The sequence below is a fragment of the Cygnus atratus genome, chromosome 2 (genome assembly GCF_013377495.2).
Source record: "Cygnus atratus isolate AKBS03 ecotype Queensland, Australia chromosome 2, CAtr_DNAZoo_HiC_assembly, whole genome shotgun sequence".
Classification (NCBI taxonomy): domain Eukaryota; kingdom Metazoa; phylum Chordata; class Aves; order Anseriformes; family Anatidae; genus Cygnus; species Cygnus atratus.
The window spans coordinates 148705346-148849524 of record NC_066363.1 but is presented as its reverse complement, the minus strand read 5'-3'; the positions used below and the strand labels follow the sequence as shown (position 1 = coordinate 148849524).

The 144179-nt window shown below is 42.2% G+C and overlaps 1 protein-coding gene across 1 annotated transcript; it reads right to left on the bottom strand.

The window, feature by feature from the left end:
- Nucleotides 1-66855: 66855 nt before the first annotated feature.
- FER1L6 (fer-1 like family member 6) lies at nucleotides 66856-134055 on the bottom strand. The gene is given in 41 exon segments (XM_035556235.1): nucleotides 66856-67036; nucleotides 71072-71172; nucleotides 72388-72551; nucleotides 72895-73136; nucleotides 74864-74962; nucleotides 76983-77071; nucleotides 77647-77789; nucleotides 80597-80757; nucleotides 81751-81921; nucleotides 83768-83895; nucleotides 85330-85455; nucleotides 86684-86815; nucleotides 88247-88362; nucleotides 90175-90214; nucleotides 90360-90482; nucleotides 92006-92190; nucleotides 92410-92593; nucleotides 93757-93918; nucleotides 94432-94542; nucleotides 98290-98439; nucleotides 98913-99047; nucleotides 100947-101071; nucleotides 101580-101766; nucleotides 103099-103251; nucleotides 104353-104469; nucleotides 105707-105797; nucleotides 106464-106564; nucleotides 107124-107244; nucleotides 110684-110864; nucleotides 112641-112749; nucleotides 116136-116485; nucleotides 117507-117699; nucleotides 119278-119464; nucleotides 120613-120769; nucleotides 121847-121925; nucleotides 125441-125503; nucleotides 126198-126329; nucleotides 126425-126479; nucleotides 127516-127642; nucleotides 131722-131864; nucleotides 134051-134055. Coding segments are annotated over 41 exon segments (5619 nt in total).
- Between the last annotated feature and the right edge of the window lie 10124 nt (nucleotides 134056-144179).

The following is a 144179-nucleotide window of genomic DNA, read 5'->3' as shown; positions in this document are numbered from 1 at the left end:
AGAGTGTGGCCCTATGCACAGCTGATGTAAAGGGCAGCGGGAAGATAATAGAGGTCATTTGTTTTACCTGGGAAATGAGCTGAGTTAAACCAGAAAGAATGATGCCATGAGCAATCATGGGCAGCATTTTCCCTGAAATTACATTGAGGTTTTATAACAACTGCTATTGAGCTTCATACTGTTATGAGGCTGGTTCAAACAGTGGGCTGGCTGGTAATCAGGTGCTGCTATAGCCCAAAGCTGGTCCCATCATCAATGCTGTGATGGTGCAGTCATCAGTGCAGGCGGCCATGGTGCTTTGGGTAAGAACAGCTCCAGGATTTAGCCTGTGCAGATTCCTTGTAATCATGGTATAGACTAGCCCCAAACTGCATACAAAACCCCAAATCCCAGACTTGTGTTTCGCTTTGGCTCCTGCCATCCCAAGTATTCAACAACAGCCCTTACCCGTATGGGTCTAGAACTAATGCAAAATGGCACGATGTTTTTAAAGCAAGGAAATGGAGCATTTCATTTGAAACAACCAGCTGAAGTTACAAAAAAAAAAAAAAGTTCAAAATTGTTGACTGCTTAGCAGGCAATTAAAGAAGAAAAAAAGTTGTTTATTAGATAATATCATTTTAAAAAAACACCAAGGAGATCAAGCAATTTACTGCCACCAATATAGGCAATTTGTTTGCTCATTTCCGCTGATTTGTCTCATCTTAAATATCTGGAATAATGCTTACCATCCCTTTGCATGAAGTCTGTAAAATACCTTATGTATAGTGCAAGTTTAGCACAGAGGCTCTAACATGAAAATAATCTCTTACAACCTTAAACAATCTAACCTTCCCCAGGCAGACAGACTAACTGATAATCTCCTCCTTAATCAAGTCAGGATGTATTTTGTAATACATATGGCATTTCCATGAGCCAAGGAACATGAAAAGTGGTCTCTAACTCTTGTCACTGTTGGAATATAGAAAGATTTCTTTATTAAGCCATATAACTTAAGTATTTACTAGGGAAATTGCTGTGCTCTGTAGAAGTTTTCAAAAAGAAGTAAAACCATTTTCATGTAGGATGGTTTGTGAATGCTGATCCAGTCTGTCCTGGTCTATCCACTGATGTCTTTGCATTTGGGGTTGGGAATCCTCAGGTAGTTTTAAAGACAGGATTCACCTTCCCTGTCAAGATTTGGCGACTGAAAGTATCAAAAGCCACAAGGCGTGGACCTATGACCTCTATGGAAGCTTTCATCTGCCATAATCAGATGAGAGATTGCAGAAGGAGTATCTTCCATAAGGTCACCTATGGAAAAAGCTCATGTGAAACCTTTGTGCTTTTCTGTCTGTCTGTCTACAGTCTGAATTCTCTCAGGCATTGCCTCAGGTAGCCCAGAGAAGTGCCCATAGCCAAGGAATTGCCTGCTCTGTAGAAAAGGTGGTTCCAAATGCAGTCCATCAGAAGGCAGCCATGAAGATGTTGCTTTTTCCCTGTACCACAGGAAGGGGGGTAGTTTACAATTTCCCCGTATGAAACAAACAGTTGTACAACCTAAAATACAAAGTATAAATCTGAACATAAAGGACCTAGAAGTGCTAGGTAAGTGTTTCATAGCATTTCTGTAGCTTTACATGAACCAAAAGGTAAGTCCATGCTGCAAATCACCCCACCATTTGTTTAATACATTAATTTATTCTTTCTAAAGGAATTAACACACCTTGACACTGTGATAACAGTAACGTATGATATATTTTATATCAGCTTTAAACTCTCAGGCAACTTTGCAAACTTTGCATGAATTCTCTCTCTTTTTTTTTTTTTTCTCCCCACAGAGGACAGATCACATTTGTCTTGTTTGACAAAGTAGAGGATTGAGATGCCCTGATGTCTCTGTGTTTAAGCTTGCAATGTGCAGAGTGACTTCATGCTCCCATCTTCAATATTGGCTTCAGCAAAGCCTAAATACCTCTTCCAATCTCAATCTAAATTATTTAGTGAAGGAAGTGTGAGGAGTTACTCTGATGACTAGTTCCTGAATTTGGAAACACCTGGAATCCAGCCTTGAGCTTGGGTCTGTTGTTGGACCATGGCTGAGAAGAGACTTAGAAGAGACTTATGGCTTGACGGTGCTGTGGGAATAAGCATTAACACCACTTAGGGCTTCTTAAAACTAAAAAAAAAAAAAAAATCTTGAGTAATTGATCTTCACAGCACATCTGAAAAGGTGAGAGACTATTTGCCAGTCTGAGAGAAGGGGAAAACTGAGCTGTGCTTATTTACCTCATATCATAAAGACGTTTCAGAGCCCAATACAACCTTAATTTCCCGTGCCTTACCCTTGAGACCACTATTCAATTACGAAGGTTACTATTCAGTTACATTCATTTTGCTGGCCTTCTGTACAATTTTCTTATTTTTTTGGCAAATATCTGGCCAGAAACATTTTCCGGGAAGAAATGTAAAACTCCATGGCACCCAGAGCCAAACTCTCTGAACTCCATTTCCAGAACTGGCCGCAGGAGTCTGGCAGAGAGTTCAGTGGGAGCACAACAGTGCTGATATTTCAGTTACTGTAGGTTTGCAATAAATAACCAAAGCATAAAAAAGTGGTTTAAATGTAAATGAAGCTCTGTCTTAATACAATTATGCAACTTAAGATGCCAAACAACTTTGCTGCTATAGCCCTGAAATAACAATATATCGTCTGCAGTGTTATGTACTTGCCTTGCACTCCTGAAATATATTTAGAAGTCAGCCAAGATCTGGAAAGAAACATATATTCCTTCAGAATACCTCCTGAGCCAGAATGAAGCTTAGCACCCCTGACTACACAAGTAGCAGTTGTCTTATTCTTTAAAAAAAATAAAAATAGAAATAATAATTTAAAAAATCAGATTGGCAATGGTTTTGCTCAAAGCTCCTGACCAAACCAGGAATCGGCATGCTGCTGATGGTGCATATACCTGTCCATATAAATGTATATACATCGTGCAAGCTAACCAGCTCAGTTCCCCAAAATCCTTTAGTAGAGATCAATTAGTCAATGTATCACGAACATGCATTGGATAGGAATATGAGTAGTGGCTGCTGGGTTTTTCAGGAGGTGCATGTAATTCATTTTTTGATAAGCTTTGAACAAACTGTGACCGATCAAAACATTCAATTACATTACAGAGAAAAATGTCTGTGCTGTTTGTGTATGTTAAATATCTCTAAGCACATATTGTAAATAGGGGAAAACAGATTTTATTCTGAAATGCCTCCTAAACAGGTTCTGTAGGTGTTCTGTTGCTACATATAAATGATGCGAGAGTGATTCTTAAGTGAAGGTCGTTATTGATTTAGAGAAAATATGCACATTTAGAATTAATTCCTATTGAATAAATGAATAGTTAAAAAATTCAGATCTGTCAAAACTGAAGTCGTTCCCAGGAGAACATTGGCCTTGTTAGGTGTTTCAATTTTAAAAGACCTGGTGACATTTTAACAAAAAAAGACTATTTTTATGGTTTAAAATGTTTTTTTAATTATTTAAGCTAATATTTTTGGCAAATATGATAATAACGTCAAGCCAAAGTATCTTCCACTGACATGAAGCTTTTTGACTTGTAGTTTCAAGCTTTCAAGATTTTGACTTCTTTTCCTGATCTAGAAATTAGGAAAGCCTTAGAAATCACTTTTTTAATCCCCAAGATGGGAAAGACATAGGATAAGATTTTCATTAATCACAAAAGCAGTGGTTTGTGGAGTTCATCTTCCTGACAGCCTACAACACTAATACCTTTTGGGGGGCAGTTACATCTGTTACAAATACTCTCAGCTGTCCAGCAGTGGCTGTGGTGTTTGTACCTTAATAACTGTGGGTGATCTGGGGTTGTTCAGTATTTTATCATCCTTCCACACTGTTACTGAAATCCTGTGGATATTGTTTAGCCAGCCTATTACTGCAAAGTAGATGTTTTCTGATATTGCTTAACGGGCAAAACAAAGCAGCCGAATTACACAGAGCAGTGTAATGAGGTGGTAAATACGCTCATCAGGTTTTGTCTTCATAGGCAGCGGAAGGTAATTGCATCCAAGAGGAGCGTCAACGAATTATTTTTTGGCCAGGCTACTCAGCGCATGGGTTGTTGAGAGACCCCCAAATGCTGTTCACATTCTTGCGTAGGCTAATTGCCTCAGCCAGGAGCATCCAGATGATACCATCCTATAAGCACAATTAGGATTGATTTGACGATTGTTTCTGCCCATATCTAAATGCAGATTTAGCCATTATAATTAGCTTTAAATTCTGCAATAAAAGGGACTGGATGGAGCATTAGGTGAAGCAGTGGTTACAGCAATGTAGACCGAGGCTTTGGTTATATTAGACTCATGAAAGGATACTGCAGCAACCAGAGTTTTTGGGGGGTTGACTTCAAAGAGGTGCTGACAAATTTTCATAACCTTTATGACAACCAAACCTCTGTGCTTTTACAGATCTGTCCCACAGACCAGGAGAAAACGAGTCGGACAGATCCTCCAGGTGCCAGTCTAGTCCAGAGGGTGTGGAAAGATGAATTTCCTCCGAAAAGAGCTGAGAGAATGGGAACTTGGCCTCCCTGCCTCGTCTGTGACTGAAGCAGCTGAAAGCTGTTGGACTCACACACCAATGAGTCAGCACTGCTGGTCAGTGCCTGCCTGTGCTCGATGTGGTGCTTGGTTCTTGGGTTTAGGGTGCTTCAGGGTGCCTGAGGGCAACAGCAACAGCAGAGGAGCCAACTTCAGCTACAAAAACCCTGCATTGACCGGAGCTGGTCTCTTCTCCTTACAATAGGATTGAGGGGACACCTGGGGATTGGGGCAGCTCGGAGAGCTGATGAGGCTGGTGGGGGATGAACTGAAAGCTTTCCACTCCGAAGGGCTGAGGGGAGAGTCCCATAGCATGATGGGACTATCTCGTTGATAACTAATAAGTTTCTGATACATTTGGCTATTGCTTTTCCTTGCTTTCAATTTACTGGTGTCCTTCCACAGTACAAAAAGAGAGATTGATCTGTGATTCTCTGTAGATGTGCCTAAGCAGGCCTCCACCCTTCAAAAACACTCACCTGGTCAAAACATCCTTCATCGATGCCTGGGACTCTGAAGGAAAGCACTCAGTATCTCTCGTGGTTACTTGCTGCGTTTGGCCTAGCTTCACGTCCTATGCAGAGAGCACTCAGTGTTATTCCTCTGCACATTGAATCCCTCAGCAGGTCAGCGTGAGCAGAGGCCGACAGTCAGCCCTGCCCTAGTTTGTTGAAGTTCCATGTTCAGCAATGTGCTCCTGCCTCGAGCGGATCACAACCTTGAGGTGATTCTCCCATATGACGTCTCTACATTGGGAGGTATGTACGTAGGCTGGTGGTGTGCCAGAATGTTCTCCCTGCTGTCTAGAAGGGCAGTCTGCTTTTACAAAGATTTTTTCTTCCCCTTTTCCTGCAAGGCAAAGGGCCAGAAGAATATCAGCACCCTGATGGAGCCAACATTTCCCTCTCAGAGCATGTGCTGGGTATTCCTCAACGTGTCAGGAAGGTCCCTGTGCTCTCGGTGGTGGGAATTGCTGTCAGCCATTGTCCCCCACACGCCATGCAGACAGGGTTGTGGAGCAGGGCCCAGTCCACCAAGTGCCCCAGGCAACCTGCAGCACATCTCTGGCATCAGGGCCCCCTTTCTTGGGATTAAGATTTGGGAAATGTTTCTTATGTCATTGGCATTTACAGGTCTGGTTGCAAATTAGGACAAGAAGGAATAGCCTCAAGTTGCACCAGGGGAGGTTCAGGTTGGAAATGAGGAGACATTTCTTCTCAGAAAGAGCAGTCAGGCATTGGGACGGGTTGCCCAGGGAGGTGGTGGAGTCACCGTCCCTGAGGGTGTTCAAGGAGAGGTTGGACATGGTGCTTAGGGACACGGTTCAGTGGGTGACATTGGTGGTAGGGGGGTGGTTGGACCAGATGATCTTGGAGGTCTTTTCCAACCCTAATGATTCTCTGATTCTGTGAAAATGAAAAATGGTAGCTGAAACTGCTTCACTTCTTCTCTTCCTGTTTGTAAGCAAAAGCCACCCTCTGCATAAAAAGCAGCTGGTGAAAAGGAAACCTCTGAACTGGAGGTGTTCCCACTTGACCCGAGACCAACAGCTAGCCATTCTGAGATACCAGGCTGGTAAACCAGTGACAAGCTCCATGCTCATCCTCTGCCTAACTCCGTTAAGGTACTGCCTACAGATTCATTCATAGCACGGGAATCATTTCAGTTGCCTTTGACCTTCTGTAATTTTAGAGATAGCCAAGAGGGGCAGATAAGCACATCTGGAGGGACCATCATCCCATCTGCTATATACATTGCTTTTAGAGCAGCAATTATCCAATACCTATGTTTTCCGGAGAAATGGATCCCATATGCAGACTGGGAAAATAAACTGCAGGGTGAAATGTTGCCCATCTTCATTTTCGTGGTTTCTTGGAAGTCTGACTTTTAGGTAGATATTTACCTTTACCACTCTGTCTCCTCTAGGCTTTCCATTATACTGGCAGTGGTATCAGTACAGTCAATAGGTCAAGAACGCTGACCTCAGTGATGCTAATGTAGATGGGCTCACACCAGCTGTGCTGCTGGTTCCATATCTTATTGACTATCTGCCAGGCTTAAATCTGCAAATATAACTTATGCAGATGGTTATTCCTGTTTGCTTTACTCTCGTGCATAAGGGTTGTGGGATCAAGCCTGTTATCTACTGTGCTATATTACAAGAGACTGATATTGATGGAGCAGAGGTAGCAGCTGGCATGGGCTTTGCAGGACTCTGATAACACTCCTGCCAGGTTTGCTCTGTCCTACTCAGCCCACCAGCATCACTGATGTCCTTGTGGGCTGCCAGATGCAGCCTGAGTTGTGCCAACAGCACGCTGAACTGCTGCCAAGGGATGCTAAACCTGTTTGCTGGTGAGCTATGCCTCCTGCACTTTGCAGGTGGTGGCTAGCTCAGCTTTGCAGGCACGTAGGAACAAAACAGCTTTTCAGATAAAACCCCAATTTACCTTCACTCCTTTGCCCAGCCTGTGAGGACGGCAGTAGAGCTCTTCTAGGGCTCAGTTTTCAGGTGTAAAATGGCTTGTGACTGGGCTAGTGCTGGGCACAGAGAGAGGACAGTGTCAGGCTCCATAAACAAAGATGGAAAGGAGGTGTTGGCCCCAAATTCAGCGTTTCTGTGGAGCCTAAGGCCACAGCTGCAGGACACAGCACTATCACTTTTCCAGGAAGACCTGGCAGAAATGGCTGGAAGGAGGTGATACAAACCATCAGAGAGCCAAGACCTCGCTGGTACTCAGCTGAAACAATGACAAATTACCTTCTGAGGCAGGGTCAGGGTTCACTGAATCCATTAATTTTCATGTGTTTCTCAGCACTTCCAAAAAGTCACCTTCTTTCTCTACTCATATGGCAGATGACTGTGCATTGGCAGGGAGAAAAGGAAGCCTGCTGGTGAAATAACTCACTAATTTTAAGAGCATGACCTGGCAGGACCAACAAAGTAAAAACAGACAATAGCAGCCAAAATGTCTTCCCACGTCAATACTCTGCAATCAGCTCTGTTGCATAAAAACCTCAGGCTTTTGTGGGAATGTAATCCAACAAAACACATTCCAAATGAATAAATCAGCTTTCCCTGATGTAAAGCTATGTGCAGAGTGGTGCTGAAGCATTCAGGGTAGCTATGGTGACAGTATCTTCCCGCTACTCAAGAAATACACTGGAATTAGAAAAAGATTTGTGAATAACCAATAAATGTGCACCCAAAAGAGTTTGTAGAGGAAAGGGTTGCAAAGTTGCTGGACACAAGTTGTTATAATAACACTATTTGGATGTTGTGGTTAAGTTCAGAAAGCAACCCAAAAGATTACATGCCTGATTTGCTTGGGGGGAAGTAACTGGGCTTAGGTGAAAGCTTTTTGTCATTTGTAAAGGCTGAGGTTTATCTCTGCTTGCACAATTTTCAGCTCCTTTGAAAGCATTCTGCTGAACTTTTCACCCAGCTGGCATTTGCTCACAGTCTGGATGGTCATGGGCAGAGCTGCCTTGTTCTTCTCACTGCTTCAGGGACCTGTCCTATGCGGACTTCCAGAGGTCTTGGAGAGGATGAGTAGTTGAGGGATGGTAATTACCGTGTGGTGGTGAGCAGCCACAAGACTTCTGAGATGAGTTTGTTTTCTGTTCTATGTCCCCAAAGCAAATTTCTAACATGGACTCCATTGCACATCAGGAAATTCACAGTTTGCGTTGTGTTTTCCTTCAAGTCACCCAGCCCACCCACACCCACTCCATTAGGAGATCCAGAAGTGTTCCCACGTTCTCACTGAGCTGTGTTGCTATTCAACAGCCATGAGTACAGTAATATTTATACTCATATGAATTTGTCAGCATTTTGGAGAGCGATATTCACATTTTGATGTTAACCTCTTTGAATTTAGAGGACACACAGGCTGTTTGCCTTACCTGGTATCTCATAGTATCTTGAGAAACCGTTCTTGCTACGCTTGCTGAAACTTTCCATAACAAAGTAAGAGAAAATATATAACAGGAGACATTTGTAGAAAACCATGAAACTTTGGAGTCTGAAAGTAGACCTGCACATTGAAAGAGAGAGAAAAGCACTAATAAATAAGCAAAATTGTCCTCCAGATCCCTGCATAGAAAACTGGAGCCCTTCAAAGAGCCAGGAGGTGTTGCATTGGGTACAACTGTGCCATACGTCTTCCCTTCCTGATGTGAGTCATCACAAAGCTCTTGCGAAGACCATTTTTATAGGAAGACTACAGATCGCATCCACACATTCACAGGGCTCCATGAGGCTCTTGGTTTTCCGAGGAGTTTGTGCATTGTCATTGCGTGAATCCTGGCTGCATAAAAAGGCAAGTTCTCCTCTCTTCTGGTGCAGGTGCGCGGTGTAACTCTCCTTCCTTCTCATCTGGAGGGCTCCTCAAGGGAAAAAAAAAAAAAAAGGAAAATAAAGCTCCTGATTCTACAGGCACCAAGTATTGCAGTGATATTTGCCATTAACAGCTGTGGCAGACCATGCAGTTCCCCTCCCCAGAGCCTCAGCTGGTTCTTGTGCCTGCTCCACAGCTGGTGGCTGGAAGTCAGCAGATGGCTTGTCCCTCTGTCTCCAGCAATAATATCATCAATAGAACCATTTGCTGGGCAGCTTCCAGCCTGTTCCTGCAACCTTTCTACTGGTCATTGAAATTGCCAAAGGCACACACCACTATCATCCAGCAGCTGCTCCGTTAATAGCGTATGCTTCCCTTGCTGTAGGACACGTTGTTATGTCTGATATGTTTTTTCATTTCCAAAGGAAATGAGAGTCTGGTAGGAGCTCAGGAAATAAAGTCAGCACAGTAACACTGCCAGTATGTATATGTTGGTTTGGAGGAAAAGGTCCTTGCCTGAAGCCTTTGAAAATATTATATTTTCCTGTGTCACTAGGGAATAGCTATCACTGGTGTCAGTGAAGCACCTGCAGGCCTGCAGCGTTGTCCAACAGAAGTTTGTAAAATCAAGGGTTGAACAGAGAAAGTAAATAGGGACAGATGTCAACTGCCTCTTCCCAGCACAAATGAGGAGCAGTATGTAGCAGGTTCAAATGTAACACCACAGAGACTTCTTCCTGCAACCTACAGCTAAATGCTTGGACTCACCGCAGGGTGTTATGAACGCTAAGATTTTTATGGGAAAAGATTGGGAAAGATTACATGGGAAAAATTTTACTTGGGATTTTACATAGGACAACTGATTTTGTGAAGATGCCCAGCTTACTCCACAAGATTTTCTGGATCAGAAACACCAATCATTTCTTTCTTTACCTGGAATCTAGTGGGATGAGCTGAGAACACTGCTGGAGCATCGTCAGTATCATCCCTTTTCTCCAGCATCCCAGGAGACCCCTCACCCTGCCATTCCCACTGCAGACACGTCCCAGGAGTATGGGCTGCCCATGCAACAGGGAACCAAACGTGAAGCTCTCCGCAGGAAAAAAAAAGGATGATATTGGGAGTATTTCACCAGTTTACTCTAGGTGAGCTTTTTGGTTTGATTGTACCTGCTGCTGTTGATATCAAATGGAGTGCTGACTCCTGAATTTGGTCCACTTTTTTTGTGAGTGTCCTGGGCCTTGTCCTTAGCAGTTTACTCCGTGCCTTGCTAAGAAAGCTTAGATTGTGTGGTTATTATTAGCATGCATTCAGGCTCTTAGCAGTGGTAGGACACAAGCAGCAGCACAACATGTAAGGACATCTGGTAATGTGACCTTTTGTTTGTGCCAGGGTATGGGCATGAGTTCACAGATACAGAAAGTACCTTAGACCTTTCTTCCCTCCCTTATTCTATTTACAACCTGAGTGTATTTAGGGTATGGGGAAGTGAATCAAAGCTGACTTTATTTAGTACTGTAGCCACAGTTCTTACTTTGACCCCATCAAATATTTTCTTGGTATCTGGATTCCCTTGGCTCATTGATTGATCATTTGATGCTGAAATTATGCAATCATCTTATAGAATTATGCAATCATCTTATTGATTTATTGACTTTTTGTTTTGCCTCTACAGTTAATTTTATGAAGTGATTCTTCAAATCAGTAGATGAATGCTCAGGATTTCAATGTAGGTCTTACAGAGCCATTTTATGGTGTCACCGTAAAATTCTGTGAGTGAACCCAGTATCTGTAACGTGAGCTCAGCTTGCTCATTAAGCATACTTTTCATGCTTTTTCTTTTTTAAATACAAAATGATGATATAAAAAACGTTCATCCAGTAATAGAAAAGTAAGCAAACCAGTAGTAATATTTAGTAAGCCTATACCATCTTTCACCTCAAGATTTAAAAGCGCTTTATCAACTACTAATTAAGACAAAACCAGCAGGGTGTTACTGTAATGAGTACTGAGACATCCTACTTCATGCTGAGCTGAAAATAGTCTTGAGCATGCTAATAAGTTTCTATTGTGGATCTCCCTATGGTCACTATTAACAGGGGCTGGAATGTTATGAACAGGATGCGCAGCCAAATATTAATGTCAAGGTAAAAACTGTGGTTTACAAAGGCAATTGCAGTAGTTTCTTTTCAAATGCATCTGAGGAAAACAAGATTTTTGATCAGTTTCTATCAATGCAAATATGTATTTACCCAGCTGGGGAAAGGATCCCCTCTTTAAAATTTTGGATATAATTCATTTTCCAAACCCCATCTTATTAACGTTTACAATGTTCTCTTCTACAATCATGTGGGGGAAGCTTTTCTTTGAAGCATGTTTAGATCACCAAGTGATTTCAGAAGTTCGGGTTTTAGGTAAAACACCTAATATTTAAGATATTTATTATAACATGAGGAAAGCTAGAAAAAAATAGGGGAAAATTATTTATTGAACTCTGAAGTAAGTCTCGTTCAATATTTTCTTCATGGATCAACAGGGACATGAATTGCTATAAAACATCTTGAGCAGAGGGGTAATAAAGGTGATACCAAATCCTTACGTAGAGACAAATGAAACCTGTAGAGAAGAGCTGGTTTCTGGGTGGGGTGAGACATTAACTATGCTATAAAGAGCAAAGGCGCTATAGATATGCTTTAAAGAAAGTTTGTGTTTCTACTTTCACTGTGAGCGATGTTTTGGAGTTTTTCTGGTTGCTGGAAGTATCCTGTTCCAGTGGCATTAAACTTCAGCACCAACAGCTGAAAACACCAATGAGGTCACAGAATTATGCTTTTGTGAGTATCTGCTCATAAACTAGGAAGGAGCATGAAACTTTCAGAAAAGAGATTTTAAAAGCCCTTAGTAGTCACATGCTGGCAACCTTTCGGAGTTTACTCAGATCCAAGTAACTATAGCTCAATACTTGCTGTATTCATCACAAATTAAACTAGTCATAGCCCATCAAACATGCAATTTCTGTCTAAATTACAAATAGCTACTAATGATTTCTGTAAATGAGCTTGTTGTACAATTATTAGATAGTGTCCCCAGAATACTTGATAGTTTTTTTACCCATCTGCTCAGGCAAGTCTATACTTTGATTTGGAACTTCCTATATGCAAACCATGGCCCTTCCACCCATAAAAGCCCTAGAGGTTTCTTGCTAGTCAAGGGTGTTTCTTTAGCTAGGCTTGATATATCGTTCTGGCTTGGTCTAATCATACGACATTTTTGCCATCCCTTTTACATAGCAAATAGATTAAGCAATGACTTTCAAAATGATGAAAAATCCCTTCTGTCTCCTGATTCAACAGCAAAAGTAGATGGCTTAAGAAACCTGGAGACTGATGCCTACTATTTTATTTTCTGCTTTCTGTTCAGCTGGGAACATTTCTCTTCTTTTGTCACTTGACAAAACAAATATGCTCCCCTCAGTACTCAGCACTTGCCTGTTTTATGTGTGTGTAGGCAGCTCCCCTTGGAGTGAACACTTCACTGTCCATTTTTGGTAAGCTGTGACTCGTCCTTGCAAATACTGAAAACTCACAAAAATGATTTGTGCTTCCTTTGCACTTGATGAAATTCCTGCATATTTTGCATATGTTGATCCCACCTCTTACTTCCGTATCACTGCTGGGGCAAAACTTTTGTATGAAATCGTTGCAAACAGCACATTTATACTGGGACAGCCAGGCATGCAGCACTGACCATAGGGCTGACTGATGAAATGAACTGTTTAAACTTGCAGTAAAACATTCAAAATTATTAACAATTTTTTATGTTTATGCAGGGTGAGACAGGCAATGGACATCTAAGGCACTGCTTTCTGCATCTCCAGATATATATCACTGACGAGAAGAGGTCTCCATTCAACAGTTCCCTCTTCCCTTCCAGATCCTGTGGCGTAAGTTCATGGTGTTGCGTGACAAACATATGGACAGACACAGTGTCCCCATAAAGAGGGGCAGAACCTCTTGGTTCAGCTCTTAAATTCTGTGCATTTCATATGGTAAAACAAAAACAAAAGAAACAACAATAAGAAAAACCCCAGCATTCCTGTTTGTAAAGGCTGATTGAACCCGTTGCACTTCAAGACAAATTCATTTAAGACAAAGCTTTTGATACAGGGAACAACTGAAGAGGAATCACAGTTCAAAACCAGCACAAGAAGCAGTCTTGGTGCACTGACCTACAGGTTAGATTCTGACTGTATAATTACAGAAAAGTTATGTTCACTTCTTAAAATGTTCCTCACAGCACACGTCATCTGCTGGCTTAGCAATCTGCCAGCTGTAGGGGAAAGTCCTGATGCATTTGCCTCTCCTGATACCTTTGGAGAGGCATTTTCCATGGGAGGCACGAGGAGCTGGTGAACAAGCAGACTGTGAGCATGCTGGCAGTAGAGCTCCACTTCTTTTGGCTAGAAAGGACGAGTTATTTAGAGGTAAGGACTCCCTCTGAGGTTCAGGGGTAATACAGACTGGGACATCTAGGAATCAAAGAATCATATAAACTTCCTAAAGGATCTTCCCTGTACATTTGGCTCAGCTTTTCTTTAAATGTACTGCTTCTTAGGAAGAAAAATGAGCCTCCTGCTGTTTGCAAGAATATGGTGGCCTTAGGAGATAAAGCAGTCAGGAAGGTTTTCCTTCCATATACAATAAATATCTTAGACTACATGAGTCTGAGCCAGCAACCTGAATCTCAGCTGCTTACTAATAAGATAGTGTTAGTCCACTGTAACTGTTTTTGCAATCAGTTTTCTTTGATCTGTAATAGTAACATTTTCTTAACATCAATGTAGGAATCATGAGATTATTCACATCTGTTTATGTGTATATATGTCTATGTATGTGTGCACATGTGCATATTTGAAGATACACTTTTGCAAAGCCTTTATATACATACATTATTTAAACTAATTTTAATATTTAAATAAATATTAAAATGAAAGGTTTATTTTCTTTTTCTCACACATGAGCGCTCTGATTTCTCCCAGTTAGGACACCAAGATATTAAACATTCACCTCTATTCTACCTCTACGCTATCTCCACTTGCAGCTGCCCGCTCTTTACCTAGGGCTCACCTCCTGGCCTGAAGGAGCAGGAATCCGTCCTGAGCATGATTGAGTGCAGTGAGGCTCCAGGCACACCCCCGTGGTCTGAGCTGTGGCTTTAGCATTATTTCCAGAGCAGATGCAGTTTAATCACCTTTCAGTCAATACTCGAAGGTTTGCTCTCTGCTTAAGCTAGGCACACACCTCAGAAGAGATATATAGAGCTATTATTTTAAAGCCAGTTGGTCACTTTTCCTTGCACAGACAAAAAAAAATCAGGAACAAAATGTGCTTAGGTGTTTTTGTAGATATATTTTTGAAGAGTGTAACTCAAATGCTGTGGAAACTTAAGGCAACTGGCTGGAAAACAGAGCAACTCTGTGTTGCCTTCAAAATCCCTGCGCTTTTAACTCTTTTATTAACTTTTCTGCTTCTCCAGCAGATATTGATTCTGTCAATTCTCGTTTCAACCAGGCTGCACATGGGAGTAAAGTAAGGTCTGAGCAGATGGCTGACATGAAATGAACAGCAAATTATTGCACAACTGTAGGAAATTCAGTGCATTCTGCAAAGCCCTAAGTCAACATTCATTACAGATGCCAAAGCAACCAGACTCAAGCGACCCTTAAACACGTAGGAACAGACATAAAAGTATACAGCCTGAAGACTGAAATCCTTATTTCTATGAATAGAAATACTTCAGCAAGATTTCTATAGCTTGAACTTCTTGTTTCCCCTGTGAGAAAGAAATATTGTCAGCATGTGTAGAGGAACCACAGAGAAATCCAAATTCTACCTGTTCCCTAGTGAAGCTAGGGCAAGATTAGGCACCTGCCTTGATAACAGGAATACCTGAAATCAGCATAGACAGAATAAAAACATTTGTGCATACATAAAGGGATTTCTAGTCTTATAGTTTTGGGTCACAAGCTAATTAATAGCTGATGGGGTGGAAGGAAGCCTTCTTTCTGGGCAAATCATTGCATGACTACCCTGGGGGACAGTTCTTCAACTATCTGTCTCCTCCAAAGATGGCCTTTCTCAGAGATGGAGGACTGGACAGTGAGGGCTGTATGGGGTGGAACTGGCATGGTAGTCCCTTGATTCCTATATGACCTGCATAAATAATGGCTCCAAAAAAAAAAAAAAAAAAAAGTAAAAACTGTGGTCTGCTCATCAGGAGAATATATTGTGGTTGGCATCTAGCTCAAGCGGCTACATCCCACCTGTGTAACACCCCTTTGCTCTTCTGGGTAGGAAGAGAGAGGGAGAGCATCTTTTCTGGCTGTGTTTTTTACATCTCTATATAACACACTGCCTGCTTTCAGTGGTGACTGAAGTCTTGCCTGAGCCAGAATTTGCCTAGCAGTTGCTGAGGTTTGCAACATACTTTGAAAGCAAAAGGGTGAAAAGTGATGATTGGGGAGCAACACACATTTCTTTTTTTTTTTTTGTTAACAGGAAAATTAAGAAGTTGTTGAATGGTCTGGTAGTGCAAAATCCAACTGACAGGTGTTCTGACCTGAAGTCTTCCCTGTGCAGAAAAGGTTAATTCAACATTGCAGCCATGGGTATTTTACTAAGGTGGATTAATGGACTACACTGAGTCTTTACCTCTTCCCCAACAATGCTGTATCAAATACCATTAGTCAGTAATTATTAGTACTCTTGGCCTACATTCATGCTTAGCTGTCTATGTATATTCTGTAAAACTATATCTTCTTCACTTTCAGCCTGATGAAAGATGCTTTCATTTTCAGGCAGAGCTGGATCACAGACTGAGTCATCATACTTCAAACAGAGAATGAAAGTGCCTGGGCTCAACACAGAGGTCACTGCCTGTTTCCTCTAAACCTTTCTAGCCCAATAGGCACCAAAGCATCCTGTACCAATTGCAGGCTTTTAAGAGACAGGCAGAGTGATCAGGGCATGAAAAGCTGGATGGCAGCTTTAACCCGCCCTATAGGTTTGCACTCCTAGGGACTGGCATGGTTCTAAGCCTGTTGGCGCTGCTATTTACCATAGCAGTTGTCAGAGCGGTCCAGGATGTGGGCATATGTCATACCAGCGTTTCAAACAGCTACATGGATTTCTTCCTAGAGGGGAAATGAGATGGAATAGAGGATTTCCTGAGATGAAACCAGGTCTGCAAAATAGCCTCACACCTACTAGTGAACTTCCACTTTCATAGCATATGTAACACCCCATGCTCTGGAGGAAAAAAAAAATGGGCCAAACTGTGCATGTGCCATTTAGAAACAGAAAAAGAGAGGAGCCAGCTTACTCAGTGCTGATCTTCATGATAATTCACCTTTTCACACACTGCAGCTTCAAAAGGTGGGGAAGGCATGGGACAAATTTCCATGGCTCCTTGACTCTGACCTTTCTTTCCCTTCTGAAGAGCCTACAGGGAACACTAAGTTTTCAGTAGTGGTTGGGGAGAAGATGAAGTGGGATATTTGGGAAATATTGGAGGTTTTAGCAGGAGGAGAATTTGTTTCTTTGTTGGGTTGCTCACTTTGGAAGAGATTTACGCTCCCTGTTCTTGTGCTGTAAAGGAATGTACAATTAAATACAATCCATGTGATCCCACAAGATGACCAGGTTTTATGAGGCAGGAGGTGCTTTCCAGCACTCCCACTCCTGTTACCAGGGACATTGTTCAGATATGTTGGAAAGGTTGAAGTACATCATCCAGGACTGCTCTGGCACACAATGAACTCCAGAGGTAACCACTCAAATGCTTGTAAATATGAAGATGATTTACCATGAGGTCAAAAATAAAAGTTTAAAGTAAGAGCTTAGAGATAGGCCTTCTATGAATACATTGCCATTATCAAAATCCACGGCTGGCTGTTACAGTTTACAGCAGTTCAATTTTGACACTTTGGAAGGAGAAGTGATGGACCTTGGAATGTCACTCCCACTGTTTAGCACCAGGCAGAGTTGCAGTCTGCCAGCTCTTGGGAGTGGAGCCTAGACCTCCTGACAAATAATTTTTCATGCAAACTGGACAGACTTTGGGTTATTTGAAATACAGGGGTAAACACACATTTCAACTTCTTTGAAGCAGCAGCCATTTTGGGTTTATCTTTAATTTTTAGATTGCTTTGAAATGATCTTTGATATAACAGAGTAGTAGAGAGGATTTTTAAGCCTTTATTTCCCCAGAGACAAAGCTTATGCGACTGTATATCCTCTCATTGTCAGTCGTTTCCTCCTGGTACTTCTCAGATTCATCTTTTTGATGAGTCTTGACAAAGATGGGGAGTCTGGTAAGTGTCAGTAAGTTTCAGACAAGCAGAGGGAGGCCAGTCCATCTCACCACCTCGATACAGATGCCAGTGCGAGTTCCTTGGTTACCTGCTCAGTTTGACCAAGGGCATGGGTGTGGGCAGCCCAGGTATACTGCTTGGGGCTTCATCACTTCTCACAGTCCTGGTTTCCTTCAAGACTCAAGGAAACTAAAAATGACATTTATGTCTTATGTTCTAGAAAGGAATCATCAAGTTCTGAGGAGCAGTTCCTTGTGCATTCAAGACACCATAAAAGAAGGATATTTCAGGCTTTTACTGCGCCTAGAGAGGTGACTTCTTGTTCCACAAGCGAGAAATGGTGCATAAGGTTAATTCGTTGTTACCCGCAATGCTGACTGCTCCCAGGCTTTTATTGCCATCATTCTGCTCACAGACCAACAATTTAACATGACTCAAACAGCAACACAACTGAGCCAGGCTCATGGCCACATCTGCGGCAGTGCTGCCTCCTTTGGGTTCATCATCCGTAGTCTGGGCGACACTGGACTACACCGAGCACTCCATCAGCTCCCTACTCACTTTCCCAGGTCCTCCTTCAAGAAGTACAAGGGCCTCCCTTTGCCCCAGGGTGCTGTAAACCCCAGGAGCTTGCTAACAACAAAAAACACACCAAAAAGACCATGATGTGGTACTTAAGTATCTCCAACCTGGTACCAAGAGGTACCAAGTAGCTCTTTTGCCAATTTCTCAGTCCATAATGTTTTCAAGCTGAGTTATCTGCAGTGTTGCAAGTCTCCAGGATATGTCTGTGCAAAGGAGTTTGTGTCCCACGGCCACAGCTGTCACCGTGTAATTCAACTGAGTCCAGTTTTGGCAACCTGGATGAGGGTACCAGGAGTCACTTGTTTTTCTCCAAGGATGAAGGGGAGTCACAGGAAGGTTCTGTCTCCTTTCCCAGGTCTGGATCAGTTAGGCAGCCTTTTTCTCCCTGCTTATTCTCAACCTTATGGGTTCAGAGCCACAGCTCAGAAGTGGGAGCTGCTCCTTTTTCCATATGAGAAGAGGGAAACAGGAGCAAGCAGAGCTCTTCTGTGCCACTGGGCTCTCTCCCTTCTGCTGTAGTCCAAGTCTGCTGCTCTCCACATTTTCTGCCCCAGTGTCACCTGGCAGAGTTGCTAAAGCAATGCTCTGCTACAGTGGTGGTGTTTTTCCTTGCCAGGGCATCGTGCCCAGGCAAGGGGTCCCCTAGAGTGAATTCAGGTGTCTTACACAGCTGAGGCATTTGTGATTCACTTATACATCTTTCCAAGGGTGATATTAACAAGGCTAAATTAACTCCCTGCCCTCCTCTTCTAGCATTGTCTATCGTGATGTGCACCCTGCAATTAGGACCCACCACAATCGCTCCTGGCCCTATTCATCATGCGCAGAGCAGAGCTGGAAATAATAACACCAGCGCAGGAAAGCTGAAGTCAGCAGAAATATTTCAGGGAACAGAAATTTCCCCTTGCCTTTCTGCCCTCAGACTCAGGTCCCGGTTGGGACTGCAGGGCACCCAGGCAGGCAGCCAGCACCACTGTCAGCTCTGCAGCTTTGCTCCCCACTCCAGGCATAGCAGGAAACCTGCCCTGAGTTCAGGAGCTCACAGCTGACACACAGAGCTGAAAGGAGCTTGGAAAGCAGAGATTAATCCCTGGCAAAGGCGTGCTTGACGTTCCAGTGCTGTTAAATCTGTCGGATATAAAAAGCACCGGGTTGTTTGGTTATTTTGCGGGTGAGCCCAGCGAGCTGGGTTTCTTCATCGTGGGAACTGGAATGCTGTTGCTTTCTGATGCCATGACTCACTGTTTTATAACTCTGTTTAATCGTCATTTCTTTGCTTATTTTCTCGCTGCATGTGCTTGGGTCAGAGCTGGGCAGCATGAACGGGAGTTCATTCCGCGTCTGGATTCCGTCATCAGGAACGGAGATATTTTTAGCCTGAGTTGCACTGCTGCTATTCTTAGCTGCTTGACTGGAGCCTCTTCTCCACTCTCCTGTCTTCTCCCCCTTGTAAATCCTGAGGCTTTTTACTTTCTCTCTCCCAGAGCTTGCTAATGAGGGTATTGGGAATATATCACTGCTCGCAGGGGAGGGAGTGTCTTGGGATTGCAGGCATAAAAAGGCATAAAGAATAAAGTATTATTTTTTCACACAATGCCCTAGGCCCCAGATTTTATAAAAATGAATATGCTCAAGATGTTATGTAGGAAACCATCATCAATGAATTATTGCGGGGGAGGGTGTTTACTTTTAAAATAATTCTGCCCCCCTTTTCTTTTGTTGTTCTCTGTAGCCATGTAGGATCTGGTCTGGACTTGCTTTGATTAAGAATAAAAAGGTGAAATTCATACAGCTTCTGACCTCTTGCATTTGGATGGAGGAGGATGAAACAAAGCACAGGTGAAAAAATGAGAGGTCCCTCAAGGCATCAGCACCACCATCAAACCCAGGGCTTCTCAGCTGGGGATGAGGCTGCCTTTGCACTGTGGTTACAGTTGTTCTTGCTGAGAGAAATTCTCTCATTTTCCCTCATTCTTTGCAGCCTCCTGAGAGGGCTGCTGGTCTGAGATTGTGTTGCAGCGGAAAAAAAGGAAATGAGCTGATAATGCTCCTTATTTTCCATTCTCTTCCAACAAAAGATATTAAACTAGTGCCAGAAGTTGCCATCTGAAGCCTTAATTAATTGTAAGAGGTTGACTTCCCTCATTTAAATCATCTAATGTTTCAGCATTAGGGCAATATATAGAACCACAGAATGGCTCGGGTTGGAAGGGACCCTAAAGATGAGCTGGTTCCAACCCCCCTGCCATGGGCAGGGACACCTCCCACTAGATCAGGTTGCTCAGGGCCTCATCCAGCCTGGCCTTGAACACCTCCAGGGATGGGGCATCCACAGCTTCTCTGGGTAACCTGTGCCAGTGCCTCACCACCCTCTGAATGGAGAATTTCCTTCTAATCTCTAATCTAAATCTCCCCTCTTAGTTTAGAACCATTCCCCTTTGCCCTGTCATTGTCTGTCCGAGCTAAAAGTCACTCTCTTTTTTATAAACCCCCTTTAAAAAGCTAAAATGAGGTTACCCCTGAGCCTCTTATTGAGGTTGTTGATAAGATTTCAGTGCCTCTGTAGGCTTTCTTCCCACTGTGCCCCTTCCTAGCCTGATCCCCTCCATCAGCTGTATTATTTCAATGTTTGAAGCATCATGAAAATCATTGATTTTCAGCTGGTGTTTGGTTATCCAGCCACTTACACAAGAAAGAGGCAGGAGAAGCGAGATAAGCCCAAGGCCTTTTGGGGCTGAGCTGTGACATGACAGATTTCGGTCACTTACGCACAGGCATAGCATCCTGACGTTAGTCTCAGCTGGATGTGGCACAGGAAACAGGCTTCTCGTGGGGCTGCGGCATGGAAATGAAAGAAGAGATGCTTTCCGTGTTGAGTGAGTGCTGAGCCAGTGTCCTGGCACACAGCTGGGGAAAGTAGGCTTAATGAGTTGTCTCAGAAACTCAGTCTCCACTTGGAAAAACAATTAACAGAAAAATTGCAGCCAGCCTTAAAGAGAACAAGCGTACTTATACTGCTACTGTCTACTCCTACGTTCCTCCCACGGAGCATATAGTGAAAGCAGTGGGTGTTTGTAACTACTGAGGATGGCCTCAAGCGGCCCCATTTTGGAGCTCTGCACTCTCCTGTGATCCGATGACCAAGTTAAACATAGGTGGGGACATACCACATCCCAGCTTTGCTCTAGAGCATGCACTGGCTGATGATCTCCAGACCCAGGTTCATCTTTAATTTTTGTCTTTGCCTTTATTGTTATCCCCCTCTGACCTTATTGCCTATACCCATTGCTTCATACACAGACTACGGAGCAGTGGCAAGAATTGCAAATGTAGGTGAGAATTTGGAAAGAAAGAGATTCATCTGCAGGAGTTTGGAAAGTCTGCAGAATCTGGGAAATGTTCAGCAAGCGATACAATGTCCCTCAGGAAGTTTTGATGAACGATAATTATTTTTAGCTGTGAAATGGCACTTCAGTATTAGAACTGCAATGGCTGTAATTTTAATCTTAATCTTAATTAAAAGGTGCACATAGACTTTTCTTTATAGTCAGCCTCATGTAGAAATTTCTGAAGCAGCTTCAGGGTGCTCTTGATAATGCTTGAAAACGATTTTCTCCATTGTAAAGCAAGAAGGGCGAGTTACTTGGGACAGAGCAGGAGAAAGCACGGAAATCCATTTTGGCCATTTCTTATGGCTGAATTATTAACTCCTATTCCATAAGGAACTGGGATTTGAAAGCATGCTCAGGAAACTACTTTTTTCTCTTGAATGTAATGACAAAGTTCCCTATAAAGGGGTAGAATTGTGCACTTTATGAAAATACACCAGTTTGGAAAAGATCATTTCTCTGGTCTGGCCACCAGTACAATATTCTTGCTGATGCAGTATGTTGCTGTAAATCATGTCAGTAGCATTGAATGGCAGGCTTACTGCTTGTTTCCTTCTCCAACAGAGAATTGAACATTTCGGAAGAGAGACTTGCCCTAATTACACGTTATTTTATGTGACATGGAAAGCTTGTTCTCCCATTTTTTTCTAATAGATAAACCAAGTCGGTTGCTTGCAACTTTGGCCTTCAGTTGTCACTCAGATTGGGATGATTTCTCAAAGACTGCAAATTCAACACTTTGCCTTCCAACCCTTTTGTGGCTTTCAGCCTAACTCATTTAATCTATCATCAGATGATACAGACAGTCCTTTTCTGCCTCTACCTCTTTCCCACTTCAAATTTTGAGTCCTTTTTCCCCAAAATTATCTTGAAATCCAATTTCAAAGTGCCAAGGTGCTGCCAGAGTTATCAGTGCAGCAAATAAACACTGGGCAAGGTTTTCTCCAAAAGGACTGACTGGTTAATCATACTCACCTGCAAGTGTATGCAGGTCAGGTCACCCAGTCTCCAAAAGGATACAGTACAACTTGAAACGGAACTGAGGAAGGCCACAAGCATGATTTCACAGCTCTGGTATGAGAATAGGCTTTAACAGGGACCTTGGTCTGGAATTAAAACAACAGAGAGGGGACATGACAGAGGTCTATAAAAGTATGAATATATAGGAGAAGGTGGAAAGGAAAGAGTATTCATTACTTTTCGTAGTACAAGCAATTCATTACTTTTCATTACACATAGGGAGAATCCAAATAATTTGTTAAGTAATGTGTTTAAAACAAAGGAAGGGATGTACTGGTTAAGAGCAAGTACAACTCCGCAGTTGGGCTTCTTAGAGGAGGTCAAATGTTAAAAACAGGCTCCAAAAGGGAACAGATAAATTTGGGTAGTAGTGGGCTATCAGTAACTATTAATCACAGTTATCTGGAGGAAGTTTTTGTCAAAGAGATGATGAAAACACTAATTAAAACAGATTACAATTATTTCAGGGGGTTACTGTGGACTGAGCAGTCTGGCTCTGAGGACTGAACACCCATCAGCACCAGGAGATGCTCCTGGAGAACAACCCTCATTTTGTTTCAGCTGAAGGAAGCCCAGGTCCTGTCCAGCAATGCTCTGAGACACAGACTGAAGCACTGTACGCCAAGAGGGTTGAGAGATTTGTTTGTAAAGTGCACTCCTGATCTGAGCTGCAATGCACGTGAAGGTTCATTACTGCACTGTTAGGGACAATAGAATTCCTTGACTTCAGTGGATTATTTTTCTTTTGAGGGGGAAGGTGGGAGCTAGATTATCCTCTTCTCATTACTACGCAGATGGGGTAGAGGCATGAAATCTGTTTGGTGATCTAAATATAGGAAATGGCCAAAACATATAGTGACATCATGAAGCATCCATAGAGGTGAGCTAAAGGAGACCACGTGGGAAATGGGCTTTGGGTGGAAAGTAGGTTTGGCTCTCAGGGGTAGGAAATGGGTTTGCTTCTCATGGCTAACACAATGGTTTGAAATTTTGCTGCTGCAGGGACCTGTTTTCACGTTACATGCCTCTTGATCCAACAGCGGCAATCTTAAGGGTCGTATATGAGTGTTCACCGGTTCACATTGACTGAAGATTAGACTCGAGGTCTGCATTTCCTTGCTTTCAAGCAGTGCAGCACATAAAAGCGGCCTTGCTTTGATATACCAAAAAAGGGGAAATAAAACAGAGGAATGTGGAAATTATGAGGTTTGATCCTTTTCGATGTAAAAGTATACTGCTGTTTTCACAATTGTCTTACCCTTCGTGTCCTAGGAGCATATAAAAAATGTTTTGAGTTTTTAAATTCAGAATATATGTAGGAAATTGTGCTTTCCTCCACTAATTGTCTCCAAATGCTACAGTGACAGCGTAGGACCAAAGCTAGACATTTTTCATACTTTGTGAGTTTGGCTTTTCAGCTGCATGTTGCAGTGATGTATTAGCTGATGAACATTTATTTCTCTTCAGCTACCAGCCTCTGGTCTGGAAAGGGTAAAGCTCATGGTTTAAGATGCAGAGAATTTGCCGATTCTCATGGTGTTCATCCTGGTTCCCAGGTGGTGTTATTTAGGAAATTTTATTTCCAGACACTTTAATATTTATACTAATTTCATCCTTTCTGTTTTTAAAAGTCTCTCTCTTCCATTATTGCATGACAAATTGGAAACGCATCAGAACAAGCTGTACAGGCTCAAGCAGCAGAAAGCTGAAAGAAAAATATGTTAAAATATTTATTAAAGCCTTAACAGGATTACATCAGTGACTGAATTTTTTGGCATGAGCAAGGATTTTTAACTGCAGTTGCTCATTTCTATCTCACCTGAGAATGCTTTGTGGCATCATGCATTTCTACAAAACACGAATTCTCATTGGCATCTTATTGAATTAGCTGTTAATTAACTGATCACTTAACATGGAAATCATATGCTAATAGCATGATAGTATTATTCAGTTGAGTACTACACATAATTTTGCATTACGTTGATGATTTTCCTAGAGGAATACTGGGACACAGGTACAATGTACAAGCAACATATTGAAAAGCAACAACAACAAAGCAATCAGAATTATAATTTAAGAAGCTACTTTGGGGTAATAGAAAGGTAAAGAATAGCAAAGGAGAAAGAGACCACAAGGCAGACCTAGACTCCTAGCTGCTTCTCAGTAGGCAATCAGTCTGTATTGGGTTTATGTGGCAAGGGTTTGGTAGCAGGGAGCTCAAGGGGTGGCTCGAGCAGAGCCCAGCAGCTGCCCCATGTCAGATCAGAGCCAGCTCCAGCTGCTCCAAAAGGGACCCGCTGCTGGCCAGAGTGTTTTTAGTTTGCTTTTAGTTTCTCACTGTTCTAGTCCACTAGTGATAGGCAATAAATTATATTAATCTCACTATGATGAGTCTGTTTTGCCCATTATGATAATTGTTGAGTGATATCCCTGCCCTTATCTCAACACATGAGCCTATTTTTTTCCTTTCCAGCAGACTTTCTTCACTCCCCCATCCCCTCTTCTTTTGAGGAGGGGGAGTAACAGAGCACTTGTGGCAGAGTTTAGCCACCCAGCAGGGTAAAACCACCACACAGTCAACAAAGAAAAAGTGAGATTGTTTATGAGATGCAGTATTCAGAAAAACAAACAAAAAACAAAAAACAGCTCTGTTCCAAAAACAGATTTCAGTCTTATGTCAAAACTAGCCACAAATCTTATTGTGGTATACAAGGAAGGAAAGCATCAGCATTAATTTCACTGGGGTAGAGATGTTCAGATCCACAGGTCATTCCAAGTTCATGTCAACCTCTAGAAGCCAGCAATGTCCATTCATTTTACAGCTCTTTACCAGAGAGGGACTGATACCAAGCTCAGCACACATCCTGACTGAATTCTGTAATAACTCCTTCAAAGCGTCAGGTACATTTTGAGGTTCTTATGAATTTGTTTTTACAAGCCCCTACCAGGGAAAGAACTATTATTATTGCCATTTTGTAGGGGGTATCGATGGCATAGGCAGATGAAGGACTTAACCACACAAGTGATTACTGTTTTAGCAGAACCATGCTCCTTTTTCATACCTGGCACCTGTGGTAAACATGATGCAGTTTGTTTTCCTTTGATCCTAACTGAGATACTAACCTGATTTGAGCTGCTTCACTGGAATAAGTATCTTGCAAAGTTAGATTATTACACATAAAGAAACCAAGACAAAATAGTTCAGCAGTGAAATAAAGCTAAAATTCTTCCATTAAATTCAGAATTGCCTTAGCCAAATCAACTGGACAGTATCTGGAGAGGGAAACATTACTTCCAGTGCACTGAGTTACTGGTGGCTGAGAACCACTCCCAGTATGAAAGGCCAGGGGTGACAGCTCAGCCTTACAAGAGTTTATCTGCAAACCGAATTGGCCCTGGGGGCCTTTTAGCCATCAGTGAGAGTTACATGCCTCAGATCCTGGAAAATGTGGGTCCTGACTTTTTCCAGCAGTGAGAGTTGAATAAAAAAAGTACATCTAATTCAATCCTGCCCTTTCTCTGTCTCTTCTCCCATTTGCCTCATACGTATTGTAATGCCTTGTTGGGTTGTGAACCAGAGTTCATGTGATGCACAGGGCAAAACTGAATATAAAAGAATCCTTCACTGCTTTCCATAAGTTTATTTATGCATTATTTTCAAAAGTTAAGGGAGGGATTCACCTAACTTCAGTCTCCAGAACTTCAGTTGCTTCTCTAAGGCAATCATATAGTTCCTTCTATGCTCAAAGGAGACAGAAAGGAAATCCAGAGGCTGAGACATGTCATACCGAGTATTCTATCTAAGCCAAGCAGAGTGACTTCACCTTTGAAGAAGTGGATGGATGGATCTCAGCTGACCCTTCTGGCCTATGTTCTGCCCCTCAGCTGCTCATCCATCCTCCCTTCTCATCATGCAATCATGCCCTGAAGTTCAAATGAGAAAAATGGTTACGAAAAGCAGAAAATATTTCAAAGGCTCATTGAATGTTTGATGGAAATGCTTTGTCTCAACAGTCTATTCAAAGTGGGTTGTTTTCTGAGTCATGATGTCTGCTGAGATATATCAAGAACTTCAAACTATTAATTTCTAAAAGAATCAACCAACTTGATAACTGAAGCCTTTACAAGACAGACAGCTAAAAGAAAATAGTAAGAGGAGCAGTATGTCCTCAGCTGGCACATGTGTTTGAAAGAAAGATGTGAATGGCTTTTATATTAACACTAGACAGAAATTTCAGTCATTTGATTTCATGTCAGATCAGTGAAATCTCTCTGGCTTTGACAATATTGCTCTTTTTTCAATTGTGAGTATGTGAAGCCCTACAAATACACAAAGCTTATCCATATAGGAGGAAGCATGCAGCACGATCCTGTCTTTCTACTGGTTTGACTTCATGTAAAAGAAAAGGCCCTTTTCCAGCCTATTGGCATGCTATTGTAATTCATTGTCTGCATAAATACATCCTCTGCTGGATATTCAGTGCTTCTAATAAGGAGCCAAGGAAAATCATTTTTACCAAGGTCAAAGTATTCTGAAATGTTATCTAGCATCCATTCCCATGATTACTGAAAAAGTGTTTTAGCTTGCCAGGCAGACTGTAAAGGAAGACTTATTAGCTGAGTAGCTCAAGCAAAGGTTTTTGAAGATCCATAGTAAAATTACATGAAAAGGAATTAACGTTTTTAATGCAAAAAAGTGACTGTAAAAAACAGCAAAAATTATAAAAACCACCCATCTTCAAAATCTGGACTGAGTGCAATGTAAAAACTTGCTAAGTGTCAGAGATCAACAAAACCTCCCTCCCCAACCCTGCACCTCTCACCTGAAGCACAGACATATTTTTGAGTTCTCATAAACTTTTTTATGTATCTGATTCTGAAATGTAGTTTCTAGAAACACTACAGGGACTGACTTCGGAGGTTCCTGGGACAGTTTTGTCTCTCTCAGCAAAGATTCCTGCACACCTTAATGCCTATAAGTCTCTCACTCTTGCTAGCACAGGCCAGCTTGAAACTCAGCATGCCTACAAGAGGACATTAATTTTCATAAGTTACTCCTGAACTGAACCCAATAAATTGTGTTTGAATGAAGTGATAACATCATTAAAACCACCACTACATATGCTATTTCATAGCAGTTATAAAACATAGAGCTAAAGTTTACAGATCTGATAATTTAGGACTTGTTAGACTTTCACATTTCTTGGGAAATGCAAATCATCACTTCCCAGGATGATAAAGTTCAAATTCTTGCCCTTTTTAGGTTGTGTGCTATTAAACTTTTCATTTGCTAGCAGTCTACCATTGGTTGTTAACAAGATTTAGGCAATGTGGTTAAAATGCAGAAATAAGGGAACCAAATATTAACTTATTTAAATTCATCTACCTTCTGTTTTCAGTCATTTTTATCTCTAATTAATGTTTTTTCATAGCCCAAAAGAAAGTTCTCACCCTGTTGTGCAGAGTTCTGAACAGATACATAGCAAATCTGCAGAAACTTAAGACCTAGCAAATAAAACAGATAAAAGGAATATTGTTTCCCCATTTACAGATGCACAATGACTGTATCATAGTAGATTGTTGATATTGGAGTTATCTTTACGTGACTGCAAGTGGTTGTGTTAGCAGGCACTTTAGACCATAGCAGTAATCACCCAGAACCTCCTTGCAATGAGGTCTAACTAATCCCACCTGGTTTAAGGTAACACCAGGAGAAGAGTGTCAGGTACTGGTCAGATACAGTCACAGCTGAGAGCTGTCACTCATTGGGCTGGCCACAACTGCAAAACAGCAATATCTAAAGCCATTCAACTCACGGAATCTGTCCCCAAAGGACTCTCCAGCTCTACCCAGAAAGTCTGTAAGCAGAGCACCTATTCCAGTGCTTTAACCTCAGGAAGGGTTGGGTTTTTTTCCTTCAGCTCATCCAACAAAGAGGTTGAAGACAGAAGAAGAAGTTGAAGGATAACTGTATCTTCAGCATTGCAAATTAGTCTGTTTAGTTTCTGTTCTTATTTGGAAAGATGTCTGAAAAAAAAAAAAAAATTAAACTATTTCTAACTCATCTTCTGCTGGCTATTTTCACATACTTCTAGTATCTGACTTGGATACTCTTATTCGACACACTCAGAGCTCCTATCTCCTAGTCCTCGCAGAAAAATTGAAAAATAAATGAACTCAGAAAACAAACAGAAAGCAAACTAAAAGTTTTTTTTTTTTTTTTTTTATAGATAGATAGATAGATAGATCTAGTATCTTTAAAGACACAGGAATTGAAAAATCACTGATTTTTGTTTTTTGAACTTCTAGGTTTAGCAGTTCAGAAAGATGCTTCAGAAGAGTTAATATGGAAACAGTTCAGCTGGCAGCCCTTCACCCAGAGACTGGCGTATCTTGTACTTATCAATTCCAAGAAAATTTCATTCCATGGAGAATTCCTCACGCTGCCTAGAAAATCGCAGAACTGCAGAGCACAGCTGCACAGTTCTAATGGTAAGGCCCAATCCTGTCTGTGCAGGATTGGTTTCATGCTTTCATTTCCCGTCTTCTGGCAGCTCCAAGGTGCTCCTGCAGGCAGCCCCAAGGATAGGACTGAGTTATTAGTGCTGTGATGCACTGCACAGTGATCCTGTGTTCTGCTGCATCCTGCTGGACGAGGACACATAAACAGGGAGATGACAGCGATGCATCAGGGCCTGGGAAGACACTTGTGCTACTTTTGCAACTCAACTTCTGGCAAAGGAAGAGCTTTGTCTCAGTTTACAGCCTGGCTTATTTCCACAGTGAAACCGAACCCCCTCCAAAGCAAAGACACAAGCTGTTTGTGCAAAGGCTGCATGGGATATTTTTGTGTAAAGGGTAACTTCTTAATGAAGCAAGGCAGGAGCACCAGCAATAACAGTTTGCTTCCACATGCAAAGCCCTACACGGGTGGAGGCAGCAAGGAAGTGACTTGCTCCCAACATCAGTACAACACACACTCACGGGAGGGCAAAGGTTTGTAGGATAGCTCTCCTTCAGCAGCTTGGAGAAACACAGGCAAGGGAGTCACGAGGTCCAGGGGACCATAGAATCATGGAATGGCTTGGGTTGGATGGGAAATCTAAAGATCATCTAGTCCCAACCCTCCTGCCATGGGCAGGGTAACTTTCCAATAGATAGGTTACTCAAAGTCCCATCCAATGGGACTTTGGACCAGATAGAAACTCATAAATTTTTCCCCCCCTGCCAGCCACAGACAATGCAGAGGAAAAGCCCTCGGCACCACATGCTGTGATGTACCAAATTCCTTGCTAGCACAGACGTTGCTAACATGGGCTGAAATGACTGCAAAGGCCTCTATTTTTAAAACAACATCAAATTCCAACTCTAGAAAAGACAGAATGATCGTAGTGATGATGTGTAACCTGTTAGTATCTTTTTTTTTTTTTTTATCATCTGTAAACCCGAAATAGTAACACTGAACCTAACCACAGATGATGTGAGGATAAGTGAATTTCTAAGGCTTGCCTCTCAGCAAAGATATGGCTTAGAGCTGTGGTCTTTGAGGATGCTACTCTTACCCTCATCACTGGATCTATTCCATTTACTGCTTTATCTGATCTCTTTCCATTGTATTAGTTCTAGGGTTTAGATATAAAAGAAATGAAAAAATGTTTCAGGTTGAGGAGTGAAGGCAGCTTAATGTTGCCAAGCATTCCATAACCAGGGAAGTGATAAAAACCCTCAAGACTATAAAATAACCAACAAAAGCCAGTGGAATTATTTTCATTTGCCATCTGTTTTTTGTAATTTAAATTCATAAATATTAAAGCCAGCAAAGCTGGTGGTTAAAGGCTATTAAATAATTTGTTGTGGCATTCTGAGTGGTGGAAGCTTAGACTTTCACCTTGGGGTACTTGGACTAAGCCTAACAGCATGTGTTTGAGTAAAACAAGGCTTCCAGAAGTGTATCTGGTTCTGTTAAGATTTCAAGAGAAAATCAGCTCCACACTAAGGGTTAGAATGGAAATACTTTGGAGAAAAAAATTGAGATGCTTTCATTGCCAAATATGACCTACCTCAGCATTAGGGGCTTTCAAAAACACATTATAAAGCCATGAGAGCTGGTGGCTACATGAATTTTAAATGACTGCTAGTCACTTCTAGGTTGCTTGTGACTCATTAAGCAGATGTTTGCGCCTCTAGTTTTATTCAAGCTTTTCAGTTTTGCTCCATACTTTTCACATGTGTGCTCTCGCTGACTGGGAGTGCTCAACACAGAGACAGGCCTGCGAGACAGCATGCTTGGAGCAACACCACGAACTCAACCCTCAGCACTCTCTAGTCCTGTTTAAAACCATGTTGTTTTTATTTTTTCCCTCTTTCATTGCAAAAACTTCTATCCTCAACGTGTGGTGTGGATAAAAGTAGGGTGTGGATAAAAGAGGTTTAGGTTGGATATTAGGAAAAACTTCTTTACCAAAAGGGTTGTTAGGCATTGGAATGGGCTGCCTGGGGAAGTGGTTGAGTCACCATCCCTGGAGGTCTTTAAGAGACATTTAGATGTAGAGCTTAGTGATATGGTTTAGTGGAGGACTTGTTAGTGTTAGGTCAGAGGTTGGACTGGGTGATCTTGGAGGTCTCTTCCAACCCAGATGACTCTGTGATTCTGTGATTCTGTGAAGAGTTTATTAAAATAGGCCTTGGGAACAAAAATTACTGCTATATCCTGACAGAAATTAGTGTTCTGTACTAACAGATCAGTGTACCTGTATATTTTTCGACTTACCCAACTTCATTGGTCAATGCAGCTGGCTGAACTTGGCTTTGTGAACAGGACACCTTGAGCTGTTATTGCATGGTTGGCTCTCCCCCAGCACTTGAGAGTGGCGAATGAGACATACCTACACACTTTTCCCTCTGGACTGGCATGACTGCAGTGCCTAATCTTGGCCACAGACTGATATGCTGTGTGACAGACAGGTCCCATGCAAAGAGACTGAAAATATAGCGGTGTGCAACTAGTGCATTGTAAATACTGTCAGCGTTGCAGAGTGCAATCATGTCTGTGTGAGGAACTTAATTCAGCCAGTACTGAAACCACATTTAGTTGTTACCTTGGTATTTAGTGGTCTGGCTTGGACCACACACAGGTTACGAAGTGCAGTGTGCCACATGGCTGCTGCTGCTGATTGATCTTTGGTTTACCAACCCCACAAACTCTCTCCCTAACCACCTTCTTCTGATCTATAGTGTGGAGGAACAGGCTGAAGGCATATTTTCATTGGGAAATAAATTCTTCTCTCGTTATTCAAGTAGATTTTCAAGCAGTCTTCCACATCTTGCAAGGTCAGGAATGGCATGGTTTTTTAAATATGCATATTTGTCTCTGGCCAAGCCACCCCTTAGGGCTCCACGTAGCAGTGCAATCAATCAAAACCCATGCTAGAAGCAGAATTTTAAATGGGTCTTTTATGTAAAGTTGCATAATTAATAACAGGCTTGCAATGCTGAGGGGGGGAAAAAGGAAAAATGAGCGTAAGCCTGTTTAGAAATCTATCTTCATTACAGACTGCCACATTTTCTGAATGCGGAGTAAATCATTTCTGTCCATAGATGCAGAAAAAATTTACCATATGATCAAATGGCTGTTGCAGAAAAAGGCTGGACTTGTCAGAAGCACCTTCAGCTCAGACAACAACCAAACAGCTGAGACATATCAAGGCAGCTCTGTTCAGCTGAGCACTGTTCACTACCTGCCTGAGTCAGTGCAGTAAGAGGCAATGCCCCAGAGAGGTGGTAGTAGATCAAAATTCAGTGAAAGGCTATACAGACCAATTTTAATCATGAGATATAACAGGTTAAGTCACATAACCTTCCAACAGAGAAGAGATAACAGCTTGCCCATAGTCAGTAATTAATAGCCAAGTGTTATGAATGGTTATTAAAACTGTTTAACTTTGAGTGCCCACAGAGCATCCTTGCATCTCAATCTCTCTTGGTAGTCAGTGAGGACACGGGCTTGTAGGGAGTGATTTATCCTGCCTATTTTAAACACCATTGTAAAATGATTTTCCAATGCCACAAAATTTCTCCCTAACCACCTTCTGCTGATCTATAGTGTGAAGGAACAGGCTGAAGGCATATTCTCATTGGGAAATGAATTCTCATTTTGTCATCATATGACACAAAAGTCAGGCATATTAAATTTGCCCAGTCCTCTCTGGTGACTCCAATGGGTCAGTGCTCTAGATGAGCAGTTCAGGTGAAGACATGGGTAGTGCAGGTGCCACTATTTACTCAGATGAATTCTGGCCACGCTAGCTTGTTAAGGCTCCTTAGCTCCATACATACCTGAATCCTCAGTTGCTTTGGAGTATCTGCTTCATTTCAGATCAGCTCATCTGCAAAACAGAACAAACAAACAAACAAAAAAATGGATATTTTTAAAGACCTGTGCACAGACTGGAGAGCTGAACGCAGACACACACCATAACTCACACACCCTCCAAAATGCTAGAGGTAAAATCTATAAAACTATTCACACAAGTTCATGCTGATTTTCAGCAGTACTCTTTATACTCTTTATTAGGTTGAAAAGTACCCAGAGGATAAAAGTCATTTAACAGTAATCATGCTCTGAAACAGAATTCAATTACTCAAGGACTTTATGAGCTTTTCTTTAAGTTGGATTCTTCTTCCAGACAATGCACATTAGTTTTATTTTCAGAAACTCATAAACACTGCAAGCACAAAATATGTGCAACTTAGCCCTGATCCAACTGCACAGCCAATGCACACACACAGGACGTGTTTTTTGTGCTTGTGAGGCCTGGTCTTGCAACCACTGAATGTGAATAAAGGGAGCTATTACTTCTGGAGGTTCAAGTTCACATTCACAAGTGTCCATGAACGTGGGTTGTGTCATTTCTGATTTTCTGCCAGCCGCTGTCACCTTGCAGGATATGGCTACACCATTTTTTTTCCATACTAGGAGCTTAACTCAGTCAGTCAAGTCTCACCTTATGGTCAATATGTCCTTAGGGTCTGTCCTCTTGGGCATTGCTGACCCCAAGGTGTTTGATATCACCCACCACCAAACATGATCAACATTGAGCTGCGCCACCCTTCCAGCTCCTGAATTAACAACCACTCTCTAATTCAGCCCAAGACTGTCGTCTTCCCTTCAGTTTGTGTTTGAATCTCCAGAGTTTTCTGAAGCATGAAAGTTAATATGTTAAAAAAAAAGCCTTTTTCAACAAATAGATCTAATACCATTGTTGCCCTCTCTCTTGCTGCAGCTCATTATGTCCTCTGCTTACTCTAAGAGTCAGAGCTATTTCTATTGTATTATTTTAAATGGCTGCTCCATGTGACCTCACCGTTCATTAAAAGAAGTAAAGTGGCAAGCAAAGAGCCTACAGGTTGGGTTTCAGGTTTTGAAGTTATGTCAGGAGAATTCATGTAGATTGGGAACACCTCAGTAAAAAATCATTACCTTCCACTTACGATCTCTGTACAGAATAGCTAACAATTTAAAGATTCAGGGAAACTGTTATAATCAAATAATTCAGTAGAGAGGATTGCCCTGTCCTCCCTTTCTCCATTTCAGAAGGGCTCCTGGTGTCGGCACATTTAAGGAGGTTGCACATGCCATGGGAGGAAAGGACCTGAGCACCTCACATCGGTGCAGGATGAAGTGCCATAGACCTTGACCAACTAATTCTATGTGTGTCCCTCCTGTCACTGCCACAGGATCTGCCATTTCTCTCCGTGCTGTGCTAGCAGAAAGCACTATATGTCTGATTGTCCTTGAACTGTCTCCCAATGCATTGCACAGCCATCACGTTGCTGCGAGCCAGGAGGTACGTGACCTCTGCATGTCTTGGGGAAACATTTGATACTGCCCACATACCCTCACTGGCACGTGTAGCGCTGCCGATGCGCAGTCCAAGAGCACTTCCAGCCTTCACAAGGGAGCAGTGCAGCGAAGTGGAGTGCTGAGGAGGGGACTGTTCTGCTTTTCAAGCCTTCTGCACGCACCTTGGTTCAGTCTGGAGGGAATTAGCTGGCATGTGGCAGCCTACAGGGAAGCCCCAGAAGAGGAGCAAGTCCCTCGAGCCAAAGAAGGCCTCTTCGGGCTAAGAAAATCTAAATCAGAGGATTGTACAGTAAATGCATGTTGTCTGCTCTGGACTGACCCAGTTGGAGTGATGTTGATAGAGTCTCTGTGGCTGGGCTTGGCCTGCCATTGGGACAAGGATGCCCAATGCCTCTGTGAAGCCAAGACCTCTGTATGCCAAGTGGCTGTATTATATCTTTTTTTCAAGATGTGGTAAGTCTTTGTTTTCTAATATGCAAAACATATGCCACATCACAAATGATGTGATGGGTTAAACAGCCTGTAAGGAAGCCCATTCTCAAGGACTATTTAAGGAATAGCATTTAAATGGCATAAAGGCCTTTGAGTAAAGGCCAACAAAAGCTCATGGCTGGAGCCAAAAAAGCTGTTATGAGATTAAGAAGCTTTTTTATGAGCCCCTGTTCATCTACTGCCTGATTTTGCTACATTTGCTGGCTTTCTGGACCATGCTTCAGGACACCAGCACTGCCCACCTGCTGTACGAAGGGGACTTGGGGCCTCATTTTACTGTTGGAAATTCTGGGTGGTTTGGTGCCAAAACTGCTGGTGCTATGGGGTGGCTGTGGGCCTACCCCAGCATTCAAACCCTGCAGGACCAGTCCTTGTGGATGTCAGTGTTGGACTGGGACAGCAAGTACCACTTGCAAGTACCAATTACATTCCTATCTGTAGGCATAGGTATTCCTTTTAATGGCTTGCAGGGCTTCTGTATCTAAAATATGGAATTGTGCTGGACAGGTTTTATAATAAGGGATTCTTTATTTCCCAATTAATGCCTGCTTAAAAGACTATTAGTACGGTGGAAGACGTTTTGCTTTTAACAGGGATTGAGCAGTAATGAAGGACTTAAAAAGATTTGAACGCTGTAGTGAACGTTAATTTCTTTCTTCTGTTCTTTATTACAGATTATAGGTATGCAAGTAATCAGGCACAAGGATAAAGAAACCTCAGAGTTTGGGGAAATGAATGATTAGGGATTGGTTTGACCTGAACTCACATGAAAAACTCATTTTCAACATTTATTGCTTGTCTTGGAACACCAAGATTAGACTGTGTGAAGCACTGGAAGAAGGAAATAAACAAAATCCCTCCCTGTTTGAGTTTACCATCTGGAGATAAGTAAGACAGAGCACAGGTCACATGCAGGCAGCCTTATGCCTGTGTTCAGAACTGAGATTTTGTTCCTGACCTATCTGCATTCAGGTTTTGGTTTGGATTTCAAAAGCAATTTTCTCTCACCCCATTTTGTGGCTTGATTCTGTAAACTGGGCCACAAATGTGCAGCTGTGGAGGATGCATTAGAAAATGTAGAAGTACTACAAAGCCGGGTTTTAAATGCCTCAGAAAAACAAAGGAAGTAGTTTTTCATGGGAGATATATACACTTGTAACTGGACACTGTACACAATGCTTCCAAAGCTCATGACGCTCCTTGAGCTGGTTTGAGTGCTGTGTGATGGAGAGCATGACAGAGGAGATCCACAGCAGAGCATGGTCTTGTGTCCTGGGACCAGTCCTGCTTGTTCCCTCAGTCATTCAGAGGAAGACCATATGGAGAGTAATTAGAGGAAAAGAAAATGACTAAAAATGTTCTGAGAAGCAAATCAGCTGTTGACGCGTGCTAGAAATACTTGTGTGCTTTCATGATTAACCTGCAGCACCATGAGATGCTGGGTCACACCTGTGGCACACGGCCTAGTGTCCTGTAAGTGAATGAGTGATAACACTCAAATGACCTTTTCCCAGTGTGCTAGGGAAGCATTGCTTAAGGAATAAATCACTTCAAAAGCTACCAGAATTTACGAGTTAACACACCAAACAGCTATGCTTTTCCCCCCGTTAAGTAAAGGGCAGTTACGCTTTGGATTTTACTTTCCATGATGATCAAATATGAAGATTATATTTAAAATAACAGAGGTAAGAAGTGAGGGGAAAAAAAATAGCAAGCAGCAAAATGCAGCGTGCTCTGTAGCCTAGAGACATGCAGGAAGATGAGGACACGTTTCTCCTTTCACTTCCTCATGCCAGTCACTTCCACACAGCCAAGGAACTGGAGGAACACCCCACCAAAAGTTATAAAATAGCACCAAGACCACAGCATAGGAGGAAACGTAATCCAGAGGAGGGTGGGACCGGAGGGGTGATGGTAGCTGTGGTAATTCCTGACAGAGCAATTCAGCCAGTTTAAAAATAGAAGTTGTCAGGCAAAACAGAAAGTCCTGGAGACAAGCAGGTGGCTGCAGCAGATTTTTGTTTGAAATGCTAAGGTGGAGGGGAATTACCACCTCCTTCCAGCCTTTCTGTTTCTCGAGACTCAGAAGAAGCCAGGAAAGCATATGGAAACCTCATCTTCCTACGGAGCATCCCCTTCCATGGGAAACTAGATGATGAGCTATTGCCTCTTCTCTGAGTAGTGTGTGGATGCTCTCCTTGCTCCCACAGTTCACGAGGTTACTTAGAGGCCAGATACATATATAAATACCATATGCTGCCTATGTCAAAGCAGGCCTTTTCTTTTTAGTTTCTCCAGAGTTCTGAAATACTCCATCTGCACCCCTAGTAATGCTTGCAGCCAGTTGCCTCTGGCAGGGAAGAAAGGGATGCATTCCTAAAGTAACCAGGTTATGTCAGAGATGGGAAGAGGCAGAAGCGAACAAACCACAGCCAAAATGATCAGTCATTCTCAAGGGGTCCTTAGCAAACAGCCTTGATGTGCCCCCAGTGCTGAAATTTACTGTCAGTGTTACCAAATAAAGCTCAGGGTGTTGCAAGAGGAACAAAGCATGTCATTGATTATATGCTACACGCAAACCAATAAGCAAGTCATCACAGTATATGCTTTTGTAGATAATTAATTTTAAACAAAGTGGGCATAGACTTTTGTGTCAAAAGTACCTCTGCTGTGGTTTGATAGGGAAAGACAGGAAAAGATTTAGCAAAAGGAGGCTGTAGTGCATGTATCTCCACCCGATCTTCTCATCCTAAGCTCCTGTCTCTGACAACGGAAACAAAAAATAATTTAAAATGTGATTTATGTAGTGTATTTTAGATACAGACCTTGGAGTGAGAGATGGACACCCTGATATGCCTCACTATTAAGCTCAGCCAGATGAATGTCTCTGATGTTCTCTTCTCTACCTTTGACCACATGAATCCCACCAAAGGAGTCATTCATCCTAAGAGAGCTTGGCCTGTGGGGACTCCTAGTATGCAAAAAAAAGTGCATTAATAAAATAATAATAATAATTCCCTAAACCAAAGTCAACATAACATCATCACTACACCAACAAAGTGGACAATTTGCACACAATCCACCCTATGTCCCTTTACCACATTAAGACAACACATATTCTTCTCAATCATATTGTAAATTCTTCACAACTGTTACATTGTTAGACAATGTCCAGTCCATGTTTTTTCCAGTTACTTCTCTCTCTCATCATTCTTATCTCAAATTCCTTGAGCCCCATGTTGGGCACCAGAAGGGACTGTGGTGGTTTTACCCAGCTGGGCAGCTGAGCTCCACCACAACCACTCTCTCACTCCCCCTCCTCAAAGGGAAAGGGGGAGAAAATACAATGGAAAGAGCTCAAGGGTTGAGATAAGGACAGGGAGATCACTCAACAATTATTGTCATGGGCAAAACAGACACAGCGTAGGGAGATTCATATAATTTATTGCCTATTATTAACAGACTAGAGGAATGAGAAACTACAGCAAACTAAAAACACCTCGGCTCTGGCCAGCAGCGGGTCAGAGGCCACCGCTGCAGCCCCCGCTACCAAATCTTTGCCATGAAAACCCAGCACGATGTTCCCAATTCATTTCTATCATCTGAGCTCCTCATGCAGTTTCCCTTACTGGGAAAATCTAGCATTTTTGACTTTTCATTCCAAACTGGAAAGAAAAATTGTAAATCTGAAATTTTCTGCCAGTACAGATGTTTTCATTTGTAGCTGTATGTCAACAAATTAGGAAGGAGCATTTGAATTCCACAAAACAAATATTTTCCAAAAGAAAGCTCCTAGTCTAGAAATTTTCAGCCAAAACTTAATTAAAATTGTCTATCTTGTTCAGTTCTGTCTTTCTTCACTGAACTTGCTTGAGGGGATACTGGGTTAAGAGATATTGTTTTGACAGCAACCTGTTCTGTACCATTTGCTAATTTTACCCAAATAGCTCTCCCCCAGATCGCCCATGGGTAGCTGGTATAAACAGTAGCATATATACTGTGACTATCCTTTCAATTTCAAAGCAAGTTCAAGTTTATTTGCTGTTATGATGTCTGTTTGGCAAATGGTTCCTGGTCATAAGCTATGCAGTAAAAGATGGAATTGCCTTCTGTTTTTGTGCAATTAAAAAGTAATGATAAGTCTTAAAAAGTCATGTTGTAATGCCAGTAATGACCTTATGTGCATATTCAGGTGATGAGTATTTTCCCTGTGTTTCTCCTTACTCTAATTAAGTGTTTTTGTTCTTGTTACTGCCTTTTCTGTGGCAAAGGTAAGGAATGCAAGATGCATCTCTGGCGTAAACAAATTTATGTAAATAAGGGATAAATTTGAAGAGCTTTTCAACAGCTAATAGAAAATATGGAGATGAAGCAGCACAATGGAACAGAAAGGGATTTAGTTCTGTGCATAAGCTAAAGAAAGCAGTATCAGTGCATATTTCTGTAAGCTCAGGAAACGAGAGGGAGGGGATTGTATATTGTGGGCAATTGAGCATGAACTTATTCAGTACTTTCTGAGTCCTAGCTACCATGAGCTGAGTGCTGCTTTGGGGCTCTGAGTGAGCCAGCCCCATGGGGACGGTACAACCATCACCTCACTTCACCTCTGTCCTGGCCTTCTAATGTTTCCTGAGTGAGCAACAGCTGCATGTCAGAGCAAACTCTGCCCATGCCAAGGCTCGACTGGCATCCTCTTCCCACAGAGGAAAGTCTCTATCAAAGACCCAGATAGGAATCATTTCACTGAAATTCACACACCTCCATTTGAACTAATAACCCCATGTTTCTTTTGAGTCAGCAGAGAGAAGTAGGATACAATTCATCACGGCTACTGTAGGATGAGATAAACTGCACCTATTCCTCTCCTGAGATCATAAAGATAATTTAGTGACAACTGGCTTGGCAACTGATGTCTATATTTTAAAAGCTGATGTTCATTGAGTTGAATTTCATCCATTGTGATGAATGTCACTGTTCTCTGAAATTAGTTTTGGTATATCACCGAGTCTGCTTGCTGCCCTGTGATGTACATCATGTTCTGACTTAGCTCCAAGGTACAAATGAGACTGTCTGATATTGCTTGGTCTTGGGTGTAACTTATAGTTCTTATCTCATATGTTCAGCTAACTTTGTAACTAAAAAGTTCTACAAAGGAGTTGACTACACAGTCTATTTGTCATCCGGAACTTGTGTAAGAGGATGAGAAAGCAAGATGAAAGGACCATTTTTGTGGTCCTGACATCCTTCAGCTTTATTGTGAGTTTTAGAACCTATTAGCCTTGGCTAAGAAGGAAAAATAATAGGAAAAACAAACAAGTGGACAAGAAATTGCCTTGTAGACTGTTGTGACTACTGAAAGCCACGTCTTCCCACCCACCACATTACGGTGTGCATCTCTGAAGAGACACAGGCTTTTCCAAGCTTGGGCCATCACCAATCTCAAATAAGAAACATCCTGTTGTGCACTATTACAGACTATGACATTTATTCAGTATTAGCGCATCACCAGAACCTGCCTTCAGTCCTGCTGCCTGCTTTGGAAAACGGCATTTGTAGGAATAGCACTATGCAGAGCCAAGTTCTCTAGTAGTATGACCTTGATGTATTCTTTATGTATTTTATATTTTATAATTTTGTGTGATAAAATTGAGTAATTTTCACTTATTATATTTTTCAGTAAATAAGACCCAAGTCATGTCTCCTGAGTAAGCAGTGCAGAAAGTGGCTTGTGACCCTGTGAGACACCTCATTTCAGCACAGCCAGCTGTCTTGGGCTGGGATGAATTACAGCAATCCCATCCTTGTCCATGCCAACACTGGGATACACATCATCTTATGGCAGTTAACCTCAAATCCCATTTAAGCCCTTCCTGATAGTCCTAGTACCACTGAAAACATCATTTAGTCATGCCTCAGAGGGCCATTTTGATTTAACTAGAGGAAACAGGGAGATAAAATATTATAATTTCTTCCTGATTAAAGGGGAAAAAAATAAAAAAGACCCCTCAGACATAATTTTTAATGGAGTGGGTATTTAATGGAGAATGGGTATTTTTGAAGAATAATATCCATTTGGCTGAATTAATTATTGAGATAAAAAGACCTTATATAATCAGCCAGGAAAGATGAAATCGTATCAAAGGGCAAATACTGTATTCAGAAACCAAGACATTAAATTGTGTACAAGCTATGAGAGAAAGACAAAGGGCAGACGGCTTTTTGATCATTGTTTCAGTTTTTGTCTATGTCTTTCAAATTATAAGGACTTCATTTCTTCTGGGTTGTTTTACATAAATGTCAGCTTTAAAGGCCAGCACAGCAAAAATAAAGCAGTAAACTGAAATGTAAAGTAGGAATATATTTGTTGTTTACAGCATTCTTATGTCTGTCTTATATACATATTCTTTTCAAAATCATTGCCTTTTGGCTATCATTTAGGAAGTATTCTTTCCTTACTGGCTTCTCCTTATGGAAAAGTAGGTGAGTTATTGGCTCCGATAAGATCTGTGGAGGTTTGCCAGTGATTTCATTAGATTTTCATCCTTTGGTGCCTTTTGCACAAGGACAATATACGTTTCTCACATTTTTTTCTATAAGCCGAAATCCAAAGTCTCTTCAATCTGTGACAAGATACTCACTGGATTTGATTAACTTGGATGAGGCCTTAGTCTTTTAGTCCTGCAGTGGGAAAACAGTACAGAAAGCTACTCTGCTACTTCTCCATAGTTAGGAGACTGCCCCAGGGCTGTTCTCCATCATGTGGCTGTTTTCTGCCGTGAACCTACAACGCTACAGCCAGGCCTCTAACACGGTATCACTCTAGAGGGTCTCAAAGATCCCTGTGCTTCCTGCCAGCAGAAGAAACATCCCACATTTCAAAAGTATCACTCTCTTCTACAACATGAGCACACCACAGGGATCAGAACAAATGTGGTTGTTTCATTGTCCATGGAAGGAGAAAAACATCCACAGAAAATTAAGAGTATCCAGTACAGAACCAATTCAAGTAGGCTTAGAGCAGAGCTCAAAAGGTTGTCTGCTCCATCACTTCTCCTCTTGTGCAGGGAAGAATCAGCTCTACCTGAGCCATGATGGGTGTGAAATCATATCCATTTCCAAGGGATTTTTTATATGAGCATACTTTCTTGTTATTTCTATCTCTTATTCTTAAATTAAGCTGATTGAATTCATAGTTGAACAACAACAACAAACAACAACAACAACAAAAAAGTGAGAATAAATAAGAAGCCCAGAAAAAAAAAAAAAGAGTTTTTAAGTTTTCTGTGCCACCAAGTCTGAAAGTCCTTGTCGAAATCTTTGTGTCAAGTGTCCCGGTGGACTGACATATCCTAACAAGTCACATGGACCTTGTTTAGTAGGAGTAGCTCAAAACTGACACACTGCTAGCTCTCTCATTTCACAGAGCTCATTAACTGACATAGCTGTCTTAGTACTGAACCATGTTCACTCTACCTACAGGCATGAGCAGAACAAGAAATTTTAGATTTCAAGATATTCTTGTCCAAATGTCATCTAGTTTGTTGATTTAATGGATTCCTTTGTTATCCAGAGAAAGTGGACTTCTCTAGACCTTACTTGCTGACCACAACTGGAAGGAAAGATGGGCCATGTTGTGTCTGGAAGTAGCTGAAATTTCTGCACTGGCTACTTTCAGAAACAGGTTCCTGAAAAGATGGACTTAGAGTCTCTCCAATCCCATTGAGGAGTCCTTGTGGAGACGTGTTGGCTTCAGTAGCAGCGGAATTGTGCCTCTTTTCCCCACAGAATTCTGAAGGAGGATTCAAACTGTAATGTAAAATATACCTAGGTATAGTCCTCCAGTGCACTAAACAATAGTGTAATTTATAAGGGAAAACTGTATGTTTTCCTCAAGCTGTTGTTATGTTTGACAGTGCCTTTGAAATATTCTTTGAACTTCATTAGATATGAAGCATTAAGCCATATCTGCTTCCAAAATATCTAGAAACAGCCAGTGCTGAGAGCAAAAAGAGACAGGACAAGATTTCTTTATGATGTTCATTTACTTACATATGTGACGTCTTCTTTCAGGTCTGTTACCATTTTAAAATGAGCATGATGAGAATATGAAGAAAAGGAGGGCTGTTCTGTGCTGGTACCCCCAGTCCCTGTGCCTCTGTGGAGAGGGGAGAGCACCGAAACAAAGCAGTGTGTGGGACCATGTTGGTTGGTTCAGTGTTGAAGCAGGAGCACACAGAGATGGAAGAATCTCCATCCTTGAGATTTCCAAAACTCAGCTGCACAAGGCCCTGAGCCTCCCAATCTAATTCTGAAGCTAATCATTCTCTGAGCAGGAGGCTGGACTGAATGACCTCCAGAGGTCCCTTCCAACCTAAAAGTAGCCAGAGCAGAAGACTAGATGAAGCTGCTGAGATTTTGGAAATTCCAGGAAGAGCAGAAGAAACCTACCTCGTGGTCTGAGAAGAAACAGAGAGAGGAAAGGGAAAAACAAAAACAAAAACAAACAACCACCACCAACAACAAAATGACCCTACAGCTACAAACCCACAGTCTTCTTGCAAACTATTTAATTGCTACGGTATCTAAGTCCATAATACTAACTGAAAAAATCAGTCATCTTTTTTTCTCATATTTTGTCCTACTACTAGGGCTGGGTAGGTTTTTTTTTTTCTTTTTTTTTTTTTTCATATTACAGCTTCCTTTTCTTCTCCTGATTTTTGTCCCACCATTTTACATTAGATGTTTTAACTGAACTTCATACATTAATTAAGCACTTCAAGCTAATAAGAAGGATAAAAAGATTTTAAAGTGAAATGAAAGGTTCGGTGGGGGCAAGTCCCCGGGGAAACACAAGTGGTGTCAGACTTGTCAGACTGTGACTCCCTGATGTGCCAGAAGCATTTGCAAGTCAGTGAGGAAGATTTATACTGGGGACTCTCCTCTTTTCTCATACTGATGTGAATGTAACTCAGTGTGAATCATGATATGCTTGATAGCCTACAATTTCGAGGAAGTGTGCATTGGTCACTGGGCTTGTTACAACAAGGCACTGCAATTAGGGATGAAAACCAGGTGTGAGCAGTTGCTGGTGTTCAGCAAGGTGCTGCTGAGAGAGAAATCGTCTTTATATGCTCAGAATTGGAATCTAAATAAGGCCTGAAAAAGTTCTGTGCTGGGATGATTTGGGAAAGTCGCAGCGACTCTGTGGCTTTTCTTGACATGTGTCAGTGCTGTTGAAACTATTTTCTCAGGCTGCCTTTGCAGCTTTGCAGGACATTCACAATGGCTGAAGTCACAGGTGAGAAAATGATGGTGTCTGAGAGTCCCTTGGCTACATTCTGTTTCTTCCCATATAATCTGTTTTATACATAAAGTCATATTCAGCTGGGAAGCCGTTTGCATCTAATAATATGTCCCATGCAGTGTTCCCTGAGCACATGAGACAACTCCACCAGTGGGATCTGATCCTTCTCCAGCAGTGAACATCAAATGGCAGCTCCAGTCCTTGTGCTAATTGCCAAGGGTTTGCAGTGTTGATCTGTGAAGCCAACAGCCCAGTCTGAGTGAAGTGATGGTCTCTTCACTCTAGGAATGAGCCTTCGAAGTCAGGGTTGCAGTCCAGTGATGGATGGGTAGATGGAAGTCTCTGCTGCATCATTAGCTGTGTAATGACCCATGATTGATTAGTGAAGGAGAACAGCTTCCAAGGCTGGCAGGCTGCTCCCTTTCCTGGACATCACGTTTTCACACTGTTCTGAATGAAGGACCTGGAAAAAGCCATCGTCATATCTCCTTACCTCACCTTTTGGAGTAAGTGTGCAGGTACAAACCTACCTAGCCTTCAGGACTATCTGGCTTGTCTGATTATTGAATTCTCAACTCTGAATCTATAGTAATTACACTCAAGTCCACATTGCAATTTTGAGCCACCCTCTGACTGATATAATGCCCTAAATCCAATTAATTATGAGTCCTCTCCTAGAGACAGCATCAGCTTATTCTTGGCCAGTTTGACAAAAGCAGCTTAAAGAGATTGACACCGCCACAGTCCCTGGCAGACAGACGCAGAGGCAACGGTCTTGGAAGCTGATTTTTGGCAGCTAAAGATATCTGAGAGCTGGTACCCAGTACCTGAAATACAGATATATGGAGATGCACTTCTCTGCTGTCTGAAGAAATTTTCATGGAAATGCTGTAACATGGCTGATGGTCCTTCAGTCTTTGGATCCCAAATTTTACATCTGTGATGCATTGTCTCTTGTTAGTTGCAGTAACACATCTTTTATTTTGCCTTATCTCACACTTATTTGCTTACAGTGTTCCAGAAACAGTAATCGGGGTCTGACTGAATTTCCATCATTTTATATTGTCATGAGGAGAGCTAGAAAGACAGTGAGACAACATAATATGTTGCCTGCTCATTTAAACATAATGGAGTCTGCATATGCAAAATGGCATTTTAAAGCTGCACTCAAGCCTACAGAAGCAGCTTTTTCTTATGAGCCAAATGAGAGATTGCTTTATAACTGAGAAGTTGGGCAAAAGCAAAAACTCAGATTTGACTTCTGACTGCAGAAAGGAAAGAAACAGGATTTATACCTCAGCTTTCCCCAGCTGAAGTGGTGCCGTCACAGGATTATTGCTCCATTTAGTGAGTAATGGGACACAAACAACTCCTTTCACTGTTTAGAGAAGACAACGAGAAATGACAGTCCAGACTGAAGCATTAACTCTAGGAAAGAGAAAAGTGCCTTTAACTTGTCTTCTCCCCCTGTCGCATGCCCTGCAGTGGCTTAGGGTCTGCACCACTCTAATGTACCACTCTGGCATTTCTGTAATATGATTCATGCATCATGCTAAGAATTGGGGTGTTGAGCTCAGGACTAGGGATTTGGTGATGGGGTAGGCATCTTGACGCATGGTGCTGGGATGCTGCAAGTTGATGGTCCCCTTCATGGACCTCACTCACTCATCTTTAAGACACTTCCATGCTGGGTCACTCCCAGCATCTGCTTGATGCAATATCCTATGTTTTCCTTAAAAATCCTCTGTTTCTTACCATTTGCTATGCAGCTATATCCTTTTAATATCCACTTTAAATTTCCTTCTAGAAAACATACTATCCATTTTACATCCAGAAAGTTCCTGTCTTTCAGCTAGCAGAAAGCTCCTGTTGCACATTTCCTCTCTTCTAGCCCCTGGAATATTTTGTGCTGCATTGACAAAAACAAAGAAACTGCAGTACTCTGTAGAAAACATGGCAAAGGACTAATCTTATTAAAAAAAAGAATACATTAAAATGGAAGTATATTGTTCAAAAAGATTCACTATGTCAAGGTATAACCCCACAGTGGAATACCAGTATGGTTCTCCTGTCTCTATAGCTGATTTACCTTGGATTGTGATATTACAAAAATAAAAATAACCAAGTGGAATTTTAAATGTATTCAGCAATCTTCTATCCAGCAATTTTTGAGCTAGAATTGCTCTTAACTAAGTCCTTCATTTCTTCTCATTCGCTGCTCTTTGGATAGCTGAATCACTGCCTTTCATTGCACCAGAAGAGGGATCATAAAATAGTGGATAGGAATAATCAGTCTGCTGCCTATTCTGTCGCAGCTAATCCTCTATTGACAGAAGTGGGAGGCTGAGTTTGCTTCAGGAACTTTGGGGCCTACTGTTACATGGTACATCTTGTGTCTTATCTACAATCTTATTTACTTGATTATTGCGGTCTGATCTGAGGTCAGTATAAGACACAGAATTTAGATGACATGCAGGTAAGTCACACACCTGCCCTTCGCTTAGTTTTCAAAGTGTCCATGTCTCTGAATCCTTGCAGGACCTTTTCTCTCGCCATCTCTTCTGCTTGGATTCAGCATATAGTAGTCCCTAAGTCTGCTCTGGGTATAACGTAGCATTGTGTTCAGCTCTGGGCCACCAGCACAAGAAGGACATTCAGCTGTTAGAGTGGGTCCAGAGGAGGGCCATGAAGATGATCGGTGGGCTGGCGCCCACTATGAAGACAGGCTGAGAGACTTGGGGTTGTTCGGCCTGTGGAAGAGAAGGCTCCGGGGAGGCCTTACAGTGGCCTTCCAGTACCTAAAAGGGCCTACAGGAAAGCTCTTTGTCAGAATACGTAGCAATAGGACAAGGAGTAAAGGCTTTAAAGGAAAAAAGGGTAGATTTAGATTCGATATAAGGAAGAAATTATTGACTCTGAGGGCGGTGAGGCCCTGGCACAGGCTGCCCAGAGAAGCTGTGGGTGCCCCATCCCTGGAGGTGTTCAGGGCCAGGCTGGATGGGGCTTTGGGCAACCTGGTCTGGTGGGAGGTGTCCCTGCCCATGGCAGGGGGGTTGGAACCAGACGGGCTTTAAGGTCCCTTCCAACCCAAACCTTTCTATATATTATTCTTTATAATGGTGTAGTGGAGTTAAAAAGATTTAGAAGTGCCCTGATTCAATGTGTTATGCACATCTGTCTTATGCTTTTATACTCCCAAGCACCATTCAGTGGACAGGTTTTAAGAAGAGCTTTATAAATCCACTGAGATTAATGACGGGGAAATTTTTCTTTGACCCTTTACTTCTTTCTCCAAGGCTGACTGCAGTATATGCCTCAGAAACACAGAAAAAAAAGAAGTGACTGGATCTGCCTGACTCCCTCACCCTTACCCAAGCTGTACAGCTTGGCTGATCACACCAGGCTAATTACTAAGGTGACTTTTGTGATTAGCCTACAAAGTTCTTGAGGTTTCCCTGCTGCTCTGTTCAGCATGGATGAGGTCTTGGCTGGAGCACTTGAGTCTGTTCAGAGGCAGTGAAGCAGAAACATGCAAAAAGTCTTCAAATACATGGCAGGTTCTTTTGAGAGAGAAGGGAATAGTCCTCATTTCCGTACCATGAAGAACGAGATAAGAAGCAATCAAAGAAATTTTGAAGAAGGTACAGACTGAAGAGCTGGAAAGACTTTCAACAGTTCAACACCTGTGGAATGACCACCTACCTGCTCTAAAGGCAAGCTCCCTTCCACCCCTTATAAGCATGGCTCCTCTCACTTGTAATTTTGCTCAGCTGTAACTGTTTGAGCTGAAATTTCCCAGCCTGGAGAATCTCCCTGGATCTGAGGTACAGCAAAACTTCCAGCCCAAGCAGTGACAAAGTTTCAGCTTCCACCACTTCTCTTTTCTCCATTGCTGACTTGGACTGGAAGGATTGAGTTTGGGAAAACTTTGCTGTTCCTGATCCTCTGACCCAAACTGGAGAAGCTACTTAAAAAAAAAAAAAAATAATAAAAATAAAAATAAAAACAAAACAAACAAACAAAAACCCACCTCTGTACAAACCCAATGGAGACACTTGCATTTTGTGTGTGTCAAACTCTGCACTCGGAATGAACCTTAGCCCCTAATGGCTCTTAAAATAGATGATGATTGATCAACCATTGGAAATGTTCCTTTTATTGCTACTGTTTGGTGGATGTGAAAGTCTCACAAGATGCCACTAATGGTTTGCATGCAGCTCCCCACCACCACCACCCTCCACCCCTTCCCCCAAATAAGTGAAAATTGATGAAAGTGTTATTCCCTCTCCAAGAACTGGTACGGGATCAATCTCAGCCCCTTATCTCCGCTAACTTTAAAAACTCTCCTTGAATTTGGAGACTGATGAAGCACAAGCCTTTGATATCTACGTCAGTGTCACTAGATCAGCTGCTTCTGTTGCCATAGTGCAATACAAAGCTCCTGCACCTCCCTCTGTACCTTGCTGATACTACCAGGGGATAGGGCCATTCAGACACTAATAGGATTTCTGAACAGGATCTGCTCCGTGCTGTTGTTCATGGAACCAGCATCCAGCTTCTGGGCTGGTTTCATGATGAAATGGGCTTCATTTCAGTCAGAAACCTATTTGCAGCACAATTTAATTCCTCAGCTAGTTAGCTTTAATAATAGTAATTAGCAGATTGGAAGAGCATACTTGATTTCTGAAGTCTCTGCTGTGATTTTCCTGATGATTACTTGAAGAACAGCAATGCCCTGAACTCCAGGCAGGAGTTTCGGAGTAGCAATGATGTCATGATTTGAAGAAAAATTAGCAGACATCTTATATTTTCCAAAAAAAATATTGGTGAGTAAAGGTTGTGATGATAGAAAGATAGCAGTATTCTCACTTGGTCAGATGTGGAGGTGAGACAATGCCACCTTTCTTCATGGTTATCTCAGGCAACATCAAGCCTCAGCTTCTGGAGAGGCACTTCTGTTGGCACCAGGGAAAGCCACCTCATGAACCACCTTTGAAGCTCTGCAGGAGGCATGCCAGCACTTCAGAGTCTCCAAACTCATCCTGGGTGACAGGTCCCAGCAGTGCTGCCTATGCACATCGCTGATTCACTTTATTACTGTTGAAGAGGCTTCCCAGCTTCCCTGGGATTTTAACAGCAGGGATGGCAACGGGACAGATTTGTTTAAACCAAGCCAAGGGGCAGGAAGCTGTACTTCAAGTAGGGGAAATGATTGCAGAAGAGAAAGGCAGAATAAAAGAACCCAACCTCAGACCCTACCTGTCTAGAAATGTTCCTCCCTGGTAGTTTCTCCTCCAACGCCTTGGCCAGCCTTGTCCCCACGTCTCCCAAGGCAGCTGGGGCTAAACTCTCTTGTTCCTTTTATCAGCGATGGACCTTCTTTCCCAGCTGTATTTGAATTCCACTTGCTGGTCCTTCCCTGTAAATAAGATGGGAACTTCAGTGAATCAGACTGTTATTATACAGGGCCATCTGCTCTAACATCTTCCACTGTGTGTCTTTTGGAGGTAGGCTTGGATATATAACATACAAATCTAACAGGAGCTCCCTTGTCCACCCAGGGGGCCCTGTGGTCCTAGTGCCTTTTTTGCATGGGCCAAAAAATTCCTTCAGCTTTACTAAATCACGCCTTGTAAGGTTCATTTATTGCACATGGGTTGTACAACCCACAGTCCTACAGAGCTTTATCCCTCCGCAGAGACAAAGAGCTACATGACTAACGCAGAAGATGGAGCTGTCCAAGCTGTGCGCTCCCACACCTGCCCACACTCGTCTCACAGGGGGCTCGCTGGTGGTAGTTATTTATTGTCCAGTGGGGAAGCAGCCAAATGGGTTTTCATTACTTCAGTCACTCCCTGGGAACAGAACTTTTTCCTTGATGTAAATACCAATGTAGGACTTCATAGTCACAATCTCTGAGTGCCTCAAACTTTTTAAAGTTTCTGTACCTCCCTGATGCACTGTCAGATTTTACAGGATGGAAACAGAAGTACTCAGCACAAGTGTTAGGAAGGCCACCAGCACCCTGAGCTGTGCTGGGAGAGGCTCTGCCAGCTGTTGGAGGGAGCTGATCCTTCCCCTCTGCTGTCAGACCCACCTGAGTGCTATACCCAGTGCGAGGTCCCAGTGCAAGAAAGACATGGGCAGACTGGAGCAGGTCCAGTAAAGGGCCACGAAGACAAGTAAGGGACTGGAGCGACTCTCTGGAGCTGGGAGTGTCCCACCTGGAGAAGACAAGGTTCGAGAGGATCTTATCCAAGTCTATAAGCACCTGGTGGGGAGGGAATAAAGAAAATGGAGCCAGTCTGTTTTCAGTTGGCACTCAGTAACAGGACAAGAGGCAAAGGGCACAATTCGAAATACAGGAACTGTTTCTTCATTTTATAAGATTTCTCATTTTGTAAGATCTTTTTCCATTGCAAAAGGGAACATCTTCATTATTTTGTCTTAATAGAGCACGTGAATCAGGTCTCCTGCACTAATTACCTGACACTTGTGTGAAGGAGGATGCTGTGGGAGTTTGGAAAAGCCCATGGGGGTCAAAGTCAAAGAACAACTCTCAGATAGGGTTGTAGATCCAGCCATGCTGAGCATCTGTTCAGGAGATGAACATACTGTGTTTTTTCCACGATACAAAAGAAATCTTAACATTTTTCAGAAATATTGTAGTCTTTGGAGAGGTTCGCAGCTGCGGTACTTTGGCTGCAAAGATTTGTTATTTAAAAGTGCTCATTTGCAGACACATCAGGGGGAAGTACAAGGAACTTTTAGCTCTAATTGTATATTTTGAAACTAGTAAAGTGATTCCCAAGACCAGCACAATATAGTGGGCTGCTTCAGACCTCCTATTGCTTCACTGGGCTTTGGGTGGACCCAGCACAGAAGGGGCCTCATGATTGCTGCTGATGGATCAGATGTGGGATTTCTGAGCTGGGAAAGACTACGGGGCTTGGTGGCCCTGCAGAAATCTCTGACATGAATGAGGGAGGAAAATCAAGCTGCATCACTTTGCAGGCTGATCAGTGCAGGGCAAAAAAGCTTAAGAGGTCCTGAGGATGATATTCAGAGAGCAAATCAAGAGCATTTAAGCAGCAGGGTAGTCTCAAAGCCACAGAGCTCACTTGTCTGTAACAGGGGCAATCCAGTACACGCCCATTTTCAGGCACATCATCTAGGGATGACCAGACACACACTGACTTTTGGTTGATTACCACATTTGCACTAAAAATAAGGATGCTCAATTTGGAGCCCCACTGCCCTGCACTGCCAGGTCCCAGCCCCTGCAAAAAGGAGAGGGCTGGCTTTTACACAGCCCCTGCTCCTCTCCATACTAAGTGAGGTCTGGCAGCTCCTCCGTCGTGGGGACCTGAGAAACAAACTTGCAACTTGGAAGGGTCAGAAGAATTACCGGAAAACTTTCAGAAAAATTCAGCTTTTACATATCATTTAAAAGTGCATCAGATTTCACAACTCGTTTTCTTTCTGACAGCACGTTTGCTGAGCTTCCACCTCCAGCACGTTTCCCTGGTACAGATGAAAATGGTTGCAATTCGAATGAAAGCATCAGGGCTGCTAAAGACAGTAAATTTGTTTATGCAGGTTGCGATTTACTCTTTCTCAAGAGGCAACCTTCTGCCAGCCAGCAACAGAAGGGACTGGGTACCCCCTGCCACAGCTACTACAGCTCTCTCAGAGCTGCCTTTGTGCTCAGCTGCAAGTCCTATCTGAGTGCTCAATTTCACAGCATTCAACCTCTCTTGAGGATGCTGAAAGGCTTCACAAATGTTTTCCTTCAAGAAGGCGGCTGTGAAGAGGCAGTTAAACCCTATTTAGCAGCATGGTTCTTGCAACTTGGAAAAAAAATAACAAAAAGGAGAGGAGAGGAGAGGAGAGAGGAGAGGAGAGGAGAGGAGAGGAGAGGAGAGGAGAGGAGAGGAGAGGAGAGGAGAGGAGAGGAGAGGAGAGGAGAGGAGAGGAGAGGAGAGGAGAGGAGAGGAGAGGAAAGGAAAGGAAAGGAAAGGAAAGGAAAGGAAAGGAAAGGAAAGGAAAGGAAAGGAAAGGAAAGGAAAGGAAAGGAAAGGAAAGGAAAGGAAAGGAAAGGAAAAATAAACATTTGTGGGCTATCAGAGGCTTTATCCTTGCTGGTGTTTAGGAGACAAGCTCGCTCTGAATGGGACTCAGTGCATCTTCACTGCCCCAAGGAGTCAGATGTGTCTGTTCATGCTTCCCCTCTCCTGCTGTCAGGAGTGGGGCTCAGTGGCTCTCACAGCTCCCCTTAGTCCTCTTCGCCATCTCAGGCTACTTTAAATGCTGTAAAAATAGGTTTATCTCAGGCTTACTTTCATTAGAGACCTAAATGGGAGGCAGCATGCCCCCGAATGAGCCCATTGCCATGCAAACAGTCAGGAGAGGCCTTCATTGATGGGACGCAGCGTGCCGTGATGGCAGTTTGCAAGAGTTCGGATTCATTCTCTCAGAAAGCTTCCAACCTGTCTATGTTTAATAGAGAAGGCAGCAGCAGCAATGTCATATTGAATGAAGACCTGTTCTAAAACCCTATTTCCACCCCGTCTAACACTGATTACAGTGAGTACGCAGAATAAATGGGGAAGCTGAGAGCGGAGGTGAAGAGAGCAGCTTCAGAGCCGTTGGGAAGCTCTGCCCCCTGGCTCAGGTGGAGGTTCCAGATGCTGAACTCTGCTCATACCAGTGTCCATGAGGCTCTCTGACAGCCATCATTTGGTTTTATTTTTTTACACTGTGGGAAAGGAAAGTGTCAGCGTTAGCACAAAGGAGAGCTATAGCCCTTCAGCTGTACTAGGGGTGGCTGAATGTCCTCCAGGCTTCCTGAGTCTCCCTCAACCAGTAAACGCTTTATTTTCCCCTGTTGTAGGCTCTAAGAGTAAACTGCACTGACCTTCCCCTGCTTTTCCTTGCTCTCAGTGCAACTTCCAGCTGAACTGCAGTCGTGGTTGTCTTCATGCAAGTGCTCACAAAACATGGGACATCGAACTCCCTCCACATGTGGCATTTCCTCCCGTGCCTAGGAGCAACCCATTCCTATGCAGGAGTTACAGAACACTTGTCCTTGGAAAATCTATGTCCCACCATCACATTTTTCTTTTTCCTGAAAAATTAGTTTACAAAAAGTGTATTTCCATACATCAAGTATACTCCGTGAAATTACCAGCCACCCAGACATCCCACCTCCATCTCCTATGCCCACTTCAGGCAGCAGCTCACTGGGAAGAGCCTTTCCCACCTGAATAAATCATCAGCCCTTAAACAATCTTGCAGGTACAAGTGTGACCATGCAGAACTGATGTATTACTAAATTTGGTTCCACCAAGGGCAGAGCAGCCATGCAGTGGCACTGGGCACAAGACAAGGTCCTGTCTGCATCCCCTTCAGCTCCTCAAGGCAGATGTAAGCCTTCTCTGAAGGAACATGATGAGTTACAGGAGGCGTTGTTTGAACGTACGTGCTTGATATTCAAGCAGAAGGAATGTGTGATGCATTCACCCTCCCATTCCTGCTAAGGTACGCTATGGAAAGGCTTTTTAAAACCTTCCTCCTAAAACACAAATTCTTCCTATCTGTTCATTCAAAAAGTGAATTAAGGAAAGTTACAAGGCTTCTGCCAAATATGAGCCCAGGAATTAAAATTCATAAAGTTACTGCATACCAAAACACAGTGGCTCTGTAGCATTGCTTTTATGGAACGTCATTTCCCTTCACCCTGATAAACTCTCCACGTCCCCCTTTTTCTACGCTATATTGCCTTCTCTCTCCTCAGGAGATAACCTCGGCACCTTTCTCTCCATCCTATTAATATCTTTCCACTTGATAGGTACCAGCCTCCCTTCCTTCAGAGATGGTCTGATGCACAGACATCAAACCGACAGCTTTTCTCTCCCATTATCTGCCTTTGAAAGTTCCTGCTTCTATCGCAGAGCTGAAGAAGCTTGTGTGTCCATAAACTTGCTTTATTTTTACCTTTCGTGACAATTGTCCTAAAAAACAAGATGATGCCTTTACTTATACACCTTGTCTTGAATTAGTAATTTTAATAGTATTTATTTTTTAAAGAAATGTTTGCATAGGCATTTTAGGATACCAGAACGACTGAGCTCACTGCAGCATTTTGTCTACGGTGTACGGAGTGATGCATTTGCATTACCAACATCCTCATTAGGTTGGGTGGATTTAGAGGCCCCTGCAGCCTGGTAAGTACACTGGCATAACAGCTCTGATTCTAAAGGGCTTACCCAAAAAAATACAACTGCAGATAATTATGAATTACTTGTTTTACAAACAGGAAATGAAGAAAAAGGAACAGATGGTAATAGTATGGGTAGATGAGTCAAATTTTGCTATTTAATGAAGCAGTCACTTCATGCTTTCCCCTTTGGGTCATAGCAAGCCATATATAAACTTTCAGAGAAGTGATAAGAGACTTCTGGCATTGTTGCTCCACTGCAGTCAACAACAGGAGGTGAAAGCACAGCATATATTATGGTTAAAATTTGTCGTTCCCATAAAAATATAATGAAAAAGGTAGATGCGGTTGAAAGTGTCAAATGGTGTGCTAGAAACTTCACCACACTATTCATTTGGTCATATTCTCCAATATTGCTCTTTTTCAAACTGAAATGTTACTCATTCTTTGGCCATTGCTGAGATACGATTTAATTAGAATTTCCACAGGCTCCTTTCAATCTTTTGCAATAAAAGGATTGAAATCAGCAAGGTAGGAAGCCAATAGGTTTCCCGATTGGCCCAGCGTTACTCTGCTGAACACTCCAATTGTTAACCCAGCACTGTCTCATAACCGTGATGTTCTTGTTCTGGGTAACTTGTTCCTGATACCTGTTCTTGTAATTTGTTCTGGGTCTCTGCTGCAAAGCAATCTGAACTCAGGAAACCCTTTTTTTTTTTTTTTTCTTTCTTCCCAGTGTTGAGTTGTTCTTTGCTAGGAGGGGCCAATTCTGCATCCCCTGATGGCTAAAAAATCTTCTTGGCCTCACCAGCCCCATCTCAACAAATTACTTAAGGCTTTATTTGAAGCAATAGGCTTTATTATTTATTTGAAGCAATAGGCATCATTCCAAGCAATAGGTTTGGAGCATCATCTGCAGAGCCTTTGGTGTGGACGGGCTCATCAGATCCTCACATCAGGGCACAGGGGGTGGCCCTGCCTCAGTGTCCCCCAGGGCGATGCCCCCACGTGCCACCCACTGCTTTGGAGCTGTGCTCGGTGATCCTGGAGGAGGGGAATTGGTCTCTGGGGCTGCAATCTAGCAGTTTAGAGTTGAGAGTTGAGAGCGGCTAATATTTGTGGAAAGTGTTGTGTTGTTTGTTTTTTTTTTCTTTTCTTTTTTTTTTTTCCCAGTCCTCATCTTGAGCCCTAAGCAACAAAACAGAAACCTTGGAGCTACTAGCACCTTTCTTATAATGGAACATTCAATCACAGTGGCTCATTTTTACAGTGTGTGAAGTGTCCTTCAACATACACAACTACCAGAAGCTCATATTTTTTTTATAAGAGGCAACAGGGGGATTTTTTCCAAAGCCTCCGGCAGCAAAGTTACTTACTCTCAACCTGCAGTTTGAAGTCGGTCAATCTCAGGCCTGGCACACATGAGAAACAAAACTCCCAGCGCATTGAGTGAGAGCAGAATTGCTTCCCCATGTAGCACTCTGCTACACCAGGGGCTGAGCACGGGCAGAGCATCGTCTCCAATTAATATTTAAGCTGTGCCAGGGATGACAACCACACAAACTGTATCGCCTGCTCGGTAATTAGTGCAGCGTGGATGCTCTGGCATACCAATGCTTCAAGAGCTCTGCTCCAACAGCAGGTCTCACTGGGAGAGCACTGCAAGGTGCAAGCAGGATGAGTGCCAGCTGCTGGCAGCCCAGCAGGTGCCTGGCAGCTACGCACACGGTATTGGGAGCCATGCTCAGTGTGCCTCCATCCAGAAGGTATGGATGGGGCAGCAAGGAAAACCACCCTGTGAGGACTCCTAAGACCCTGCAATGAAAGACATGTTGATAGATTATGAAAGAGATCACAGTCATGCATATTGATAAGTCAAGAGCCTGGTTAAAGCTCCAAGTTTATGAAATTATGAGCAATGCAATCAAAGAGCTCTCATGTATAAAGCACTCGCAGACTGCCACCGGTTAAAATAGCATTTTTTACTGACAAATTTGCCTCGCCTCCTCAAAAGTGCTGACAAAATGATACTGCCTGTTTTTATGATTTATTTAACTCAGTTCCAAGGGAAACGTGGCTTCTCTTGGGTTTGACTCAACCATCACCTGTGAGAAACTTGCACAAAAGAGCTGCTAAAAGTGCCAAAATGTCATTGCACCCATAGAGCTGAGGTGAGGCCAGATTGCAGGGGGGGGGGGGCGGGGCTTGTGCCACCAGACACTGGTGTTGATCAGTGCTGAGGGGTCTCAGCAGCATTGGGTCCCGTCCTCCACCACACATCCCACAGGACACCTCGGTCAAGCTGCTACATCCACTCCTGCCATGCCCAAGATGCTCCGAAACTCAGAGGCAGCAGGACCTCTGTGTGATCTGGAGGTGGATCCTACTGCAAGCTCCTGCTGTGGGTTGGGATGTGCAGGAGCTGGGTTCACATTCTGGTTCTCATCTGTGCTTCCAAACTATCTCATAAAATGCACTTTTATGTAGCTCCTTTTCGTTAATTTCCAAGCAGGCTGCATGTTTCCCAGTCCCAGTGACTGCAAAGATGTGATCCACCTGCATTTGTCCTCTAATTTATAGCCAATAATTGAGCCAAAGTCAATAATACAGGCTCACTAAGGAGCATGCTGCTGGCACTTTACACCACACAAAGCAACGATGAGCCAGGTGTGCGTCTGCTTTTAGTTGCTGGTGTAAGATAAGCATGCTGCATCAGTATTTAAAATGAAGTAACATGCAAGGCTGCTTTCTTCCAAAGAGGAGGAAATTCTCTGTGTGCTTTTGCAGCATAGGGAAATGGTTGCACAGGGGAAGAGAGACGGGGTTTTTAACAGATCGCTTGGCAGTAGTGAATGTTTAATTTTAGCAGCAAGTGGAAGCTGATTTAGAAACCTTGTTGTCCTGTGGTAAGGGACTCCCGGGAAGCTCTTGTGCACTCACAGAGGGGAAGGCAGAGAGCAGGGAGTGACCCAAAAGCAATCAGTGGGTGAGATTCGTATTGCACAATCCATTCATCCTTCAGCTCTGCTTTTAGGGGTCATTCTCAAAGCAAGGCATAATCAGCAGGGCTTGTTAAATACTAAGGCTTTTCCGAGACCAGACTCAATCAGCACACCAGTATTTCTCACCCCACATGTTGGTCCCCCATTATGAATGGGAATAAATTCAGAATCAAAAGTATCTCTTTGTGCAAAGCTGCTGCAATGCAAGTGATGGCAGCATCAGGGCTTTTTGTGCAGCAAGATCGTTTTCCTGCACTGAATAAATTAGCATAGTTGAATGCTAACCAAGTGGAACAATCTTTAAAGCAGATCTCAGACCTTTTTTATTCTCCATAACCTAAAAAAGGTTTTGTCCCTGGCTGAAGCAATTGAGTGTCTGGGGTCTGGCGTGTGCCTGAAGTCCCAGCAAATTCAGTCTGCAGCCGGTGATTACAGGTGCAGGTGGTTTATAGGTGCCACCTACCCCTTTGGCTCAATAGGAAGAGACCCTTGGATAACCAAACACTTGCTGGGAAATTATTTGCTTGGTGTAGTAAAGTTTCAGCGCCCAAATCAGAGGTAATTTGGGGGAAAGCCATGTACTTGGAAATAAAGAAGTTTGGGGACATGCCTGAGGACCTGGGCTCTGCAGTCACTGGAATTTTAGGGGCTGTAATGGGATTTGGACCACAAACATAGTTAGTCCCAAACTTCATGGGACATAACCCTTTTAGTTGTCTGCACAGTCTTTGTTCTTACAAACCCCAAAGGTCATGATCAAAACCTGTGGAGTAGGGGTTCAGTCTTTCTACCTTTCCTCTCTCCATCACAGACATTGCAGAAATGAAAATACAGTGCCGACAAAGCATCCCACTTTTCAGGGTGGGATTTTTTCAGGCATGTCCAAAGCTCAAGCAAGAGGAGGGACCAACACATTCCTATTTCTTGACTTGGCCTCACCCTGCAAAGGTCGCTCCAGGTGGGCAGTGAGCACCACCTATGAGAGGTGCTGCAGTTATGCTCCACAGCTCCAAAACAGCCTTCGAAGCTGCTCTTGTGCAGGAGCTGTGTGCAGCCGGCTGCAGTGAGGGTGTCAGCTCCGGAGAGCCATCAGATAACGGCAGCGCTGCTCTCTTGGGTGGACCTATGGACACACCATGAGCCAGGAGCATAGTGATGGTGTCAACAAGCTTCAAGCTTTTGAAAAGTGCTTTGTGTAGTGTTTTGGGGAGGTTTTATTGCAATGGCTAATTAAAAGTTCATCATGTGCACCAAACGCAGCCAGCATTTCTTTGCTTTCTTACAGTAATATTGACAGGCAAACGCTTTGTCAGTATATTAGAGCTGCGTGCTTGTTTCTGGAGTAGATTAACTATTGCTTATCTGTCAGGAAAAAGAAACATCACTAACAAATATGTAAACAGCCAAAAAAATCCCTGTCTCTCACAATGTGCCAACAATCTTTAGAGTTCCTCTTGCATCGGGCACTTCAGCTGAAATCTGAAATCACTTTTTCCTGAAATCTGGCACCTAAGTGCAAAGCTGCAGCAGCCAGGAGCAGCGTGCTGTGGGCACAGCGAACCTCCCTGGGCTTCCTTGGGCCAGAGAACCACTGCTGTGTGAGTGCTTTGGCCAGGGAGGAAGGTTGGAGAGGCAGGGCCTCCCGTGGAGGCAGCTGAACTGGCCGAAGCCACTTCAGCCACGGGTAGCAAAAGCGGGTGAAGAAATCCTGCCTGAGGTGTGATACCCCAGGGGGCCGAGCGCCCAGGTTCAGGGAGCGAGGGCACACAGAGAGCCTGCAGGATGAGGATTTAACACAAACTGCAGTGAATGATGAGGCCGCACCTCGAGTGCTGTGTTCAGCTTTGGGCCCCTCAGTACCAGAAGGACATGGAGGCCCTGGAGCGTGTCCAGAGCAGGGCTACAAAGCTGGTGAAGGGCCTGGAGCACAAGTCCTGTGAGGAGCGGCTGAGGGCACTGGGGGTGTTTGGTCTGGAGAAGAGGAGGCTCGGGGAGACCTCACTGCTCTCTACAACTGCCTGAAAGGAAGGTGTGGGGAGCTGGGGTCGGCCTCTTCCCACAGATAACTAGTGATAGGACTGGAGGGAATGGCCTCAAGTTGTGCCAGGGGAGGTTCAGGTTGGAAATGAGGAGACATTTCTTCTCAGAAAGAGCAGTCAGGCATTGGGACGGGTTGCCCAGGGAGGTGGTGGAGTCACCGTCCCTGAGGGTGTTCAAGGAGAGGTTGGACGTGGTGCTTAGGGACATGGTTTAGTGGGTGACATTGGTGGTAGGGGGGTGGTTGGACCAGATGATCTTGGAGGTCTTTTCCAACCCTAATGATTCTGTGATTCTAAATGGCAAAGAACTGGGGCAAAAAGGAAACAACTGGTGGAAGGTGGTGGCAGTGTAACTGTGTTGTTCAACCACCCCACACAGTAATGTAGATATCTGAAGTGTTCTTCGTCTTTAGTTTTCATATTTTCCTTATTATTGTGGTTCCCAATCCCCAATATCGCTCAGTTTTGCCTATACATGGATGTGAAATTTCTGTATGTGCCTTTCCCAAAAGCCATTTAGGGAAGGTGTCCTAACACTGCAGATAGCCCTGCAAATCTGCCCTGCTTGCAGTGCCCAGTTATGAAGGGAAAATGCAGGCTGGGGGCAAACATGGAAACAGGTGGTAGTGGCGTCTTTCTGTGCCAACAGGTCAAGCACAGCCCTTTCAAGGAGCTGCAATATGGAAAAGGTCTGTGCCGCGATGAGCAGGTGACTCTGAAAGAGCAGGTGCTGGAATTAGCTCGTTAATTGGCTGTCAGAGCCATCACAGAGAGCTCAGCCAGGGCTGGCTGAACAGCGGGAGGAAGGGGAATAGTCTGAGAGCTTTCCAGCTTGCTCTTAATGAAGGTGGCCGCTGTTGCTGCTGCAGAGTCTTGGGGCCACAGCAGAGAGGCACTCAGGAAGTACATGCACAGTCTCACTAATTACTGTAGCGCTGATAGGCCTCCGTAACTGCTTGCAGAAGTCCTTGAAAAAGACACAGCCTGGAAGACTATTATAGATTGTGTTTTCTCTAGCAGAAAGATGTGAAAAGTTGTTGCTTGCTTGCTTTCAAGGTGGGGACTTAATTAGAAAGTGGAAGGGAGAGGTGGTTGTCATATACCAACTTTCTGGGAGTCTGGAACCAGATCTTGGGTTGAGCTTTTCCCCAGTCAAAAATAACTGATAGAAAATGTATAAATTTGTCTGGAAGGAGACAGCACCCCGCACTTTGGAGCTGAAGGCAAAATAGGCTGCTCAGCCAAGGTCATAAATATCCCTTTTGGAGCTCAGAGCTAGCGCACAGCACAATGAGCAGCTTCTCCTGCCAACTGAGAGTTGTTTCTGTGACTAACATGTGGAGGAAACAAATTTTTATACCATCTCGTCAAGGGATTTGTTTCTTCCAAATGTAAAAGTCATTTTAATGTAGTCATTAGTCACTACAGAGATGTGCCTGGTGCAGTGCACTGGTGGAAACAGAGTATTCTGCAGAATGCAGAGCAGGACAAACCCTCTGCAAGCTCCTTCTGATCCCGTTGGCTTCATGACCCCAAATGAACCACCCTTCCAACAGCCTCTTGCTGGCACACCACAGAAAAAGCCGCAACTGCAATATTGCAAAGATATTTCTGGGCTTTATGGAAAAAAAATGTGGCTACAAACCATGGGATTGAGATTGGATTTAAAATGTTCCTTGCAGGATGGATCCAGCTGTCTCTTATCTAAACGGAAGGAAGAGTGGTGATAGTTAAACATGAAAGGCTTGTAGGGTACCTTTTGGTGTGGGACGAGATTTGAAGGTCTGGGTAACACCGTTTTCCATGTCCTTAATGTACTGGGAGGTGGTGACCATCTTTAGTGAAAAATGAGTGGAAGTGGAAGACATTTTGCACTTGCTGCAAGGTGCCAGGGCTGTCCTGAGCCAATGCAATACAGGGAATGTAAAATGGTGTGAGACCTCCAGGGAGCAGGTGTAATGCTAGGGCGATGCCCATGTGTTGAGCCTGCAGATAAACTGGCCTCTGGAGCTATGGCCACATGAGCATCAATCATAGTGCCTTTAAACCTCTTTTGACTAGGAAAGAAATTTCTTTACAGGAGAAAATTCTGTTCAATTTGTTCAGAATTTCAACTTTCAGGGCAGTTCAGGCAAAAAAAATAATCCAAAAAGTAAAGAAAAAAAACCTGCCCCCCAAATTCAGGAGGTCTTGAGTTCTCAGGCTATTTCTTATGGGACTTAAAAACCGTGAAACATCAGCCCTGCCAAGAGGAACAAGAGTTTTTGAATTTGTCTCAGAAGAATGATAACTGCAGGATAAAGATGTATATGGTCTGTTTGGGAGCTTAGTTTTTACCCCTTGCTTTACTTTGTAGGATAAATTGTTCTGCCAAACCACGAATTCAATATTTATTACATTAATAAAGCCTAGCTATGAATGGCCACTCTCAGCATGGTAATCCTACCAAAATTAATCAAGTTAGCTATTCATATTTTTGCCAGTTACATTGTGATCTGGTCTTTTTAAAATGATTGCAAGCAGAAAATAAAAAGACCAGGCTTTCAGAAAAAACTCTTCCTTATAGACTGAAATATGTAGGAAAATTGGTGGAGGCATTTTCAGAAGTTATCTTTTTACCTTTCTCATAATTTCGTCAATAGTTAGGTGTCTCTAACACGGGAGTTTTACAGATTTAATCAGTTCTTGATGCTTTTCATGGCTTGCATGAAAACCTGACTCTGCCCTCTCAAAAGGCAGAGGGGGAGCCCACGGCAGAGCCAGGAACTGGTGGCAGATCTGTTTGTGCTGCTTTTATGCACAGAGAATTCAAACTCCAGTGACTGGCCTGAGACATGGCTATATCATATACTGCCGAACCGACTGTTTTGCCACATTTCTAGCTTTTTGGAGCACTTTGGAGGTGCCAGGTGCTACCCTCAGCCATGGCTGTGCAACCACAGCCACTGAGTGGTGCACTGGAGAGTTCAACATGAGCAACTGCAGCACCAGCAGCAAATTAATGCTAGGTGCTAATAGGCTAATAGGTTGGGGCAGCCAGCAAATGCATGCATTTCTGTAGCTGCAGGGAGACTTTTGAGATGCCTGGTGTTGATGTGGGGGAAGAGATGAGTAGACACCTTGCTCAGAGCTCAATGGGTCCCAGCACAGGACCTGGAGACACCTCTCCAGCAGCTGGGTTGTCAGAGGAGTCCCCCCAAATTCCGTTCATTTGGGAAGGCAGGCAGATGTGCTGCCCCATTCACAAGCAGAAGCAAATCAGCCCTTGGCCAAGGTCACACAGAGATGGCACAGGGACATACGTGCTGCCAAGGGGCCAGCAGGACAAAGAAAGGAAAAAAGATCTCCAGAGCAGAGCACCTGAGAGAACGCTAAGCTGCAGGGGTGAGTTTAGCCCGTGTGGACAATGTATGTCCCAGCCTGTACATCAGTGCTAGCTGCTCTTCTTCCCTCTTGCAGTTAGAAATCAGGCAAGATTGTGGCAAACCCCACCGTGGTGGTACTGCTGGTAACCCTCTGTTTTTGGTGGCCAAGCTCAAAACTTCTACTGCTTCTTAAGTGTTTCAGGCGCTCGTTTGCCTGTAGCATCACTGTGCCACCGTCTGTTCCCAAACTGAGGCAATAGGAATGACAGAGGTGTAAATGAATAGGTATTTCCCTTGAGGCCTCACAATTCAGCGAGCAGTTGAGGTTTCTTGTCCAGTATTGCACCCTCTTATGCGAGGCCCTGATGGCAAAGATCTGATAGCGATTTTCTATCACTTTCCTCCTGCTCTGCTAAAGTGAGTGGTTCCACGTCTCTGCTCTGCAATGGCAACAATGCATCTTCCTTCTGACTCAGGTAATAATGATGCTTTATAAAGATTTCATTTTAGTGTGTGCCTGTGTACGCCTGGAGCTGAGCTGCTTTTTTTTTTTCCTTTCTTTTTCTTTTCCCCACAGAGAACCATTCATCTTTTAGTGGTTTGCATTATATCCTGATTAGGTTCTGCTTTGTTTTTCCTCCTTAAAGTTAGACTTTCCATTTCCTTTCCTTGGGTGCTTTCAGCTGTATTCCAGCACAAGTGATCCATCCAGAGGTCTGTCTTCCTCTCTTGCTCTGTTTCTGTCGCTGTGCTGTTGGACACCCGATGGTACCGTTTATAAACCTGTACAGTTTCTTTTGATGTAAAGATTTGATTACTTATAGACTGGAGCCTAGAGCCAAAAGAGTTGAACCAGTAGCCAGCTTGCTCCCCAAATACTTAATCGTGGGACTCTGCTCCTACTCCACTTCTCAAATGCCAGCAGGAAGTGAGTTTGTGTCTAAAAAATCAGACTCAAGTACCTGAAATTGGGCACTCAAAAATGATTACACGCAAACTTGAATCTGTCTTCAACAGTACAGGCACAGGTCTCTCCATCTTTCAGGTTTGCCTGCCAGAAAGGCAACATCTGCTCCTACCTGAGAAAATTTCTGGAGGCAAAAAGCAGTGTTTATTGCTGCAAGCCAAATGTCTCCAAGCAAGATGTACATTTTTAGACCAGCAACGCTAGGCTATTATTTCCAAATAATTTTAGGATTCGGTCTAAGAGCACGATCTTATATTCACAGATCTTGTATTTGCCAACGGTAGCACTCAGCTATTTAATGAGCTATTTCTGGTCAGAAACCGGTTGATAAAGCTCCAAGTCGTACCAGCTGGCCTCAAAATTAAGCCAGCATAACTGCAGACCAACACTGCAGTAACTGCTTGGGACAAGGATCTCTTCTTTCCGTATGAAACAGATAGGAGCCCTTGACAATAATGGCAGTCCTCAGTACGAACCTCACAGCCTGTTAACCACAAAGCCATGTCACCATAAAGTCATTTAAGATGCAAAACTGTTAACATCTGGCTTCTGTACGAGCAGTCCAGTGATGAGCACTGCTGGATTTTGTTTCTTTAATACTTACTGACAGCCCTGCTTCTCCAGCTACTTCGCAGCCATCTGGAAGATCATGAAAAGGTAGTTGATTTTGCTTTGTCCCCTGGGACAACATTTTCTAGCTCAGCCTACATGTGCTGAGTGTAATGATAGGCCTGAGCAGTTTAAGAGTTGTGGAGGAGTTGGCTTGCTTGCATTTTGGGTGAGTGATGCTGCTTTTAGCCCAGACTGCAGGGCTCTGCAGGGGTATGGGGATGTTGGTGTTCAGCAGTACGAGGGGTCAGGAATAGCCACGCTGCAGGGGTCTGAAGACCCAAGGGGCTGCACAGGTGAAGTAGGTGGCTGCTAGCCAGGGGATGCGAGGGAAGAGGGGCAGAGGGTATGTGCACAGTCACTGCTCGTCCAGAATCACACTAGGACTTGGAGGGAGATGTCACTTCAGCCATCTTATAACAGCGCTGCCAGTGTGCTTGCTGCTGGGGTCCAGAACCGAGGCTTGGTCCTGGAGCCACGCAGCAGGACCCTCTGCCAAGGACAGGGCATTCCAGCCACAGCCCAGCACTTCACCCAGTCCATGGCAGTCAGGGCAAACAAGCAGAGTAAGGACAGCTGGACCCAGCAGCTGCCGTGCAGGATCAGGCCTCCTTTTACACTAGAAAAAGATCAGCAGCACTGCCTTATGACTGTCACGATATATTCCAGTTGTTGTGATTCATCTTCCACATTTTGCATCAAAGTAATTTTATTTGCTCTTATTGGAGCTTTCAAATTGCAATTCCAAAATTCATAGCATGGTGAGACGTACTGGGAGAAAAAAGATTTCCTTTTCTGATTCATACAAAGTCAAGTGCAAAATAGCACAAAAAGGAAAAACAAGTGGTTTCAGAGAAATGTGTCACATACACAGGGGAACTGGAGACTGTACCAGATAAGGGGCAAGTGCAGAGAGATATGAGGTGAAGAAAGACTCAAGGGTGCCCAGCACATTTCACCATCACCGTCTTGCATTGTTACGTTTAACTAGTACAGACTCAACTAATTGCATTTTAATTTGTTGGTCATACTAAATACACACCTACAGCAAAATAGCCCAATGGTAAAACCCATCCAGTGTCATCCTTTCCCACATGTCTAATTGCAATGTAATTACTCACCTAAATAATTCAGTTATATTTACTGTATACATAAGCATGAGATTTAGAAGGAACACTGAGAGCCACAATCTACTGGATGGGGTGGGGTGGGATGCTTTCAGCCTGCATTTAGCCATCTGCCTCTGTCATCAGTGGAAAGAGGAGGAGGCACTTTTAGAGCAATTCAATCCATCCAAAATAATTCACTAAAATGCACTTTAAATGTAAAATATTTTCTCTGTGGAAGTTTCTTAGACATCTGTTTCTCTGAATAATGCAGTTACTACCTGTGTTGTTGGCCAGAGGAGAACACAGAGGCTCTTTGCACAGCCTTAAGCCAGCCTAGGTGCAAACAATGCCACACAAACTTCCCACAGAAGTGGCTTTTGAGAACGATGATGAATGTTGCATTTTTATTTCCGCACCCTCAGTTTGGCAGAATGATCAGCATTTCTGGGATTTCTTTTTCTTCTCTTTCGATACTTTAAAATTTACTAAAGGTGAAGTCCTTCCAAAGCGCTCACACTTTGTATGAGCAGAGCAATGGAAGGCATTTTCTCAAAGGCCATCAGTACAACGTGTCTGACCATGGATGAGACAAGAGGGGATTTTTGTACCTACTTCGAAATCATATTTGCTTATTTAAGGCCACACAGACCTTAAGTTATCAGGCCTTTCCTTGTGCATGACAGGCTGCAGCATTTTCTGTATTTCTAAGCAGGATGAAGATCTTCATAATGGCTGACTATTGTGTATGGTTTTATTTCTTGTTTTCTTTAATCCCTCACAACGTGTTCCACTCTGCCCCCTTTGTCTTTTCCATTCTTTGTTCCCTCTGTTCAGGCAGCAGGATCCTCCCTGTTCCCTCTCCTTTACAAGGATCTTTTGCTACTGCAGTACCTGCAGCTGAGTCTTCATCTTCCCGATCCCTCCCCTCCAGCAACCTCCAGCACTTTCAAATTGCAGCTGAAAAAAGTTCTTTCTATCTGTGCTTCTACCTCCTCCCGTCACCACTTACCTCACAAGTGTTTACAGAGCACAGAGCACCTACTGGGAGGCACAGGATGAATTCTGCTTATGACATCAAACAAGGCAATTTAACTTCTGATTTTTTAATAAACCTTTTATCTCAAAATAATAATAACATTATAAAATCATTGAAAATGAAATCAAATAATTGCAAAACTATGCAGCAACTGGACTGTACATTTGCTTGTATACAGATTTTGCTCTCAAAATTTAATTACTTGTTTATAATAATACATACTTGATTGACAAATCAGTTTCTGCATCGCATTAAGAAATTTACTTTTAAACTCAGTTTTAGGTGTAGAATCAAGCTGTCATTGCCACTAAAGCTACACCAGGATGTTACTGATAATACACAGTAAGGCAGGGTCTGAATGAGCAGCCAAAGAAGTAAGACATTAAAATATTCTAAGACAGCTCCTATTTCTCATAGGAATAGTTGTGCTTTCTCTTTACAACAAAAGAGATGTGTTTCAGGTTCATTAATCCTGTATGCCTGACTTTTATTTTTAACTGAATTGTTTGTGTATGATTGGTTACAATGAGAGCCATGATCTTATGCTCATCCTACAACTATTTTATGACTGATTGCACCTGGCATTGTGTAGATGAAGAGCACCAAGAAGACAACAAGAATAAGCAGAATTATGCCAATGATGATATACTTCTTGTAATTTCTCCAGATCAGGTGATACAAACACTTGAAAGGATTTACAAACCAAGAGAAGGATGTGTCTGGTCGGCTAAGGAGGAGGAAAGAAAAAAAGAAGTAAACATTTTTGTAAAGGTATATCCATCTATTTCCAAAGCTACCCCACTGCAAAATATATAATTGAGTCTAAAAATGACCTTTAACTTCTGGGAGCCCACTAAAAGGTTTAGAGACAACTTCTGTGAGTTTTACCTACTCTCAGGTCATCCATCTTGTCCCCAGGCCCTAGCTCCACACACAGCTAGGAATGAAATTCCAGTTCACATTTCATAACTACTCCAATTTAGGGCAAGATGAGGGGTTCAAAAATATAGAAAAGATTGTGATAAATCCTAAAGAAGAAATGCAGACATCTTAAATTAGAGTACAAAAGCTTTCTATTCATTGCAAAGAATTTAGCATTGCAAAAGGAGCAATTGAGTTGAATCACTACAAAATGTGATTGCTTGGTGATAGTCACTGTGCCATAACAGGCAGTCAGCTCAGGACTAGCATACAGCCCAAAATGAGATATTTTCAGAAGGGGTTTTAAAATGGGCCTCCTGAAAACCGGAGATGAGAGGAACCTCAAAATCTAGGTAGATTGCCTGGGTACATAAAAGGAAGAAGGGCCACCTTCTGGTGGGGCATATCTGCACTCCACAATCCTGTATTTCTTCCAAATGTTGTCCCATGTCATATTCTTCTCCATAACCAGTTTCTTCACACTGTACAGCAAAGCTGCACACAGAGAGGAAAGCAACATTCCCCTTAGGAAAAATGTAGGGGTAATCTCTCCTCTGGCATGCCAAGCAGCTTGGGAGGTCATTATGCCTCTGACTTCAACAGCCCTACCTCTGCAATGAGCTGAGCCAACATCTGTCAGCAGTGTGTGATGGGATGACCTGCAGAGTGCAACGATGCCAAGCAACGTTAACACCTGCAAAATTGGGTGCAGGCTTTCTTTGTTATCAAATATCACTGTAATTGTGCAGATGGTACAGCGGTAAGGAGAATGAAATTAAGACTGAGGGGGACAAAAAGTAATGGACATGTTTAACGTCAGAAAGCTCTTTAAGTAATTTAAATTGTGGGTTAGTTATCTGGAGAATTCAGTATTCAGCACATGACAGGGAGTGCCAATCTGACAGACATTCAGGAAATCTAAAGGTCAAACGACTATTTTTTTAATTAAAGACCTTATTATAGTAAGGGTAGAAATGGCTAGGAAATAAATAAATAATAAGCCCTCCAGGTTGAAAGGAATTGTAAAAAAGTGGATGTGATAAAGAGTGAAGCTGACTGAATCACAGACTTGAGTAACAAAAACATTATTCCGTATGTTCCACCTAAAGGGCTTTTCATAACTTTAAGGACAGGGGAAAAAAAGCCAGACTCTGGCTCATTTAATTTGTTTTCTGTGCAACATAGGCAACAGAATTCAGTACCAGCTATAACAGTATATTTGTTACAACAGAGAGCATCTACTAGAAAAGCGTCCTGTTTTGATTGGCAGAGATGAAGAGATGGATAACCTCACGGTGGTTTTACCAGTATGAAATTACACTCCGCTAAAAACCATGCACCTTTCTCATTTGTTTTAGTCCTCAGACATTTAATCTTTGTCAACCTTTTCTTTGGTACTTTAAGGAGTCTGCCACTGCCTAGTAGCTCCTGGAATATAATTTAGTTTTTAAAAATATTTTGTTTTGCATGATTAAGTTTTAAAATGAACAATCTGAAAATGTATCTGCTTCTCTCTGTATGAACCTACATGATTGTCAACAAATGTGCAAACCTAGAGTACTGGCACAGAGATATGAAGACCCACCTCTTCCTGAAGAGAGCTTATTTGAAGTGCAGAAACAGTTATCTGCCATCTCTCCATTGATTTTGACTATTGTGTATGTGTGAACCACTTAGTCCATACTACACATGTGGCACTGAGTTGGTAAACTTTAATGCCAGCTTTATGGAACTGAGGCATACAATGTCTTCAGCTATTATTTTATTTTCTTTCCAGTAACTGGTCTTGATGTATTTACCATCTGCATGCTGATACCACCTTTTTTACCTTAGGATTTGTTCTGCCTAACATTCAAAGTCAGGTGTCCAGCCTGGTCAGTCACGTAGGGTTATTGTGCAGTCAGCGTGGAGAGGAAGGACCTTGCAGAGGACCTCTCTCCCCAATTTCCTGATGGTCACTGCTCCCATACTAAGATGCGTGTTGCGTAAATAGGATGACGCCTCCATCTGTACATGAGTAGCTACAACAGGAGCCCGAATGGCTTGCTTCTGAGATGGATAGTGTCAGGTAGGACTAGTCCCACCCTGAATTGTTGTTATACATCTCAATTAAGATCTGGGTCAAGCCATGTGTTGCCTGTGTACTTCATCATAAAAACCTAGATGTGGAGCCTCTCTGGTTACTCAGCAAAAGATCTGAAGACTCTAGTTTTGCTGCATCTGGGTCAAAACACCTCCAGGCTGGTTGTGCACCAGAGAAGGGGCCACTAGGCTAGTGACCACATTTTAACACAACAGCACATTACCAGCAAAAATGTCCTTGAGGTGAAAATTCAAGGTGCCCTGGAGCCCCAGGCTGCCTGGGGTGCATGGGCTGGGCTTGATGATTTGAGCTTGAAAATGAGCGTGGCTTTGTGCATCCTTTTGACAGCCTTTGAACAAGTAATCTTTCTGTTATTACACACTATGATCCCTCTTAAAACTGCCTAGGTTGGTTGCTTCCCACCACACATATTTCAGAGCTGTCTCAGTCCTCTCTGCTATGTAATAAAAGTGCTGCAGTTCCCATTACTGGGCATCTTTTAGACATCTGTCAGGTATAGCTCATCCTGCCCTTGGGTAAAGAAAGATGTTCAATGATATGATTGATTAAAGTTTTTCTAAGGCTAATTCTCAATAAGTCTCTGTTAACTCTAATTTTCAGACAAAATTCGTAACCTTTTTAGAACTATTGGCAATTCCACCTTTATGCTGTTTTCTCCTCTTTCATATTTATTCTGAGACATTTGTTTGTATATCATACAAATGAAGAATAAACAATGTGCAATGATTACCTTTAGGATTTGCAATTTATTTTTAGAAGCTTTGGTAGCAGGAAATAAAATACCAATTTCCTTTTTTTTTTTCAGTCTAACTAACTCCTTACTTTAGTAGAACAAAGTACTTGAGCCAAAATAGATTAGAAGTACATTTTTTTCTGAATGCAAAAATCTCAATTGATAATATATTTTTTTAATGTGGTAAATACTGAAAGATAAAATGCTCCTTTTAGATCATCTGCCTTTGTTAAACCACTTAAAATGTCCTATTTAAAGAGTATTATGATGAAAAACAAGCATCTTCATTCTTTGATTATGAAATATAAAGAAATTAGAGACATATGTTAAAGTCATATGGTTCCTGTATGGCATGATTTTCGTGTTTTACGTGCCTTTATCCGCATGTGATTAATTTATGCAAGAAGAACCACATGCATGCAGAGGTCAGCTTTTCACTGGTGTGTAGCAGTTAAGATACCTTCAGATTTGTGTGGGTAATTCCTGTTGCCTAATACTAAAACTCTGCCTCCTAATGGTCAGATTAACAACAACACTCCATAAAAAAAAAAAAAAACATAAACATGGCATACAATAATTTTAAAGCACTTAAATGTTAATGGCTTACATATATCCTCTTAATATAGTAAATATCATCCCTCTGATATTTACTGGTGGCCAAAATAAAGTGTTGGGTATGTGCATAAATCGCAGTGGTTGAAGAGGTTATCACGGACCAGGTCAGCTATGGAATGAGCGTGTGTGTGAAGTCTAGCTGAGGTCAGACAGGCAGCAATGTGATTTGTTTTGCCTTCCACAGGAAGATATTTCAGCTTACCTGGAAGGTGCTGCCAGCTAAGAGTGCCATCAATCAGCCCTGTCACAAGGAAGCCTGGCATTGCCAAGATGGCCAAACAGCTCGCTCAAGCTTATAGCAGGAATGAGAAGAGCAAGGAGAGCTGCTCTTCCCTGACTGCTGCTGAACACCCCTGCCCCAGCTTTTTAATGAATATGCTCCTACTCACTTGGGTTTTTCCAAGGGCTCTGGCTCCTTTCGAGCTTTGCCTACTGGATTCTTCTCAGCTTCTTCTGCTGTGACTAAGTGAAATTCAGCTTCCACTTTGCCCTGGATCAGAGAGATCATACGTAAGCATCCATTACTTGGTTATTATAATTAAATCACAGCAGGAATTGTCTTGTGGAGAAATTATGGAACCATCTGAGGGCAAATGAAATTGATTAAAGAAAATAAGAGAACGTCTTTGCAGTTACAGAAAAAGCACAAAGGAAAACCTAGGCACCAAATCCCTGACTTACACCCAAAGACCATAATTAAAGAGAGGTTTTCCTCCAGAATTATCTTTTCTGCTTCCTAAATCATAGTGCAGTTAGGCCCATTGCAAAATCTTTTCCTGTTCACTCCAACTCTCATGTGTCCCTGCAGAGCTGAATGGCTGAGCTGGGAGATGGGTGTCTGGGCTGGACAAGGTGCAATCTAGCAACAGGGGGAAATTCAGCCCGTCACAAGTGATTGTTCACTAGGGTCATACATCACAAAAGCAGATGGCTAGAAATGAGATCTGTGTGCAGAAAATGTCATGAAATCCTAGAGCTCTGTTCAGGTGATAGAAAAGCTAAAAGAACCCAGCAGGTGAATTTAAAGTCAATTTTCTTCATGTATGGCCAGAAGATGATACTCAGATGTACGACAAAAGGATAGCTTTGTTCAGAACCAATTTACCAATAATTTTCAGAATTCTGCTGTTCTACTGCTTGTTTCCATTGAAACAAGCCATTAAAATTTGTTAAGTGACCCACAGAACATTAGCACCAGTAAAAGATCATGTTTGCTACACCATGCAGTAGAAATAGGTAAGTTGAGTTAACTTGTATCCTTATTATCAGCCATAACTTGGGCTACAGAAGTTAGAGCTTCCTAAATAAGAGTTAACACTTTTCCCCTTGCACTCATGGAAGCACTTGATTTTCCACTCTGCCCATCCAGTGTGATGGAAGATAAGCAATGGAAGAAAGCAAAGAAAAAATACAAAGTTGTAGTAGTTTAATCCAGCATGCAGCTAAGTCCCACACAGCCCTTCGCTCACTGCCTGCCCCTGGGGGTGGGGCAGAGAATCAGAAAAAAAGTAAAACTCGGTCTGTCTGGGATTATCTGAACAAAAATTATGGGGGTACCACTGAAGCACATGCAGAAGTTATGTGGATTGCCAGTTGTGGCTATTCTTCAGGTAACATATTTAAAATTAGCATCTGTCTCTGTCAGGATCACAGCAGAGTCTACTGGCCGCAGAGAAAATCTGTTCATCTATAGTGAGCTACCCACCGTGAGCTCCCCAGCCTTGATGAAAGGCCACCAGCCTCTGACACGCTTCTGCTGAAATATGGAGATCTTGTTTTCTTCACTCATTGCCACAGCCATGCCTAGGTCACAGCTCTTGGCTGACTTTGCTGCTCGATGGAAGCCGTTCAGGTTCAATTCGAGAGTGCCTGGAGAGAGAAGTGATGTGAAAGCACTCAGAAACCAGAAAGACACAAAGGCATTCATACAGCAGTTTTCAGGTAAGACACATGGAGCAATGCAGCATTTTAGCCCAAGCCTCATAGCTGAGAATCTCCCTGTACCTTCTGCGGTTCATTTATATTGCCTTGGCATTGCCGCATCCAAGTCCCTAATTATTCACTCTGCAAGAAATGGATAAGGTGGCAATGTGGTGCCTCGGAGAAAGATGTGAAAGACTATGGTCTCAGACACTTCCTTGTACACACCTTTATAAAATACAGGTATAGAGAGACCTCACATGAAGCTCAGACAGTTTCACTGCATACTTACCCAAAAAATCATCTGAAGAGAGTCTTTCAAAGTCCCACACCTGAAGCACCAGCTCAGCGGGTATTTTGCGCTCTGTCTTTTCCAAGGAAAATATGTTTTCTCTTTTACTAACCACCATTTGTTTCTCAGCTGGGAGGTAGTGGAATGGGAACACAAAGCGCCAGTTGAAGTTGCCCTCCCCTGTCAAGGAGTTGTAGTGTACATCTGTCTCCTGTTTGTCCTCTTCCAGGCCCTTTATCCACCTATGGCAAGCACATAGTGGAACACACTGCCATCACCAGGGGAGCTTGAATTGAAGGTGTTGTCATTCAGTAACAACGTTTTGGATAAGCACACAGAGCATCATTCCTTTAAAATTTACTAATCACCCTGTAGTCATGTTGTGCCATGCTAACAGATTCCACGTCAATGTCCCAAAACTGGCTTAAGGGGTTAGTCCTAGGGTCTGTAGTGTTTGCAGTTGCAGTCTGGGGGTATAAACATGGCATAAATATGGCTGGAGAAGTCTCCCCAGCTTTTCTTGTCTTTTTTTCTTGGTTTCTGCTATAGTGTGCATATCATCTGAAGTGCAATGCTATGTTACAGGAGAACTGTGCTTTCCTAAACATAATCTTCTCTTCTGAAGAGCTCCACCAAGGTAATGATCCACCATTATGCATTTTAGTTCTGAAGATGATCACAGGTTGAGTAAAGGTTACCGTTTTTGCACTGCACCCAAAGAGTGGTGTTTTCCCTGCAAGTTTCATTAATTCAACAAGGAATGGGGAAAACTAGCAACAATTCCAGTGCAAATCCCGGTGACACATTCAGTGCCGAGTGCACTATCTGAACATAACGAGATATGTGCCTTTGTCATTAAGGCACAGAAACAAACAGATATCTACTCCTGTCTTTCTCTGTCAGGCAGTTCTGGCAGTGATAGTGATGTCCTCACATTATCACACAGCTCAGCACAAAGGCTGGCTCCCTATTTATTCCCTTGGTTTCTAGTTTGCACTGAATTTTATGCTCTCAGAGTTACTCTGCTACTCCTCTGAACATGTTAAGTTTGTTGCTAAGATGCTATGTGTGAACACCAGGGATTTCAGAGCAGCTCCTCTCATGGAACTGCAAGGGAAGGTTTATTCAGCCAGCGTGTGCAATGACTGCACTACTGCTCACTGGGGACCATGTGGCTGTGTTGGTGTACGCTTATCTAGGCTAATGTCGCATTCTCCAAGGGATTGCTACCACACAGAATGGTCAGAACTAACTCAAGTTTCCTTGGTAAAATCAGAGAATCAGAGAATGGTTTGGGTTGGACAGGACCTTAAAGATCATTGAGTTCCACCCCCTCACACCCCTTCCATGGGCAGGGACACCTTCCACTAGACCAGGTTGCTCAAAGCCCCATCCAACCTTGCCTTGAACACCTCCAGGGATGGGGCATCCACAGCTTCTCTGGGCAACCTGTGCCAGTGCCTCACCACCCTCATAGTCAAGAATTTCTTCCTTATATCTAATCTAAATCTAAATCTATATCCTTAGTGTCCTAGATACTCAGATTTTTCCAGGACTTCATTCACACACGCATACTCCCACATGAGGTTAGAAAAGATTTCCCATTGAAATTGTCTGGCATACACCAGCTTTTTGTCTCTATTGTGCTCATAACTCCTTTTTCTGTAGTTATTTCATACCTCTCTATCTCCATGTGAGCCCTTACAGTTCAAATTTTGTGTTTTGTCTCTGTTTGCTGAACTGTGAGTTTGATTCTCTTCTTATGCCATCTCTGCCTCAGTCATTTTTTAGTTACTTGATTTTAAGTGAGAAAAATGGTGAAGCAGTATTCAATACACATGACTAATTAGGACAGACATTTACAGTAAAGTACCAAGGTCACAGAAATACCTCCTCAGATATTCCCACAAAATAATTTTTGTGACTGAATATTATTTGTCCTCTTGAAGACAAGTCCTGAAGAACTTACCCTTTTACATAAATATCACTTGATTTTTGCCCTGTAAAGATATTTTCATCTTCTAGAATTACATCCTCTGTATTCCAGATAATTACCCTCAATTCGTAGCTGAAAAAGAAAAGAAACATTTTCCGTAGTTAAGATCATGCTAATAAATAGTCATTTTTTTAGTAGGTGTGTGTATACTCAGGCTCAGGTCAGATGCTAGCTAATGTAAATCTCTTCCAAATCATGCTTTTGTAAAGTAAGAAATGTTGTATTTGTGCAAAACTCTTAAAATAGCATCAGCCTCAGGCCCCTTCTGTTTACAAGAGCATGTAGCAATAGAATGGGGATGGTGGCTCCTCTGCGCTCTTGGAGCATGCCGAATGACAGCAGGGTCATGGCCAACTTCAGAGAGATGGAAAATTCCTTGCTTTTTATGTGCTTGTTCCTTTTCAGTTCACTTCACAAAAATGCTGCAGTGTAACAAGGCGACGTTGATATGAGCAACATCATCAGAGCAGCCTCCAAAGCTGAAAGAAAGCAGCTTGCTAATAAAAATCAGAGCTCCCTGGGAGGTGCTTTTCTGAAGAAATGCTTAAAACCATTTTCTTTGGTGCAATCCAATGGATTAAAAGGGAAAAAAAATACTGTTTAGAGATATTTTCATTGAAGCAAGTGCAATCATCATCTTCAGAAACAACAGTAAAGAGAAATAAATCTTTCCCATCCTTTCCACTCTCTATATACAAATATTTACTAGAAGTTTGAACTGAAATACAGATATTGTAGGTGACGTAAACACTTGATATTCAAAAAAATGAGTCATTGTATTAACTGCAAAAATTTAAAAAAAAGTATATTTGGGAAATCCAACAAATGATTTTTCTATTATGACATGCTGTCTTGGAAATAATATCAATTTCATGTGTGTAATTCTTTGACCCTGAAGTTACCAGATATCTTAGGTCATGGAGCTCTTCAGGACACGTGGACCCTGAAAACCAAGCCTCTGCACTAGACAAAGAAACTTTCCTCTACAAATCTCCATCAAACCCTGGTTCACTCAAAGATCACCAACAAGAAAAGTTTTCACAAAGTGTTTGAGGTTATATGGAGCCTGGAGTCTCTTTTGCTGCAGCAAATAGGTGTTTCTAGGCAAAATGTTTAACTCAGTTTGTATGTTGACTTTCTTTTTCATAATTAATGACTTGTAAATATTTTTCCCTGGTTTTGTAGACTACAAAATGGCAACAACATTTTCCTTTTGTGTATATTATTAGTTTTAAATATTTTTGCTTGGAAAATATTTGTTGTTAAGGAAAATTACAGAAAGTTCTGGTCTGAGGAAAGTATTTGTTACATGGACTCTTATTTTTGTCAAATCTTGGCTTTTATAAAAAGAAAGGAAAATAAACAAGTCTGCATTACATCGCTTCTTGTTCAAATGTAAATAAAGCAGGAATAGTATCTGATGCTGCTTCAGACATAAAATTCCAAAGAAAGGCCTTGCTAAAATATTGGAATAAAGCAGATAAAGGATAACCTGAGAACTGTGTTTGTCTTGTTTGACTTTTTTATTTACAAACATAAAATAAACTTGAATAGCTATGGCTAACATTGCATATAAAGCAGAAGGAGCCATCTGAAATTTGAGAGACTGCTATTCCAAACATGTCTCTTTCTGCTGCTACTTTGTGTGTTTCTGATCTTGTCTTTGAGCCAAGTACGGGAAATCCAATAGGTACACCACTGCATCAGATTAGAGATCTCACCCAGGGGTTAAGCGCATTATGCAGCTGAAAAAGGGATTGAAACCAGAATTATTTCTTTCAGCTCAACAAATGGATGATAATATCAGAACTGTTATGGGACTCTTGTATCTAGCCAACTGAAATCTCTTTCTGAAAAAGGAATATCTTTCTAGAAGATGTGTGGTAGCTCTTGATGCAAAAATCACTAGCGGTTCTTTGACTTGTTTAATGAAAGAAACCAAACCAGATGCTCTCCTTTGACTTAAGTTTATGTGTATCAGAATCACAGAAGTTTGTTGTGATACTTCTTTTAATAGTTCTTTCCAGACACTTAAGACTCAGTCTGGAAGATTTACACCAGTGTGCTGGGAGGAAGCATACAGTATTATTACCCTTTGGGTTTTCTTGGTGAAATGTCCACCGGGGGTCCTGGCAGGGGCATATCTTTAGGAAATATGTCAACCCACATCTGTACACGACCCTTGAAAAAAGGAAATAAACATCACTGTAACCTTATTATAGTGAGACTTAAAAAGGTTTTAAATGTAGTTCTGTCTTCCAAAACCACAGCTTCCCCTCTGAGCACCAAGCAGTTCATTAGTCTGTAACAAGTTAATCTATAAGCAAACTACACGATATATATTTTTTTCATAGACTTATTCTACCAATCTCTCAGTAGTTTGGTGAAGCTGGAATTGAGCTCAAACACCGGCAACTTCCAAGTGAAAGTCCATATAAAAATAGTATATGATGAAAACTGAGAAGAGCCAAAGTCCACATACAAATAGGGTTTGTGTTAGCTTAATATATGAGAGCATTTAAAAGAATGAAAATATGCAGTTATAGCTTAAGTGGCTACTGTGTGTTTAGGTAACTCACTGTATACACACATGCATGACAATTTGCAGGTTGATACTTTACAAAGTCTTGTGTATGGTACACCACCTGGATGCTGTCTCTACAAGTTTGCAGATACAATTAGAAAGCACTGTAACTGGAGGAAAGAAAAACTTCTCTTGGGTCTACCATCACTACACCATCACTGAGCTGCCTTACCTGTTCCATGCCTGGCTTATCCTTATGGTAGAGAGGCCGAGTCTCAATGTGCTCTGGGACCAGCTTGTATCCAACCCCAGGGATTTCTTCCCAAGCACGTAAAACCTTTAAGGAGAGATGTTCATACGACTCAACTGGCTCCTCTATAGGAAAGAGTAAAACAAAAGAACAAACAGAGATAAATTAGAATGCTAACCCCCTTGGTAACATGTTCCATTAAATATATAAAATGGTCATTAAAAACCTGCTTGAGTTAAAAGGAATGATTTTATGTACCCCAGCTAAGAAGAGAAGGGTCTTAAAGTGCTTTGTAAATAAGGGTACCCACTGGGATAAATAGAAAAGTAGAACTTACACAGCAGTTCATCTATATATACAGTGAATCATTTTATTATTACAGCAGCTGTTTCTAACAGGAAGATGGAAGCAATGTGTGAACTACACTTGTTATAGAAAATTGCAAATGTGAGGTTTTTGTGGCCTATGAAAGACAAGGAGACAAGATTTTGATGGAGCTACCAGCAAATAGGCACTAGAAATTACACCTACAGCCTTGTTTTGCCTTGTGATGGCAACAGCAAAAATCACCCTGGAGAAAAAAATCACACCTCAAGGGAAGAACAGTAATGTGAGGGCTGAAGTCTATGGGCAAGAACATGTCTTCTGAACAGCTCTGCTTTGCCATTGGAGGAAAAAGTAAGGGAGACCCTGGAGGAGGGCATTTTAAGGAAGAAGCAGTGCTAATAGTGCAGGTGGTGTGGATATTAAAAAGCAGAGAAAGCCTTTTGAGCACCTGAGTCTCTCTTTCCTCCCTTTTCGTGTGGGTTCCACACAAAAGGAACGTAGAGATTTGAAGACGGATGTCTCCTAGACTAGGAGAGAAGTACCCAGGCGAAAAGAAAGTTAAAACTATTTTTGTCAGCAGTTATAACTTTTCCTAGAATGCTGCTATCTCAGAGTTGCTGGTAAATTACAAAAGGTTTTATTTGGATTTAATCAGTAGGTATTGAGCACTTCCTAATGGCACAGATAGGAAGAAAGAATGACCCTGTGGTTCTGAGTCCTGGCTCTCTTTTGTGCGCTGCCGTGTGTTTGAGATGCAATACATTTCATCTAATTTTATCCAGCTAAAGGCAAGTTTTTTCACCTGAACTACTCAGTCCAGTAGCCTCAATGGTAAGCAGGACAGATTGTCCCTTGATAACCCATCCCCTCTGTCTCAGGCACCTTTCTAAAGACATTTTGCACACCTTCTGAAGATGCCCGTTTGTTCCTACTGGCTGCAGTCCTAGACTACCTTGGAATAGATATATAACTTCCATACTCCTAGAGCAAAGTTAAACTATTCTTTTCCTTGCTATTTAAAGCTGTATGTACGGCCTTCAAGTACCAGTTTCATCACCTGTAAAGTAAAAATATCACTGTTGCCCATTTTCAGTACTCCCTTGGAGCTCAAATCTGTGGCCCTTGCTAGTTTTACAGACCCAAATGATGAACAGCACAGGAACTCAGCAGGAAATAAGGACCAGATTGCCTTGTCAGAACAGCAGTCTGGATAAGGAGCATGCAAAAGACTGCATGCTGTAAACTTTCTCTATAACGTGCCAAAAAAATTTGTGTGAGTAAGCTTTTCAGGAGATGGACTTTGCCATCTGGTTCTGTATTTCCTTGCTTTTAGTTTTCATCATCTCGTCTGACATTGGTTGGTCTGAAGCTCATTTTACTGGACCAGAATTTTGATCTACATCTGGCAGTCACATTTGCTTGTGTGCTGGTGAAGAAAACAAGCAGCAATACTGAAAACATAAATCTCTCTCAGGCCAACAAACCAAAAATGGATCAACTCTTCCCCCTCCAACAACACTACCTGAGCAGCCTTCCACTGGAGGGATGACCTATATTTTGTAGCTGCCAAAGGGAATTTGCTCAAAGATGAATGTTCTGAAACACAAAGAGGTGAACAGAGGTTTCCCTACTCCACAGTGTCCATTGCCTCCAAAACCAGCTCCTTTTGTTCCTCCTTGTCTCCATCCTCACATCTCTTTTCCTTACTCAAATGATAGTAGTGAATCACTGATAGCCCTCTCCCACTCCCCTTATACGATATGGACACTCAGCTGCCTGGTAGTTTTGCCCTCTTTTTAATCTGGGAGCCCTGAAAACAAGTTCTGTCCTGCTCTCTGGATTCATGAACTTCCCAGATATCTGGATTTACACAGCATTGTGTTAGCGCTTCAGAAGAGCAGTCAGAGTAGTAATAATCAAGAGGTGGGGAGAAAAAAACAACAAAACAATGGAGAGGAGGAAAGCCAAGCAGGTCAGGTAGGTCTGGCAGGTAAGTGGCCTGGAACCTAACTGGGGTTGAACAAGGACTTGCCTGACCTTGAATAACTCACTTCACATATGTACATATGTACTTCTCTTTCCTTTTCTCCCTGCTTGGTTTTGTCTACGCTATGTGTCTTCCTTTAGACAGGGAATACATTTTTTAAAGACTAATGGTTATCCTGACTTCTCATGTCTTGGTTTGCTGTGTGGAGGGGTCTCAGAGCATGCAAGCTGCACTACTTTCAGGTGAAACTAAGCCAGAAGACATGTTCAAAGAGCATCACCTGCACTCTAACTGCTCCTGGGCACCCCATCCTTGGGATCAGGCAGAAGCTAGCCCAAAGTATGCCCTAACACCTACCACAGGGATGTTAGGTCTTCATCAATGGCTGTTTTGCCCTACAGATTCTCTCCAATTAAGATACAGTACTAGGTAATACAGACACTACTAGGTAATACAGCCACAGCCTTCATCATCACAGTTCCATGAGTATTTCATAGCAGAGACAGGTTCCAGTAATCTGATCCTAAAGTACACTGCACAACAGGACCCCAGCTGCAGGTGGGGCATCCTCTTGGTATTGCTATAACACAGTCAAAGAATGAGGAACTACTGCATTACCGTTCTCATCTTCAATGAAGACCGTCTGTCCCTTAAAGACTTTCGTTCCTACTTGTATCTCCCCTGGCCGCATGAAGGGCCCATTTATTCTGTAGTCCTTACACAGCTTAGTGAGGATCTCACTTGGCTTTGTTGCATCTCGCCACGCGTTGTACCCTTCTCTGCAAGGAGGGAACAGAGTGGAGAGAAATGGGTGAAGTTTTCCTCCAGCAAAGTGTGCTGTCAAACAGGATTTCATAAGCAGAGATTCACATCATGGCCAGTGGCCCCAGTGTCTGCTCAGCTCAATTATTCCTTTGAATTGTCCAGCCCTGAGAGGAGACACCTCCTCTCAGGTGCTCATACCCTAGGGCCAATCACTCTTTTCTCTTAAAACACAACAGAAGTTGATGCAGCCTAACCCACAGCTTAGATAAAGTTGCCCAGGCATTGGCATGCTCCCCAAGAGGAGAAGGACCAGAGCTCGTTCCCTGTTCTAACTTAAGGATTCAAGTCTACACATTCTACCTCCAGAATGATGTTTAAGGAAGAAGTACTCTGCTGCTCCCACATGCAGAGGAGAAGCTGAGATTGTCCAGGACCTGGAACAAGGACGTAAAGAAATACTTCATACTGGAGCTGGTAAGGGAAGAGTCTTGGGTTTCGGTCCACACTATTGGATCACTTTTTAACTTTATCTATCCTTTGTTTGTAGACAAAATAGCAAAACAAGTGTAGGACAAGAACCCCAAATCCTCACCTCCCAGGTAAATTCTCCACCCCAGGGCAAAGAGTTATTTTAGTTTGGCTTTCTCCATACTTTCTCCAGTTCAATAATGGGGAGAAGGGCTGAGCCCCATTGTAAGTGCCCTGACAGACCATTTTCCATCTGCCCTTTATGTCTGTCCAAAGACAGTTTATCAAGCAGATATGTTATAAGCTGTTTACTATTTAGAACACTTGGTGAACAAACAATGTTGTTAATTTTAAAATATCCACTTCCTATTTGGCAGCTACCCAAAGCTACTGCTAAGCTCTGTGGTAAATTTAATTAAAATACCTCCTGTGACTTTTGTGCTGCAGAAAGCTTAATATTTGGCCACATCTGGAATTTCTCCTTCAAAACCTTCACTCACAGTGTGCTGCTCTCTGTGGCTGTCTGAAGAGGTACTTACATTTCGTATTGACTTTGTAACCCACAGGTAGCTCGATGCCTGCTGTAGAAACGGTTTTCCAAATCAATTTTAGTTTCCCCGATCAGATCATCAGTTCCCACGAAGTCATGGTCATAGATCAGGACTGTGAGCAAGGAATCCTTGGGAAATGTAGCCTGGATTTCAAATGATCTACAGCAAAAATTGGGAAGTATGCGCAGTCAAATCAGTTTTGAAGCCTAAAAGATTAAGTTAATGAATACCATGCAGACGATGTGTGGGACTTTTGCTTGAGTTTTTTGTTTTAATAAAATGCCTGAACATACTAGAAACACATAGTGCAAAAATAATTTCTTCCTCCTGCTTCCATATCACCTCCTCTACAGTTCTAAGGCTGTTCCTACCTATAGTAGACAGAGCAATGGGAAGGAGTGGATCAGCTGCAATGTTTTATCCTGAACCCACCAGAGGTGAACATATAGAAATTATGAGGCTAATCAAATTGTATGCATGAGAGTTCTTGTGCACTTTTCAGAACCTCCAAAATAGACTTTTCTTTTTTCTTCCAAAGGTTCTAGATCACATGTTGAATATAGGAGTTCGGAGGCACCCAGTAAAATCATCAGGCAAAAGCTTTAAAACAAGTTTCAGAAAAAAACACCACAGAATAGAACTCCTTTTTCACTCAGTACATGTAGTACATATTTTCAGGGATAAAAATCATTGTCATGAGATGTTTAGGGAAGTTGAAAATCTAAAAGTGATTTAAAATCTTAAATCCTTAAAAGGGATTTGATAAACTGATGGAAGACAGAACGTCCTCATCAGCACGTCACTGGCTCCAGGTTTTTCCAAAGCACAGGCAAAACTGATCTTCATCTTCTGAAAGAGTTTTATCCTTCTCAAAATGTCCAAAGCCTTATTTTGTAGCAAGAGCAGAGCAGGTTTTGGAGGAGAGAGAAATTTAGGAAAGCTCTGGCATTGCTGTGGTGTTGGTGGTACTGTGCTGACCAGGGCTGCAAGGATGGTGAAAGTTGGTTACCATGACTGATGCTAAGCTGGAAAAGAGTTGCTGGGCCAGTCACCCCACTGTTGCCATTGGCAGCAGCTGCAGGGACTATCCAAATGAACAGCCAATTCCTATCTTGTCTAAATCAAATATAGCAGCAATTTCCCATTCCATCTATATGCATCTGTAATCTTCAGGGCTTATCACTATGATAGCTCAGTTGCAACCTCTACTAAAGAAGAGCTTCAATTACAGAAATTGAGATGGTATGCTATGGAGGGACCACTCTACTCTGTCTTTTCTCCTCACACTATTTTCTTTTAAGTCTCTGCTGTTGCAGACAAGACTCTTTCCTAATGGGTTTTCAATCCAATATAGTATACTTTCTCTGTCTTACTGTTCTGCTAGATCAATTCCATCCCAATTCAAAACATTTTCACGCATCTTAAAACAGGGAAAGTTACTGGAAAAAAAAAACATGGTTATTAGAATTAACAACATTAAATAAATTTAACACCTTAACAACACAACATTGATGTTTTCTGAGAGCTTGCATCTGTCTCTCACATTCAAAAGACTGGGGGGCTATTAAAAATTTTTTGGCTTAATCCTATAACCATGAGATTTATTTGGCATTCTGTTCAACCTGAAATGGAAACAGATTTTGAAATCGCACTTTACTGTGCTAATGTTTATTTCACTTTAAACTTGACAGTTGTACTAATTTGCGCAGACAAGATCATTTATTGCTTCATTTCCTCTCATGCATCATTCCATAAAACCTCTCACAGATTGCATTTCAGGATGTGTTTTGACTGGTATGAAAATTAAATAATTTGTCATCATACAGGGTGATAACAATTTTTAACATTTTAATCAACAGAATCATACAATATCCGGGTAGGCAGACATCAGCCTATATAACAAACACTTTGTAATAGTAACAGCAAAAGTGGTGGCAAGGGAAAAAACAGGAAAAAACAAAACAAACAAAAAAAACACTGAAAACAAAAAGAAGACATTACTGACCTTCCAAATACTGGGTTTAGCTGCTTGGGAATGTAGTTTTCCCTGTCTTTAATTTCTGTGTTGCCCAGTCTCAGTACAATGTAGGGATCTGACTTGCCATCTGGATCAGCTGGGCTGAGGTTAAATGCCTGTTAGGAAGAAAGATTTCTGTGTCCTCAGGAAGCTTGCTTAAATATAGTATGGTCACAGCACAGGTCTGTGGGTTCCCTGCCTGGTTCTGGGTGTTCTGGAAGTGAGGGGCTTTGCTTGCCTTGAGTAAAACAAAACTTCCCATTTGGCTTCACAGGCTGTTGGGAAAAGACAGTCTGGAGGAGAGGAGGATTTCCAAAGGTGAAGCAGATGGAAGCACCATCCCACCACTGCTAAGATGGGAAAAGAGATAAGCAGAAGAGGCAATCATGGAATCATAGCACGGTTTGTGTTGGAAGGGACCTTAAAAATCACCCAGTTCCAACCCCCATGCCGTGGGCAGGGACACCTCCCACCAGACCAGGTTACCCAAAGACCCATCCAGCCTGGCCTTAAATACCTCCAGGGATGGGGCATCCACAGCTTCTCTGGGCAACCTGTGCCAGGGCCTCACCACCCTCAGAGTAAAGAATTTCTTCCTTATATCAAATCTAAATCTACCTTTTTTTTAGTTTAAAGCCATTACCCCTTGCCCTATCACTTCACTCCATGACAATGAGTCCCTCCCCAGCTTTCCTGCAGGCCCTTTCAGGTACTGGAAGGCTGCCATAAGGTCTCCCCAGAGCCTTCTCTTCTCCAGGCTGAACAACCCCAACTCTCTCAGCCTGTTCAATGCTGAGGAAGAAGCTGTCTGCACTAGTACATGCTGGATTCAGGAAAGGTTTCCCTAAAAAAGTGGACCAGGTCCTTGGACAATGAAAACCAGGTCCCCAGACTATATTTAGAAGAAACGGCTTGGAAGCTTTTATAGTCAGGAAATAAAGTAACCTCCTCCTACTCTTCTCTTCAGTTTTGTTTGTCATTATCTCTTTGTATGACATTCTTTCCTTCTTAGATCTCCTGCAACTCTGAAATACCTGCTTCATGTATCTCTTTCACTTCTCACATTGCATTCCCTCATTATCTTGTCCTCTGTATTTCTATCTCTTTGTCAACCCCATAACTTATCCACAACATCTACTGCTTTCATCACACCCAATTCACAGCCCTCACAAAATATTCTCCCATTTCTCCCTCAGTGTGAAGTCTGTGTTGATGTGTAATTTTGATACAACTCTACTGATTAAAACTTACTGCATTTGCATAATATGACTGGAAGAGGTTGTCCATGATGTGTTAGTTATATTTCTAGCCCCTTTAGTCCTAACAAGTAAAGTGATTATCCTGTCTTGTGGCTTATCATCAGGAATGTGTAATGTTTTCTATTCAGAGCACACTTTTATACAACATGAAACACTAACTGAAATACAATAAAAAATCTACTACATGGATGAGGATTTTCAGAAGCTTCGCTGCAAAGATACTGGAGGTAAACCAAGTTGAAAAGCAGTGTCCCACTTATTTCAAGGTTAAAAAAGCAGCTTTGTACTTACTGCCACGATATAAACCCTGATGAGGACATTGACAGAGTGGTTTGGTGGTATCCCTTGCAGGATGCGGGGCTGCCCTCCATCTAGCAAGCTGCCATCCTCAGGACATGGGTATATGCAGAAGGAGCCCTGGTAATATACTGTCTTTTATTTCCCTCGAAAATAGATCAAGTACAATACAGAAACAAACCTCTGAATGCAAGCAAAACATCATTCATACAGCCTGCACTGCAGCACATACATATACACAACACATTTTGTGGTACCACTCAAAGGGAACACAGGATTCAGCATGTTAAACATCATCTGTTAAATGTTTTTGGTCTATAACATGGTACCATAGAACCACAAAATCACAGAACCTTCTAGGTTGGAAAAGACCTTCAAGATCATCACGTCCAACCATCAACCTGACCTACTGAGTCCCATGACTAGGCCATGTCCCTTCGTGCCACATCCACGTGTCTCTTAAATACCTCCAGGGACAGCATCTAGATGATTGCAAGAAATATTCACATGCTCTCGGCTATCCATTTTATTATTTAAAGACAAACACCTGCAGGTACTCTGCTTTTCTTGGTATTAATTATTATTATTAATAATTGGTATTAATTATTAATTATTGGTATTAATATATCTACTTTTCTTGGTATTAATATTCTGAAAATAGTATTTTGCTCTTAACTACATATTTGTAAAATTATAATTTCAGTGAGCTAGTTTCACAGCAGTGTGACTGGAACCCAGCTTGTTGTATGTTTTTGAAGCCACTGCACAATTCATATAAACCAATATTGATTCATGCTGCTGAGTAGCTCATGCTGCCTGAAAGCAATCGGCAAGTCATTTGAACAGAAATTTGCATTGCAAACTAACAGAAGTATCAATGAGTTTAATCAGTTTCTCTGAAGTACAAAGTGCTTGAAATCTTACTAATATTATTCAGGCTTTGAACTGCATTTTCAGATTGCCTAATGGTGCATTTTTTTCCAAATGGAGCAGCTATAAAGGCCTCCAGTTAAACTACTCAAAATTACATATAAGTTGGTCTAACTGATAGCATAGCAATGGAAGTTGCATTAGTGGAATCTGAACAACATAATATAACTCTTCTTCCCCTTCTGTGATTTAATTTTTTTTTTCAATTCCTTGTTTCAAATTAACAGCGAACAGCTGGTGCTGGATGCTGCTTTCATCTATTGGGTAATGGGAAAAGAAAAATGACTGGATCCAATAAAAGAGATAATTCTATTTACAACAAACTGTTAATGTCCTTTTCTTTCATCTTTGGTATACTTGAAATATGCATGAAAAGTGGGTAATAATTTAGAGACTGTATGTAAACATTAGAGCTCACCTTAAATTTTCCTATTATTCTGTCTTCAGAGTCACCATGAACTTCATCATTAGATTTTCCTCTTAAGAGATGGAAAGTTTTCACCCAGTCCTCAAAGTTATTAAATTCACTCTCCAAGTCTCCTTCATAAATCTTTGAAAATAGGAGAATGCTTATTTTTTTGTAGTGCAGTGAATATATTTATAGCAACTTTTTTATTACAGGATGACTTGAAATCCATTTTGACTCAAAATACAGATTTTAATAAAACCAAGGTTTTGCAAAACTCCTTGAGGGGGAAAAAAAGTTAATTCCCAACTCAAAACAGGAACAGCTTTGTTCTTAACAAAAGTCCTTCCCAAGGACTGGAAGAGCTTGTTAATGCAATAGGTAAAAGAGGCTCTTGAAGATCCAGAATGAACATTTATAAGCACTGGTGTGGGAGAAAAACAGTGTGGATGTGCTGCTCTTTACAACTGCTTCCTCTCTGCAACATGCCTTTGATGTATTGATGCATTTTAACAGCTATGTTAATCTATCAAGGCATGACAGCAAAGCAGACAACAGTAAACTGCTTTTGGGACAGAGCTCTAGGACAGGTAAAAAGACCGAATCGTTTTTAAAAGGACATTTTTCCCCCTGAACTCTCCACCTGTAATTTATGAAGTGTTATTCAGCGTGAAAGAAAAGGGTCTAGTTTAATGCCATCTCTTAAAAATTGGAAATAGCAGTTTCAAATTCCCCTTTATTCAGCTACTACCTAACCCAAATAGTCCTAATCTTTCCAGACTTCCTCATCTCTCCAGTCTTCTGGCATGACCCATTATGTTTTCTCTGAATTCCTTCTATCCCAACCAAATCTAACACAAGCTGAATATTACCTCCCTAGCAGGCAGGATGCACTGACAATTACAGTAATGTTTTCCATACTCTTTTTAGTCATTTTTAGTAGGATTTAACATTACCAACATGACATTAATTCCCCCCCCCCTGCCCCTTATCATTCACATTTTTGTGCTGGTATCATTTCAAAAAAGAGCATAAATAGAGCATCATTAATAGACAGAGCATCATATCATTTCAAAAAAGATATTCTTAAGCTAAACTATTAACAGAGTTAACTGAATTGGCTAGTCAAAGTGTCCTCATGTTGTAGAGATACATTTGATTAGCTAAACTCCAAGAAAAAAACACAAAACAAAACAACAAAAAAAAACCAAAACACTAAAACAGAGAAGAAAGGGAAAGAAAGGAGGTTGATAGTCACAATAAATTAATTCAGGGTAGCAATACAATGATTTACAGGTGAGCACCAAAACTGAATTTTCACTTAAGGCTCTCTATGTGCATTTATATTGGTAACTGAAGGTCTAAGGGCAAGTGGGCCACATCCATCCTACAAGACCCTGGGTGTTCTCTGGGCCCTATGTGCTTATGTGCAGAATCACTATTATCATGTGTGTATTATCAATTTCAAAGTGTTTAAAATAAATAGAAGGAGGGTATTGCTAAACTCAGCCCCTGAGGTTAAGCTCTGAGTAGACTGAATAACAGACTTACCTCTTAGACTTACTTCTTTCTTACCTGCAGTGTTGCTAGGTTTGGAGTCGTTTCCTGCAGTTTCTTTTTAAATGTCTTATCCTTCCTTTTGTCTGGCTCCTCTTCTATGACCAATGCAATATGGTCAGAAGTCTGCTTATCTGCAGAGATTTCACAACATCACGTAGATTTTTGGTCAGCAATGCATCTCAAGTGTTTCAGATAAGGATGCAAAATACGTTGTAAAGATTACCCCTTGCTCTTTCTCCATTCATTCTTCTGCTACCAAGCATAGGGTCCCCTCTTTTCCCATCATTCCTCCCAGACAGAGAGGTGGCATTTCATCCTGTCTGTGGCTGATTGATAGTCTTCATGATGATCTTGGTGGATCAAGTGTGATGGCATCCTGTATCACTCTTTCCCTGCTTGTCACCTCCCAGAATGTCCTTTTGCTTTCTCTCTCACTCCTCCCAGATGTGAACCAACAGATCTTAATACCTTACACGTAACATTTAAAACTGGAAGTTGCTATTTCGGTTCACTGGTACTTCATATAATGAGGATTCCAATCTTTTCTCTGCTTAAAGGCATCACAAAATAGAGTATATCTCACCTTGGGAAAGACCAGAAGTATGAAAAATGGCAGGAGGCATCTGCCCAACCTTGAGCAGGGCTCCAAATAATGAGAGGGGATTTCTGAACAAAAAGAGGATGAGCCCTCAAAAACAGCACTGAGATGGTTCAGTTCTTGGGCTGAAGTCTGGATTTTGAGTTCACTTTAATTTCAGTTTCTGAGACATTCATATGTGTCTGATACCACTGCTACTCAATAGTTAGAACTACATGTATATGTACATATTATATCAGTGCTATCCTATATGTATAATGCTTTTCATCATAGGTTAAAATATGTAACAAGAACTATCAGAAGAGAATTTATAAGGTCTTGAGCCATCAGTCAAAAAACAATGTGCCACACAACTGCCTGGATAGCAGATAGATGCATGTCAACATAGCAAGTAAAAATCTAATTGTAAGTGAACATCACGTCTTTGTGGAATGTTTTCTATCCAAATATTTTTTCCATCTGGAAAAGTGAATTCCACTTAGAGACTGATCTCTGCCTCATCTCTCAGCAGCACTGATGATCACTGAAACACTGTCAGCTGCTATTTCGAGAATGATAACATCTGACATTTAGGCCATGTCATCAATCTCGAGCAATCTGGATTGCTGTAAAAAAACACCCTCTTAAAAACAGAAATCACTTCAATCACTGGTGAAGTGCAGTCAGCCCTGGCATGGGAAGATGCTGTACTTTAATTTTGAACAACAGCTTTGTGCAAACAGTGAGCATTTGTTTTCTTTGTCAGCCCGCTCAAGCGGCCACATTTGTCAAAAATAATTTCTAGAGCTGTTTGACTAAGGGGGAACTTGTTAAGCCATGGACTGTTTTCTTTCTGTTTTATATATATATATATATATATATACACACATAAATACACACTGCCTGTTTCTGTCCAATTCTTTTAGGATTTTTTTGCAAAATATTTTCCCCTTGAACCTAATCAAGGACCAAAGCTTAACAGCTATGGAAATAAGACACATGATCATGAAGTCTTCCAGCAGAATCTGTTCCTACGTCATTGATTCTGAACTGGATTCAAAATTGAGAAAAGCTCCTTTTTCTGGACCTGTTACAAATGTAACATGAGATGAGGATAATCTTCACTTTCTATCATTATTATTTTGACATTAAAAATCTTTGTGCATGAGACTGGAATGACAAAAAACTCATGCTAACCCAAAAGTGCCTGTGAAATTTTAACCTACCCAACATCTGAACAGTTGTAGAGGTAAGAACTCCCTGTGCCAGCAGAATTCTGTTCAGACATTAATGTTTAAAAGTAAAATAGTAGAGAATAAAAGTATTAGTAATACAAAATAATAAAAAATGCAAATAATTTACTTACAGTCTTCAGCTTTTCCATCACTGGGAAAAAAATCTTTCACCTTTCAAAAAAAAAGGGGGGGGGGAGGTAATTGACAAACTCTTCAGTATGATATGAATGTAATACCAAAAAAGAATCATTCAGAAGTACATATAGATTTACAACATTTCTTATCAGTGTGAGTTTGGGGCTACCGGGTGACTTACTTTTTGCATTTTGAGCACAGAAGCATAGTATTTTGACCACCAGTCAATAACATTTTCAGCTGATTCATCTGCAATTGTTCTTTTTCTCCTCTTTGTTGACCGTTGGATGGATTTTTTCCTATCCTACCAAAGCATAAAGGAAACACTTTTGAACTCTAGAACTGATTCAAATTAATCACCTTACTCATGACATCAAGCATGACCAGATGTATATGAAGAAAATCTCAACCTCCACAAGATATATAAATTGCAAGACAAATTACTGTCTCTGTCTTTTATTCCAAGACACTTCATCAACCATGAAGCAACCTATACAATAGGTAAAATATTATTACCTATTTCTCTGTGTAGATTTAAGGGATATAAGCATCCAGGTACAAATTGATTTCTCCCATTCAAGTTCAGAGGTATTTTTTTTATAACTCCCATTATTACTTATTGCCTTTTGGAAGAAGAAAGAGTTGCTGCAATTCAGCAGTTTTCTTCATTAAACAATCAAGAAAAAAAAAAGCCAAAAACATAAACTAAAATCTGAACCAGAAAATGACCTGCTCAGCAGCAAATGTTACTAGCTTTATTCTTGTTTAAGAAGTCTGGGCCCTTGTTAAATAGTATGTTTCATCCTACACCCTCATAGAGTTGTCTGTTTGGTGGGGAGATAGGAACACAGAGAGAAATAGTGAGTGGGGATGATAATTAATATGACACAGAAAGTTAAATTATAAGGTTCTCTCTAGGTATCTTTTCTTACTATCCTTTGCAGTCATATATTTAAATTGTTCCATAACAGATCAAAGATCCAAATGGGTGCGTACATCTAGGCATAAGACATCCCTGCATTTTCCTTGACCCCCCAATTAAGAAGGATGCTGGAAACATCTAATTGTTGAAACATCAAGGGTTAAAGAAACCTGCTTTATGCAATTGCAGAAAGAACTTCTGAAATGAAATTCAGTGCTGTGTCCTCCTTTGTGTTTACTGTTGTTAATAAAACAGTGATCGTGATGGCAGAAACCACAGAGAAAGGAAGAATGTGTGCACCCCCAAAAAAATAATGTGCACATTCTAGAGCAGATACTGTACAGTAAGTGCCATGCTGACCAGGATTGCCTTGTTTACTTGTGCTTTTCTGTCTCTTTATACCCCCACATTGACACCAGTTTAATACTTCAACTGTAAGATCTTTTGAAAACAGACTTTCTGCTCTATGTTTATAGAGCATCTAACACAATGTGACTTTCATCCATGCCTAAATGCCATGAACTTTGAAGCAGTCATACATAGTGATAGTTTTGTAATTAAGTAGATCATTCAAAGCCAAGAGGAGCAAAAAGTCTACTACATCAGTAGTGCTTGTCCATGGGATGAACATTGAGCACAGAAGGAAAAAACAGCAGTATTTATTAATGGAATTAATGAAATTATGTGGGATCAAAGCAGTATTGCTAACAAGCCCTCTAAAGGGCCAGCAAGAGCGTGGGTATTACCACCAGTACCCAGAACCTTCAGTAAGTCGTTATCCGGAAAATAGCCCTCTTACTGCTACAACATCTAACATGCAAATAAGAGATTACCATTTTATAAGGAAGGGCTAGAGTCTACAAGACTGCAACAGACAGTTAGCTGGCAGTTTCAGCTATGCCCACCTTCTGTTTTCTGTCTTTCGCTGGTTCAGAGGTGGAGTGCTCTGGTTCAGCAGCAGGAAGTGTTGTGGGAAGTGGTTCTGGCTCTATCACGGTACATTTACCCTGCTCCACCTCAGCGTAGACATGATCAACTAAAATAGGTTCTTCTTGGGATAAGTCTGCAGGCTGGGATGACTCAGGCGAAGCTGAAATAAAAACTTTGCAACTTAGGTAGATTTTACCAGAAATGCTGTCATCCATCATATTTGGTGACAATCATATCATTAAGGGTTTGACCCTATGCTCAACACTTTTAAACAAATCTTCTAATCATGTACCTAGTGTGAAGCCTCTGAGCAGTTGCTTCACTGTTTTCAAAAAACAATGCTTTGTCTTTCTATTTGGGGTCAGGATTCCCCAATTACCTTTCTCTGTTTCTATAATGTCTAGTCTTCTTGGTGTAGCTTGAGGACCCAACTGTTCCTTACATAGGAATTGCTTAAGGCAATTGATGGTGTGTGTTCCAACAAGAGTGCTCCTCCCAAATGCTCTCCAGTCGACTACGCAGATGCTTAGTGGTGGATGCAAGAGTTCATTTTCAGGCAGTTCCTAGTGGAGGAGGACAGACAGCAGCATGAGAATTGCTAGAGAATTTAGATCACATTTTTAATTTTTGTCGTGCACAGCTATAACACCGATAATTTTCCCTCCCTTCTCCTCCCCAGCTATTTACAGACTCAAATGCAAAATGAATACACAGGCAACACAGTTCTGGCCACAGTTTTCTGAAAAGTCTTGAGAAAGCCTTTTCCTTAAGAATACAGAATGGACCATAAGGACAGTGTAACTGAGTTGAGTCCCATGCTGACATAGGCAAGCCCATCTTATTAGGACAAACTGGGAGAATCAGGAACATTTAGAGGGAATGAACACAGTGTTGGAGGCTGTGAGTATTAATGCCACCGCTGCTTTACCCAAGGCTATTAATCCTACCTGCCTTAGTTTGCCCAACCATGAGACGTGAATACTGGGTGGTTTCATGTTTATAGAATGACTTTAAAGCATAAAACTGCCCTTCGGACATGTAACGTACAATGCAACTTTAAAATGCTCTAGTTATTGTGCCTCAGTATCCAGGTTAAGGCTTTGATATTCTTTTGACTTAAAAATGAAATTTCACCTCTGTTAATGTTGCCAAGTAGAGCAAATCAGATGGATATTTTTTTCTGATGTTGGCCTTTGTCCAGTGAAACTAATAGCTCTCATAACCCAAGAAACAGGTAATAATTAAATTACCAGTCCGTAACAGTAAGGGTTACAATGTGAAAAGGTCCAGAGCTCATGAGCCAGAAATGATTGATCTTCTTAATAGAACAGTAACACTCTAGGGGAAATTCAGAGAATTGAAAGAAAATAAAGGAAACTGAGCTTTACCTTGCAAAATGGGAGATGAGGAAAAAAAGAATACTAAAAACAGCCCTGTTATTTAGCAACAAGTTCCAACCTATCAGTAAAAACCTGGTTGCAACATATTTCTTTGCCTATTTGGGACATAGCACGAGGAACATCGCCTTCTTTTATCATGCATTTGTAGTAGAATTCTTTTAGAACATCTTCAAACCATGAGCTTTTCACATAAGAACTGATGTCCCATAGCATTTACACAAGACACGGAGGAAATGATTTGACAGAAAAAGAGGGAAAATAGTAATTAACACCTTGCCTAGCCGAAACAGAGAATAGACAGGCAAGAAGTAGTATACTGTACATACCACTTCAAACCAATCTGCAAGGACATTGAAATTGGGATTTTTCTTGTAGCTCTGGATGACAGAGGATTTCACTCCTTTCCCTGCACACTCGATGAAAACCTGGGGGCGATCTACAGAAAGAAGCTGGACTTTCTTCAGCTCTCGAACACCCCAGAACAGGACCTGTGGTGGGCAGAGAAACACCAGTTGCACAAAGTGGGCAGAGAAAGTGCGATCGTTTGCAAACAGGCAGGAGACATTGGTTGGATGAAATTTGGGACCCCCCCAAAAAAAGCCTGGGAGATGGCCAATGCTGAACATCACCTCCAGTGAGGTCAGTTACAAGGGGAAGGCCTCCATCTCCTGCAGCCATCTTCCTGGACTGCACTGAGAACAAGTGAGGGGAAGCAGGTCCCTCAGCCTCACTCTGCCATGGGAGCAGTCCCTTCCTAGCAGGCCAGGACTGACAAGTAGCCTCTGCTGGTCTCAGGTGGAAGCACTGCCTCACTTGCCCAGCCTTAGAGAATCACTTTGATCTGAGCTTATCAGTATATTTTGGGATCCAAATGTTATTTTTACATCATTCCTATGGATTAGAATTTTAAGATTATCATCACACATAATTAAAACTTTATAGTCCAGTAACAGAGTAAAAGAAGCAGACATTTGGAAATGGAAATACTCTAGGTAGCTCACCTCCACTCTGTACTTGCTTAAAACAGGTCGGATGTTGGCTGGGACCGGGTAAATCTGGGAAACATCTGGTGGATCCACTGGGGGAAGCCTGTCTGGATCAGAATCAGGAATCTGAAAAATTTAGCAGTCAAGGATCAGGACAGTTTTTGGAAGAATAAAAACTGTATCAGAAGTATCTGTGAACGGTGTATTGAACACCAATTTAATGCAGTTTCGCAAGACACATTACAGAGCAGACAGGTGTAATGTGACTTGGACCGTGGTCTGTCCTGCTGTGATGTTAATACACTTGGCAGGAAGTATGTTCAATAGATTGGGGTTATGTACCTTGCTGAAAAAATAGTCCCTGTTGCCCCAGCAGGATGTAGTCTGCCCTACAGACAGGCACGTATTGAAGCATGGTAATTTAATTTACGAAGAACAGAAAGCACGGTAATTCTATTTAACACAAATCCTGAACAAAACTGCTTAGAAGACTTTCACAGACAAATTCTAGATCTGATTCTAGTTAAATAAGACTGGTGAACAGACAGTACACGAGTTAAATAGTACATTTGCCAGCCAGACATGCCAGAGCTCTTCAGCTGCATTATATTTGGGAATAGCAGTCCTGCACCACTGGATGCTGTCAGCATTTGAGAACTTGTGAATCATATCTCCAGCATCAGGGATGGATCTTCTCAGTGCAGCTACTAAAATCTTGCTGCAGGCGGCACTTATGCTCTTCATGTGTGATGGCATATAAGTCTGCCCCACGTTCAGGAGCTTACTCGGGTATACACAAGCTCCCCGTGCCAGGTGGGTGGGAGCAGAACATGCTCCACCACAGCTCTGAGGCTTCACCATCTCACTGCCCTTCACCTCTTGTCACACTCCAGGCTCTGCTGCTGGTTTGGTTCACCTTCTGTTGGAAAGCTCCCTGCTTATATTTCCCAACCCCTTCCTAATTCTCTGCAGTACATTTATGACCTTCTCATCCCATGCAGGGCAGATCTGAAGCCTGACCTGATTTAGTACATTCCTACATACAGCAGTCAAAGTCGGGGCCTGATGACCACTCCTACCAGAAGCTCGGGCTGTGCTAGCAGACAGCAGTAGGATCATTGGCTTCACAGGTAAACTAACAACCTGCAAGCAAAGCGCCCCTTGGCTTTCTCACAAAACACAGCACCTAAAGTGCACTGCACATACAGTTCTGGGGAAAAGAAACACACCTTCTGGAGAGCTTCATCGTTCCTGAGCTAACTTGTCACTGCTGAAAGGGGAAGCATTGAGAGACAGCTCTCAACGGACCTGTAAACTTGAACTCTTCCACTTCTTTTAACTAGGCCATCTGCCTATACAGCTGTGTACTGTTGTGTGGGAGTTTCATTAGCATTAGGGAGAAGGGATTTGTTCCGAGGATTTTGTAGGTGTAAGAGGAGATGGGTGGAAAACGTGTCTTCTAGCATAGCACCTGCAGCATATGCTAGTAATAACATAATTAACAGCAATAAATCACAGGAACATGTTTATGGCCCCTTATCAGTAAGAATCTGAAGCAATTCTTTGAATAGACTTCGTGGAACTTAAGGCCAAAAATTTAGGTCTAGTTTTGTTGTTCCTCAGTGTATCTGGTTTCTATCAGCCACCTCTGTGATGCTGTTTAAAAAGCCAAACAGAAACACATAACTTTGTGAAAGATACCAGCCTGTCTAAAAAGCCAGCTGTTTGGATTTAATTATATTCACTTCACATTTTCTCCCTCTGTATTAATTGACATTAGACACTCCAAAAATGTACCCCCATAATAGATTAACCAGTACTATGAAAGAACTTTAACTAGTAATATAAAAGAGTAAATGGATAAGAGGCAAAGACCATCTGAACCAGACCACATACAAGATATCACATCCCCACGTATAATTTGACTCTCATGGTACCCAATTTTATTGTGCTATCTGACTTGGGGACTGATGACAGATGACTAAGAAAAGTATGTTCATCTGCAGGCTACAGTGACTTTTGAAAATAATTTCTAAACTGGTCCACTAGCTATGAGAAAAACTTTGTTGCCCAAAGACTCCACTCAGGAGAGGAAGACTCCAGAGATCATCTAGTCCAACCCCCCTGCTCAAGTAGGGTCACCTGGAACATGTTACACAGGAAACGTTACAGGTATCTTGCAATGTACTGGAGTTTTCCAAGATTCAACAACTTCTAGTGAAATTGAGTGTTTCTGTATTACACCATGAAATTCCACTCATTTCAGTGGTGGTATTCAGCCTGGTGTAACTCAGCAAGGATTTTGCTTCGTGGCCACAGTGAAACTACACAGAAAAAGAGGTGAAGAATGATCTAACACAATTAAAACGAAAGCAAAGGAGAATACCTACAAGGTATATTTTCAAAGGGACTTTTTTCTTTTGATTTAAAAAAAAAAAAAAAGTAAATCTTGAGCCCACCTTGAGCAAAATCAAGACTTCTAGTATCCATTAATCTATATTATTTTAGTCTAATATTTTTCTAAATTCCAGGATACTGCATTATAAGAACTGGGTTAGATCTCTAGCACTGACCCAGCATAACAGCATTCATTTTGAGAAACAAGTGCTGACTTTTCACACCCTGCTTCTTCAACTGAACCAAATGGTACCTGCAGCTCAGAGTTATTGAGCACGGTTTGTCACAGGAAGGGTTATGGGCTTGGAAGAAGAGAATGAATTAGTCATTAGAGGTATTCATTTCCACCCTCAGAAATTCCATATTATTGGAAGGAACCACTCGCACAACAGCTCCAGAAGTGCTTTGAAACCTTGCAGATGTTTATATGCATTTTTTCTGAAAATTTCTTTCATGTCCACATTGCTAATATCTGCCATGTGAGATGCTCTAGAGTGTTGTCACTGTAAAGAATAACATACAGTATGAACAGGATGAACAGGAGGACTACAGGGTCTTTACTTACAATTCTTTTCAACTCTCTGGAGAAGTCTTAGGGGTATATTTGGATATATCCCAAAAGTAGTGCTGCTTCCCTAGTCCCATAAGACAGCAAAACAAAATACACTGCTCCCTTTGTTCACAAAGATTTCAATAAAAAAGAGGGAAAATTATGGCTAAGGTAGTAGACTCTACCCCTAGGTATCCACCCTAATGAGGTCCCCTGTGTGTCCCCATGGTGTCATATTGCAGGGTTTCATCAAGAACATAATTAGCCTATCATGCTTAAAAGCCCATTTTATCCTGGGAATAACTGTAAAATGTGTCACAGAGTGAAACATTTTTACCAGTTCTGATTTCAGAATAAATTGTCATAGTTTTTTAGTGCAGAGAAGTGGTGGCTCTGCAAATACTGCTGGGGCCTGAAAGTCCAGACACCTTACATTCTACTCGTGCATCTGCTCGGCTAGCCCCAGAGGTATGCCAAATTTGCCTTTTGTCTCACAGTGGGAAACCAGTGTAATATTTCTCCTAATACGTTACGGGTATCTAAAAACTGGGTTTTCCTTATCCAATTAATGTTATTCACAGCTCTCTTCTTCTAAGGGACAGAGAAATAATGAGAGATTTTTGAAGTTGTTTAAGTCCAAAGAGTAGGGCATTGCAACGGCGATGGTAGTTTCATCACTGTTTCTTAAACCGGAGCCCAATTTAGAGCAGGGTAAGTAAAGGGTAAATGACACACACAGCATGTGAGAGGTTTGCTGTTGTTTGCACATCAGCAGTGTCCCCTCTTCTCCTGGCACGATGGCAACTAGGAATGACGCAGACTGCATGGGGACTAAGAGGTACAACAGCAGAATGATCCTGCTCCAGTTGCAGTTCACACTAATTCCCATGGTGTAAAAGACTAATGGTCCAGAAGGTCTAGTTTACCTCCAAAAGCTCAAATGCAGCAAGAAGATCTCCTCCAGAAAGATTTCCACAATACACTGGGTGGTAAGAGAGTTTAGGTGGTTCATATTTTTGGTCAGCAAGCCTCACCACAGGGGCAGCCACTGTAGACCCAATATATTCTGCTTTACCCTAAATAAAGGAGAACACAGGTGTGGAATGCATATGAAGCCAAGATGATGCAAAGCCTAGAATATTTGTGGAAAAACAAACAAACAAACAAACAAATAAACAGAAAGCCCACCCTTTTCCTGAAGTAAACAGCAAAGAAAAATGCAAGGCCAGAGATAAATCCATGTCTCCACAGAGAACAATATTGACAGTCGTGTGCAAGGAAAGTGGGGGAGAAGATGCTTCTAAGTCAGTCTTTGGGGACAGTATTCACTTGGGAAAAACAGGGCCACAGCTTTGCAAGGACAAAAGGTTAAGTCTCAGGGCTGATTTCAGACATTAAACTGCAAATCGTTGTAACACTGAGCTCCATTCATCAAGGTTATCCATGTTGCTTGACAATTTTCCTTTTAATGCCTACTCAGTGACACAGCTTTGCCTTTACACTGACAGAAAGATGCAACAGCCTTTACTAAGAAGGATTTCAAGTTTACCACTGCATCATCGTCATACAGCTCGATGACAATCTCTGGGGGAAACTGAGCGATTTCCTGTCCATCCCCATGAAGCACAATGCCGTTGAAGAGCAGCATCTGGTTCCAGGTGGGGGACAACGTCTGAGAAATGATCTAATGAAAGAAAGGAAATGTTTAATATACTATAAATTGCTTGATTGGGAGTGCTTCATCAGGAAGTGTGGATGTGCTGGTGACATCCCAAATGATGGTTTGCTTGTGTCCAAGGTTTTAGAACTCTAAGCCCCACTAAGATAGTTTTAGAAGGCTCAAAACCTCTGAAAATCAGTTTTCATGTTATGGGTAAAAGTTCCCCTTTCTCTTTATAGGCCCCATCAATGCCCACAGACAACCATTTGCCTCCAAAAATATCTGAGGGAGATGTATATTGGGTTTACGTGGCAAGGTTTTGGTAGCAGTGGGCTGCAGGCGTGGCCTCTGTGAGCAGAGCCCAGCAGCTGCCCCATGTTAGATAAGAGCCAGCTCCGGCCAGCTCCAAAAGGGACCCGCTGCTGGCCAGAGCTGAGCCAATAAGTGATGTTTGTGCCTCTGGGAGAGCAGACTTAAGAAATGCAAAAAAAAAAAAACAAAAAACTGCTGCACAACAGCATCTGAGAGAGAGAAGAGTGAGAACCAGCCCTGCAGCCCCCAAGGTGAGTGCAGCAGGAGGGCAGGAGGTGCTCCAGGCAGGCAGCAGCAGTTCCCCTGTGGCCTGTGGAGAGGCCCCTGGTGGAGCAGGCTGTCCCCCTGCAGCCCATGGGTCCCACACGGAGCAGATCTCCACGCTTCAGCCCGTGGAGGAGCCCCCGGTGGAGCAGGTGGATGTGGCCTGGAGGAGGCTGCGGCCCATGGAGAGCCCCCGCAGGAGCAGGCCCCGGGCCGGAGCTGCAGCCCGTGGAGAGGAGCCCACGCAGGAGCAGGGGGTGTGGGGGGAGCTGCCGCCCGTGGGTGACCCGTGCTGGAGCAGTTTTCTCCGGGGGGATGGACCCCGTGGTACGGAGCCGTGTGGGAGCAGTTGTTGAAGAGCTGCTGCCTGTGGGCAGCCCCCGCAGAATCAGTTTGGCAGGGGCAGAGTGACCATGAAGGAGCAGCAGAGACAAAGTGCTATAACCTGACTGCAGCCCCCATTCCCCGTTCCCCTGCGCCGCTCGGGGGGAGGAGGTGGAAGAGGGTGGATGGGGGGAAGGTGTTTTGAGTTTTTTTGGTTTCTCGCTGTTCTAGTCTGTTAGTAATAGGTAACAAATTTTATTAATCTCCCTATGTTGAGTCTGTTTTGCCTGTGACGATAATTGTTGAGTGATCTCCTTGTCCTTACATCAACCCTTGAGCCCTTTCCATCATATTTTCTCCCCCTTTCCCTTTCAGGAGGGGGAGTGAGAGAGCGGTTGTGGTGGAGCTCAGCTGCCCAGCTGGGTAAAACCACCACAAGATGTGGGACCACTTGCTATGGGCACATTTTTGCAGTGTGCGAAGGGGTGCAGAAGGTCTCACACCTCTGCTTTCTGCTTATTTCAGCTTTGCCATTCTAAAGTGATCCTTGAGAACTGAATTCCGCTGCAAAGAGCCGTGCTGACTTGCACAGCTACAGAAGTTATATAAAGGTGGTCTTCACTCTTTGCTCAGTCATTGCACTCAGCCTATAAGGAAAGAGAACTGTAGGGTTCACCCTCACAACAAGCGATGAAAATGGCCCAAACTGAAAATATATAGAAAAATAAGTAGAGAAAGGTAATTCACTTGCTGCAAAGGCCCAGAAGCCCCAGAGAATATAATGTCTGAAAGAGCTAGAATAAACAAGTATTACTGCACCTCATGTTGAGTAGTAGGCTACACCAACACTTTTGCTTTGCTTGCAGTGGACTGTCAGGGGTTGCCTTTTAACAGCAGGTGGCCAACTTTTTGTGCTAGGCACCTCCTTGCAAAAACAATATTTTTCCTTTTCATAGCTTAATTCAACAAAAAACAACCAACCAAACTGTGTTTCCATTTACTGCAAGGGATTTTGCAACTTACCTTTGTGGTCTGGCAGTATGATGTGAAAGTAACTTTTGCAAAAGGATCGGAAAGTCCAGTGCTGTCAGCTGCAATGAGCCCCCTTGCCTGATACATGTGGGCTCTCAGCTGGAAGAGGTGCGTGGCTACATCATTGCAAAGAAAACAGTAATATCAGACTCACAGAAATGAAGCAGCACATGGACAGGAGGGGAAGATCCACCACCTGTCATCCAACTGAGATCTGACAAAGGGAACTGTTGCTAGTGCTGTCTCACTAACGAAACACCTGAAACACTCAGAAGTTTGTGTAAGATTTCTGGATTCACTTAAAATCGATGTCCTTACTGTAAGGTTGTTAACTGGCAGTTTTTATCTCTCCTCATCACAAGGAGACAGACCCATGGCACAGGGAAGTGAAAGTGTAAGAAAACAGGTGCTTCCTGTCCCTGACACCTGCAAAGAGGCAGCAGCAGGATTGAGGACTTGACAACAAAATGAACTTTTGCTAATTAAAATTTGCTGAGTTGTGATTCTCTTATAGCAACTACTTTAAACAGAGGTCTTACAACCTTCTGAATTAGAGCTTTTGGGGCTACCTGGCTCTTACAAGCCCTCTTACATTGCTACTATGGAGAAGAAACAGTGCCTTACTTTTATACCGCAGGCAGGCAGGTGAGGGCACCATGCTGTGCTCTGAGCTGGTGTTGGATGGTATTTCAGTTTCATACCCTACAGGCAAATTCTCCATGATGCTGCGGGCATAGCTGGCAGGTCCAAGCCATAGGTAAATGTCCACCTTTGCCTGCACAGTCCAGCCCAATGGGCGCTTGCCTGGTAGCTGAAGAAAAAAAAATCCACCCATTACCAACAAGCTCTAGAAAGAGGGCTGGCTGGATGCTGAGTCCTATGAAAGCAGAGTAAACTACAAAAATAAAGGAGCATTCACTGAACTGATACACCAATATCTCCACAGTGAGTGGCCCTGAGACTCATTCAGCACAAGAAAATTCTGTGATTCTTAGGGAGGAGACAAGTAGTTGGTTGAAAGTCTGCATAAATGGCATAGTGTTTGTGCAGACTAACTGATAGCTGTAAGCATGCCAGTGCTAGCTGATATCCTACTTTTCCTAGACTTCAACCCACTTCACAGTTCATGCAGTTTTGCTGGTCTCCAATAGCTAGTCCCATGTACTCCTAAAAATATTACCTCATCAGGTAGGTCAGAAAACATATTCCAGTATAAAACGTTACTGGTCTTGACAAACAATACAAATATTTCCTTACTCTCCTCTCCCACTACATCTAGTTCCACTTAGCTCAGTGTTTAGTTACCGGTTCACAAGGTAATTCTTGATATTGTAGGGCCTGCAGGATGAATTATGTTTGTTTAGTTGATTTGTTTGTTTATGCAGGCAGATAGCACCGTGCTTAACAGATACCTATGGCAATTATCAGAGGCTTAGATATTTCTGTCCTCTCTTTAGCTATGCTTTACGGGAGTGCTCCCAGCTGCTCCAGGTGAAAAACCACTAAAAAGTCATTAAACGCCATTGCTATTGCCTGGTGTGTTCAGACTTTTCTTTCTGGCCATAGTAATAATTCCACTGCATAATATTCCACCGCTGGTCACTCTGCCTTTGTAGGCATATAATATTCACTAAGATATTCCTTCAAGATGAATAACCCCAGAACAATATTTTAGATAAATATTGCACAAACCTAGGCACATTTTAAATAGCAAACATAGTCAGTTGCTATGTTAGCTCTGAATATCTATGTTCCTTTGCTATCTGAGTTGCATGCATGCTGAGCTCTTACCAGTCTCCTCCCAGTCTTCCATGTGCTGCACTCTGACGTCTTTGCCAGCAAAGAGGCTGCACCTCTGCTATCTGTTTACTTATATAGCTATAGATAAACAATGCTATAAACTTGCTCTAACAAGTCGTAGAGGAATGAATCACTCAGGCACCAAAAGCAGGGCAATAATACAGTACTTCAATAAGGACAAGCATAAATAGGAGAAGTAAGTATTACCAGATGGCATATATAAACATGTACACATTTTTAGTACATTAAAAAGATAGATTTGTAAAATACAATCCCTGTGTGAAACTTGAATACCAAGGGCTCCTCAGTCATTACCTGTGTTCACAGAATGCCCCAAACTTACTTTCAGGAAATGGGTTTTAATCTTCCCACAGTCCTTGCCTCTCTGCTCTTCCTCTGGGGAATAGAGTATGTGTTTTGCCGGGACTCTTGCATATGCAACTCTCTTGTTGTTGCTGAGCATCCAGATGAACACATCGGGCACTGTATTCTGCGGCTTTAAACAACAAGGAATACTGAACTAAAACTGCATTCTTTCTGTAAGCCACCACCGTATCTTTTTTGTTAAAACAGCCTACCAAGAGCTGATTCCCCACCTCTCTTGTGAAGTGGCAGATATATATCCTGAATAAAAGAGGCTGTCACTTCGTACTTTGCAATCCAAACTTCCATTCCCAAGCACAGCTGAAAGTAAAGAGCTTCGTGCTGTGATTAAGGAGCACCCACTCTGCAGATCATTTCAGGGGAAATTACAGCTAAAAATCCAGGTATGACCGTCTCAGGAAGCCACTTACCCACGAACTGTGTAAGCTGAAAGTATCCACCATGGAAATGTTACCAACTTCACCTTTACAAGCAAAACAAAAAGGACCAGGGCCAAACTCAAGCACTGGTATCCCATCATCTATTCTGCTTGTGATGATGCTCCATGGAGCCTTGCCCTGCCCTGAAGAGCATTTCCCCAAGCAAAGCCTAAGTATGGTTCAAAGCAAAGAACAGCCCAGAGACTGTTCTCAGGTGGCACTAGGAGTCCAGAAGGCACTAGGTTTTGGGTAGGAAGACAATTTGGCTGTAAGATGCAAACCATGCCAGTCTGTGGCACTCACTCCCTGAGCCCAGGAATATCCATAGCCCTGTTTGGTTTGCTAGCACAGACAGTTTGCAGAAAGAGAACACTTGACTGGCTGGATTTTGGCCTGACCAAATACAGTTGTTCTTCTGTTATTATCAGGCTTAATAGTATGTCTAAACAGTGTCTGCACAGTCAAGTATAATAAAGAGATCCCTGAGTTCATACTAGTCCAAATCACTATGCCCATACAAGCAAGGACATGAATTCAGATCAGAAAGCAGGCTGTCTCCAAACCACCAGGGCAGGACTTTTTTTTTAAACAACTACCAACACTCTGGACCACATCCACTCCATACCACTAAGCCCACTGTTTCCTACCCTAGTGTGTTAACAGCTCCATGAATTGCAAAACAATTGGGGCCAGATATCCAAAGGAGAACTCTGGATAACCAAGTCAGGACTTATTATTCACACTGCATTATGAAAATCAAATTGTGAATTTATCTGAATTTCTGTATGGATTACCTCATCAACCAAGAATCGAATTTTATCTATAAATGTCTGAGTCTCACGTATCATTTCATCCAGTGACATCTTTTTCTGCTGCTGAACAATTCCCTTGGCATCATTGGACAATGCTTCCTGCAATCAGGAAAGACGTATATTTCGTATGCATTATCAAGTAGCTTGAACTGGACACAGAAGACAGTAAGAGTCTTACATGCAAGTTAAAAAAAAAAAAAAGAGAAACAACAGAAAGAGATTAACTCTTTTGAGCTGAAAAACAGAATTGTGAATGTACCCCACCTTCTCTCTTATCTGTATGTGTACTGTATTTATGGAAGTCTCAGGAAACACATGATTGCCACCTGGAAATATAATGCTTTGATCCTGAAAGAAGGTACCACCTAATTCTGTGCTACAAACCATAAATAAAGCTAATGAACATTTCGATGAGCTGCACCCTTTTTTTATTTTTTCTCACTGCTTCCCATTAGGAGGTGAATAAGGCCTCACTGCCCACTGAGGAGTTAGGTGCTTAAACCCAGCTGAATCCTACGGTGCATCCTCTATCCTGGCTTTCCTCACTGGGAACAGGTCTCCTGTCTACTTTTAAACCCCAGCAATGTAGGATTTCAAAGCTTGCTTTATATACAATAGGAAGAAAAAAATGTTTTTAAGGAGTGACTCATCTGGCCTATTTTATATATCTACTTTGCCAAAAGATGGTCATAAACACCTCCTCATAGATAATAGACAGACAATCTTTAAAAAAAAAAAAAAGTGCAAGTGATTCTTGTGCTCTGTTCAGCCTAATCCAGATGCTCTCTTATACTAACAGCCCTCTAGCACTTGAGGGAGGGTAAATGCAAAGGAAACTTTAAAATGCAGAAATGAAGAATAAACACAAACTAGAATACATGAGACCACACTGATTCTGGTGTCTGCTTCTAAGTGTCCAGGAATATCAAATGCCAGACCCTACTAGTGTCGAAGTTCAGCCCCACCACAATAATTAAATTGCAATGTTAATTGTGTATTATTCTACTGAACAGCAATGTTAACTGGGTATTATTCTACAGTACTCAGCATCATCCCATTTTAAGACGCATGGAAAAGAAAAATTATTATTATGCTCATTATTATTATGTCTTATTTTTATTTAAAAACAGTATGTTCTGAATGATTTCAGGATATCTTACAACTCTTTATTAAGCACAGCAGGCTTTATCAAAAAAAAGTGCTCATGGATAATATATTCATATTAATTATAAAGCATTCCACTGCGGTTGAAATCAAATATAAATTAACATGTATACAACCCGTGTGCTTTCAGTTAAGATCATTGCATCAATGCTTAAAGAAAAAATATGCATACCAGTTCTTGCCTGAACAACAGGAGTCTTTTTTTGTCCAAAGTAGTGTAGTTCAACCCTTTGGGCTTCTTTTCAGCAACGGTAATGAAGGCCCTAGGACACAACAATAACAGTTTTTTTGAATGTGTGTTTGTTTGGTATGGTTTGGTTTTTATGCGAGTTGCTAAAATACATTGAAATGAAATGCTCCCTGCCTGCTATAGTACATGAACCAGAAGACAGGCTGAAATTCTCTGTCTAAAATAAATACTGAGCACCCATAGGAGTCAAAGAATAGAGTCCAGAATCTCTGGACCATACTTCATAAAAACAGGATTAATAAGTTAGGGTTTATATCTATTCTGAGCCAAATCATGTGTCTGACATGGAGCCCATTGGAGCACTTATCCCAGTATGTGGAATCCTTTGCTTTATGTTAACCTTGCATATTTTTACAGTATGCCTATCACACACTGTATTAAACCCTATTTATTACCACATGTTCTATTCTTAGAGTCCAGAAAGCCAAAACAATATGGAAATGATTGGCAGTAGTCTCCTGTCAATACTGAATGTTGAAAGTAGCAATAAAATATTTTCTTTGTGTAAATAGAAACTGCAATTTGGGAAGCCCTTTGTTTTTATAGCAAAATAAATACATCCCAGTAAGTTTACTGTACATTTTATTATTTTTTTTATCACCAGTTTCCTTGTCTAGTCTTGAATTTGTGGCCAACATATAAAGTTGATTTTCTGTATTCCTTTAGTAAATGTAGTTACCTGCTCTGATTGATAAAATCACTTAGGGTCGTCCTCATTTTCTCCTCAGATTCAATTTCTGAAACCTTGATCAAATCCTTTACTTGCTCTAATGATTCCTCCTAAGAAAAACACATGAAAAAGCTATTATGCAAAGAAGGGTTCTTTGTCATACTGCCGGTGCTGTAATGCCATTATTCACCATATGACTAGCAAGAATGAGGCAGGTGAGTTTGCAACGTGACAAAACAGGACCTTTGATACACCACTAAGCTTTATGTGTGCAGAGAAGACCCCAGCAGCATGAACGTCTTTCCAACACGTTTCTATTGCTTGGAGCTGCTTTGTTTCCTCAGTTTGGTGAAGACCAGTCAGAGGAAACATTCTCCACTAGCTGGGAGGAAAAGCTATATAATTCTCCTTGGTTCTGTTTGCAGCCCCACTGCTTACATTTAGCAAGCTGCTGGAGTTAACTTCTCAAACTTCAGCAGGCACAGGAGGCCTAGCCCAACACCTACAGTCACCATTGAGAACTGGAGTCTGTCCTCACAAGCTAAGATAAAGGGCTGAATGGTAAGAAATAAATCTGGGTGAAACTGTGGGGACCTGTTTTGGGGAACCTTACCTCTCACTGCCATGATCTGCTGAATGCCGGAGCCTGGGAGTATGGTTGCCACTTACCAGGTGGTCTGCCATTTTCTCGAGAGTGTTGGAGGAGTACAAACGAAAGGTCTGGTTGCCCCAGTAGCTCTTGACACAGATGCAGGGCTTCCTCTCATCGTACGGCAGGTACTGATAGTTCCTAGGAAAACAAAGTGCAGAGCAGATTGTAAAAGTAAGAAAGGAGTTCAGGGGGAGGCAATGGAAAGAAAAGATGTTTGGTGCTCTCTCACAGTACAGAAACCAAGGACACCACAGGATGTGTTCATATGTGCTATCCAGTGAATACATTGGAAGAAAAAACAGAAGCATCACTTACTTACAAGATCACATGCTTTCTATGAGAACCCTGAAAAGAAAAGTCTTAAAGCCAGTGGATCTAATTCCAATGTTTTTCAGGGTAGAAGAAAAGCTACACAAAGAGGCACGCAGAGAAGCTCTGAAATATTGTGTTAATGATGGGAAGCAATAGGAGTACAACGTATAGCAGAAAAATGAGCAAAGATTAAAACCTGACCACCTCTTTAAGAGCAATGGCTTTGTGCACTGCACTGCCTGGCAGGACAGAGTCTCACTGACACTTTCATTTCATGGGACATTTTTTCGAAAACAGTGGCTAGTAGACATTGACATGTCTTGGCAGAAGCTGATCTACAGGACCCTGCTTAGTAAAAGTGACACCTAACTCATAACAACTCAGCAATAAAATGCATCTGCTGCTCTCTCATTTCCCAATTTCTATCTCAGGGCCAAGTTGTCATATTGACTTTTTTGCAGAGCTACTTTCTTCTGGTGTTTACTTAAAGAGGGTCTTGTACTGAAAAAATGAGCAAGACACCAGCACAACCAGAGGCTCTGCAAACTTTAATGCACACTTGGCACAGAGCCTCGTGTTTTCATTAGAGTTGTGGCAGCCACGACATCAAAAGCATGTGTCTGATGAGCACCTGATGTCTTCCCTTTATATGATACTACAGTGCTATGATACACCGCACTTAGCCATACTGGATTTAACACTAGAAGCTGCATCATTTCAGCTAGTAACAGCAGGACAGTGGAGAGCTTTTTAATGGAAACCAAGCTCTATAAACTGCTTTACATTCTTCTGGGAATGGCTCCAACCCAATGCCACAAATACATGCTCTGCAGCTCAGAGCTCTTTTCTGGTGTGTACTCATCTTGTGACTGTTCAGTACTTCTCCACTGAAACTGATTCTCCAGATAATAAAGAATAAAAGCTCTTGAGCCTCCTACTCTTCGCAGTGTCCCACAGCTGGAAGAAAAAATGGTTGCATTTTCCATTTCCTCTCCTCTGGGAGAGGCTGTGGTACTTAAGCTCCAGCACCTGGAGCACCTCCTGCCCTCCTTCTGCACTCACCTTGGGGGCTGCAGGGCTGCTTCTGACTCCTCACTCTCCCAGCTGCTGTTGTGCAGCAGTTTTTTGTTGTTGTTGTTGTTATTGCTTTGTTTTTTCAGTTTTTTGAATCTGCTCTCACAGAGATGCAAACGGCATCACTTACTGGCTCAGCACTAGCCAGCAGCAGGTCCCTTTTGGAGCAGCTGGAGCTGTCTCTGATATGACATGGGGCAGCTGCTGGGCTCCTCCTGCAGCCCCCCACTACCAAGTCCTTGTCACATAAACTCAGTACACCCTAATAGGTTTTTATAAGACTTTTTCTGTTCAAAAATAGATTAAGATCATTCGATTGTCCTATGGAATATCAAAAGACAAACAGAATTTCCAATATACTTGCTCCTCAATAACCTACAGCAAGTTGAGCATTACACGTCAAATTTGGTGAGCAGTAGAGCTATACAGGTCTTGGACAGTCAAAAATTTGGTGCTTTCATAAGAGGGAGGAACAATTCAACTATCTCTCAATGCCAGAACTTCTTGACCTGAAATTCACAGAGCTCATGAGTTCTTTCATGGGATTTACTAAGAAAATTATATGGTCATGAAATAACTCAAATGGAAGACTGAGCTCTGAAGTTTATTACTCCTTCTATGAGAATTTTGGGGAACCACTTTTTCCATGTTAGCTTATCCATGCCATACATTTTGATATAAATGTGGAAAATTCCTGGCAATTTCATGGTGTCCACATTAGAGGTCTCATTGGTCTGCATGCTCTTTTAATTAGCTAGTGGTTTAATCTCCAAAATGGACTCTTGTTATTGTTTTCTGCTGTTCATTTATGATTCAAAACCACCGAGTTTATTTAAAATATTGGTATGCCATTAAGTACTGATTAATACTGAAAATAACCAGCAATGAGACCGGTAAGATTCCAATATGAGGTGACAGTCATAAAGTCTACTCTATTTGGTATCTGTGGCTGGCCAAACTGTTTTAGATAGCACAGGAGGGAAAAAAAAAGATGCAGCATTTTACATAAATTTGAGGAACAGGGACACATAATGAGAGCAAACTTGGCTAATATTGGAGAGAGTCAAGAAGCAAATAGTAGATTTGAAGAATGATTCATTCTTTTACAACAGTTCTTTAAATCTGAATTTCTGTTAAGGGAAAAACTAAAAATCTCAAAGTCTCTCATGGAGGATAATAACCTAGCATGTACCCAAATATGCAATCCTGGTAATGAGGAGAGGCAACTATCTTTCTGATAAACATTGTTTTTCCCCTTTTACTTATTTATTAGCTATAGAAAAAAGAAATCTACTATGGTATTTTCATTTTTTTTCCACTGCCTCTTATTTAATCTGGCTGAACCTCCAATTGCAGGAAAGGATGAAAGTACTTCTTAACTTTAGGGAGGCCCAGAAACCAAACAGATACAGGTTCAAATTTCCCACCTGGCCCTTATATCTGTAAAATGCTTGGCAGTGCCTGGCCTTCTACAGAAAGAGATACCATCTAGTCTTGGCACTTGGCTATATTAGGGATTGTTCTACCTAACAAAGCAACAAAGAAAATATTTATTTTTATTGGTATCTTTGAAATGAAATAAACCTTTACACTTTGTTTATAAGCAAGGCCATTTAGAAGCCTTCTGCATGTATTCATTCATTGCTCCATCCTTTATTTTAAGAGGACTATTTCCTCCTACTTTTGTTACTACTTGCTTTTCAAGTCTACATCTATAATTATTAGCTCTGGAAAGTGTTCAGGGAAACCGTCTCTGTCTTGGCCAGATGTCAATTTTTTTGATGTGTTATTCTGCTTCTGGAGCTGATCACTGGATGGATGCTACTTGTGATCAGGGTATAGGACCCTCAACCAGGGACAGCACTGAAGGAGTTTTACTCTTTCTTACAGCTTTCCAAATGATAATCAGCATAACACAGCCCTTTTAAAAACATCAGAACAAGAAGTTCAAGAGCCCATAACGCCAAAATCAGAATATAGTGAAAAATGGCATGTAGCCCATCCACTTCAGTGGAGGCTGGAAAATTTACTGTTATGAAAGATGTGATTGAAGATGCACAACATCCACTTTTGAAAGCCTTAAATTCACACAATTGGTTTAATGCTGCCAGGGTTAATTAATGAGTCCCACAGGATTATAAAATAGTAACCAGAGTTGTGCATGATGACGCTTTAAAACATAGATCCTCACCTGTTCCCACCTGTGATTAGTGGCTTCTCAGGGTGTGTGGTGGATATCAAGGGTACTCCGAGGTCATGAGAAATTTCATCCTCCTTCTCATGCAGCAGACTTTCTTCCACTTCTCCACCACGTGCCTTCTTTTTCCCTCCAGCTCCCACTGACACTCCATCAGTAACTCTACCAAAGTTACCTAGAGACATAGGATTACAAGTGAAGAGATGGCTGCCTTGGAGTTGGTAATGAGGTTTTAAAAGAGGAAGAATATTCAAAGTGAAAAATCTTTGTCCCTCCATGTTCATTAGTTGTTCTGGCCATTCCCCAGCATATAAAGGTCCTAATAATTTAAGTCTATCACAATGTCTTTTCAGACTCCAGGACAGGGCTTTCTTGCCAGCCCTACCTAATAGGTACCTAGGGTATCACAGAGTGGTGTGATTTTCTGTTTGCTGGACCCTAGGAAAACAAAAGGAACTTCTGCTTTTGATAAAGAAATTCAGAAGCAAAACCAATACTGTTGTTGATATTTCTAGATCCTGGAGCTTCTATGTGTGTTTGATTTAAATAGCAACTGTATTTCTTCTTTACAACATGTGTATGATCATCACAAAGTCTGATCTCAGAAGTGCTAAAGCTCATTTTCAGCCAAGAAAATTTTGCAAAGTAGGGCTGCAGAGGGACCTTCAGCAATAACAATACTTGGAGGCCCCAACTTCATGCCTGAATCCACACAACTCTGCTAACAATACAGCCATCTTCTCTGATACGATTTTGCCTTAAAGGGCAGTTATCAGCACTGGGGAAGAGGTGCATCCATCAGAGTGGTAATTACAGATTTTATAAGAGACAGGCAGAAAACATTCACTGCAGGAAAGGGGTGTGCTGAGTCACCCCATACAACATCACAATCTGGATTTTAGGTTCATCTCATCACGTAAATAATGGATATTTGCCAAATGTGGATCTGAATTTCATCTGCACAGATAACTGACAGATGTTCAGGTCCGGAGTTCAGAGCCAGACTCATCTTTAGTATTAATTCCAACAAGACTCAGTATCATTTCTTGCCCAACTATGTACATGAGTTTCTTGTTATTCCTAGCTCTGCTTCCTGCTGAGTTTCAGCATGAATCAATATCACTCATTGATTTCTCTGTTTGTCAGAGTAACTCCCTGCACACATACCCTTACAATTGAGTGTACCAACTTATGTAAGCACTAAGATGGCAAGTGTCAGGGTGTTACTCTGCTTTTGGACTCTAACACAGAGATAAGCATACCCCTGCAAGGGAAATAAGACCATTTCTGGCTTCTCTCTCAGGGGAAATTTCTTCTGGTGTGAAAATATCCAGTCAACATTCATGAAAACGTCTTATTTTTTTCTTTACTCTGCTCCTGGGGACAATTCAGCTCCAACATGAGGATGCTGCTCATGCAGTACTGCCCTGCTTTACCCAGAAAGCGAACAGGACTCATCAGGAGGATCTCACAGGGCAAGCTGGTGCATTCATTTTAAGGCTTGGCTATACAATAACACCTGTGCCACACTCACAAACCCACATGTAGGTCAGCAGGGTTGGCCAAGAGGGTTCACACAGATCCTCCCTGCAAAGAGGCTCCATCACAGCCAGGGACAAGTTGCAACGAGCACTACAGAATGAGTGCCATCCTGAGATAAACCTTTTCAGCTGGATCTCCCAGGAGATTTGGAGGCTAAATACTGGGTGAGTCGCTGTGTATTGAGTGGGAGAATTTGTATTAATACAGAGCACCTGGGAGTAGAGACAGCTAAGTGACTGGAGTAAGCATGATGCTACCCAGGGAAATGATGATCAGAGTTTAACACAAACCTATAATCCCTGCTCTGAAGGTGATGCCTGAACCCTGAGACAGAGCTGTCAATAGCACATAGTGTCCACTTGCAGTCAAGACCTCCTCTCTGCTTTGGGGATGAGCTTAACACACTTACCAACGGAAACCTCAAAGGTTATTGGCTTGTCCCCAACCTTCCTATCAATCATTGTGGCTTCAAAAAATGTCCCAAAGAGCAGGAAATCCTCAATTTTCTCTTCATAGATCTATTGGAGAAGAAGGAGGCAGGAAAAAAAAAAAAGACATTTATTTTATCTTCTCCTCTTTTTTATAGCACAGAGCCTTTACAAGTCTCTAGCAGCTGTGTTACTGTTGTACATCTATCAGTCTGAGGTGCTCAGTGACACAATATGTAGGGAGAAGTAATATCACTCTAACAATCTGCTCTGATTGGAAAAGAAAAAGAAAAAGAAAAAAAAAGAAAAAGAAAAAGAAAAAGAAAAAGAAAAAGAAAAAAAGAGAAAGAAAAAGAAAAAAAAAGAAAGAAGAAAGAAGAAAAAGAAAAAGAAAAAGAAAAAGAAAAAAGAGAAAGAAAAAGAAAAAAAAAAGAAAGAAGAAAGAAGAAAAAGAAAAAGAAAAAGAAAAAGAAAAAAAGAGAAAGAAAAAGAAAAAAAAAGAAAGAAGAAAAAGAAAAAGAAAGAGAAAGAGAAAGAAAGAGAAAGAGAAAGAGAAAAAGAAAAAAAATATCTGTATGACTTTGGTCTTATCAATAGCGTCCAGCTCTGCCAGATGGTCACATAAAAGTCATTACCTCTCGCTTCATACTCCACCTCACCAGTAGTCTATATTAAATGGTTTCAGTATATCCCCATATTCTTATACCATCATTCAACCTACGGCAGTTCAAGGGCTCTCTTTGAGTGCAGCAGCAACAACATGTCACTATCCTGAGATAAGTTATTTTGCAGTAAGTGTAGCATTTCATTGTGATAGTAAATGCTACCATGCTAATGCATCCAGGCAAGGGAGTGCTTGTCCAGCTCTACTTCCCCGGGGACGACTGTAACCTACTGCCCTTGTGTTTGTACTGTCAAGACATTGACCTTGCTCAGGGATGCTCAGTGAGACCAGTAAGACACTAAGATTTCTGGCATCCACATTTTATTAGATGCCAGCCCTGTGCAAAAGCCTACTGAAACCAAGCAGCCATTGATTTTTTTTTTATTCTTCTGTGCTTTAAACCACAGGCACAAAGGCAGGCTCTCCATGTGTGGGGAGCAGTCCTTTGCTGTTTACCTTCCCTGGCATCACAGCACAGAAACTGGTAACCCTGTTTGCAGCTTTTCACAGAAAGTGGAAGCACAGGAACCAAACAGTCTCAACACAGAAGCACACCCTGAAAAGGGTAATGACCTTCTGTGGAGTTTTGAGACTCAGTTTGGCTCTTTATAAACCTATTGGATACCCATCCAAGGAAAGCTAGCTGAGACCTCCAGTGCTCTCGGGTTATTAACAAAACAAGCTATTAGTCCCAAGACAAGACTAAGCTCAAGCGAGCTGAATTTTTTCGTTTGAGTTCTCCTCAAATTCACATCCTGACTGCCACAATCTACCTGATGCAAATACTACTGATTTCACAGCACGAATACTCATCTCCTGAAGCCCATCAGGCAAGATCAGAACTAGTGTCTTTTGCAGCAGTGAGGCAATGAATAAAACATCAGCTGTACATGAATATTTGTTTCCCTGCCTTTTGCAAAGCAGAAACTGCTTTTGACATAGCCCATGATCTCTTCATTTTAAACAAAAAAACAAAACCCTTTGCTATACACAGCAAAGGAGCATAGGTCTTCACTGAAAGGATTAGTAGCATCTCAAATCAAAGTTAACACCACAAGCAGACTGCAGCTCCAGAGTAGCGTTAGCTTCTCTGCACCTTGATTATTTTCAGCACGAACCTAGAGCGTGGTGTGCCTAGTAAAGCTGAGGCTCAGAGCTTATGACCAACACATCCACCACACATTATAAAGAAAGCAAATTACAAATGTTTAATGACTCAGTCAATAAAGTTGAGCTTTGGGGCCCGGTAATTTACCTCTGCAGTCTCAGAGGCACTATGCAACTTTTTTTGCCTTATTTGTACTGGCTCCCATTCCTGCTTTTCTTTTCAGAGAGTCGTAATACAATTACTGTGTCTACTGTAGCAAGAAATATTGCTGAATGTCAAAAACAAAAGAATATCAAGCAGCATTGCATTATGTTGTTGCCTTTTTCTCATTCTGTATTTGAAACTGAGGCGAAGTTATCAAAAATGAATCCTTATTACTATTATTAATATTTATTGGTGTTTCAGCAGGGTTTGTTCCCCTGCCTGGAGTATTTAGCTAGTACCTAAAACCATATTGTCTGAAGGCCTCATAAAAATGGATCTCCTCTATATAAAGGAAAATCTATATGAAAATAAATTTCTTTTCATGTCATGTCTATTACAATCTTCAGAGAAGACCTGAGGGACGAAGGCAATTTACAGCTATTTAAGCATATAAAGCAAGACCAGGGCACAGGCTTGCACACTGGCTTACAATTACCCATACCATTTCTCTGCTAACACACTCCTTGACCTGTTCCAGCTAGCACTCATGCAGGCAATGATGGGGCACAGTCTAAGAAAAAGCACTTGACAAGACTAGACCTCAAGATCAGAGAACCATTTCTCGTGTTTTATTTACTTGTAGAGATGGAGTCAGAAGACCAAGAATCAGATCTACTAAGGGACACAATTACCTTAGGCACTAAGGTGAGACTCCCAATACAAAAGCCAAAATTTTGATCAGTGGCATGCTGTACTGAAGGGGGAAGAAAACTGGTTAAAAAATATTTTTTCTTCCCAATTATTTGGTAAAAAATAGAGCTTTTATATGTACCCATGTGCTGTTGCTCCCAGACTGTGATGTGATGGAGCAAGGAATCAGAGAGTGGTTCAGCATCTGAGCCCACGTTTGCCACAACTGCACAACCTCGTTAAAGCATCATAGCACAGATCCTCCAAGGTTGCAAATCCGTACAGCAGGTGAAGGTAGTAAATTTACATCGGTTAACTTCAGCTGAGGCTAAGCCAATCTAAATCTGCACTGAAAATGCAGGACTAAAGAAAGAAAGTTAGACGCAGCCATCTAGGCTGCACTTGAATTTCTCTGCACTTGCAGAAATTTTACATCAGTGTTTCCCTACTGACTTCAATCAACAACTACCAATTTTCTCAAATGAGTGCAGGAAATCAGACTTAATTATTACAATTTATTCCCTTGGCTCTCTACCATTTAGCAGGTATTACATCCTGTAAGGCTGTAGTAGGAACACATGGATGCAGCTAGTGCAGAAAGGGCAATAGGGCAGAAGAATAAGTTTTATGGAAACTGAGTCCTAAGCGATACTTCCTGTCAGTTACAGATACATATTAATGCTTTATTTTATATTAATGTTTTTTTTAAAATGCTAATATTAATGTGTTGCTTGATTATGGGAAGATACCAAGACTATGGAACCAAGACGTAAAAGCAGTATTGCATGACCAGAAGCCAAATACACAAGTCAGAGCCGTCCTCAGAGGTACAGGGACACATGTTAATCAGTCTCTTAATATCATACTGACCTCTGAAGGCACATCAAATGGCTCGACTTCCACTTCAGTTGAGTTTGTCTTATCTGAAGGAGAAGCTGACTTTCCATCCTCTCCTGCTTTGTCAGTTTTGTCTTTTCCTTTGGCTGCTTTGGAGTCTTTGTCTTTAGATGGCAATTTGATATCCTTGATAACCCTTGAAAACTTCGACTCACGGGCTCCTCCTGAAAGGATCTCCACAGCAATCTCTATGAAGAGACGTCCCCTGAAGGAGGCCCCTTCTCCAAAACCTTCATTAAGTTCCTGGTGGTCATCCATGAGGCTGTGATTCCTGGCTGAGCCATAGAGATTGATCCAGGCAGGCCCAAAGGTAGGCAAGAACCCTGGAGATAAAGCACATTTAACGGCATTTCCGTTTGGCATTAGCGCGCTCTCCTGACAGTCTGCTCAAAGAAAGCTTGCCTCTTGTGCACCAAAAGCCAAACCTGGACCCATTTTTATACCAGTGGAGACCAATTCACTATTTTTCAGGGCAATTCTTAGGCACCAAGGAGCCTCTGTCAATACCCACCCAGGGACTCTGCCAACCTGAAGCTCTTTCTCAGAAGCTATTCATACTACATGTGCTGGGTGCGTGGATCCTATTGCACCTCTTAGAAAAAAACAGAGCTTGCTACTACAGACTGAGGACTGGGACACAGTGGGAGAGGCTTTCTTGCCCTGTCAAGACTGTTCACAAGCCCATGCCACTGCCCGCCTTATATGATTTATCTTTTTGTTGTTGTTGTTGTTGTTGTTTAAGGCCTCAGCTACAGATTTAAATTGCCAAGTTTAAGGAGGTACCAGGGCTTTGCTGAGCTGTGATAACTGACCATGTTCCACACTAGGATAACACAGCATAAATAAGGCTATAGATGTATGCTCAAACATCAGTGAAAAGATTCCAGGTAGTGAACTTCACATACATGAGGGTTTACACACTAGTCTGTGTTACCTCCTTGAGCTGTGATAGCACTTTGCTCTTCCTGGATAGATCAGAAACACAAGCCCAGGATGCCTGTAATTTGCACTTTGTGCTTTCATTGGCAGACAGAAACTAGCACAAACTATAAACTTACATCAGTCATTCCTAATGAGCTAGAGCAAGTTATTGCCACAGTCACAAAGAAGGCACCAAATTACGTAGCAGCCCCGTAACAAGAAAATCAGTGGCACACCACTATACAACAAGCACAACGAGATACAACTTCAGATTAAGCAAGAGAATAGCTTTCAGAACCAACAAAAAACTTGGATTTACTTGAGCTCTGGGAATCCCTGAAATGGGATTAGTCAATGCCCAGATCTCAAGCAAGTAGATTTTACTGTAGGGACATATTTTGGCAACTGCATTTTTCCTTTTACCTTTGTCACCATCTTGTTCATTTGATATTTTCTTCAAATCGATGAAATGGGTGGCTAAAGCCACGTCATTCATGCTGCCTTCATCCCAGACCTGGATTTTGACTCTTCGGCAGAGTGGAGGGAACATTTCCTTGAAGATAATCTGTTCGTGCCATACAGGATCTGCACAGTTCTTTTGCACTGTTGTCCGACCCTGAAATAAAAGTCCAGCATATTTAACCCTAGAGGGATCAGACTCTGGAGAACAGCAGTGAGTATAGCAGAAATTGCACTCAGCAACATCTCTCCAGTCAATTTTTAAGCACAAATATCCTATCCTGAAAGTTTATCTATTAGATTGTTTATTATCCCCTCTGTATCTAATAAAAGAACACATTATGACTTAAGAATTCTCACCTGCATATAGTGGAGCTTGGAATAAAATTTAATTCTTCAGGGCCTTTATGCACAAAACATGTCTAGGAAGCCAGACTTTGGTGTTTCTGCTACAAACTGCACATCTTTAAATGGCTTTTGAAATACCTTGGTAGTAGTAATGCAGTGCAATTTGTCTCGTAAGATGAAATTCATTATAGCTGCCAGGCTGTAGGTACCAACAGAATTACCTTAATCGAGGCAATTTATCTAGTATAAAATATGATTACTGTGGCTCGTGTTCTGGGCATACGCCTGTGTGCTAGGGAGGTTGACTGGAGCTCCTCCTAGCCTGGGGGAGGGGGCAGGACCATAACACAGTCAGTGCAGCTGCGGGCCTTCTACTTTCACATTTGGTGAAGACAAACAAGTAAAAAAGCCCACCAACAATACCTCTAAACCCATATTTTCCATGCCAGCCTGCAAACTCACATCAGTCACCCATTCTTGTGTCTTCTTCAGATCTCTATTAAGCCTGAAGAAGCTGCACACATTTGACGAATCATTTTAAACCATACTAGTTTCAGATGTAACACTTTGCAATTTGGGTTCACAATAAAAGATGAAATCAGCACCACAGGCATCATTCTTATGCCCAAAACACCTGTAAAGGATGAACTAGAGTTCACCCCAGGGCTTCCATGCACACAGAAAGCATTGCTGGTTTAGAACCTTTTCCAGTCAGATTCTTTCCTTGATAGGTCAATAATCAAGACAAGCTCCCTGACACAGTGCTTCATGGACTTAACAGAGGAACCAGATCCCTGGGTCCTCTTCCACCATCAAGTCAGAAGGCAGCTCTCTGTAGCACTGTGTTAAATATTGCAGGAGCTGCAGAAGTAATGAAGCCAGGCATCACTGAGAGTCTACTTGAATGCTTCTTCTCTTGCTACCCCCAGAAAACTTGCAAGGTTTTCTGCTGAATTACAGCAGAATAATTCCCCAGTGAATACACATCCCTAAAATCCAGATTGCACCTACCTTACTGATTTCAATCCTGTTTTCTTTCTTCACTTTAAGGAGACCTGAATATAGGACTGACGTAATACTACACTGGGTGATTCACTGTCTTGTAACTGGATGTTTCAATAACTTCTGCAGAATTCACTTTCCCCTCCTGCTGCACAACTCTAACCTACAGCTGTGAGGCTGATACCAGTTCTTCCACTGGCATTAAGTATTTCCTTCACTTTGTTCCTGCACAATTTAAGAATTTAAAATTTTCCTTCTGATGAAAGAAATATGCCTTCCCTGATTTACATAACAACAATATGAAGGACATCATCTCTATTGCCTGCCTATAACATAGCTAGCAGGAAAGAAGGCCTACATTTGTGATCAAGAGGATCCCAATTACCATTTGACCTGCAAACATGACCACCACATAGGGATCCACAAGGTCCTTACTGTCACCTATGAATGCTTTGGTGACATTGGCCATGATGCTAGAGTTCATCTTCGGAAGCCCTTCTGCTTTGTAAATTCTCACATAAAATCTGGCCCATGGTCTTTCAGATGGAAATCCTTTGGGGATCAAGAGGTTCCTGAAAGCAGAAAGAAGCCAAATCCTTAAAACAGAAAACTCAATGAAGTGATGTTTTTCTCCAAAATTGTCATCTCAAGTTAGCTTGTGTTCTGAGTAGGCACAAAAACGGGTATGAATTTGTTTCTGCATCTAAACCAAAATGTTTTCTGGTTACCATGAGAAAGTGGTACAGCATTATTCAGGAAACACGTCTATGTGATAGAGAACTAACTACAAAAGTACGGAAAACATAGTTTGGAGGTGACCTCTGGATGTCATCTGGTCCAACCCCCTGCTCAATGCAGGTTCAGCTGGATCAGGTTGTTCAAGACCTTGTCCAGTAAATTCTGAATATCTCCAAGGATGGAGATTTCCTGCTCTCTCTTTGTCCCTGCTACATTTGATCACCTTTATGGTACAACATTTTTCCTTATATATTCTCTGAAATTCCCTTATTTTAATGTGCATCCAAAGCCCCTCATCCTTCTACTTTGAAAAGAGTCCAGCTCTGTCCTCTTCATTAGACAGTTGAAGACAACAGTAAGACACTCCTTAACCTGCATTTCTTAAGGCTCAAGTAACCAACCCACTCCCCCTCTTGTAGGCCATGGGTTCCAGCCCCGTCATCTTGGTGGCCCTCCTTGGACTTTGTCCCGCATGTCAGTACTGACCAGAAACATTGCTCTTGTAAAATGTGAAGTATGCTGGCAGCTCATTACCAACTTGAATTTCTGTATTTTACATGGAGAATGCACTTGAGTTTACCTAAGAATATAGAAAACATCTATGTACACACAGCTGATAGATGAGAAGGAATAGCATCTCCTCGTGCTTTTTCTTCTTACTTCACTGCTTTTCAGAAATATTTAAACTGGTTTCAGATCAATGAACCTTCTGTCAGGGATAATCTGGCACTTAGCCACAGGGCATGGTCAACTCTATCAGCTACAGAGAAGTGACCCTAATGTGCCTTTCAATTTAGATGAGAGGATTATAAAAAAAACTCTCTTTGAGCACATCAGAACAGCCAGGTATATGGTGACTTCTGCTATTAACCCTGTGTTAGCAAGGCCAGGACTGAAAATAGAGCAGAGGGCTTTTGAGGGACTTAGTAAAGAAGAATGCAGTAAAACAAAACAAAACAAAACAAAAAATCTATAGCAATACTTTTCAATCTGCTCCTCAGTATCAGCTGTTTTCTGTGTGGCTTGTATTGTGTCGCCTTTGCCAGTCACACTGATGTCACACTTCAGGTATCCCTTGGCTCCCGTCCTAATGTCAGCAGGGTCTGTGAGAAGAGCCCACTTGTCACAAAAATGATGACCTGTACGACAGACAAACAAACACGCAGCTAGAGGTGGGTGCGAAACATGCAAATGTTCATGCAAATTCACCCACAACAGCCCTTGTTTCAGCCCTGCTTGATCAACCCTCCTCATGCAAGGTCCTAAAACTTTACATTAAGTCATTGACCATCACCTTGGGTATGTAAAGGAGTGAGAGGGGGAGACCAGAGTCTGCTAGGATGCTCTGGGATCCCAGGGCTATGATCAACCCTCAGACACAGCTGTCCCATAAAGCTGAGTAAGAAATTCAGGCACTAGAGCAGCCTATGTGACTATTCAGTCAGGCTATTTTTCTTCATTCATTAATTCAGGAGCCCTGAAGAGAGGATGGCCTGAATGATTCTGCTGTTTTGTCTTTAGATGCCATAGCTGATGCCATAGATGCCATAAACACATCCATTCCTAAAGACTGAGACAAGACCTGGTCCTTGAGTAATTGTGGAGGAAAGAAAGATATGTGTTCTGTGGATGGTTGTAAAAACAGACCAACAAAAAAAAAAGGGGGAGAGGGGGAGAGATAGGTAATCTTCTCTTAGCTTCAAATTTCAGAAAGAACTGGACATCTCTGAAGATGGCAGGTCAGGTGGAGCCATGGTGACCTCTTCATCACTTCCTTCATTCTCTCCCCCTTTCTGGTGAGCCTCTATTCTCACCTTGAGCTCTCCTCACAATTTCTTCTATGCTCCCTTCTCTCTCCCTACCTCCACCCATTCTACCCCAACACATGTGGTGGACCTTCAGCGGCTCTGCAACAAGCAGGTGGATTCAGGTTTTGTAAGCATTCAGGTGCCCACTCTGACTCACTAAAGAAAAGGTGGCTCCAATAAGTGCATACACCAATGAGCAGATTGTCAAGATGTTTTCAAGGTTGAACTTTTTTTCCCAAAACTTCAGCTGGTTCTCTGGTACCCATATAGGAAAACAATGAAAAAAAAATGCTAAATTTATCCCTTGGCATATATCTCAAACACCTAAGTAGAAAAGCAGTGCACCTCCCTCTTCCCTCTTCTCATCTTATTTAACAGACAAAAAAAGACCGAAAATGTACCACTTACCTGGCTGACCATACACTGTCCCCAGATCTACTTTAAAGGAGCCTATCAGCACACTCCCAATCAGTTTATGGTGCATAACCTGTTAGAAAAAGACACATTAAAGAATGTCATTATCTCTCTTCTCAGCATAAGAAAGAGCAATCCAAAGATCACATTTGGTTCAGAGGTAATAAGCAGTGATGTTCAGCACCACCCGAAGATGGCTGCACATAGCTGCAGATACAGTGAGCATTTGAAATCTCTTCTTCCCCTGTGCCTTGTGCCAATTTAGAAACCAATGCAGTCACATCCAGGTGGAATCACAGAGGTTCATCCCAGCTCCCAGGATTAAATAGGTCAGGAATCAGATGGATGCATCTTCACAGCAGATGCATTTATATTACTGATCCGGTCAGTTTAAAATAAATCATAATAAATATAAACACATGGGGCACAGCTGGTTCCACATTAGGCTGCAGAAATTTTATCACTTTCTGTGAAAGAGCCGATTTGCCATATGAACTGAGTACACCCACAGGAGAAAGAATTAAAGTGTTTCTTTGCAACATGTCAATGTGAACAAAACCAAGAGACTCAATTCTGCTTCACCCCCCACAATATTAATGAAGTCAGAGAAGTGATATAGATGTAAATGAGATGGCAGGCAGGCCCCAGTGAGTCTGTCTCCTTATCCTTCCTGCCAAGTAATGAACTTAATTTAATTCAATTTAATTCAAATTTAATTAATAATATTCCTTTGTCAGATAATTTCTGAATCTATGTACTTGTGTGTCTGGTTTTCAAATGTGTGTGTGCTCCATCTTTTAGACAAGGCAGATGCTAGCAACATATTCCAAAGGAAGATTGGCTCTGGAACTGCATTTGTGAAACAATAAGACTCTCACCTTGGTTCTGAATAGTTTAAAAGTTTGAATGAAACCCATTCCTTGCTTGGGAAAAAGTTTCTGAAGGCAGCCTGATTTATCTGGGAAACCTTGGCCGAACTCCAAAAAGAAACTAAAACCCTGGGTCCACAGAAGCTAAATCTAAATGTTGGGGCTAAATATCCACGCATCTGAGAGCATTTTAGGGATGTAGAAGACTTCCTACCCTGGATTTCGACCTGTACATCCTTGGTAGAGATACAGGTCTGTTGTAATTTTTCATTGGATATTTCATGTGACTTCATTTTGTGCATTATTCTCCACTGTGCCACTGTGATTGAGGGATCATACTCACTTATCCTTGGAAAAACCTCACTTCAACATGGAAGGTGTTGAAGTAGTGTGAACAAAGAAGCACTTTTAATTCAACATTGTGATTAAAGCTTAAAAATTAAGTGACCTTTGTGTGGAAGAGAAGCCAGAGTGAAGCCATGGCTTCATGCACTAGTGCTGCTTTCTCTCAGTCCCTGCTGACACCAGGTCCCATCATAGCACTGGAGCACCTTACTCTGATGAAGCTGGACTGGGGCACCAATGGGGGAAGAAGCCATGAAAGCTGAAGAGTTTCAAAATTACACTTTTGGAGGAACTACGTGGAAACAAGAGCTTGTCCAAATTGACTGTTTCCACCACAGGATGGATGCAAGGGGGAAGCTGGCTGTAGGCTTTCTGTGGCCAAAAAAAAAAAAGTTCTTTTATGATGCAGAAACAAGAGGAGGGTATGTGGTAAATTCGTATGGTCTTGTCTCAATGCTCTTTTATTTTCTCTCCAGGGAATGACAAGATGTTCAGACAGTGTTAGATGTGTAACCCTCACTACTCGAAGCTTTAGGAGATTTGCTGTGTGAACTGTGATGTCCTTGGAAATGCCTTCTATTCCTACTGAAACAATGAGGGTTTCCACTCCTTGTAGAACACATGGCACTTATAACTGCTGAGGAAATACCTCACTGCTTCTATTAAGTGCTCTGCATCTTTCCCAGTACTTTTTCAAGCATATTTTTTCTAATGCAGCAAATAAGGTGAACATGAAGTTTATAGCGAATGCCTTCATCTTCTCTGAGAGGGAGCATTGTACCTAATCTACATTGTACCTCATTAAGGGTTTGTGGCTTTTCAAACTTGATTGACTCTATAGATGACTGAATGTTTTTCTTTGGATTTTCTGAGTGCGGACAAGTATGAGCAGTGTTCACGTCGGGAGCATTTCACTACTGAAGATATAGGCTTAGCATGGAAGGGGCATCTACTACAAGGTTGCTGGAATGCACTGGGAGATATTAACTAAGAAAAATATCTATTCCTTAGCAGGTGCTAAGAATCAGCTAATCTCATTTTCTCCTCAAATGTAGAGTTTTAATGCAGCTAGAATAACTGCTGAACTGATGCGCAATAGCACTAATCTTTTTTGATTTCCTTGAGCTTCCAGATGCAGATGAGTTCATTTTCACAGATTAAATGAATTCAGTGCATGAGTGATTGCTAATAATGGAGGCTGCCAATCTTTGCTTTTCCTCAGGTGAGTTTCATGCTAAGCAAGTGCTGGGAAGATTTCCATACCCCAGGGTTTCCTCCTCTCCCAAAGTGTGTTTCCTCTCTTATTTATTTCTATTCCTCTGATACGCTGCCTTCTCCAAAACTGTACTGCAAGGCAGTGATTTTCTGTTTTCAGCAGCATACATGAGCATTGCACTAGGTTAGTATTTTCTTTTAAAATGTCATTTTTATCTAAAAGGCCTTCTTTAATTTCTTGGTCTTGCACCTTCAGCAGGTGTAAATCAAAATGTTCTCTGAGGCTGACAAAACTATGCAGATTGATACCAGTAAATGCTGGCACATTCTCCCACACACCCCAACACCCTCAGAAAGCTGGCAATTTCCCCTGTTCCACTGGATGTATGGAAGCATTATCTAAAGAATGCCAGATCCAAAAGACTGGTCATACCTTGGAGAAAAATAACTATACATCCCTAAGCAGCAATAGTTCACAGAAGTTGATCTGTCAGTATTATCCTGATACTAACCATGTCAGAGGAACGTATGGGGGCCATACATTGTGATGTAAGTCATAACAGTGAGACAGTATCTATTCCCATTCAGAAAATGAGCCAGTGTCAGCCTGTAGTAAACTCTGTACTCATGGATACATGAAGGTCAGGTGTGCAGATACCCTGCAGAAGTACAAATTTCGGGTATTTGAGCTGTGGACAGCCCTAGAGCTGCTGCTGTGGATAAGGTACCTGGATATCTTAGTTAAAAACAGCTGTATCTGAGGAACTGAGATAAGCCAGAAGTTTCATTAGCCATTTGATACAAGGTGAAGCTTGAAAACTAAAACGACAAAGACAATGCTGACAACTGGTAACTAAGGTGAAGTTTCTCCTTCTACCTCACAGACTGCCAAGACAGCAACACGTGTCCCTGAAAATACACACCTAATCTTCCGTTACATTGAGCTTTACATTCCTTCAAATCATTGTCAGCTGCCTTTCTTCCTTTTCCTCTCCCTCTCCTTCCTCCTTCCTACTCTTCACGCTGCCTTCATAGCACTCTTGGTACCTAAAATTATTTCTCCTTTTAATTGCACTAAGAAGAAAGAAACATTTAGAGCCAAAATGACATAAACAACAATGACCTTTACTTACTGTACTGGGCTTTCCTAGGTACTTACAGAGATGTTGATTATTTTGTCGAACAGAAACACCTGTGGTCCAATGAAATCAAACACAAAGTACTGTGGAAAAAAAAGGACAGCAGATCAGAATCAACCTTGTGATGGTAGCAGCACTGTCAGCAACGTGTCCTGGTGAGAAACTGGGGGTGTGGGGAGATGGTGGTGGGCACAGCAAAGCCCTTCCTCTGCTCCCTGGATCACCATTTCTGTAACCCAGACCCATTTGCCCTCTCTCCAGTTGGCCCTCTCTCCTTGCATGGCTGCATAGCACGGCCCATGGCACTCACTCGGCATCAGAGGTTATTGTCAAAAGGGACAACAGGCATGAGGAAACCCAAAGGAGCATTTGTTCTGGGAGTTGTTTTCATGTGATTTGTCACCAGCTGGGAAAAACATACATCAAGGAAGGGTTAAAGCAGGGAAATGGTAGACAAGGGAGGATGGGGTAGTTTAGACAAATCTCCCAAATGGATCATATGGAAAAATGATGAGGCAGCAGTAGTGGGGTGAGGCAGGATGTGATAGGGAGATCAGGATGGACAGAGCTTCAGAAGAAAAAGAGCAAAGAGAGCCAAACTCAAGAGAGCCATTGCCATTGCTTTTCCAAGCTTGAAACTCAAACAGCTCCTGGGCAGACATCCCTACACAAACAGGCAGATGCTACCAACTTTGCCCATCCCTGTTCAAGCTACCAGCCAGTGGAGAACACCCAGAACAACTGAAGAAAGTGCCTTCCCCAGGAGAAAGCACCAACCTCGTTGTAGAAGGGGGCATTCGTGCCTTCTTTCACTGTTGTTTGCTTCTTCTCATCACCAATCTCGATGATCACCACCGGGTCAATGTTCTCACCCACCAGCTGCCTGGCCTCGATGATGGTGATGGCAATCTGCAGGGTGCAAGGACACCATGTACTCTCCCAGGCTCACCTCCAGCCCACCATGGGATTTCACAGGCACGTAAGGGCTGTCACCCCCTGCTCACCTGGTAGTTCTGGGATTTCATCTCCTCTTCATGAATCCTGGGCACCAGCTTTGCCCTGTGTCAATCACAAAATAGTTCATTAGGCATCTCTAGGCAAGCACTACTACTTGGACATGTTTTGGAAAGACTGTCACTAAGCTGGCATTGCTTGTGGCAGGTGGCTTTGTCATGAGCTGTTAGGCTTGCTTTCCCCAGCAGTCACTCAAACACCATCAGAGGGACATGTGTGGTAGACAGGAGTAGCCCAAGGGCTCAGACCTGTGATCAGATGAGGGCTGCGTAGCGAGGTGAACCACAGTAGCTCTCCTTGGGCAAAGCCCATGCACACAGAAAGCCAAATACCTCCCTCCTCTTCTGTTGGAATTTGGCTACAAGCACTGGTCTGCTTGTATCTCTCAGGAGTTCAGAGCACACTCAAGGACAGTTGCTCAGCTTTGTAACTGGCAATTTGGTAAGTGCCACAGTTTGTACCTGAGCAATTCCACCTCCCATGCAGAACGGTGCCCAGTTGTTCTTTTACCCTTTCCTATTGCTTCTCATGAAACGTGAAGAGGATGACAGGTTTTCATACATGGCAGAATTCAGTGTAATCATTCCTTGGGTACTATAGAATTTCATACCTGGATATGTATGGCATGTCTCTGGCTGTCATGTATTTGCCAATAGGGAAATGCTTTGCATCTGCACAACCCAGAGCAGCTACCTGCCATGCATGGGAATGATTTCACCCATTGATCCTGTCAAACCTGACTCTGTTCCTCCCCCACATGAAAAAACAACTACACAAACACTTGGTTATAGATGTTGCTGTCCCCTTTGGCTCATTTTCATTAGCAGCAGAGTTCAGGCCCTCTCGGCACCAATTTCAATCTCTCCCTGCACTGGATAGCACCTGGTGACAATCTGTCTTGAGCTGATAATATTTTGCCAAGAAGTACATCCCACTCTGTCATGTGGAAGGAGTGAAGGGATCACTGCTGTCAGCAAATGGATTTTCTGTCAGCAGGTGTACTGCCGTATGGCAATGCCATTCCCCAGAAGGATGGAAAAAGTATTTTGGGGGATGTTAGGTAAGATATGGCAAGGACAACCTTTTCCTCTTTGGGCTTAAGGATGCAAAAACACTGGACAATGCATTGCTGTTCATCAGGTCTTCCTCTTCCTCTTCTTGTCTTCCAAGAGTGTCATGGTGAAGATTCTCACTTCCGTCATGATCACCTGGTGAGTAAAACAAATAAGAAATCTTTATGCCTCTGATATTTGCGAGGAAAAGATAACTTGGAGCAGTTAGCAGCAATTATTTCATCAACATGAGCTGACTATTTTGTTTATTTATGTATCACACTTAAAGATCACAATTAGGACTTGTATGGAGCAGCACAGATGAGCAGCAGCTCCCCTTCTGTGCAAAACCATATACTGCATGTAAATGCCCCTCTCTTCACCCCATGTGCATTTGCAACAGGCACATACGCACCAGTGGCATCTGATTGCCTTATCTCTCATCTGCTAGAAAGATGGTGGGACAGATTGTGAGTTTTTTGCATGTATTTGCAGCAGCGAGTCTGCCATTCATGGTTTGTTTTAATAGTGTGGCACCTTCCGGTTCCTTCCAAGTGACCAAAGTGGAGCCTAAATTTGAAATCATTTCTCACAATTTCAAATCAGTTCCACAATGCAGAGATGATGAACTGGAGATCAAGAACAGAAAAAGAGAGTTGAAGAACACGATTCATGGGATCTCTTGTAGACAGCTATGCTCAGATGAGACAAATTGCTTCCAGCAGTGCCTATTTTAGTTCCTCACCAAAGAGAGTCTCAGCCAGTAGCTCAGAGGTACACATCTACATTTGGACAGAGAAGCCCTTCCCACACTGCTCTGCTTAGTCTTCCTAGTCCAAAGGAAGCCCTGCCAGCATCCCTGCCCCTTGTTGAGTGTGTTTATGTTCAACGCCTGCCTTGGGAAGGGACTTGTGTGTTTGGAGTGAAAGTTTAGAAATTGGTTGCCTGTAATTAATTCTGATACATACATATAAGCACAAAATGTTCATTGACTCTGGACTTGAGCTATTTCTGGTCTAGAAGCTGCCAAGTGGCACCCACAAAACTATTGATGAGTTGCTCAGCAACACTCAGTGGCTTACATGACTTTATGGAGACAGCTCTACATCAAATGAAAGAAAATACATTCAAGTGTATTTTTTGCAAGTGCTCTATGGCACTGTATTCCAACTACAAAACTAGACAAAGGGTTTTAATAGTGCTTCCCTGTCACTTTGCAATGGTATGGTTCCTTGACGAGTACTTACAGAATGCTGATGGTAGCAAAGGACCATTCACCATCTAGTAAATCTTACTTGCATTTCTAATTTTAGCACTCATCAGGTTTGAATGCATCTGCGCCATTGGCAGCTGGATTCCACAAGCCCCTACTCCAAGCAAACCACCAGACAAGTTCATACAGATGGGACTTTTGCTATTGCTGCAAAGCAGCCAGGCATGAGCCAGCTCCAGCCTGGGTGCCCTACTGCCCTGTTAGGGCAGCTCTGTGTTCGAGCTGACATACCTCTTAATGAAGGTTCCTCCACTATAAGTCTCATATACCATATATGCTCTCTGTCTGCTCCTCTGGCTCTTGTCTGATGTCCCCAGAACACAGGGAGGGGGAATTGTCTCTGTGTAGACATGGCTTGATTTGCACCCCTTGAGGAAAAGGCGCCTGTTAACAGTTTTGCACCTGTAGCACTAAGCTCCCATGACAACCCCCATATCCTATTTACTCTAGAGCATGCTGTTTGATTATGGGCTTGTAGTACTGTGTACTGTTTGCCATGTGAGCTAAAACAGATAAAACTTCCCTCTCCTCAGCTGGGAACAGGCATGTGCTAGTGTGACGTCCTGCCTGGACCACTCTTTACAAGGTTTTTACGTGTTGTTTCTGTTGTGATGTAAACTCTTTGCAATGCTTCTTTTGTTTTACAGATCCATTCTCCTGACATTTTAATATCTGAATCAATATCCTTTTTTTTACTCGATAACCATGTGTATGCTGCACATAACCAATCATCAGGAATTATTCCATTATGGGGATCCATCAAATGGTTCAAAGAGTGACCACACTCCCTCACTGCACACTTCCTTGATAAGTCTCCTAAACCCAAATCCCCAGTCAACTGAGAGAGAGCAGGTAATTTCTGTATCTTTACGAGTTCAGATCCCTCAGCAAGATGGCACTGATGAAATGTGTGAAGATCATAGAATCATAGAATATCCAAGTTGGAAGGGACCCACAAGGATCATTGAGTCCAACTCCTGGGTCCCCAAAGGACCACCCAATAAATAAGTAAATAAATAAAAGAGACCACATGTCTGCGAGTGGTGTCCAAAAACTTCCTGAACTCCGGCAGGCTCAGTGCCGTGACCACTGCCCTGGGGAACCTGTCCCAGTGCCCGACCACCTCTGGGTGCAGAACCTTTCCCTAACCCCCAGCCTGACCCTCCCCTGTCCCAGCTCCATGCCGTTCCCTCGGGTCCTGTCGCTGTCCCCAGAGAGCAGAGCTCAGCGCCTGCCCCTCCGCTCCCCTCGTGAAGGAGCCGCAGGCCGCCACGAGGCCTCCCCTCAGCCTGCTCCGCTCTGGGCTGAGCAAACCAAAGGACCTCAACTTCTCCTTTTAAGTCTTTCCCTCTCGGCCTTTCACCATCCTTGTATCCCCGCTTTGGACTTTCTCTAACAGCTTTATGACTTTCTTATACTGTAGTGCCCCAAACTGCACACAGTGCTCGAGGTAAGGCCGCACAGCGCAGAGCAGTGCAGGACAGTCACTTCCCTCGACCAACTAGCAATGCCGTGCTTGATGCACCCCAGGGTACGGTTGGCCCTCCTGGCTGCCAGGGCACACTGCTGGCTCATATTCAACTTGCTGTTGACCAAAACCCCCAGATCCCTCTCTGTGGGGCTGCTCTCCAGCATCGCATCCCCCAGTCTGTACGTACAGCCAGGTTTGCCCCTTCCCAGGTGCAGAATCCAACACTCGCTCTTGTTAAACTTGATATTGTTGGTGATTGCCCTGCTCTCTGATTTGTCCAGATCTCTCTGCAAGGCCTCACCACCCTCGACGGAGTCAACAGCTGCAAGCATAAGATGCAGCATAAGGACTCCAATCCATGCAAAGACTCAAAGGCAGTATTTGAAAAATCAGTTACAGAGAACTGAATGCTTACATGGAAAACAGAAGCAAATTATAGCGTGGTATTTCTTGTAGAGAATGGTATATTTATAAAGCATAAGATAAATAAAGATAAATAAGATAAATAAACTCAAACATAACTGTAATTACTAAGAAGCTCAATAGTGTTTGGTTTTCTCTTTCTCTAAAAGCCAAGATCCCTTGCTGTAAGGACCAGAGGAAAATCTTTTTGTTTAAGGTAGTGCCCTTTAGCTAAATAGTGTTTATGACACAAAATAAGTATTCCTGTTTCTACCCAACAGTGAGTCAAGATACACATGGCTGGTTTATTGCAGCACTGTAATTCACAGGCTGCATTAAACCCTTAGGAGTCCATGTTTTAAAGATCCCATTAAATTTCAAGCATGAGACTGCAAAAAAGCACAAAAAAGCAAACAATTTGTTGTGGCTGAAGTATGAGTTTTGGTGAAGGTGAATGGGAGGTCTGTGGGGATAGGAGGAAAATGGCAGTGGTAGGGTGTTCTAGAGAATGTTTCCTTAGCTTGAGAACCAACAGAGTGTTAGGGGGTAAGAAATAAAAGACTCTGCATGTCTTACAGATGTACCTACATCTGTCAAAATTAAAAAAACCACTCTGCCATACATTTAAGAGGAGAACTGTTACTATATAAAGCTCCCAGCTTTATTTAGCCAGCCTATCCAGCCATAACAGACTACTAAAGTTATGTTCTGCAGTTTTTATAACAAGCATATCTTCTGGAAGAATTATACGATGATGTATCTATCTCTAGACTATAAATAAAGAAATAATAATAAATTAAAAAAAAAAAACTTTTAAAAACATGCCATCTGTCTATGGAAAGAATCAGGCTAACATTTTTGTTTTACTCTATCAGATACAACAGTCTGAACTTGCAGGATCTGAAGGTGGATTTAACAAAACAGTTAATATAAAAAGAATAATCTCTCTGTTTACTTAAGAGCTATAAAGAGTTTACTGCCCATTTTATCAATATTAAGACACAATTCAAATGAGTTCACATGAAATTAGGTATAGTATAATCCCCAACTTGCTCTCGTCTGTTGCAGTATTTATTTACAGGGCCTTACCTAGTGCGTCTTTGTTTGCAATAGTCAACCCTTTCTCGCCTTTTTTCTTCTTCTTCAGCTTCATGCCAGCAAACAGCCCCTTTCTGAAAAATTAAGGAAAAGCAATCATTGTAATAGCTTCCAGCCCTTCTCTGTGCTGGACTCTGATTTAAGGACCTGTTGAGAGAGAGATCTGATTTCCATGTGAGATCATTATATTACGATTTCCCTTCTATTGAAAGAATACAAGGGAATGCTCTGGATTCTTACTTCATCTAATTTTGTTTATTTTTAAAATTTGGCAGTGTACAGACAAACATGACGAGAGAAGAGCCAGAGCTTCATTTCAAACCAAGACAGCAGGAAGAGATAAAAAAGGAAATCCAAGTTTCCAGTTCTACTAATTTCTCCACACATAATTCTTATGCCTGTGATGAGACCAGAGATAAAAAGTTCTGACAAATTATAGGTTCCAGGTCAAAAGCAGTTTTGCAGTGAATAAGGTAAACATAAAAGCATTTGTTTAAACTTTATTGGTAAGGATGTGCACTGTGCTGGTGGCACATCCACCACAACAGCTTTTCCCATTTATTTAGTTAGTTCTCACTCCCTTCCAGCAGCAAAGCCACAAGCAGAGCTGGACGAGAGTTTCTCCTCAAGCTGTGTCGCAGGGTTGCTTCAGACCAGCATCAACCCCAGCTACCACTGCATGTGGCTTTTCTGCTCCCACTCCTTCCTATTCTGAACTAGGGGATTAATCTGGTTTAAAACTAAGCCTACTAGAGCTCAGTGGGGTTTTAGGCACATCATTTCTCAGATCATGCCCGGTTAAAGTCACTCTATGGCCCCAGTAAGGCTTTCTTACTTCTTGCATTCATTCTGTTTTAGCCACAGCCCCTTGCCAGGAGCCTACCACCGTCATTCAGGAGCAGCAGGTGTTCATGGGGTGAGGTCCGGCATGGCCCTGGGCTGGCTGCCATCACATATAAAACATGACAAGACACTCATCAAGGACCTACACAGTCCTGCTTCCTGAGAAACCAATGGCAAAACTCCCTGCAGCAGCAGGCAGTTCAATGCTGAGATAAGCTAAAGCATCTCTCCCAGCAACAGCACAGAGCCAGACTGGCTATTCAGAGCTTTGTGCCGTTTTGCCTTTTCCTATTTTACTCTCCCATTGGTCCTTCAGCTCTTCTGTGAGTAGAGAGAAAGAGCAGTTGTATTTTGTAGAGCTGGTTTTACAGAGAGGGGGAAAAGGAAACATCTCTATAAAAGTCATACAGTATTTTGCCCTCAACGGAGAGTCTTCTTTTTCTTTCCATAGCCCATCCAAAGAAGGCAAAAGAAGGGCCATGAGTCCCTCCTCCTTGGCTGCCAGCCAGCATCATCCCACCAAACCCTCTTTCTTTGCCCTCTGATGGGGTCCAGCAGCAGCAGTCCTGGAATAGGACACTGATGCTGTTCTGACATTTCACAAGAGCAGAACAAAAGTATGACTACAAGAGTAATAAATCTATCAGTCTTCAGTTCAGACATGACCTGCTGCTCCAAACTCTGCTCCTCCATGTCCCAGAACCAAGGCAGGAGTTGATGCCCTGCAAGGAAAAGCCATGGGGGGGAAGATGGGACTTCTCCCCGCTGTCCTTGAAGAGGGCTCAGCATAGCATCTCTTCTCAGCAACAAGGAAGAGAAACACCATTTTTGCATTAAGGCTGCGCCCAGATTTCCCCTTTCAACTCAAGATTTTGAACAGAGGTTGGGGAGCAGCTGCTGTCCTGCAATTGCATCCCTGAGAGATTAAAGTGGGGAAATTTAGCACAGCTGTACTTTGGGGAAGGACTGGCTGGTTTTTGTTTATCTTCATAGTTTTCTTATCTCTTCTTCCTTTAACAAAGTGTGATTTAAGCTGCATGATTCATCATTTGAGAGGAGACTGGGGAGTGGAAATCGAATCACTGAGCACTGGAGTGTGTAGTTTAATTTTTCCAGGTTTCTGAAGGATTGAACCAGTGGTTAATAATGATCCTTAAAGTCTGCATGTGTCATTTCTTGCTGCCAAAGTAGGTTTGGCAAAACAATTACAATAACATAGGAGACACACAGAAGTTTCTCCTTAATGATAAACTGGGCAGTACTTGGAACAGGGGTGGGCATTAATGGTCTCTTGGCCTTGAATGCCTGAGCTAAGACCAAAAAAAAGAAAAAAAAATTGAGAAAAAAATAGTAGAGAAACTATTTTGGAAAATATTTTCATTAGATAAAAACTCATGGACTTATTTTGAATTAACCAGATCACCCTGACTTATACTCAGAAATCCAAAGTCATTGCAAAGGATTCATTTTGCTTTACTTCATGGTGAAAAATTCACATTGTTGCAGATATTGCCTGATTGTTGTCAGCATAGTTCAAATTTCACATTCTGTATACACAGCAGTGAAATAAATGGTTCTGTTTGCAGGCAATTTCATCCTCTTCAACTTGAAATGTCACAAAAACGTACATCAGCACAGCTGAAACATTTCATTTTGAAATGTTGAAATTACATACTTTTATATTTTGAAAACAGACTTCTTTACAACTTATTTTTAAAGCTGAGACATTCACTGAAACCCACACAAATTTGTGAGTAGTGGTGGATTTCAACCCACCTAGAACTTCCCTTGTATTAGGGTACTGCTCTCTATCATTTTCCCAATTGTTGGTAGCATTAATTCAAGAGGATGTCTCTGTGGGCAGAATTTAATACTATGGTTTTTCCAAGGAAACGAATATACCTCGCATTTCAGAGGGGGAAACAATCTGTAGTGCTTGAGAATGTTGTGCTAGTAACTCCAGTGACAAAAAATACAGGTGGGGAAAGTAAAAACACAAAACATTTAGGATAATGACAATATTTTTTCAGGATTTCCGTTGGCCACAAGCATGCAGTGGTAAATAGTCAGCACATTTTTCCCCTTTGTCATCAGAGAAATTGTTTGCCTGTATTGGTGTAGCAATGAAAATAGGTTTTCTGGGAAAGTGCACAGTCCAGCTAGCCAATCAAGCATGCATCCACTGAGTAAACCTGATAGCAATCAATGCTCAAACACCTGAAATCAACTGCAAACTCAAGGTGCATTTACTTGTGAAGGAAAAGTTACTGCAAACCAGAAAGGGAAGCTGATATTTAAAATTCATATTCAGAGCAAGCACGTTAAGCTTACTGGCCGGGCCCAAGAGGAACATCAGCAATTCTGAGCGCAATCACAGAAAATTCACAACTTCCATGTCCCAAACAATGCCAAAATCCAACCAGTATTGGTGTAATTGTAGTGGGTTTACATGGCAAAGTTTTGGTAGCAGGGGGCCATAGGGATGGCTTCTGTGAGAAGGATCTAGAAGCTGCCCCATGTTAGGTAAGGGCCCCACTGCTGACCAGAGCCGAGCCAATAAGCGATGTTGTTTTGCGCCTCTGTGAGAGCATATTTAAGACAAGGGAAAAAAAAATGCTGCGCCACACACAGCAGCTGGGAGAGCGAGAGGAGTGAGGAACAGCCTTGCAGGCACCAAGGTCAGTGAAGAAGGAGGGGGAGAGGTGCTCCAGGCGCCGGAGCAGAAGTCCCCTGCGGCCTGTGGAGAGGCCCCTGGTGGAGCAGGCTGTCCCCCTGCAGCCCATGGAGTACCACAGTGGAGCACGGTTCCACCCTGCAGCCCGTGGAGGAGCCCATGGTGGAGCAGGTGGACCTGCACCGACGGAGGCTGCGGCCTGTGGAAGACCCCTGCCGGAGCAGATTCCGGGCCGGACCTGTAGCCCGTGGAGAGGAGCCCACGCAGGAGCAGGTGGCCTGGCAGGAGCTGCTGCCCGTGGGCGATCCAGGTTGGAGCAGTTCGCTCCTGAGGGACGGACCCCGTGGTACGGACCCATATCTGGAGCAGTTCTTGAAGAGGTGCTGCCTGTGGGCAGCCCACACCGGATCAGTTCAGCAAGGACTGCATCCCGTGGGAGGGACCCCACAGCACAGGGGATGAGAGTGACCGAGAAGGAGCAGCGGAGAAGCAGCACTATAGACTGACCATAACCCCCATTCCCCCGTTCCCCTGCGCCGCTTGGGGGAAGGAGGTGGAAAAGGGTGGATGGGGGGGGAAGGTGCTTTTGATTTTTTTCCTTTGTTTCTCGTTTCTCTAGCTTGTTAGTAATAGGCAATAAATCTTACTATCTCCCTATGCTGAGTCTGTTTTGCCCGTCACAATAATTACTGTGCGATCTCCTCGTCCTTATCTCAACCCTTGAGCCCTTTTCATCGTATTTTCTCCCCGTTCCTCTTTCAGGAGGGGGAGTGAGAGAACGGTTGTGGTGGAGCTTGGCCGCCCACCCGAGTAAAAACACCACAGGAATACATTTAGAAAGTTGTTTTGTTTTGTTTTGTTTTTTTAATGACCCAAGGAAAGCAGGAGTTAGAGGGCAACTGTAGGCAATGTCCATTAATAAGGTCTGATGTGGAAACTGGGACATCTTCTATGATTTTTATTTTTGTGTAACACAAAGACAGATTAAAGACAGTATGATTATGGAATCGTAGAATCATTTAGGTTGGAAAAGACCTTCAAGATCATCAAGTCCAACTGCTAACCTCACCTACTGCTACACCATGTCCCTTAGTCTCAAAGAGCAACAGAAAGAGCCAAGCTTGAGAAAAGATGGAAATTGGAAAATGGAAAGATTTGTCTTTGAAGCAAACAAGATTTCAGTCCCAGTGTGGCCCCACTGGTTACCTTGTCCAAAAGCATGTCCAAAAGAAACATCCTTCAAAAATATCAGAGAGGCAGCCAGCACAAGGCCTTTGCACGGCTCAGCTATGGGGAAGGAGGAGAGCACAGGGCCATTTCCCAAGATGGCAGGGTAGCATTCATTACACATGGCATTTGCCAGAGAATCCCCTCTGTAAAGGTCTAAGCCAAATAAATGAAACTGTAAAGAAATTGAAGGTATAAACCCCTCAAAACAAAGAGACTCCATCACTTTAATATACAAATTGTTCATCGTCCAGTGACAGTGTACAAGCTCCAAAGCTTGTGCACATGGGTTGCATTCATGCTGTTTAACAAAATCATTTAGGCTCCTTAAATATATTCTGTGATTACTCTCTTTAGATGATTTGTTCTTCTGGAAAGAAGAAAAAGTTAGCTCTCCTCAAATTTCCACAAAAAGTAATGCTGTTTAACTCAACTTCAAGCCACAAATCTAATCTGCTGCTGAAAAATGGAAAATTACTCCTTCCCCTCTCCCCAAGATTGTGGAAACGTTCACAGGAAAATATTGCCAAGAAGGGAAAGTTCCAGGCTTCCATGCAGTTTCACCATTATGTTGCCAGGTATGTTGAACAGGTATGGAACTGCAAGAATCTGGCAGATCAGGAGGTATTTGGAATGCAGATTGAGGTGCAGGAAAAGTCTTTCATCTATCTTTGACCTGTGGTGAGGCTGGTAGTAGTATTCATGAACTTCGGTGGAGATTCAGTCCCCATATACTACATGACGGATGGTTGGACCAGATAATTTTCGAGGTCTTTTGCAACCTTAATGATTCTGTGATGATTCACTAAGACAGACGAGGATTTTGTTCCTTCCTGGAGCCAACAAGGTCGTTTAAGAGACACTGAAACAAATTCACATCCAAAGAGGAGGTAGAGAAAAAATCCCCTACAGGCCATGGACATCCTTACCTTAGAGGTTTCCCATTGCAATTGCTTTGATTAGAAGGAAATAGCAATCGGCCATCTCAGTTTATCATGAGAATTGCCAAACACAAACAGGACCAAATCTGTCAGCTCTGTCTGCATGAGAATTGTAAAAAGTCTGGAGTAAGGGCAACCTTTTTTCTTCTGCATGTGTACAGTGACGATGTGAATCCTAATTTGACTGCGATCCATTGAGGTTTCCCAGAAGTAGTGAATAAGAGCGGGATACCAACCACGCAGCAACATTTGGTTATACTTGGACTGTGTTGGAATTGCACCAGAAATCTATAAGCACAAGGCTTCATTTCCAGTTATCAGTACCACAGGTCTCTGAATTCATTACCATCCTTCCTGAAAAAGACTTACTAACTGTACTCTCCTCTCATCAAGATTTATCCCGGACAGCTTCCAGATTTCCAACTTGTCAATTTTCCAAAACATCCTTTGATGCCCTTTCTTTTTCATTTAAGCTGTCCTGTCATCACAGAGGCTTCGTGATGACATCTTACACTGCATAATGTTCTCTCAGATATCCAATAATTGCAATTTGCAGGCTAATTTAAGGGCAAGCTGACAAGAAAGCACTTCAGACTTGTCAGCATGAGAGTACAAGTGACCTTAGTACATGCTGAATCTCCTTGGGGTTTTTCAACATTAAGTTTAAACTTAGTTTCCTCTCAGTCAAAAGACTTCCAGAAGTCCATACTCTTAGAGAGTTAACATTTGGGGAGAACACCTTCTTTCTGCATGAATGGTCACATATCATGCATTCAGTCTTCACATCAGGATATGGGCAACAGACTCCATCCCCGGCAGCAGGGGAGGCACTCATCTCACCAAAATCTGATGTTGGCCTCCGACATCTTAGGTGGTTTTGTCATAAGCAGAAACAAACGGGCACTTCTAGGGTGCAGGTTACCTAACTCACTCAAGACACTTGGTATAGGATTGAAGAAATCACTTTTTTCCTCCATTACAGTCAGGAGAACAACCAACCTGAGCTGTCTAAATGCAGGGGTGCATAGCTTGAGGAGGAACCTTCTGTCCCTTCCAAAAGGCCTCCCTCTCTGTGCAGCTTTCTACCTGCTGTCCAGGCAAAACCCAGTCCTGGACTTAAACTGCATCAGACAGAGATGCTTGTCAAGACCAATATACATAGCCCTGAGCCCTGGGATGGCTTTCTGTCATGCTGACACATGAACTGTGCTCCTGGTGGGCACAGAGGAACAGAACCAAGGAGATGACAGTGGGGGATCCTTGGAGACACAGAGGGCAGGCACAGAAACAAACCCAATTTTATCTGTTACGTCCCCAGAGACCATCCAGAAGTCCCCACAGGGACAGGGTGAATGAGCTGCCAGCACACTTCTGGCAGCAGAAAATCCTGAGTGGGGCAGCTGCCTTGCTTCTTCCCCAGAGCCTTTTCCCCTTTGGAAGCAGCAGCCTCAGCACAATTTTTTGGCATCATCAAAATTATTTAGTTAGAAATGATCAAAGGTTCATGCAGCTCAGATCTGAGCCAGCTACAGTGCCTAAGGACTTCAGAGCTGTGGATACAGTAACTGCCTGGACTGGGAAAGTGTTAGAAACTGAAGAAAGAGGAAAAAAACACCTCTAGCCTTCTCACATATGAATATAAAGCTTCTTAGGTAGGTCTGCATCTTTGCATTTTGTTATTTGCACGTTGCATATTGTTAGGTAGTTTCCTTTTTTTGTTGTTGTTGTTTTTTTTTTGTTTGTTTGTTTGTTTTGTATCTCCTTAAAACTCTGTCTCTTTCAACAAAACTTAGTTTTCCAAAGAATTTTGCAGTAGATACAAACAGTATCACATTAGGTGAATATTCATCTCCACACAAGTAGTTTCTATTTTCCTCAAATAATTGTCTAGGTCATATATTTTCTTTTTCCTTCATAAATGCCAAAATATAAGAGGCTCTTAGCCCATTTTATCACTTCCACAATATGTACTAGTCAAGGAAATTGATAGGAAAAGTACATTATCTCATCATTTAAACCATTCATTTCAAAGAATAAAACACAATTACAACACAAGGATGGGGCCTCAGAATAAGAATGCTAATCAATCTAAAACTATAATGCAAGCATAATTAGTTAAATCAACAACAACTTCTATTAAGCTAGTATCTGATTTCTGATAATAAATGAAGTTTATGGGAAGAAATTAATTGCATTGCATTTAATTGTCACAAAGGGATGATAAAATAACGTTTATATACTTGGTCAAACAGAAAGAAACACCTTAATGAACAGTTAATGGTGTATTCATTTCATGCCTTCTTTTCTCAGGATTACAGAGAAGTTAAATTAAATGAACAAACAGGAAATATCTTCCCTTATCTCTTTTGCCAGTGCAGGATTGCTTCATACAATATATTGTCAGATACTTTATTCTGATTCAGTAATGAGACTCCCTTTATACCAAAATCCATTATTTCTGCTGTTGCTCTTTCACAGCCCAGCGCCCTAGCTGTCTTAACTTGTTTCCATTCGTCCTGATTTCCCACTTGACAGGTCCAAGGATTTGCAAATGAAAAACTTCAGCTTCATGAAGGTGGATACACAATCCTGCATGACCAGCTGCTATTTAAGAATCAGCTGTGGCACACATACTGGTATCAGTTCTGAAAAGTCTGATTCACATTGATGTGACACTATGGCATTATATGTCTTGTCTGAACTAATAATATATCATTAGCAATTCAGAAACAAAATTGCAAGGCGACAATACCACGGTCTGTGTTATTTATACACTAACTCTTAACTAAACAATAATAGGCTCTACATTAGCTGTGACTATTCAGGAAGGAAATTCTGCTGTCTTTATGTGTCGTTTATGTTCTGCTGTTTTATATGTCCATAAATCCATATAAAACTTTGGTTTAGTGCACTGCAGCAGTCAAAAAGTGAAATTGGTCATTAGGAACTGTAGGAAATTAGATAAAAAATATGATAAAACAACATATACCACTAAATAATTGTATTTTGGCTACTGCTTGCTGCTCCAAATGTCTCCTCTCAAAAGGGATACAAAACTCAGCAGTGGGCAGAAAACACTGCTAAGTGTGATCAGGGGGTGGCAACGACTCCTGGAAGAGTCTGTTCAGCTGGGAAAAGAGATGGTAGGCTGTGTTTTTAAGGTAGTGCACCAAGGTAAAAAATAATCCTGTATGACACTGAACACAGAACTGGCAGTTGACTTCACGGAGGTGGTCCTGGAGTCTCTGGAAGCAGCAGCTCAGCGTCAGGCAGAAAAGCCAACACGACACTGGGTGTCATCAGGACAGGCATTAGGAACAAGCCGTCAGGTGTCATTTTGCCTCTAAAGCACTGGTGGACCCACACGGAATCATAAACACCAGAAGTCATGCTGGATTTGAATCATGAATAGGTTCATTATAGCACTTCTGTCAAAATGATCAAAGCACGCCATACGAGCTTTTGCCAGAATTATGCCTAATTGGGCAGAAAGCCTGATAGTGAAAAACTAATCCATTCTTGGAGCACATTTGAACAGCAACGTGAGTTTATCCCCAATTAGTGCTGCCTCCTGTGACTACCGTGCTCTTGATCAGGTACGTGGACCTACTGTACTGCGGCTGAAGGGGTGTTTCAAAGAGAGCTGTAAAATAGGGAATGACATGGAGGAAGTGAGCAAAGGAGTTTCTCAGTCCTCAAACCACTCAATCAGGTAACAAGTTTAAAAACAAATGAGCAAAAGTGTTCCTCGGCAAGACACGTAAATCATACAACTCGTTGCAAGGAATGCTGTTGAGACCAAAGAATTTAAGAGGTTTCACACATTTATGGAGTTTGCTGGTGGGGGGTCTAATGCCCATCCAGCTCAAACTGCATGAACTGCTGAGGGCAGGTCACTGGCTCATACCTGTTTCCCAGACTCATTTCCCAAGTATTCACCCTCAGCCCTTCTTGGGAGACAAAGACTGGAGCGAAGGAGACCTTACAATCTGATCCAATTGCTCCCATGTTCTTGGTGCTTTAATTAAAAAGTATTTACCTGGATGCTGTTATACACAGAATGACTGAAAGATGTTCCAGCAGGGGAAATACCAGGTATATTCAAGCACACTCTGGACAAGTATAATTCAAACTTTTGAACTGTGAACACAATGTCACCACAATTTAAACTCCAGAGCTCTGAGGAGGCTTCAGAGATGGCAGCACCGCAGCACAGGCCCTCTGCAAATGCCGGCCATTTGCCAGGCACACAAAGCCCTTGTTCTTCCCAACCCTTCCCCTTCTGCAGGAGAGCAATGACTTGCGACTGACACGTTCAGCATTCTTGTACATGGTGAGTCACAACGGCTATGAAACCACATCTTGAACGTATGCAAATTAAGAGTCACACTCAGTAGCTGTTCTTATGTCAATGCGCAAAAACTGGCTAACAGACCTACTAAACACAATCACACACCCACAAAATAAAGAATGCAGGTAATGCACCCAGGGGGGTTATTTCTCTTGTTCCTGCACCACTTAGAGTCATTTCCCCTTTCACAGGGAGCTTGAGCCATCACCATCCAGCCTAAGAATATCTTACCTTGACTTCATGCAGGTAGAAGTGACTGCAGAAAGCACAAGGCAGCACAGAAGAGATAAACAGAAGCAGTAATAATCACTCCTGCCATGAGCAAGTAAACATGCAGTAGAGGATTTGTGTATTTTCCTTCAGGAAGAAGTCTTCAAATATGACCAGCTGAATTTAAATCAACCCTCGGAAGAGTTCCCTGAGGGCATCAGCCATACCTGTGGGCCTGAGGTGCCACTGCTGATGGCTCCATCCTGCTGTTTTCCTTCCAGTCGCTGCCTTTTACATTGCGAGCAGGCTCTCCAAGCTCGTATTTCCATATGCAGGTAGGACGTAGCAAACCTGGTGCCTGGTTAGTCCAGTTGGTAAACACTGAACCGGAACAGACTTCTCCCTGTGCCAGCATTAACTCCTCTTGCTCTGGGGAGATCTGCAGGAGCCACACGCTGCTCTCCTCCAACAGCACCAAGCCAGAAGGACACCGAGATCTTCACACCACCAAGACGTCTTAGAGGGGGTTGGCTTCCAGAGTGAGCAACCCCTCTCTGGGACATTTCACCTATTTTAAGTATTTGTGTACTTGTGCTCAGTTATTATTAAGTTAGAATTTTGTTTCATTTTCTCTACTTTCTTTCTATTTCCACCCATAGATTGCCTGACTCTTCTCTCTATTGCAGCCCAGGGCTCTGGGTTGTGTCTCCCCCTTCTTCTCCTTCCATCATCCCAGTTAATACAGCATGCCATTTTTAGCCACTAAGCTTGCAAATTATTCAAAACTCGTGCCTCCTGTCTTGTATATACAGCTACTTCTTGACATTTCCTCTTGGACATACTCCAGTCCTCGCTGAGAACAGGTTACGGATGCACAGGACCTCTTTTGTTCTGCACTTCCCATAAGACCTTTTTCACACTGTTCTTAACCTTTCCTGATGCAAATAAGAGGGAGCTGACCCATAGAGGTGAAGGACTACAGGCATGAGGCTGAAGTTCTCTCCAAGGACATCTTTGAAACTATCTATTTGAATTTTGGGGCAAATTCGTTCTTCCCAAGATACATACTTAAGTTTCCTGCTATGATGAAGTACCCATAGCATGTCAAGCACCAGCAGTTTTACTGGAGTGAGAAGTGCAGCAGAGAAATGACAGAGCTTTGTGCAGTTTAACCCAAGTGATTGGCCAGATTCAGATTTCTGTATTCTTTTGTTTCTCTTGGATGACTTCTGGGAGATGGCTGCCTCTGCAGGCCTGCTACTTGCTGTGTTTGCTTCAATGGGGCACAAGGTTGCAGCCAGGAAGCTGCCCTGCCCTACAGTGCCCCAGTCACACTCATTTGACTTGAGCAGATGGGCAAAGCTCTGCTAGGAGGAGAAATGCTAATTAAATCAGATATCTCATACAATCATGTATCTCTAAAAAGCACACACAAAATCCCTTTTTCCTCAGTGGAGCAGAAAATGATTTTTTTTTTCATTCTTCCTTCTGAAGTTTACATTTAGGCTAAAGTTCTTATTCTGTCTTTTTATCAGGGTATTTTACATCAGTTCATTTTCTCACTTTCTCCCATATTCTTTCTGTTTATACCACAAACAAGCCACCATCAAGAATAAGCATGATAACAAAGACCACCAGCAGCATATGTCTTAAGTTTGGGTGATGGCATGTCTATGTCCTGGGTGGCCACTGTTGCTTTAGCTGTCCCTAATTCTAAATCTAAAGAGACTTAATAACTTTTTCTGAAAATAACCAAACAAACAAATAAATAAATAAATAGATAAATAAACCATCAGCTGCACTAATGAAGATGTACAACAATGTTTGGTAGCTCCTCTAGTCCAGACAGACTTTTCATTGCATAGCTTCCAACTGCATTTCCCTTGGAGGGCTGAATTTAGAAATGAACTATTATCAATAGGATGGTTTCACTAACCTGCCCTTTTTTATTATTATTATTATCATTATTTATTTTTTTGAGTTGGAAGGGACCTTAAAGATCATCTACTTCCAACCCCCCCGCCCTGGGCAGGGACACCTTCCACTAGACCATGTTACCCAGAGCCCTGTCCAACCTTGACCGCAGCAGCCCCCCTTTTGGGCTGTGAAGCCCTGCACATCAAGCACAAGCTGGCACAGGGCAGGAGGACCACTGGCTGCACGATATCTAAGCACAGCAATATCAAGGAAAGGCTGCGAGGGT